Source organism: Melanostigma gelatinosum (assembly GCF_949748355.1).
Source record: "Melanostigma gelatinosum genome assembly, chromosome: 13".
In the NCBI taxonomy this organism is placed as follows: domain Eukaryota; kingdom Metazoa; phylum Chordata; class Actinopteri; order Perciformes; family Zoarcidae; genus Melanostigma; species Melanostigma gelatinosum.
Window position 1 is genome coordinate 10,751,132 of NC_136646.1, and position 139,385 is coordinate 10,890,516.

The window sequence follows — 139,385 nt, forward strand, 5'->3', positions numbered from 1 at the left end:
ACTTTAGAATGAACGCCATGTTAATAAAACTCCCTGTAAAAACAGAACACAAACAGAAGGGAAAAGAACATTTAAACGGCTGCATGTGTGGTTAAATATGAACCGTTGATGAATATTCTGTGATGAGCAGTGTGTCTTTGTATCTGCTGTGTTTTTCGCACCAACGCGAGTCTTACTTTCACAGCGAAGAGTACTGGTTTTACTGATGTTTTAGCTGAACAGACAAGAGCAAAAAGTGGCTCAGAAAATGTTCCATACGGTAAGATATAAAATATTTAGAGTAAGGAGTATATGGCATGTTTGGGAATGCAAATACATGTGCTTCATGAATTATGTCAAGTCATCTTTTGGCAGGCACATTGTATACACTGCTAGTTTGATCACATCACCTTACGATTTTGGTCATGAAAACTGAATTAACTTATATGCTAGTTTGGCAGTTATTAGCTCACAAAGTAAAAAAGAAAAGAAAAAAAATCTTCTCAGTCCTGAAGTAGAAAGTTGAACTTTCCAAAGTCAATCTCATTAGGCATGATGAGCATGTCTTCCCTGGCTTTGGCCAGCTTCTGCCTCAGGAAATCTCGTCTCTCCGTCCACTCCTGCAGCTCCTCTAAGCTGTGGGCGTAGTCGCAGCTCACACCGTCAGGACAGCCGTCATCAAACCTGTCAAATATTAACATCATGTACCCAGCTGTTATCACAATGACATAACCTTCTAAAGTCGATATGGCGCTATCAAATCACGCAAAATTGGTATTCATTTGGTAAGTTCAATATGTATTATTCTTCTCTGTGGGTTTCAAAATACACATTTGTGCTGGCACTGTGATTCAAACTCTTGAAATCCTGATCCAGAACAAAAAGGTCTTACTTGGGGCAGAGTTCAAAGCACGGACCAGGGAAACGGTAGCTCCACGTCAGAGCTTCGTCCTCTCCCTCACAGCTGAACACTCGGTCCTTGTGTCTCTCGGTGGAGATGTGCTGCTGCCACTGCCGCTCACCGTTACTGTGTCTACCACACAGACGACAATGGAAGCCATTCTAAAATACACACACACAAATAAAAAAGCATCTTTGTTGTCCTCTTACAGATGCATAGTGTGATAGAGAATTTCCCTGTGCTAGTACATTTCTACTGTGATGTAGTTTATGTGCCTTACTCACTAACAAAACTATATATGTGACATATGATTGTTACCTAGGAGAGTGGTAACAGGACCATATGGGGTATCTTGGGCTTTTGCTTTGATAAGAGGAAGTAACCAAATGGGGGGTGCAGTTTAACCAGAGAATGTTGAGGTGTGAAGATTCTCAGCGATAGGCAAGAGCAATAAAGACGCAGGTCTTTGTGTGACAAAGCTCAGAAGATGAAGGGGATGACTGGAGGGGTCGATGGGGAGCTTGAAACTGCTGATCAATTGTTATCATGTAAATACCTGATGCCCCCCCCCGTGATACTTTAAAGACAAACTTCTTTCCTCAATGTCTCTTGTTTCAGTATTCAGTATTATAGGACTCACTCACAGTAGTTTCTTTCCACCACAATAGTCAGTAATGTGTATGTTTTAGTTTAGTGCAGCCGTTTTTGGTCTTTGACTTTACTGAACTGAACAACAAACTGTACCCACCATCAGTTCAGCATAGTCAGTTGGCATGACGATATATTTCTCTTCTGGGACCGGCTGGGTGAGCATGGCTCCGTCTGCTTGCCGGTTGTGGGCGGTTAATGACAGCCACATGTCATATATCTGCTGCATTTCCCGCACTGCAGGCACAAATAACAAATCCGTCATATAAAGTTAGAGATTTCCATCCCGATTTCTGGCCATTTTAGCAACATTTCAACGCTGTATCAAAGCAGCTCGAGCTTGCAATTAACCGCTACTGGCACAACACATCTGTGACTGAGCGCTCAATGATTGAGTTGCATTGTGGGTAATGTAGGTCCCATGTCCCATATCTTTGGTTCACCATCAATTCTGTGAATCCGACAACGTTCTATTTGTGCAAAGCTAAATCAGTGACACTATTCTAATAACTCACAGTCGTTATTCTTCATATACATCCACATCTCCTTCTCCTCCTGGCTGTGAGCGAAGGTGCAGTTCCCAGAGTAGTTACATTTCCTTTTCTTCAACATCTGGGTGCATATCTGTCAGGAGAAAACCTAACGCTGTTAAACACAGATAACAAAGTGCAATACAAACTTTCAACCGACACCACCACAACAGGCAAACTCACACATTTCAGTTTTAAAAGCACCAGCTATACAAAATACAGTAAACATTAAAGACAAGAAATGCAAGAAAAAGATTGGGGAAGAGCTCATCAGTGTAGGAATGTCGTTGATGGGTCAAAGCCCTTGGTTGAAATATGCTTGTTGTGTTAAAGCGCATAAGCGCAGAGGAGGCACACCTACATCATACTGCACAGGGAAGTTCTTGGCATGTGGCAGTGGTCGGATCTGAACCCATTTACTTCTCTCCAAAGACTTGACCAGCAGGACACATCGCTCTTTAGTCCACCTGAAGGTGACGGCACAAGATAACACAGATACGGCGCTGATGGATCATCTGTGATCATCTGTGATTTACCAGTTTTACATCTAACTGTTCACCGTTTTTATCAAGCAGGCTTGAAAATCTCTGGCTGATATGTAACAGGATCTCTGATAATATGACGAGGATGTATTTATACAGTCGAAAAATAATTCCAAACTTGCACAGGAATTGTGCTCATTATCTTTACTCACGTGTGCCTGGCCTTGGCAGTGCAGTACTTCAGGGCTTTGTCTGGTTCACTGATCCGGCCGTCCCGCAAGCACAGAGCACAGGCAAACTTCATCCTCATGTTCAGACTCTTCCCAACTCCTCCTCCTCCTCCTCCTCTTGCTTTGCTCCCATCACCTCCAGGAGATAGCTGCTTGAAATGATAAATACCAGAATATTATTATATATCATAATAAAGACAAGAGTGATAACATTTCCTCTTCATCTTTCACTTTTCATCTGCCAAAATGAATCTCTAAGATACTTCTTTTTTTTTTCTTTGAAGCATTTATATAAGCCAATAATTACACAAAATGTATAGAAATTAATATAATAAGTTTGACAGTTATTACATCAAAAGCTCTGTAAATTACAAAAGGTGTGAAAAATTCTGTCATTCAGCCAGAAGACCAGCAGTGAGGCGGTGTCACTGCTTCAACATGTGGGTTCATCCCATTTACAAAAACAAGAAGAAACAGAGAGGCTGCTGGACAAGCTGACCAGCAACGAACTGTGACAGCTGAGAAAATGAACTGTAGAAAAAATAATCAAAATGGTTTCTTACTCCATTTCCTTTATGTTTGCTTGCGTTTTGCTCCTTCTTGTCGTTATATTTTGTCGATACTTTCACAATCTCATCAGGGCTGATACCTAAAAATAACACAAGCACATTTTAGGACAAACTGCACAGTCTATTAATATCCTTCATCAGTGTCTGAATAGTTTTATTCAAGAGGACAAATAAAATTCAAACGCTCTTGATTCTATTATTGTTATGTATAGATATATTTATATGTGTCTGGTAGACTGCACCCGTGTCGCGCTGCACCCTCCAGATTCTGAGCTCTATGACGGAGTGGGCATAATAGCAGCTGTCCTCTCTCTGGCAGCCGTACCGGATGGCTTGGCGGCACAAATCCAAGTGGGACAGGACGCCCAGCGGCCGCACCTTTTTGTAGTTCACGCTGTTGGTCCGCACCACAAACGCCAAGCACCTGGCGAGCAAAGACGGAGACATCAGAATGTGTTTACGGTGGAGAGAAAGACGCAAGAGGTATAGAGTTGGCGTATGAGTGAAATGAGCGAGGATGAGGACTCTCAGCGGCACATGTGTTGCAAACACGCTCACTTATTGGCATCGAAGGTGTGGCGAGCATCCAGGTTAGAGCAGCTGGTGTGATCGTCTCTACAGCGCTTACTGATGATTCTAGGTTTACTGTCATAGCATCCCTACAGACAACAAACACACGACAGGACGGAACAAACAAAGACCGTACGTTCAGATATTAAGAGATGACCGTCTTTAACGCAATATTAATGAATACATCTATTATTATACAACAAAAAGCTGTGTGACTGTTCAAGACACACAGGCAGATGAAGATTAAAAACATAGAAACAGCAGTGTGTGGTGTAGCATGCGTGCTTCATGGACAGAACAAACGCTGGCAACTGGTACTTCTACGTTCAATCAATCGGTATGTATAATATTAAAGCAAACATGACATTTGTTTGTATAACAATGATTCATATTATTCTAAAGCTGTATGAGAGCACCAACCTGACAGAGGAACATGAACATGCCCTTGTCTTCCTGCAGAAGGCGGATGATGCTGTTCACAGGGTCCGGTTTTAAACCTGAAGTGTCAAACAGCAGGTTTCGTTGCAGCGTCCCCCTCCGCTCCTCTGTCCAAACGTCAATCTCCAGCTGGTTGTAGGCATACGTGCAATTCTCTCCGTACTTGCACAGGCCCAAATCCCCGGAATTCAGCAGCTCTGACGTGAAAGAAAACACAAGAGCTCATTCTGACACAGTCAGGTTCATCACTCATGTTTATAACAAGTACCCTCTCTAGCTGTTTCCCTGAATTCATGCCTCATCAACAGTTCCTTCACATTCAAATGTTTCTGACCAATCAAGGGTGGAAAGGAAATTGACCTTGTTCACATGAGGAAAATGTAAACGAGGGGTACCGTCCTATAAATCCAAACTGCCTTCCCTGACACGACCACAAAGTATGATGAAACTCAAAGAGACGGTCACCTTTCACATTGTGATCTGCACTCTGATATCAGAGACGGTAAACAGTCCTGCGAAGACTAAAAGCGTGAGCTCATGGTAAAGGGAGTGACAAAAGTTCAATTTACGACGGGATGGGCCTCGTCGAACTGACCTGAACTGCCCCCAACATGCCATGATGTGGTGAGCTCAGTCACACACACACACACACACACACACACGCGCACACACACACACACACACACAAGTGCAATGCAGCTAGAATGACTAAAATTGTTTGTACTACGGTAGTCAATTAACGTATCAACAAAAGTATTCTTTTTGGCATCAGTACTGAATTTAAGATATTTTGTTCATGCTACTATATTGACACCCAGCCCTATGTGCGGAGCCCAAAGAGCTATTGGGAAGTTCACCCTTTTGCACCCTGTGAACAAATGATTAACTATGATTTCCCTCTGGAGATTAGAACCAGCAGTCTAAGCGGGCCATAAAACACAACGGGTTGTGTGATCTCAACCTCGAGTCTGACATCCTGACATCCTGACATCCACTGATCTCTATCTCGCTCCTCTCTTTGCATTCCAACGGTCTGTAAAAGGAATTCGCTCATCAAACACAATAAAACATCCATAGACATTTTCAGGGTTCCCACCGCGACAAAAGTGAAACATTTCATGTCACGTTCAATTTTACCTTCACAATAATGCAGCATTGAATTTGATGAGATAATACTAGGTGAGTGAAAAAGTACCGTTGGCCAGTATTTAGCTGGTGTTTTGGGCTGTTTTGACCCTGGCTTCACATTCATTATTTTCAAACTCTCTCAACAATCATTTTTTCAGGGCAAAACTAATTTTTTCTGGTCATTTCTCGCATTTGTATGTTTTCAAGGACGAGTGGGAACCCAGAAAGGAACTGTGTAGCTACATTTGAACATAAGTCAATTTAGACAAAAAGACTTGAGTTTATTAAAATTTCACACCCGATTAAAGTGTTTTATGCAAACGTACTGTAATTTGCTTATTTTCGACCGCACAGAGACGCACACAAAACAAAAAACACACAACGTGCATTACGCAAATACGTTTTAGCTACATTAACAAGCAATGAACAATGAACGCCGACAGACAATTCACCGGAAGACATCGGCATTCACGTGATATTGAGTTACTTACCTCTGCAAAGTACAAACGGGGCAGTTAAGGAACTCCAGTTAGGAATCTGCCGTACTCTGGTCCACTCTGAAGGATAACCTGCCTTCAGTCTACATAACAGAATGTCTCGCTTACAGCTGTGGACCAGGTCCGGCTTGTGAACAAATGTATATATGCCGTGACCTGAAAACCAAACAGGGGAGGGTTAAAACTTTAGGATTTTCAATAGAACAGGAAAAAGTAGGAGTAGGAGGCACCAGGCATTTTGGTATCTCCACTTCATAACAAAATTATTTTTGCATTTAGGTCAGGGCATTTTGCCCTTTCTACAACGTTAAAAAAAGTGCTTCAGGATGCAGATCAACCCACCTTTAAAGATGCTCAAAACAGGGAATATTAAAGGACATAAACCTGTCTGGATGTTAAAATCAGCAGCAGCATCAGGATCATTGTGGCTTCTTGCTACACTACAGTTAGTTTGAGACGCACCTCTCCGAGGGAAACAGGCCGAGCAGGCCTGCAGGAACTCATGAGTGGAGGACAGCGGGTTAGAGAGCGCAGCCAGCGCTGGGTTCTTCTTCTCCTTTGTTGCCAAGGTGAGAATAAAGATTTCAGTTAATGCCAACAATACAGGCAACCACAGAGCTGCTAACTCAAGCCAGATAATCAAGTCTTACTTTGGAGTTATTCTTTGGAGATCGCATTACTGGAGCTCCAGCAGTTTGAGAGCCTGCGATACCTGAGGAGCAATAACAGAAAATAAAAGGACTAATTATGTGTTCACACTTTGTAGTAAATGGGCTACAACATGTCCACACACAAGTGTGGCCTTTTTTTTAAAAGGGAGAGCGCTTATTTATGGTACAGTAAAATACACTTATTATTTTGTTTATTCTCATTTCCCACTGTACCTGTATCATACATTTCTAGTGTAACTGATTATAAATAATTACGTTTATTCAGATTTGTTTGTGTGTAAATAATCCTTTCTCTTTGAAAGTCCTTCAAATGAAACAATGCGAGAGCAATAAAACCTGCTTTGCCAATAATATAATAAGTCACCAAGAAATCATAATCACCAGTGGAGCTGAAACCGGAGAGCGTGTCGAGGCCCGTTCTTCCCATGGAGATCGCTGGCAAAGCTGCCACAACACCTTCCGCTGAGGGAAACGAGTCCAGGGCATCGAGGGAGTCGAGCGCGCCCGCAGCTTTCGCACCAGTTTTCGGGACGACACCACTCTGACCGCCTGGATCAGATACGGTCTCCAGAGGATCTAGTTCATCCAGCAAATCATCAAGGGACTTCTCACCGGCGTCGAGCTCGGTTTGGGATTTACTTCCAGCAGGACTTGGAGTCGTATCCAAGAAGTCATCCAGGCAATCGAGGCCATCCAGGACGTCCAGCGCCTCGAAGACGAGTGCTACGTCTGTAGCACCAGCGCCACCTCCAAGGCCAGAGGCCAAGAGGTCGTCGAGGGCATCCAGTGTTCCAGCTGTGGTGCGGCACCCGCCACCTGAAAAGGAGTCCAGGGAGTTGAGTTGGCTGACGGCCGAGCTGAAGAAGGCCGGGGGTAGCTGGGGTGTTGGGGCGGGCAGGACAGACGGGACCGTGCGATCGTGGGTCGAAGTCCTGAGTGCTGCCTGGGGGGGGGTCTGGAAAACATGGAGAGAGAAACTGGAGTGAAGATGGATGAAAAAAATAAAAAAAGTGAAATGAGACAGAATGTAAAAATGTGATGCTCAATTAAAGGGTTACATTTGAAGGTTTTGATGAAAGTTGGCTGACAACTGCTGGGCTATATCAACACTATTCTGTTACGTTTATGACAATATTATTACATAAACAATGGATCAAATGACTGAGGGGGACACTCGTGGTGATGACCTCATAGAGGATCATCACCCGACTCAGCAGTTTCCCTCAGCTCTGCAAACCTTGTTTTTCAGCTGATTGCTTTGGTTTTTACCTGATGAACCTGCGGTAAAAATACCTGACCAGCTCCAAAATGGCAGACAGACAATGTTAGCAACTAGCTGGGGAAGAAAGTGCAACATCTAGCTGCTAAATAGCCAAATATTTCCCTCAGGAGTTGGTGGAGATCAACACAGAGCTAAAAAATAGAGTGAATATTGCACTAATATTGGATTAATGTCACCCCTGCAACAATTTGCTAATATACACATCGACTTTACTAGTGAGAATATATGTTTTATGTGATGGATAAGGTATCCAAAGCAAGATTCAACTGAAGTTGAATTTACTGCACTGGAATGAAATAAAAAGTATGCAAGGTTACTTTTTAACAAAACAGTTACTTTGAAAAGAGGAGGGATGTTTTACAAGATGTGTAATCCCCAAACCTTTAAAGACTTGTACAATAGTAATGTATAATTACATGCTCTTCCATTTTAGTCATCCTTACAATCGAGTACACCTTCATTCCCCCATCAGTGACAAAAGTTATTTTCTGGTCACTGCAGGAAAAACGCAGCACAAATGCAGATTTTACCTCAGCTGGCTCCGTCTCATTCGGGAAGCAGTCGAGCAGACTGTCCAAATCGTCTCCCATCAGCTCGGAGTCCTCCAGAGTGTCCACCATGTCAGGTACTGAAGAGGCGGCAGGTTGGCGGCAGGGAGCTGGGGAGGGAATGAAGGACTGAGGCATGCTGGGAAAACTGACTAAGGAGAAGCAGTACGGGATTTCTTTTAGATTTTACTTGTAAATTTCCGATAAATATTTGAAGAACTTTATCAAGCAAACAAAACATGTGTGGAGACATACATGTTGCCTGTATCGTTATGGCAACACAATTCTGAACAAGTCAAAGTGAAGAATTCAAACCTGGTGCGAGGCCACTGAGAGGATTCACACCATTTCCTACATGAGCACCAGACACCTGGAAGTGACGATTTAAAAAGGATTTAAAAAAGGATTTAAGGATTTTAAAAAGCATTTGCAGTAAAATCAGATCAACAATCTGCAAAACATGCATCACACAGATGTTATCATTTAAGAAACCAAAATGTTTGTGTTCGAAAATATATTTTTTTAATTTTAATGTTTGGTGGTGAAAGCTACAGAAAACATTGAACTTGCCTTGATGGCTTCAGCAGTCATGTTTCCATTAGCAGCATGTCTCGTGATATGTCCTCCTTCCTGGGAGAGAAACCATAACAGACTGAATATGAATATCTGCACCATGTCTTCATCGGAGTTAGGCAATACGAGGAAATATGCAGGGAGACAATCAACAATCAGAGAATTTTCTTTACTTTATCTATATCTATATCTATATCGATAGATAGATAGATAGATAGATAGATAGATAGATAGATAGATAGATAGATAGATAGATAGATATAGATATATAAATAAAATAACCTGGGTAACCATTTTTTTAATACTGCATCAATGTGATTTTAAGGTATTCAATTCAGTGGATAATACAAAATTGGTTGTTTTTCAAATAATGTTCAAGTCATGATGTATCACAGTATGAAATGACTTACCGTGATACAAGATAAGATCCACGCCCACCCCTAGACTGCGTCCTATCTCACCATGACAGAGCTGAATTATTTTACTAACCTTCAAGCCGACGTATGGTTTCCGAGTTTTCAGTCCCAGATGGACGGCCAGCTCCTGCGCGAGCTCATTCACCCGTTGGTCCTGTTGAGAGTTAAACAGACAAAGAACGAATGAATACATTGCACAAGCTACAGTACATGTCTGTGACTTGTAACCCATCTAGTACCATCTAGGAAATGTTCCACAGAAGCAGTTTCTCATCTTGTGTCTTGTATTAACTGTTCATGTAAACAATGCTACACTTTTACACATTTTAGCAAGGGGAAACATTTTGTTTTTAAATCTTGAAGGTAATGTCATGGAGATGAGGGTCTTTACGGCTACCAAGCAAACTCCATCCGCAATGAATGCCATGAGCTGTGGCTAAAAGTTTAGCAAACAACGCTTAGGGTCTACAGCTATGCTAACCCTCTGTGAGGCCGAACTTGAGCTAAACGCTAACGTCAACATGCTAACACTATCACAATGACAACGCTAACAGGCAGATGTTGCCTTGGTGAGATGAGACAATGTTCACCATCTTAGTTTAGCATGTTACCATTGTAACACTTGCTGACTAGCACAAAAGACAAAGCAATGAGTACAGCTGAGGTTGATGGGAATGTCATTAGTTTTAGACATACACCAAAGTATTGGACATACTAATTGTTGACCTGCTGGAGAGCCGAGATAAAGTCAGGGGATCACCAAATCCACTCGGACTCATCCTGAAAGGAACATGAATGTTGATTTGTTTTAATCAATGTCTTTGACCTATTAGCGTCAACTCTCTCAATTGTCTCTTTCCTTTACCAGTCGAGTAAGGAGCAGACAGTCGGTGGTGCAGTTGTAGGCCTCCTTGTACTTCCCGAGCTCCTTCAAACAAAGTGCCTTCCTGTACAGCGCCCTGCGGCTTTCCTTACACACTTTCAGAGCTATGTCGCAGTCCTTCACGCAGCGCTCATATTCCCCCTGTGGCAGACAGGAGAGATGATAATACAGGTTTAAAAAGAGCCTCGGTAAGACTGGTATTTTTTTCTAGAAGAAGCCTCATCGTTCAGGTGAGACGGATGGTGAGAAAGAAAAGCCTCCTTTGTAAAGAAATCTGAGTTAATTGTCCATTTATTATTTAGTCCAAATTCTGTCTGGCTGTAGGAATGTGTGTGGAGAGTTTATCTTAAAACCTTTTCTTCCCATCGCCTTTATTAACATTATATATATATATATATATATATATATATATATATATATATATATATATATATATATATATATATATATATATATCCACCCCAAAACAACATTCAACTCTTGTGAATGTAACTCGTGTCTGCGTGTATAAAACCATGCGGTTGTATTCACGTGTTGAAGGAACATTACAGCTTAAACTCGTGTTTTTAGTTTATTTGGACAGGGAATTAGCGTTAGTGGCTGACTTCAGCAAGATATCTCCTTTCAATGTTACCAGAAAACACTGACAGTTAAATTATACACGAGGAGCTCCAGGATGTGTCTCCTATCTTCTGATTACATCTTTACCGTCTGTATATTATTCAACGCACGAGATATGTTCCAATCCATAAATTAAATTTGACCTGCAGTGTATTTACTGCAAATGTAAATACTGTTTTAGGGTGGATTGTCCCACAGCCAGAAATCTAGGTGTAGTTATGGATTCAGACCTCAACCTGAACAGCCATATCAAGACAATTACAAAATCAGCCTACTATCACCTGAAGAATATATCAAGGATTAGAGGATTTATGTCTCAACAGGATTTGGAAAAACTTGTCCACGCATTTATCTTCAGCAGACTGGACTACTGTAACGGTGTGTTTACAGGTCTCTGTAAAAAGTCCGTCAGAAAGCTGCAGCTGATTCAGAACGCTGCAGCTCGAGTCCTCACTAAGACCAGGAGGGTGGATCACATCACCACAGTTCTAATGTCTTTGCACTGGCTTCCTGTCCAACAAAGAATTGACTTTAAAATCCTGCTGTTGGTTTACAAAGCACTGAATGGTTTGGGACCAAAATACATCTCCGATCTGCTGCTACCTTATGAACCATCCCGACCCCTTAGGTCGTCTGGGACCGGTCTACTTTCTGTTCCCAGAGTCAGAACTAAACATGGAGAAGCAGCGTTCAGTTTTTCTGCTCCACATATCTGGAACAAAGTCCCAGAAAGCTGCAGGTCTGCTGAGACCCTCAGCTCATTTAAATCAAGATTGAAGACCTTTCTGTTTGCTGCTGCCTTTAATTGAACCACGTTCAATTAATATATTAATCAATTTCTGCATTTCTGCATTTTACTACTGCATTTTATTTCTTACACTGTTTTTTAATTGTTTTTGAAATCTCCTTTTCTTTTGCCTTATGTTTTGATGCTTTCAATGGTTTTAGACTCTCAAACAGCTTCGTCCACCAGGCTGTTAGGAAGCTGAATTCTCTGAAATCTCTCCCTCCTCTCTTTTAAGACTCCCCATGTCCAACTGCTGCTAAATACAGATTGATAGCTTTTTTTTTTTTTTTTTCTCTTATTATATATATTTATTGTCAAAATGGTTTTTAATGTTTTTTAATCTATTGCACTGTATTCACTTTATATGTTTATGTTGGACTAGAGAGAAACGTCTTTTCAACTCCCCTGTATGTTCAGTACATTGTGGAATTGACAATAAAGCAAACTTTGAACTTTGAACTTATGTGTGTTGAAATGTGCTATACAAATAAACTTGCCTTGCCTTGCCTTACTGTCTTGGGGTTGGTGGTGCAATCCCCGGCATTGTATTATGTGTTGGCTTTCCTCTGCTGCATTATAATAATTTATAGTGAAAAATATTTGATTGAGTCTTTGAAATGTAGCACAAACTATAGTGGACTAACCACTGGTATGATAAGATTAACAGTTGATCCACTGTTAACTGGCTCTACACAATAGATCGGCATTTCCTTCGGGACCGAGTTTGTGCAAAGCGTACACTATAAAACGCAGATCGGCAGAGATCTTTTCCAGACGTGGTTTGTGTGAGAGTAGTTGCAGAATTGCGGCAGTGTATGGTTGATTGAGTACAGCGTAATGTAAATCTCCTTTACTTTTGCCTTTATGCTTTTAATGGTTTCATGTGAAGCACTTTGAATTACCTTGTTGTTGAAATGTGCTATACAAATAAACTTGCCTTGCCTTGCTGTAAGAAATTTGAGCAAAGAACTGTGTGTTCAGTAGATATAATAAAAGTGTTTAATAATTCATAATTAAGAATTCATAATTAGTCAAAAACAAGTGTTTTGGAAATGAATAATTAAGACAAGCATAAAGTGTTCTAGGATTAGTAGCTAACAGTAGAATTTGAGACATGAAGCTGATGCAAAAGTTGAAAAGTCTTATCTATTATATGGAATGTTTATGACAGAGGGATTAAACAATAACTGACAGTCATTGAATGTGTTAGTAAACTCAGGGACAGAAAGGAAGACAGGCGTTTACAGAAGTGCACCTGGAAGTTAGCCAATAGGAATTGGGATAAACGGAAGGGGAGGAGTTTCGAACCAGTCGCAAACCAGTTTTGGTTGAGTTATTATCGCAGCGTGTAGACTGTACAAGCAGCTGGACACGTGGTCCGGCCTCCTCTCTGTGAAGCAGGCTGAAACTTCACATTGCCTTACAACTGACAGATCAGGTTTGGGTGTGGAGAAGCCTTTGTAGTGTCTGTCTGAGCTGCACTCACTGAAACAATCCGTTTGCAAAACGCACACGGCGTGTCAGGAACCTACAGCAGCAGCCGTATCTTACCATGCTGTGGTAGGCAGCTGCACGGTTGACATACAAGCTCTCCAGCAACGCATCTGGGATCTGGATCTCCTCTGCTGCAGCGTAGTGCGAGACATTCAAGCCTTCACTGAACTCTCTCACCGCCTGCTCCCAGTCACTATCTCTGAACGAGGCGTTGCCCTCATCGAGCAGGTTGCACACTAACCGGGTAAGGAAGTCCTGGGAGGGGAGGAAAAAAGAAAAACAATAGGTGTGGTGTGTCCCAAAAACGTTGGGCCCAGTCATGAATAAAGTATATTCAAAAATACCATAACGCCCACAATATTGGTTGTTGTAAACATTCGTCCCATTCATACTGGCCCTGAAGTGATTCCTGATGGGAATGTCATTGGTTTAGCGAGTGTTTAGTCATCACCACAGTCGTTAAGATACATCGTCTGGAAACCATGAATGCCTGTACAAAATTTAGCGCAAATCCATCAAACAATTTTAAAAGACATGTCACTTAAAAATGTAATTATCAACTTTATGGTGGCTCTAGAGGAAATATCAGTAAGATTCATCCTCTGGGGACAATAAATGTCGGTGCAAAACTTCATGGCAATCAATACAATAGTTATGGACAGGAAGAATGATTACAGCAACCAGTATATCTTTCTGAGTGAGCATTAAGAGTATTAAGTATTAATTGCCCAGTCTTTGATTGTACATGCAGCCAGGAATGAACTTAGAGATGTTAGGAGAGAAAAGACGAAGGAACTTCAGTGAGAAATAAAAGAGAGAGCACAGTGAAGGGTCTGGGATTTCAGCAACTAATGAACAGCCGATTGTCGATCATGATGTGCATAAAACCCAAAGCTAAAGAGTGAAGAGACAGTGGAGACAGACATAATACAGTATTTGTAATAACAGGTGGTACCTGGTAGCCCTCAGGCTCTGGATAAGACAGGGAAGACCTAGAACACAAGATGTAAACTTGCTTAGAAAAGTACTGAGACAGCTGGTTATCGAGGATACGAGTCATTCATGGCCATGGTAGGTTTCACTTTCAGTAAGGGTGAAATCAAACAAACAAAAATGCATCTCACTGTATAAATTTCAGAGAGGTCCTTATCTCTTCTTTGCGTTTCTGTCTGGCAGGGTCCATGCTTGTTATCTGGGGAGAAGACAAACAGACCACAAGTGAATTTAATAACCAAGACCGCCCGATGTTGTGTCGATAGTGCCGGTGAGCTGGTGTACACCCACTTCCTTCGGGAGCAGAAAGCAAGAAACGACCAGCTTTGTCACCTCGTGCAAAGACACACTTACCGAGGCCGGGCTTCGTGTTCATTCCGTATTTAATAACTGTATAAACATCCAACACGCAAGCCCCTGACCCCCGCACGTTTCCCTCGCTATCATAGCGCGAGTGTGGCCCAACTTCAGACACACCTACCTAAAGAATTAAGGAAGTTCATTGAACCAAATAGAAGTTGGAAGCCATTTAGTGTCCAATGGCGGAAAGACGGAGAAACTGTCTGCCGCCGAGAGCTCGAGCCGAGGAGGAAGAGACCCGTCGAGGCTCCGTGTTTGACTTCAGCCCCCAGTTAAGTTTCGATTCCCAGCAGCACTAGTCCATCCACGAGCCAGCTGCAAACTTCCACCCTGGCCCTTTACCGAACACAGGGTTTCTAGCCCTGAGTGTGGTCTGTCAGGCACCTCTTCCTGCGTACACAATAGATCCTACCTACTCACGCTCTTCTCTGCCATCCCGACACAACTTGTTTTCATTCTTTATATCACTCCTCCCTTATTTGACACTATGATATACATGATTGTGGGAACAATAACCGTGCCATCTTCAGTAACGGTACAAAGAACCAAGTGGTGCCTGGCAGATTGTACTCCGTTATTGCCCTCAGCAGCTTCATTAAAGAATAAAAACGCAACAGCTATAACCATGTAGCTACACAATCAAATAGATAAATAAATACATACATACATCTGTAAATGGATCAATTCAATTCAACAAATTATTTTTTACATTAAATGGGTCAAACCAAGTTTCCATATACAACTACATTAATAACTATAATTAATTATTGGCAATTAATTTACGTTTTCTTTTGATTGAATGTGATCTTTTTACATCAGGACATGTGTGTGCTGACTAAAACCTTCTGCACATACAACAACAATAAACCCTGGTTTACTGCAAGACTCAGGCAGCTTCGTTGGGCTAAGGAGGAAGCCTACAGAAGTGGGGACAGGATCCTGTACAACCAGGCCAGGAACACACTGACGAGGGAGATCAGGGTAGCAAAGAGGAGCTACACTGAAAACCTGGAAAAAATGTTTTCAGTCAACGACCCCTTGTCAGTGTGGAGAGGCCTGCAAGTACTCACAAACTACAGGAGTGGACTTCAGCTCAGCGTTCAACAGCATCATCCCAGCAATACTCCAACCCAAACTCTCCCAGCTCACTGTGCCAGCCTCCACCTGTCAGTGGATCACTAACTTCCTGACTGATAGGACGCAGCAGGTGAGGCTGGGAAAAATCACATCCAGCACTGGCGCCCCCCAGGGATGTGTGCTCTCCCCACTGCTCTTCTCCCTCTACACCAACGACTGCACCTCAGAGGACCCGTCTGTTAAACTCCTGAAGTTCGCAGACGACACAACGGCCATCGGCCTCATCAGGGACGGTGATGAGTCTGCGTACAGGCGGGAGGTTGAACAGCTGGTCCTCTGGTGTGGTCAAAACAACCTGGAGCTGAACAAGCTCAAAACTGTGGAGATAACAGTGGACTTCAGGAGGAGCCCCCAACACTGCCCCCCCCCCCCTCACCATACTCAACAACACTGTCTGCTGTGGAGACCTTAAGTTTCTGGCTTGCTATAACCCAGAGATCCTTGAATCTCACAACACCGCCTTTCTTCTGACATCTCACATGACGATGTATTTTCAACCGTGTTCGGGGTAATACTTCTGATGTTGTTGAAATGTCCTTGTAACATATTTTGCAATATAGTGTGATTAATGTACAATCAAAAGAGTGGAATGTAATGGTAAAAAAATTATTAATAACGACTATATGTCCTTGCTGTGAACCCGAAACTGGTTGAAACTATGCAGTAATGAGGAACTTGTGGTTGAAATGTCTCATCTTACCTTGAATATAACGAAACTGTGGAAGGTCAGCTACATACAACAGATAAGCCATCGTGGGTGCGGCTCCCTTGAGAGATAACCTCTTGCTGTATATATAAAGGAGCTTGTGTGATACATACTTTGAAGCACAGTCTACTGAATACGTAGCTGTGGTATTCTCTTCCCTCTTGCAAGCGAATAAACAGACAACGACAACTTTGAATCTTCAGAAGACTATTATTGATTTGTGAACAAAACTCTCCTCTCCCGTAGAAATCTTCCATCACAGATCCACAATCTCCCAGGACCTGAAGTGGGTCCCCAACATCGACACCATCAGAAAAAAGGCCCAGCAGAGGTTGTGCTTCCTGCGCCAGCTCAGGAAGTTCAACCTGCCTCAGGTACTGCTGATTCTTTTCTACTCCACCATCATCCAGTCTGTTCTCTGCTCCCCCATCACTGTGTGGTTTGGATCGGCCACCAAACAGAACAGACACAGACTACAATGGATTGTCAGGTCTGCAGAAAGAATCATTGGTTCCAGCCTGCCCCCTATCCTGGACTTGTACACCTCCAGATTCAGGAAACGGGCAGGAAAGATCACTGCAGACCCTTCACACCAGGGGTCTCAAACTCCCGGCCCGCCACGTCATTTTATGTGGCCCGCGAATCCGCCAGCACTAAAAAAATAAAAAAATAAAAAATATATATATTGTTTTTAAGTTAGACTTGATAATAAAAATATCCCCATAGTCGAAATTATGAGATAGAAAGTCGAAGTTATGAGATAGAAAGTCAAAACTATGATAGAAAGACATAATGATGAGATACTTAAACACAGAAGCAGCTCTTTGGCTGGTTACTGTACATTTGAAATGGAAATGTATTGTGAGAACATTGAAGACTACTTTAAACGTGGCTTTAAAAACACATGAAATACTTCATGTCGGATTGTGCAAACGCACCCTTGAAAGGATTTTAAGCTTTGAACAAAGTTATTGTAATAACTTGTGTTTGATATTTGTCTTTGCTATTTTCTTTAATAGTTTGATCTTTGATAGAGTAATGTGGGTTTCTTAACCATCAATTAAAAGGATTTAAGTTATAATCACAGAAATGTGCTTAAATATATGTTTACATTTATATAACTGCATGTACAATATTTTTACACTTGAATAAACAATAATCAAATGCAGAGACAGTTATTTACCAATATGTTAGGAGTAGTTACATTTACACAGTCTTACATTTACAACCGGCCCTTTGAGGCCGACCGTGATGCTGATGTGGCCCGGAGTGAAAATGAGTTTGAGACCCTTGCTTCACACCATGGACACAAGCTGTTCCAACTCCTCCCCTCTGGTAGGCGCTACAGGGCTCTGCACGCCAAAACCACTAGACACAGGAACAGCTTCTTTCCACTGGCCGTCACTCTGATGAACAATTAACAAATAATATGACATATTGCATCTTCATTTGCACGATTATCACCTTTCTGCACTAATATCCCGAATCCATTGTTATTGTTCTTTATGCTCATATATATTCTTTGATATATATGTATATTGTACATAGTACTTCAATGTTAAATGTGTATGCTTAGTTTCTCTGTTCTACTTTGTTGTCTTTAATGTCCTTGTTTTATATTTCTCTTGTTTATTGTATGTATGTACGATGGGAAGCAATGTGTAACCGGAGTCAAATTCCATGTATGAAAACGCATACATGGCCAATAAAGCTGATTCTGATTCTGATCTTTGCCTCAACAATATTCCCCACAGACTGGATTCAGAAGTGAATGTGAACGCATCCAGCAGCGTTGTAACTCCAATAGAACTACAAGTCCCTTGTCTCCCAGCGCTGTGGTCGTCAGGTAACTAACGTGCTGGGTTCGGTTTTGAACGCAAAGAGCGAGCGGGAGTGTGTGACAGGACTGGATTCAATCAGTACAGCTGTGTTGCGGTAATGGGGACATCACTTTCTACTATAACTATGGGTTAAAGTCTCTGTAATAACTAACGGTGACCGGAGGAGTCTCACTAATAGTGACTTTAACGTTAGTCAGCGGTTTTCAGATGGCCGACTCACGGACAGGCCGAGTAAGAGCCACGCTCTGTCCCGCGTAACGTGCGAGCTAGCTGACAAGAACAAATCCGTTTTATAATCCTGCAACCGCCGGACTACGTGTGTTAATTATCTAGCAAGCACGTGATATCTTATTAAACCGACGGTTGTCAACATACCAGCTCCAATGGCATCACACCGTTATGGCATACCGTTAGCTGCACTCGGCTAAAGCTAGCTGCCTGCTGTGTACAGGGGGAAATCCACCCCAAAACAACATTCAACTCTTGTGAATGTAACTCGTGTCTGCGTGTATAAAACCATGCGGCTGTATTCACGTGTTGAAGGAACAAGGAAGGAGCTTAAACTCGTGTTTTTAGTTTATTTGGACAGGGAATTAGCGTTAGTGGCTGACTTCAAGAAGATATCTCCTTTCAATGTTACCAGAAAACACTGACAGTTAAATTATACACGAGGAGCTCCAGGATTTGTCTCCTATCTTCTGATTACAACTTTACCGTCTGTATATTATTCAACGCACGAGATATGTTCCAATCCATAAATTAAATTTGACCTGCAGTGTATTTACTGCAAATGTAAATACTGTTTTAGGGTGGATTGTCCCACAGCGAAAACAACGCTTTCAGTAGATGTTTAGTAGAAAGGTGGACTTAGCTTTCCAGAATAATCGAAGCAGTTAAAACCAAAATGTCCATACATTCCTATCTAATAGTCCTGTATGTTTGGATTTTGATTGACTTGCTATATGTGGTCTGTGTTTTGATTCCTAGTTGGTAATGAGTGCAGAGGAAACCAACTGTGTCACTGGACACCAGGGTTATCATGATGCAGAATAAAAAATGAATAATGTTTGTTCCCCAGGTGTCCCGATGGCTACAGATATTGTTGAGCAGTTGACCAACTCTCTGGCTAAGACTGGAGTAGTGGAAGTAGAGCTGAGCTACAAAGGCCAGGGAAGAAAGCTCGATGATGCCCAATCAGGTGAGTGTCAGACATCACTGTGCCAGAAGCTCTGCCTGTTATTGCTTTGCCACTCTAAAGTCTTGGTTTTCATGATTTTTTTTCATCACATCGTCTTAACGCCTCTATTCCTCACTCTGATCCCGTTCTCCAGTGGAGGAGATGGTTAAGGAGATCCAGGACTTTGATGATTTGCAGGCTCTGAGGTTGGAGGGAAACACTATAGGGGTGGAGGCAGCAAAGGCCATCGCCAAGGCCCTAGAGACAAAGAGCAAGTTCAAGGTTTGGAGTGTTTCTCCTTGACCTTTCTGATCATTCTCAGTTTCAGTCATCGCCGTAACCAGGAAATGTTTGGTATTTGTACTTGATAAACATAAACTGGTCTTGAAACAATGACATAAATCATTAATGAATTGTTGGCAGATTATTTTTCTCTGAACTTTTGTTTTCTATATAATATAGTGAATATATTCAAGTTGATCGCTCAGCTGACACTGTTTCTTCTTTCTCTCTCTCTTTCAGCGCTGTTATTGGAGTGACATGTTCACGGGGCGCCTGCGCTCTGAGATCCCACCTGCCTTGGTAATGCACTTCTTCCTTAACGTCATCGACCTCGTTGCAAGTTTAGGCTTCCAGTCAGAGCGTGTTGACATACTGCATACTCACCCTGACATTTCATCTCGTCTCTTTCTCCCCTTGTGTTGCAGAATGCACTGGGTGACGCTCTGATGCTGGCCGGTGCCAGGCTCACTGTTTTAGACCTCAGTGACAACGCCTTTGGACCGGATGGGGTGAAGGGCATCGAGAGGTTGCTCAAGAGCACGGCCTGCTACACGCTGCTGGAGTTGCGGCTCAACAACTGTGGCATGGGCATCGGAGGGGGCAAGGTAAGTCATGAGGACACTTGTACAGTCCACTGCAATCCACTGTTTTGCTAAAAGTCTATTTTTATGATGCATAAAATGATCTTTGACTGATGAAAGGAGTTGAAGATTAAGTCAAAAGCTGAGGAAGTGTTTCGTTGTGAGAGAGATGTCTGTCAAGGTTTTGGATTCATTGATAGTAGCTGGAATGAAAAGAGAATTTTGGCTGTAGAAATGTCTAACGATTCATATCTGCGTTCATGGACTCCTCAGATCTTGGCCGCTTCTTTGATCCAGTGCCATAAAAAATCCAGTGCGGAGGGCGCCCCCCTCGGCCTGAAGGTGTTTGTTGCCGGGAGGAACCGCCTGGAGAACGATGGAGCCACCGCCCTCGCTCAAGCCTTCCAGGTACAGGACTAACAACCCCCGCTTTGCATGATTGAATACAAATAAAGTGCAGGTCATGTTGTTATTCAAACACTTGACCACACTTATTCTAAGCTGGGAGAGTTGGTTATTGTAGACAAACTGCTGTAGTTTACTGTGGCTGTGTTTTTGTGTTCTCAGTTGATGGGCAGCCTGGAGGAGGTCAACATGCCTCAGAATGGCATCAATCACCCTGGTGTGACGGCTCTGGCCAAAGCCATGCAGCACAACGCCGGCCTCCGCATCCTCAACCTCAACGACAACACCTTCACCGAGAAGGGGGCTATCGCCATGGCTCAGGTACAAAGACATCGGTATCAGGACTGTTGGCAATTGAGTGGACAGTTGCTCAGAGTGAAATGGGAAAATGATTAACCGTTTGCTGTCAGCCCGCTTTATTCATTCCAAAGTCAGTGTTCACACTGGATAACTATGTTTAGCAGGTTTTTCAAGAGATTCTGTATACAAGAGGTAGTAACAGGCCTCACGTTTAAAATATACTGTCGATTCCTACGTACAGTTGGTAATTATCTGTAATAATTCTTACACCGGTGATCGCCTGTAGTTTGAAGCTTTCCTAGGTCAGTACATTATTTACCATATTCAGTTATAATTTGTACCTTTTACCAAGGAATTCACAATGTAGCTTTCTTTTAAAAAAGTCATCCACCAATTTGTCCGTCACCATCAGTTTGACTACAGTTCTACTGATGACTCTCTTTCCAGACTTCGAGGCTTTAGCAAATAATATCTGCGTTCTTCACAGGCGCTCAAACACCTACGCAGCATCCAGGTGATAAACTTTGGAGACTGTCTGGTGCGGCCAGCGGGAGCCATAGCTATCGCAGAAACGGTGTCGGAGGGACTACCAATCCTCAAGGTGAGTGAGTAGAACACTGCTGACCCCCCTGAGCTGAGCTGTCAGTCACTACTTCATGTCTATCCTCATTCTTTTCTTTATTTCTTAGCTTTGGTTTGACACTTTTCTTCCTGACTGAGTAAATAGTGTGTTTACAGGAACTCAATCTGTCATTTGGCGAGATCACAGAGGAGGCCGCTCTGGCTGTGGCACAAGCAGTGAAGAACAGAGACCAGCTGGAGAAACTGGATCTAAATGGTAAAAACATGCAAAGAGAAAACTCTGCTCTTCACACATCTACATTTGAAGTTTTTTTTTTGTTGTATTTTTAACTTTACAAAAATCTACTTAAATGTTTTTCAATTAAATGTTTTAGAAGAGTAGGTGACTTTCATTTGTCGAGATGATATTTTTCTTTTTGTTTAATTTAGCCTCCCTGACTTAAGCTGTTTATATTGCTTTGATTTCCAGGTAACAGTCTAGGAGCGGATGGCTGCAAAGCTCTGAAAGACGCCATGGAAGCCATGAACATTGGCGATCTTCTAGGATCGCTCAGGTAATCACGTCGTACATCAGCTCCTGTGGTCTATTTATAGAAATCCACAAATCCTTTCCCTGTACCTGTCTATCTTGTTGTGGGTCATGAGGGCCAATAGGTCATGTCTGAGTTTTTATTCCTGCTTTACCGTCACATCAGCGCCTGACAAAGTGATGCAAACTGCCCCACAGGGACTTTGCACATGATTTAGTTGAATATCACGATCATTCAAAAAAAGATGCTTTTCATCCCAAAATCCTCACTAACGTGCTTTTTAATTTGTCTCAGTGACGACGAGGGCGAGCCAGAAGATGATGACGACGAGGACGACGACGAGGAAGATGACGAGGACGACGACGAGGATGTGGATGAGGAGGAAATAGAGGAGGAAGAGGAAGAAGAGGAGGAAGAGGAAAGCAATGACAACAAGGTCAGATAAAAGTGTGGTGATGATGTGTGGCATCAAAGCAAAGGTTGACCAAATAACATGAAATCAATCACAAATCCAAGTGTAAACTCTTTACACCATTATTTAATCTGCGTCTGTCTGCATTGAAGAGTTGACATGAAGTCTAAAGGCCTCACTAGCTGCTGTTGTGTGTACGTGTTTGTTCGTTCGGTGTTGTGGTTGAGTTGACTTTCTTACCCCCCCCCCCCCCCTTCTCACAGATGTCCACCCCTGCATCAGCATCCCGGCCGCCAGACGTCGCCTCCTTCCTCAGCTTTCCGTCTCCAGACAAGCTGCTCAAGCTGGGGGCCAAGAGAGCGATGCTGATCGAGCAGCAGGTAAACACACGAGTACTTGCACACATGCACTCCAGCCTGAGTTTTTTATCTGTTAATGAGAGGTACTAAATGCTGAAAGAAATGTCTTTGAGGTAAATGTTTCTGCCTTTCTCCGTGTCTAGGTGGATGTGTCGGATGCTACAAAAACAGCTGAAGCCTTCCTCAAGATCGCATCCGTGTACAAGGAGGACAATAATGATGTTAAGAACGCCGTGTTGGACAGCGTAGGTGAGACACTTATCTGCATCAGTTGATCTCACCGTTGTTGTTGTTGTACATGCTCTTGCTGAGAGAAGTGCTGAACTTGACGAGGAACCTCGTAGCATTACAAATGAATTCATGCCTTTCGGTGTCTCGCAGTTATTTTGTGTTTTTTATATATTTATTTATTTTGAAGTACTACCAGCCTGTTTCATCAAATGAGCTCAGAATTCCTTTCACTCTCCAATTGAACAAGACGAAAACATTTTTAATTGCTGAATTGCATTGTGGTCTGTTGAAGCATCTTCTTTTTTAACTACTTTTTATCTCGACCTCAAAGTGCTGAGAGATGCTACCGTAGTTAGGTTGTTTTGCACAGTTTAATTAAAACAGTTTTTAATGCTTCACTTGATCCATTGAGAGTCACTAACAAGTGACTAACAAGTGACACGTTTTCTGTTGTGTTTTGTTGACTGTGTTAGAATATATGTTTGTAATAGACAGTAATACATTTTTCCTTACAGATGCCCTTCTGAGGAAAGCTTTTGCCACTCCGTCTTTCCAAGGCTACAACTTTGTGTCATCTTTGTTGGTGCTGCTTGGACTTCTCAAGGTGTGTTTGATCTGTTTGCCAAGGCACAGACATGTGTATCTCTTTAGAAGCCTTTTGTTTCCTCTACATGTCTCTTCTCTGCTTATCTCACTTTTGTTTTCTCACTCCTCTCTCCATTGTTTTGAACACTCCTCTCTCCATTGTTCTGTTTTCTCGTCCTCACCCTCCGTCCCGTCCTCTTGGCTGCCCAGAGTGAGGACAAGGTGAAGCCTGTGCTCGTGGTTCCCGGCCACCTCAACGCCTTGGAGCACGTTGTTCGACAGGACTACTTCCCCAAAGACAACGTGGCCGTGCTGCAGGCCTTCCTGTCCCGGTAAGGGCGTGACAGAATGAGCCAATCAGCAGGCAGCTTCCAGGTACAAAATACCACGATTACCGTCCTCTGTCTTCAGGAGTGAAGCACATGATGAATGTTTTTACACTTTGGTGCGCGTAGCGACGGTGGTGGACACTCTCTGGTGATTGCTCATTGATGTGTTGGAATGGGTTTGTTATTTCTGTTGTTTTGCTAACTCTTCACTTTCATTGGGCTAACATTTACCTTTCTGCCTCTATGACATACATGAAGGATTCATGGGGATTTATCCTTGAAGTTATAATCCTTAAGATTTAAACCCTAGCGTTCCCCACAACTAAAAACTGAACATTTTATGAAAATGATAAAGATTCAAATTTGGATGATAATGCTGGTTTTCATTAATAATTCATTTTTTTTCTCATTGTCAATCCCATGAAAAGACTTGCGTTTCTTAATACTTTCTGACTTCACTAGCCTCTCGGTGCCAGACCAGTTTTGTTTTTAAACGCATCACAAATGTATCGTTTCCTTTTTGTTTTATAAGAAAGTTTCCTTTGAAAGCTGGACTTGTGTTTTTAGCCGCAGCTTAATATACATTTGGAGCTCCAGTGCATGTTCACAGCAACAGAACAGTATATGTGGCATTGACTCAAACTACAGGGCCTGTGGTCGTTATAACAAAGGAACATGTGCAGCAGTGTGGCTCACTAGTGTGTTTCTGGACAACAATAGCTTCAGCTACACACACAATACTAGTTATATGAGAGGATCAACTCTTTGCTGGTTTTGGTGTGTCATGGGATTTGTTGACAATCTGAGAAATACCAGAAAGATATTAAGTTAATGGATAAATTAAACAATTTATTTTAAGTGTGTATACACTTCATCCTCTAACTGTCTGTTATCCTTCACAGAAACAACAAGGCTCTGGAGTCATGTGGCAATGCCAGAAACAGCCTCCAGTCAACACTGCAGAGAGTCAGATCTGAGGGCTGAGTACTGTGGATACACACACACACACACACTGACTGAACTTTGACTGATCACTGATGGACCTTTGGAAACCAGCACACATGAGCTCAAAACAAGCTAATAAAGCTGAGCAGCACTGGAGAAGAACAGACTCACCGACTCCTCTGCATCACCGCTCTCCTTCACAGGTTCAGCAACAACCCTCTTACTGGACTCTGGACTGGACTTGGATGCTTTGTGTTTTGAAGTAGACGGTGCTCTTATGGTGTGGAGTAACTGAAGTGCTTTGTGTACACAGAACAGCACTGACAACTTCTTCGTCTTCTCTGTATTCTGGTGAATCAGACCTTATTCCCCTCATAAATTAAGATGTGTGTGTCCTGGTTAGACACACCCGACTGACTGACGCACAGATTACACTTTGGTGTAAACTAGAACATCTCTGACCAGAAACATTCTGGGCTCGGAAGTTTCAGCTTTTGCACATTTAATTTTATATTTCATATATGCCTTTTACTATTCTGTTGTTTTATAGTCAATGTTTATTGAATTTGATAATATGGTCAAACATTGCCGTTATTAAAATATCTATTGACGATAAATATGATGAAATAAAGACTGTAAAGTACAATAGAACAATCAGAAAGGATGAAATATGTTTAAATGTATTTCCTGCCTTTAAATGCGGCACAGGGTGCAACGTTTGGGGATTTGTGTTGCAAAAATAAAGCTGGTTTGAGTGTTTGATGTCTTTCACCGTCTTTGCATCTTAACTGCATAGAAGTTTTATTAAAGAAATAAATATAAGCGTTGAAGTTACTATCATAAGAACATACAAGTTCATGAAAACTGAGCAACACAACGGCTTTGAGCTTCTATTACAACTTTAGAAATAGATCGATTGTATCGCTGCTCATTTTCTGGATGAAACTGATTTTCGGTTTCTCTACATATTTTGTTTCCTGTTGAGATTTGTTTTGTCACTGGAGGGTTAAAGAAATCCTGATGTTACAAACCAAGAATAGTCAGTTTATCTCTCACATATATCAACATGTGCTCAATCCCACCAACAAATACAGTTGCTCACTGTGTTTCAGACAGAAATTGTAAAGCCGAGGTGTTAATTTGCTTTGTGGGGGCTCAGGGGTCAGGGGTCATCGTGAAGGAATTTACCAGGGCCTTGTTTGTTAGCCTGCTGGACCGCTGACAGTACGGACACACTCAGAGTAGAATAAGAAAGTCAGCGGCAGCTCACCGAAGCCTTAACTGGCAGCAGATTCACATTCAAACTGCCTTCAGTTCATGTTACCAAGCGGGCAGTGAGGACGTTCTGCTTGAAGGTAAGACCGGTTGTTTTCTTCAGTTTGTTTATGTCCGATTTTGGATCTTCTTGAAACATTTTTTCAGCTGATGAGCTGACTTTTGTGATGGTTCTCGTGCAGACAACCAACAATAATTTGTTTTTGTATTTATTTAATATTTTAGAAATAGGAAAACATGATTACATTTTAACATTGCTTATGTGTTCCAATGGAAAAAGCCAAATAAGTAGTGAAGTAGTAGACTGAATACATTAGCATCCATTAAAAGTCTCTTTGGTTCTCTAAGCACTTGACACTGGATGGAGTTTTGACGACAGCTTTTAAATACATTTTTTTTTATCATGTTTTACCGCCACAGATGCGTTTCTACTCGGCTGCGGCCTTCTTGCTGGTTTTAGGGCTGAGTTCACCAGCTGAAGCGGGCAAATGTCCCAGAGTGTGCAGCTGTGACGGCTCCAAACTCACGGTCACCTGCGTTGGCAAGAACTTAACGGAGATTCCCCCGACGATAGATGAGGTGAGGAATTCTGCCTCACTTTCACTTCACACAAGTGTTTGAGGAAGAAACACTGACTGGCAGCTGTGCTTTGCTGCATTTTAGATGTTTCTTAAATGTGAATCTATATTTATCGAAAAGGAATCAGTCAAATGCACTATGTACAGCGACAGCAGCAAGAAGGAGATACGTGTCTTGCTCAAGGGCTCAATAGTACTGTTCTTATCGGCCCTGTCCTTTAATTGTGCATCACCTCTGCCTCGGACACATCCTCTGTTCTGTTCGATCCTCCTCACAGATTACACTGAAGCTCGACCTGAGGAACAACAACCTGCAGGTGCTGTCCAGGGGGGCGTTCATCCTCACGCCCTACCTCACCCACATCAACCTGCAGCGCTGCAGCATCAACAAGGTGAAAGAGGGCGCTTTCCGGACTCTGGGCCGCCTGGTTTCCCTGAACCTGGCCTACAACAAAATTGACATCCTTTATCAGGTAAGAGGAGAGCGCATGCCGGCAACACTGAAGGGTCTGAGTTGTTATTTTTCACATTTGGTTTTAAACTTTCGACATACTTATGCTCTGACCCGACCGTTGCAGGAGTCCTTTGACGGCCTCTCGTCCCTGAAGGAGCTGCACCTGCACCATAACCGCGTGGAGGAGATCCAGCCTGGAGCCTTCACACAGCTCGGCTTCCTCAACATGTTGGCCCTCACCCACAACCAGCTGGTTTACATCCCCAACATGGCCTTCCAGGTACTCACACTTATAGGATTATAGGCTTTTTCATCACAATGAATGGTTATGTTTGGCTACATGATCACACAGCAGTCTGACTCCTCCTCCAGGGCCTGCACAACATCAAATGGCTTCGTCTCAGCCATAACTCCCTGAACAACTTGGCCCCTGAGGCCTTCGCCGGGCTGTTCACCCTCAGCCGCCTCAGCCTGGACCACAACGAGCTGCAGTTCTTCCCCACCCAGACCATGACCAGGTGGGACCTTCTGAAGGATTATTGCAGGCATTAAATAATAAACGTTATTTCAACATTCTAATGGAAAACAGTGTTTATGACTTCTGAGCAGACTATAAGGAAGAAATTACGCAGCTTTTTGCTCTGGGCCAAAAATGCGTCATAACTAGGGTCAAAGGGTTATTGGTTCTTTAACTTTTCTCCCTTTGTAGACATTTTAGAAATACTACATAATGAAACATCAAAGGGCAGTAAATGTGTCACTTTTTACTTTACTCTTCCTCTCCTTGTGAAGACTTCCTGAGGTCACGCGCCTGGACATGAGCCACAACCCCATGACCTACCTCGGGGAAGAATCCGTGTCCGTGGCCAAGCTCACACACCTCTACCTCGACCACATGTCCCTTCAGGACCTGTCGGATCAGGCTCTGTCCCGCGCCCCCCTCCTCTCCCACTTGGACCTCAGCCACAATCAGCTTCGCTACCTGGAGCCCCTCTCCGGCCCCAAGGAGCTGGCCAGCCTCAACCTGACAGGTACAACTGACATTAGGGCATGGAGGATTAGGACATGCCATATTTCATCTTCAATACATCCCGATCGTCTCTCATTTTTCTTCAAGGCAACCCAGTGTACTGTAACTGCTTCATGCGGCCCCTGAGGGTGTGGGCGGGTGTCCGTGGCGTGAAGCTGCTGGGAGCCTGCGCCGGACCACCTCACCTCTCAGACGAGCCGCTGCAGGCCGTGGCTCCTCTGGACCTGCGCTGCCGCAGCAGAGGGGAGACGCTGACGGACGAGTTTGAGAAGGACGATGAGAGCGCGGGAAGCCTCCCGCCCACAGACAAGCCCAAGCAGAAAGTCAAGTGTCCAGTGAACTGTGACTGTGATGTGAGTGTTTGACAGTGCGCCTCCAACAATGGCTGCTTTGCTTTGCTCTGTACGTGCAGTGTGTGCTAGAAGTCAGATTTAGATTTAAATTGAGTTACTAGAAACTCACTGTACTCTACCCGCCCAACACCAAACTGCAGAAAGACTAATTTAGCAACTTGGTGCTGAAAATAGAGCCATTAAGCAACCAAGTAAACATCGGAATACTTTGTGCTCCGCTGTTCATGAGATGTATTGTTGTTAATATTCCATTCTGAATTTAAACCCTCCCCAGATTGCATCCCAGCACGCCACATGTGAGGGTCGGGGTCACACCAAAGTCCCACGAGGCTTCTCCAGTAAGACGCAGCTGCTTGACCTCCGCAGCAACCACTTCCACGACCTTCCTGCCAACAGCTTCCCAGGGACCGGCCAAGTTGTCTCTCTTCACCTGGAGTTCTGCAAGATCCACGGAATCGAAGGCGGAGCCTTTCGGGGAATGAAAAAGCTGTTTTATTTGTATCTCTCTGACAACGAGCTCACATCCTTGGACCCCGGAGCCTTTGCTGGAGCCCCCGAGCTCACATACCTTCACCTGGAAGGGAACCGACTGGTACAGTTCCCCGGATCAGGTGAGTGGTTGGTCAAGTCAAGTGTGGCTGGATGTAAATAACAGCAGGGGACATATGTGTGTAAAAACACAGAGGAAACAAAAAATCAATGCTATTTTCTGTCTCTTTCTGTCTCCTGTAGCCCTGGCGCTCTTACCGAGTCTGTTTGTGTTACACCTGGAGCGAAATGCCATCTCCAAACTAGAGCCCGCTGGTTTGCTGTCCTCAGTAGCCCCCAACCTCCGGGAACTTTACCTGACCAACAACACCATAACTGCTATTGCCAAGGGGGCTCTGGACTCGGCTTTCCTAGGTACACTTCACCTGGATTCAAATCAGCTGACCGAGGTGCCCACCCGCGCTCTGTCCGAGGCCCCTAACCTGGAGGAGATCAACCTGTCCCACAATTCAATTCGCTGGGTGGGACCAAACGCATTCAAGCCCATATCCCAAAGTCTGAAGAGGCTTTACATGGATCAGATGGGCATAGAGAAGGTGCGAGAGACCTATTTTTTGCCAAAATGACAGCAGTTGATTTAATCTTAAGTGCCCTTTGCATCATAAACTTTCTCTCACTTCAAATTTCTGTCATGTTATTATGAATTGTAGAAATATGTGGAGGTTGTGGCTGCGATTTCACCAACAAGTTGCTGAAAGGACTCTTTGAGGCATGGATTTTGAGTGAATGCTTATGGCTTTTTTTGCAAATCAGGACTTAATGGTGATCAGTTTTTTAAATTGTACCCCCGTCCAGATGTCCAGGGACGCTCTGGCTGGGCTGGGCCCAGGGCTGAGGGCTCTGACTGTGAGAGGGAACCAGCTGGAGGAGCTTCCTGACCTGAGCCCACTCACCGGCCTTGAGGTGGTCGACCTGCAGGACAACCCCCTGATGTGTGACTGTCCTCTGCTGCCGCTACGCAGGTCAGTGCAGACTTTCTCTGGAAGAAGCGTTTTTGCTTTTTATTATACAGCAGGGTCGCACAGTTGGTCGTGAGATTGTGACCTTGCACCACTGCTGGTGAAGTGTTCTTGAGCAAAACATTAAATCACAATAAACTAGCTTAGCCAGAGGAAAGAGAAAATCAAGCGACAGCTGCTACAGGGATCAAGGACGCATAATCAATTTGCCTCAATTGTTATTAAAAGCTAAATTATTGACAATAATGATGTCACTGTCTGTGTCTCCCTCCGTCTCTGTCTCTCAGGTGGATGGAGAATGTAAGTTTGGACGTGACCGCCACCTGCGGTCACCCTCCCGAGATCAGAGGTCAGAAGGTCAGGGATGTCAATGTGTTCACATCCTGTCCAGAAAGCCGCTCTCCTCCAGATGAGAAGGTTGTTGCGGCCTCCAGACCTCCAAAAGTGAAGAAACCCAAAACCAGCCTCTTGAAGACCCATCGGGTCAAAGCTAGGCCACCAAAGCCTAAAGCTAAACTCCTCAAACCAACCAAGAATAAGCCTCAGAGGAAACCTGGGGCACCAAAAGTCACCAAGAACAAGAAACTGTAATAAATAATACAACAAATTTAAAGTGTTGAGATGTTTTTTTTAAATTAAAGTGCTTGGGATTACAGCTCTGCGAGAAGTTTACATGCACTATATACTATCCGAGCATAATCAACACAGTAAAGCAAACTAAATAAAATAAAAGACAGAAGGACCCAGCCTATTGCCTTCCCATTACAGACAAATAAAAAACATAACCACAACTTCAACACACTCAACATTGTCCTATTTAGCTCAGACTGCCATCTAAAAAAACACAAAAATGAATGAATGATGGATAGTAAATAAAGTAATATGAGCCAGTGAAGGTGATAACAGGCAATGTTTGTGTTTTTTGTCAAACTGAGCGCAACAGTTAAATAGGACCTTCATACACTACCAGCCACAATCATGCCTTCTGTATTGATATGAAACCTGCATTACATGTGTGTGGGCATTGGGTTCTGCCTGTACTACCCTTCAGAAGAAAATATGACTGTATATGTTATTATACCTAAAGAAGATGAACGTGTATATATTCTGATCGACAGACAGGGTTCTATGGTGTAATGGTTAGCACTCTGGACTCTGAATCCAGCGATCCGAGTTCAAATCTCGGTAGAACCTGAGTTCGGTTATTTTTTATGCACTGTTTAATTCATAATATGGTAATGACAAAGCATTCATTAGTTTTAAACAACACAACAATAGCAGCGCCACTCCAAAACTGCCACATCGTGACACAAAATAAAATATAATCCCAGTTTAACACGCTAATACGCCAACGGAAATTGCAGTTTGTCTTCCGGTTTATTTGCTCATCACGCGGAATTTATCTTTTCAAGATGGCTGCAGCTATGGATGTTGATACGCCTAGCGGCACAAATAGCGGCGCTAGCAAGAAGCGATTTGAAGTTAAGAAGGTATGATTGAATGAAGTAACTCTGGGTCGTTGTTGAAAGAAATTGTAAACGTTAATCTGCCAGTCGCTACAAATGACTGTTTACTCAGCTCACTGATACTGTGAGCTTTGTAGCGCTAAATCACTCTGCCGTTAGAGAAGGAGCTAGCTGTTAGCTGCTAGCTGTTAGCCTGCCTCAAACGGCATGAATTTGCACTTCCTTTTGGAAGAATAGCAAAACATTTATTTGAACTGTCAACCAACTGTCGTCTAGTCTTAATCATGTCGTGACTACAAAAACAGAAAAGCCGTCCCAATGTTAACGTTAAATCTTACGTAAATTAAAAAAATTAAGCTCTTAATTCTGCGAGCTAATTTATCGTAACGTTAGCTAATCTGCATTTCCGGTAGAGCGGTAACCCTCACAAAGAGTAAAAACCTGCAGTTATAATGCGTTCATGATGCACTTCAGAAGTAATATCGGGCTAACGTTAGATGGCAAACCTAAAAAAAGTTGTGGTTGAAATGTGTGCGTAACGCGACATTCTAATGAGCTGGCGTTAGCAGCTAACGGTACCATGAGTAGCATTAACGTTTGAAGAACATTTTGTCAAGCCCGCTTTAAGCATACGTTCATCAACAAGCTAGCTAAAATGGTTGCTGCTGTTTAGTTAACGTAAACTATATCAGTATTGTCTATAGTCATGACTCAATATCAGACAGGGTATTATGACGGTGTCGCAGTTGCAATGTTGCAACTCATATTTCACAGTCAAATTATTAAGTTTATTTTTGGTGAGCATGAAGCAGAGTGTTGATGCTATGTTGTTTTCATTAAACTACATCTGGCTCAACATTTTTAACACAAACAGAAATAAGCCAATAGGAAGCTATATTCTGTTCTTAGAAGCTGTCATCACATCTCTACATCACTGTCAACAAGACAACCTGCAGTGACGGTCTGGTACCGTTTGTTTGTGATTTCCCACCAGTGGAATGCTGTGGCGCTGTGGGCCTGGGACATTGTGGTGGATAACTGTGCTATCTGTCGGAACCACATCATGGATCTCTGTGAGTTAACTTTCACACACTTTTGGACTCGCTCCCTTGATACATATTTAAATATTAAAAGACTCGGTCAGGAGCCGTGAAGAGTGCACATCAACAACAAGTTATTCAGCTCTAATTACCATTCATCATCAGAGGTGTCGGCCTGATTTGTGAAATTGCATTGTTGACACGTTTCTCCGTCCCTCATCAGGTATAGAGTGCCAGGCCAACCAAGCTTCTGCAACCTCTGAGGAGTGCACTGTAGCCTGGGGTGTCTGCAATGTGAGTACCCTCCTCCGACATGTGTCACTGGTCAGGTCTATTAGGGCTCCAATGCTAAATGGTTCCCTAAGACTGCTTTTGAAGGTCTCTGGGGTATCCCACACTTTCATTACAATCATGTATTACAGTAAAAGTAAACTAATTTAGACCATAAGTTATGTTTATGAGGTCCAGTTGTGAATTTCACTTTAATAACTTACCCATAGTTCATAAACCTAAACAAATTTAAATGGTCTCCAAGTATTTGCAGTCTGTATTAATGATGAAAGTACATTCAATACATTTTACTGTTCAAGTGACATCTTCCCACTGTAATGTCATACCAAATACAGGCCGGTGTCTCACCTGTATTTACTAACATTACTGATGTAAACAACAAAGAGGAGAATTGCCAGCAAATAATTCAAAGTTACCAGTATTATTTATTTGGGAAATTGGATATTAAAGGATGTTAACTGTTACATTGAACTGCTGCCCAGACCTGTCTGTGCCCATCAGTACAGTGCATATATATTGTGTATTTCTACCCTGTTTGGTTTTCTCTTACCCAGCATGCCTTCCACTTCCACTGTATTTCCCGCTGGCTGAAAACCAGACAGGTGTGCCCTCTGGACAACAGGGAGTGGGAGTTTCAGAAGTGAGTATCATTTGTTTTTTTTTTACTCATTCATAGCCTTTGACAATGTAAGGTTATGAATATTTCTTAAAGTGAACATCTGTATTGACAGTGCGTCCTCATGTTTTGTTTTTTTACAGATACGGACACTAGTTGTATTATTGCTGACCTTTTCCTGCGCTCCTACAAGCATCACCTGTACTACTTCTGTTCCCTCCTGCTTGTAAGAAGTTATTTTACGCCCACGTCTTTGTTTTGGTATGTTCTAAGTACAAAAATAAACATGAATGTTGTCACAAAACAGGTCTCGTATTACTTAGTAGGGGTTTAACGGTTCAGTGTGGGTTTGTGAAGCAAAAACATGGTTTAACATTTGCTTCGGTTGTACGCAAAGACTCATTTGGGACTCATGTAATATTTAAACTACATTTTGGTGGACAACAAGCTGCACACAGGAGTTTGCGTGGTCGGATCAGCTTTGACGCAGTGATTCAGGGCTTCTTGAGAGCCGGGACCCATCATGTTTGTAGAGCAGTAATCCTCCGGCTGAAAGACCGATGACCTGTGCAGATTAGTGGCAGTGCCCATTGTAATTTCCAAAGGTAGCATCTTTATAGTGCTTGTTTTGTCAGACCAATAAACCCAAAGCTACTCTATTACATAAGAGAAACTGAAATTCACATGGGTGTTTGGCAGTCTTGCATGATGAGTAACCAATTATCCAAACTAATTGTTTCAGCTTCAAAACCGTAAGACTCTTATGGTCTGGAAATATTTTGCTTAGTCTCTTTATGACCCTGAAGACTGTCAAAGTACAACCATTTGGTTTAGTTCCATCTGTACAATAAGTAGTTCGACCAAGTGAGGATTTGAGGTTGAAAGTCAGTAAAACGATACATTCATGCTCAATATCAAAACAATGGATTGAAGTGTAAATCCACATACAGAGTGCTGCTTGTTAAAATCAGACAGTAAAAACAAGAAATCAACTCATTCAATCTCTGGATCATTTCTCAGTTTAACCAATGAGAAACAGCAGTGATGTGTGTTTGCGTGGTGTCAGTATAAACATCACATGTCTGATTGTACAAGATGTAAAGGAAACAACTGAACTAGAAAAGAAAGTCAAACTTGTTTTGCAGCAACAGAGGTTTTATTATTGGGAGACATCAACATCAGTGACTTTTTTGCATTTTATAACAGATCTGATAACAAAAACAGCCGACTGTTATTTGAGAGTTCGGCTCTGTTCGGAGAAAAGGAAAGGCCGGTAGCTAAACAGTTACCGCGTAATAAAGGGCTGTAAAAATATTTGAGTGAGCGTCTCAATGCAGGAGCTCCCAGTTTTTTTCCCCCCAGATACACGTTAGGAAACGTCAGCCTGTGTTTAAGTAAAGTCCCAGCTGAGACGAGTCGGGAGAAGTTGTCAGACACCCGACTCCTAACCTCGTTGGGACGTTGCTAAGAACTAACAGGCTGATTTAAGAACAATTAAAAAGTAGCCTTCGCTTCCTCTACCTGACACCAAGTCACCCACTCCCGTTTGATCTGCACACAGTGGATTAATAGTTTAAGTGTTGGCTCTCCAGATTGATTCGCCATCCATCCACCCTCTAAGGCTGTGGTGGCGCTCCAAATTTGGAACTCAGCTTGGTGACTAGCGCCATGATTTTGGGGTTGTTCTGGTACTTTGAGATGTTGGCTGGGTTCTGTGCCACATCCTGGAAGGCTGTCATCACCTCCGGGTCCTGTAGGACAATAGGGAGAGCAAACAGGGTCACCTCTTTACGTCTCAAAGTCAGTTTTAAAGACAAACTACATCTTCCACGTTCATCGTGGGTCAGAAAGGGCTATGAAAATATATACATTAAATAGATAGAGATTGTGTCAGGGGGCTAAAATAAGTTTTGCATCCATAAAATAAACGGAGCAAAACCAGAAATGTTCACATTTAAGAATTGTGAAAGAGCAAAGTCAATATCTGATAAAATTACACCAACAATGTGCTGATGAAGCAGATTAGCTGAGCTTTTAACTCTTATTAAATAAAACAGATGTTCTATCCATTTAGCGCTGCACTCCTAGAACAGTCAAAATCACGCTTGACATTCTTCCGTCACCCACAATGCAAGTCGACCACAGAGTTGGGTGTGTTATGCTGGTAATGGCTAGTCACACAGCTCCCTCTGCAGCCACAAAGGGCTTCATACTATTTGTTTTAACACATGCAGTACTACTCCCAAGAAACAGACTGATGTATACAAAGAAGTTGAGCTCCCCTTTAACTTGTAATATGATATACTTTCAGATTTAATGCTATAGAGAAATACAGTATTTTGTGAATGCAAACTTGTGATAAGATGTGATCACAGACTGTCCCTCAATCCCTCCTCCGTTATATAAAACATGCAGGTCTACACTTTCCTTTAAACTAGCCAGAACTGGAAGCAATGACACCGATGAGAAGTGTTCGGTGTAGACAGGCTCTCCCCCCTGTAGCCTTTTAATCTCTTCAAGTGATCTACAGGATAATGCATCCAAGTCTGTCTGTGTGGCACTGCCGAACGGCTCAAATACACATGTCCCTCCCCTCAACAGCCTCCTCCCCTTCTGCAAGTAGGGATGACGATCACCGCAAAGACGCGTTTCATGTGAAAATGGCGGCATGTCTAAATGAGTTCAGCTTTCACAGCGCCTGTATTTGACTTCTGTATTTGGTGAGCTTTAGAGGGACAAGTAGGTGGATTTTGTTATGTTTGAACAGAGCCAAGCTAGCAGCATCCCCTTGTTAACCTCTTTAGCAATCTTTATGCTAAGCTAAGCTAATAGGAGTCACTATTATTCATTTAAACGTGAGTAATTATCAATCTAATCATCTAACTTTCTGCAAGAAAGCGAGTAATGTCGACCTGCACAACCCAAGTCATGTGGACGTGGAGGACTAATGTCGTCACCTTCATGGCGTTGAGCAGCTCAGGGTCCTTCAGGAGTTCACCGAGACCAGGCATGCCGGCGGGGGCTCCTTCAGGGAATCCAGCAGGACCTGCAGAAAGTCATTCATTATTTCACTTGAAGGGGCATCACAGCCGTCTGATAAACCAACGGTGAATCCAAACAGCACAGAGAAAGACTTTGGAATTTGGCCGGAGAGAGAGATGTAAATACGGTACTCGGGAGAAACTAAGGAAGGCTACAAACAAGTGACTTAGAACAAATACAACAATCAAAATATGTTGAAAGAGTGTCAATTATTCTCCACAGGGGATAATCTTTATATTTGCGTCTTCTAATATGACATTTGTAGTGTTCATCTCGTCCCATGATGCAACGGACCGGCTGGTTTTCCTTTCTCCTACCTGGGAAGAATCCTCCTCCTCCACCACCACCACCACCACCACTTCCTCCTCCTCCTCCACCGGACTGCCGTGCTTCCTCCTCCTGTTGAAACACAAAACAATGGGAGGAGTTACTAAGTGTCCGAAGGTTCAGGAGAGGTTTCCTCTGTTCGTTCCATCGAAAACTCTTATTGTGAAAATGTCAATGACGTTCTCTTTGAGTTCAAAGTGACGAATACGAGAATGTAGACGCTGCAGTTTCTCATGAAGACAAAGCCTTGAGCTGCATTCGTTTGTATTATGCCGTCACAGCTGACCGTGTAGGATGAACAGTTCAACTAATGGGACATTCATTAGGTCTTTGTTAGTGCATGTCTGAAGCAGGAAAACTCACCCTCTGAGCCCGTGCATGCTCCTCTCTGGCTTTCTTTACCCGCTCCTGTTTCTCCTTGACCTCCTTCTCATCTCTCTTACGCTGGTATTTGCGTCTGTGCTCAATGATTTTGGTGGCCTGAAAAACAAAAAGAGGGGAAACGGGTCAAGAATGAGGAACCACAAACTCACAGCTGGCATCAGGATCACGTGAACACATCACAAATAGGGATCAACTCCTCCCTTCTGAGCTTGCACACATTACAACAGCATATCTGCATTAACGTTATGACAAACTAATTTAAAAGAGGCCTTATACCTTCGGCTGGACCTCCTTCAGCATCGCACTGGTGTCCTCGTCATAGTCCAGTTTACAGGCCATGGCCAGGTCCTTGGCTGCCTCCTCCCAGTGGCCCAGCAGCCTGCATTTGGAATTGACGATCAATGAAAATCATCACAGCGGTCAACTTTTCATCTGGGAAACCTCTAAGTAGCAGCGATAACTGACGCTATCCCTCCATTAGAGATACAACACGTTTTCTATCAGACTGCAAAACCTATTTATACCTTGATACTTTAAAAAAAGATCTGGTTTATACGGAGATAAACATCACATTAACTGTTATGTAATCATCTTTATGCCACACACAACTGCAATAACAATGATAGCACAATATACGATTAAACTAAATGTTACTCGTGAGAGCAACCCTGATGTGGGTTTATTCTACATCACTGGTCCTGTTGTAACTCACAGTTCGCTCAGCTGAGGAAATATTAAATGCCAAACAAGATGAGGCGTGTCATACTTCTGGGTGTTTACACTGAGGGTTTGGTTATGCAACGTGTCTGTAGAGGTGTTAAATACAAATGTACCTGTGAGCCTTTCCCCTCCACTTGTAAGGCTGTGCAGAGTCTGGGTTGATGCTGATGGCTCTGTCACAGTCTCTGATGGCCGCGTTGGGTTTCTGCATCTGGATAAAGACGCTAAACACAAAACAGGACAACTGGTTACACTCGGTCCTTCATGACAGACACTTAACAGGAGCAGTCATGAAGCTTAAAGACAAATTACAAGCTGAACGATACTTGAATGCTCTGCCGTGGCATGAAAAAGGCCCCGAGGACTCTCACCTTGCCCTCTTGGCGTACATGATGGCGACGCAGGGGTTCAGCTTGATGGCTTCAGTAAAAAGATCCAGAGCTTTCTGCAGATCACCTATGAAATAAATAACATTGACACAGGTATTAAAAGTATTTTTATTTACCGCATCAATACAGAAACTGTGCCTGGGTGCGGTCCTCCTACCTTCTCCCAGAGCATCAATGGCCGCCATCTTCTTCTCACTGGCTTCGTCCATCATCTCCTCTGTGACCTGAGGAAATGTATGGACAAAGATGTTCACACTACTGCGCTCTCAAGTGGTCACGGCGTAGTTTGTTTTTTCCCAGGCCTGGAATAAAACACTACGTATACTTGAGTAGCTGCATGCATGATTAACAGACAACATAGAAAACATTTGACCTCGATGCTGTCAAACTCTCCCATCTCCTGCGGCTCATCGGTGTCTGGTTCGATCACTCCCTCGTTGTCCATTTCTGAAACGGATCCAACGTTTACAAAGAGCTCTTGTTGGTACACACAAACAACACACACTACTCTGAGAACACGGCGTAGTCGTCACAGTAAGAATACACATGCTTAGAAGATCACGTGAAATTCACATCAAATAAAACAATTACTTTGAGAACGAAATTTGTTGTCCGACTGTCCAAAATCTCACACATTCAGGTATGCCAACTCTTACCCACCCAGTTACAACAACGACTGAACTAAAGCGAGGTCTACAAATGGTACATATTTGTAAGTTGCGCAGACGCACCTATTTAGTGAATAAATAATGCACTTGAGTGTTTGGCTTTTTTTAAATTAAATATCTGAACAGACCAAAGTTCGTGTGCAGAGCCTTCCTTTATCGAGGGTTGCACCATCTCCGAAAAGACAGCCTTGAGCTGGAGTCCAGCACCTATTATTATACCTTAGACATTATGCTTTGACGTTTGGGAAATATGCTTATTTGCAGAGAGTTGGTTGAGGAGATTGATTGGACTCTCATGCCTGTACGGTAAATATGAACTGAACTTAGCATGAGATTGAACCAGCTAGCTAAGCTCTGTCTAAAGAAAGACAAAAACCCCAAATGTAAACAGGACGGTAAAATCATTCATCATTCATTGTTTGGCCAGGGTTTACATGCCGCACCTATATACTCTTGTCCCTTGAGGCCAGAGATGCGATTTAACAAACTGTGTGTACCTATATCACTCTCATCATTCTCAGATGGGACAGGAGGCGCTGGCTCAAAAGGTGGGGCTGATGTAGGGGGAGGACCACAAGGACAGCCACCCTAAAAGTCAGAGAGCAGTGTGTTACAAGGTGTAAATAAAACAAAAATAAACACACCAAAAGTATCTTAGAAAAGACATAATAGTAATATTGCCGTGTCACCTGGCATGGCTTTTCAGTCTTGGGTTGGGGAGGGATTATTGCACCCATGCTGGAATATAGAATGGACAATTCAGAGAGCAATACAAGGGCCATGACAGTCTATTTAATGGATATACCAAAACAGATGTGCTTATTTTACATATGGACATTTTCTCAGTAAAGTTCCCCTGAAAATGTACTTTATATCACAAAAATATACACATGTAATGGAAATATAAACGTATGTAGACTCGACAGGTTATGAGTCAGTGCGAATATCAAACATATAGGGGAAAACAACGTTACATGTCATCAAATATAAATAAACGTTTCTTTGTTAAATGAGGGGCTTTGAATGTTCTTGATTTAAGTTGCATGTGATCATGTTTCTGCGGACAAACGCGCGCGCAGACCCAGCATGCGGTCCATGGTGGTTTTACTGGAAGGTGGGCGGGACTGGGCACGTGATAAGCTCGCAGTCGGTTCGGAGTTTTCTTTAGATAGCCTACTTTAGTGACATAATGACAGAATGCATCCCTCATGAATATTTCCCATAACAACCAGAGTCCCCGTATGGTGGCTTTACATGCTGGTATACTGACCCCAGCAACCAGGTCCTGAAGAAGCTCATCTCTGGAAGGTGCAGGATATCGGCACTGGCCTCGCACATCTGTACGAAGCCCTTTAACTCTGTCACTTTTCGCGGGTCCATGCTGCTCAGTCACGTCCAGCAGACAGCGCGCTGCGTGTGGGGGAGGAAACCAGAAAGACAGACAATGAAGCTAACAACTTAGCCAAGTCAGACTGTGTTTACGGTTTCAGCCGCTAATACCAGCGTCGTTAAGCTAAGTGTGCTAACGAGTGAGCGCTTTCAGCCTCACTTTGTTCACTGCCCACTTCACATAATCCCAACAACACGTGCAATTTGCAATTCATACAAATAAAGCAACCGTGCACAACTAGCATTAACGGCTATTTCAAGGGTCGCAAGACAGAAGTTTCTAGAAATGTGAATCCGTGAGTGACGCGGTAGCTCTTTGACGCATGATAACGTCGTTAGCTAGCTGCAACACAGGCCGTGAGTAATGAAGAATACTCGGTATCTGCGGACATGAATGTCTGTAATCGAAGGGAAACGCACCTGTGAGAAATATACACCGTTCACACTCGCTAGGTGAACCCGCAGAGGAAGCTTACTGGTGATTTTTATTGCCACAACTCTTCTTCACTGGTCGTGACAGAGGCGTCGCTGCTGTGTTTTCATTCAGGCGAGTTGTCGGACGAAAGGACGGAGGACCTGGATTTTATTGCCCTGAGTTTGGGCTCTCGGGCAGCTCATACAAATCCGTAACACCTGCTGGAGTTTATATTATTACTGGGCTTGATTCCAAACGATTTCAAATCAGCCCTTGTTTAGCAGTATGAAGAATTCAGGTAATTTACTTAAAAGTAGCAATTATGCAATATGAAAATTCTCCATTGCAAGAAAAAAGTCCACTGTGACTGTAACTATTATACATTGTATGATTCGATTATTATTACTGATGCAATAACATTTAATCGAGGAGGTGGAGCTAATTTATAAATATATATACAGTATATATGAATGTTTCTATATATACACACACATACACTGTAATTTAATCCATGTACAACAGTGCATCATATGCTATATAAACCCATAATATCTACACAGCATGAAAATGTAGTACTGAAGTAAAGTACAACTATCTCACATTTGTAATAATGTACAATAATTGAGTATGTACTAAGTTACATTCCACCCCTTGTGGTCTGTGATGAAGTGGATTTTCATGTAGGCTAGTATAGAATAAAAAAGGGTGCACGACAGAAATACATGATGAGCGGGTATTAAAGTGACCATTACTGGGCTAAAATAATACAAACACTGATATGTTCCTCTAAAATGTGAAACAGCATCAGTCTGTACATATTACAGACTGATTCAACAAGGTATGATGCTTCTGTACATTGGCAGAAGTAAGTCTGAAGGGAAATGAGGAATGAGGAACATGAATGAGTTGAACCAGTTAGCAAAACGAGCTTTAGAGAGATCTTATAGATCTACAAATCCCATTAAGCAAGTCTGGGTAAAGGGAATAGTTTGGAGTACAGCAGCAGGCCAACTGAAATAAGAGGGAGGTTTCTGTGCAATTTAACTGATAAAGTCAATGCAACATTGAGAATTATAGAGGTCACCGAACAGACGAAGACTGGGTCCTTCCTATTTAAATAGCAGTAGGAAGACATCCAACCGGTTCAATGTTAGGTTGGGGAGTATGCTATCATGGATTGCAATGAGGCGGAAAAAAGAAAGGCAACCTGTGCAAGAAGATTCTATATTTTTTATTAAACAAACGGGCACGAGGTAATCTCTGGTCCACGATCCGAAGCAGAGGGTGGAGGTAATGCACCTAATACGCTGGTTGCCAACCGTCTTGAAGAAGAAGAAGCTTTTACTCCGCCAATCGTAGGAAAGGAGGCGGGATTAAGCGCCCCTGCCTGGGAAGCGAAACTCAGGGCACCAATTTATCATCTTACACGACATTAGCAAACATGGGGGCATCAAGCTAACGAGGCTAACTGTCAACCAGAGAGCGGCACATTCGTTGTATGTGAAGGTTGTGACGTTGGTAAGTCGCAACAACACACCGCTGTTTGTCTCCGTAAATATCCAGCGTTAGTTGTCTGTACTTCACTGACTGTTGCCTCGCGTCTACAGTGGGGGGACATGTTGTGACTGAAAGTTTCCCTCCAGTTGCAGCAGCAATGTTGCCCTCAACCAGCACTTTGGTCAGGTCTGCTATCAAGCGGCTAGGTGAGCCCAGTCTGGTGTTGTTAGCTACGTGTTGGCTGTACTTAAATACAACTTTAAGATACTTGTTCTTTACTCGAGTATTACTATTTTAAGCTACATTATACTGCTACTCCACTAACTGCAAAATTATTGTCACATATCAGCCGACATATATGTTACATCTGTGCTAAAGTCGTCCAGTTGTGAAGTTCTACTCTGTAAAACATCCGTTGACTGCAGATGGAACTGCATGCAGCATTGTATCGGTGCCCAGTTGAAGAGTATTTGCTGTCTGTGTTGTGTTGCTGTCTGCAGGATGTGTCCGGTGCTCGTACAGAAACATATCTGTGAAACTAGGAGGTTTGAAACCAAAGACAGTTCCACCTCGGTACCTGGGCCAGCCCAGCCCGTTCACTCATCCACACCTCATCAAACATGGTAAATATTGTCAACAATGCTGGACCAGTACATTTACACTTTTCAGGGGAAACTTGGACCAGGCTCAATACTTAATTATTCATATATTTATTTAGGATTCATGCTCTCTAGTGGCAGGAGGAGTTTTTGTTGATCACTGACAACTACTGCAGTTTATACATTTCAGTTCATCCATTACTCTACACTGCATGTGGCATAAAGATACAATAGGAATACATCAAGCTGAGCTGTTGTTGAACACTGAAGCACCACATGTGTGATCTCTGCTCCTCAGGTGAGGTGTCCCCCGGCTTGAGCCGGACAGAATACGAGCTCCGCAGACACAGGCTGGCCTCGCTTATGGAGGCCCAGTCGGACAAGCTGGGACCCTCTGCGTCCTCCAGCACCCATGTGGCCATTGTGTTGTCCCATCCGACCCGCTACATGACCAATGACATCCCTTATCCCTTCCACCAGAACCAGGTGCATTTTCTGTTTTCTGTTTTATTTTTGACCTTTTATATTTTATGACATGAACTTCAGGTATAAAGGAGAGTTAACAGGAATACTGTTTGTAATTTTAGCAAGGCTTTTGTCAATTAACCTGCAGCCGAATGTTCTCCAGGATTTCCTCTACCTCAGCGGCATCCTCGAGCCCGACAGCGCCCTGGTTCTTTATGGGAAAGGACGACCAGACCAGGCCATCTTGTTCGTCCCCCGCAGAGACCCAGGGAGAGAGCTGTGGGACGGGCCCCGGTCAGGGAAGGATGGGGCGGCTGCTTTGACCGGCATAGAGAGAGTTCATAGCACAGAGGAACTGGGTGTTGTGCTCAAGAGCCTAAAAGGTGGGTGGACGGGAGTGTTCGTTAAGTCCCTCCCCTCTCAGTTACTGTTGCTACGCCTGTCTAGCTTTCTCTTCCAGCACTTTGTGTTGTCAGAAATATCAAAGTATCAAAACTGAATATATATATCACGATTTCAACACAAAAAACAAATTCTCTGCAGTATCGATACACAGGTTCCAGCTGCGCTTTCTGCTCTCTTCTTTCCGACAGTGTTTACTCACTCACTCATATTTATCTTTCAATTTATATCTAAAATATTCCTCCATCTTGTATCAATTTTTCCCAGTGGTATATTTTTTTAAAGAATTGTTTTGAAGTTAGAAATTCACATACATATGCAGCTTAGAATGATAACAGTGGCAGATTTACCACTCAGCATTCCCAGTATTTATTTTAAACAATTGGTCGTAAAATAGCCCGTTTCTCATTTCGAGGCCAATGACCGTGTTTTTTATCGATTACAATGGCGTCTGTAAAACTCTCAGTGGATTGAAACTTTCATATCTCGCTGACTTTTTATTGTTTCAGAATCAGAAAAGGTTCATTGTGAAGTACGTTTGCACATGCAAGCAATTTGGCTTGTTGATTGGTGCATAACAATAAACACACATAAGACATAATTAAAAAATATGAAAATTTACAGAAGAATAAACAAACAAACGGTGTGTAAGTATCTACATTGTGGCTACATACAATATATAGCTGATGCTAAAGCTACGTCCCAGGCAAAGCCTCGGCACCCTCACAGGGGCAGTATTGTCTGTGTGTTGCAGTGTAGAGTTGGTTTGGCCAGTATGTTTTTTTTTTTTACTCCGACAAAACACTTTGAAGGTTGCGAGTCTTAACAGAAATAACATATTTGGGCGAATTTGGCATTATTTTACACAATTTTTGTCTTGAGTTGCTGGAACGTTAACTCTCCTAAACTGTTAAGATAGTATTTTTACCTCATAACAAAGGGGAGGCCGGAGCCATGCTGCCGGCTTGTGCCGTCGACACGCTGCACCAATAATGCTACCAAAACTGGTTTACAATTATAAGGAATTTAATTCCACTGATGTAAGCACGATTACAGTTATACATTGGAGTGTACACTCCTATGACATATTAAAACAATACAACCCCATTTGGAAAAAAACTACCTCTGGTCTCAGGACACAGCCGTCCAGCCGATTCACAAACTAAAGAGGCAGAAAAAACGCTTCTCACCCACCCACATATTAATTCACGACTCCTCCCTTCCGTCTATCTCAATTTCTATTGGCTACCCACCCTCAGCTCAGCAAACGCCTGTCTTCACATCTGTCTCTCCTGAGCAGCTAACCCATTCAATGATTGTCAGTTACGTTTTAAACCCTTCTATAATAATCCTTCAAAATAAAAGTTATACTTCTGCACTTGGCAGAAGTTTCATGCTTCTGCATGTATGTTTATGCTTATGTTTATCTTAATTATGCATTCTCAAAACCCTTATGATTATGACTAACTATGAATTATTAATTATGAATTATTAAACACTTTTATTATATCTACTAACTACAGTTTTTTACTCAAATTTCTTACAATTCCCCCCTAACTCACAGTTCACTGTGAGTTAGCTACTCAAATGTAGTTAGTTATGCAAATGTCCCTGGAGACCTCCCCCCTACTCAATCCAGGGAAAGGCTCCCTATCTATCTAAACCGAGGCAAAGAATGCATGCACACAGATATCATTTCAAGTATTTCTGTTCAGTTCGTTTCAAGATAGAGTGCGTTGGAAGTCACTGCCTTCCACGTCTTGGGGCTGGCAGGATCAGGATACAGCCTGTAGGCTAGAGAACACATACTGAGAAGCCTTGACTGTTCTTTTACACGTGACAAAATTACATTTCTTAATCTTTTACACCCTAAAATCCCTTTATAACCCAATTAAACAAAAAAAATGTAATCTCCAAATACTCATCCAAAACAATCCGTCTATTTTCCAAACTTCCAACATCTCACTGGATGTTTTAGAAGTCCATCTGGGCCTTTATCAGGTCCTTCAGGATCTCCGAGAGGATGGTCAGGAACCGCTCGTGAAGTCCCTCTGGTGGCCTCATCTAGACTGTGGCCATCAGAAGCTCCAATTCGTCCTCATCCTCGTCACATAACTGGTTGCCTGGACTGGTGTCTGGCTCATCGGTGAAGCAACAAACCCCTGTAGAGGTCCACGGATGCAAGGGAACCCCCATCCACAGACAACTCGGAGGCTTATGATGACAGCACACAGAATAATTACGATTGCCAAAAATGTATGTTTTCACTGGCTAAGCATACTTCCCAACCAGTCGGTGAACGGATCAGTGACACCAGAGTTGTCTGCTAGCTCTTGGCTGAGTGCTGTCAGTCCCTCCAGCTCCCTGGTCACCGATCCATCAGGAGCTGTGTTATTTGGAATGAAAGTACAGCACGCAGACCCAAACATCTGGCACACGCCACTTTTCTCTGCTAAATCATCTCTAATGCCATTCTGTTCTGCAAGGTCATTAAACTAGTCTTCGCCAGCTGTGCATGCAGTCCTGATATGGCGTCACTGGTGAAGTTTACTAAACGCTGTTGGTTATAGTAAATGTAGTTGATCCAATCGACATTTTTATTAATCATCACCCTCTGAGAGAAAACAGATTCTAAATCTGCTGCTATTTGATTTCTGGCTTGAAAGTCATTAGACACCCCTGTTAGGATAGTATTTTTACCTCATAACAAAGGGGAGGCCGGAGCCATGCTGCCGGCTTGTGCCGTCGACACGCTGCATCAATAACGCTACCAAAACTGGTTTACAATTATAAGGAATTTAATTCCACTGATGAAAGCACGATTACAGTTATACATTGGAGTGTACACTCCTATGACATATTAAAACAATACAACCCCATTTGGAAAAAAACTACCTCTGGTCTCAGGACACAGCCGTCCAGCAGATTCACAAACTAAAGAGGCAGAAAAAACGCTTCTCACCCGCCCACATATTAATTCACGACTCCTCCCTTCCGTCTATCTCAATTTCTATTGGCTACCCACCCTCAGCTCAGCAAACGCCTGTCTTCACATCTGTCTCTCCTGAGCAGCTAACCCATTCAATGATTGTCAGTTATTGTTTAATCCCATCTATAATAATCCTTCAAAATGAAAGTTAAACTTTTGCAACTTGGCAGAAGTTTCATGCTTATGTTTATCTTAATTATGCATTCTCAAAACCCTTATGATTATGACTAACTATGAATTATTAATTATGAATTATTAGACACTTTTATTATATCTACTAACTACAGTTTTTTTTACTCAAATTTCTTACAATTCCCCCCTAACTCACAGTTCACTGTGAGTTAGCTACTCAAATGTAGTTAGTTATGCAAATGTCCCTGGAGACCTCCCCCCTACTCAATCCAGGGAAAGGCTCCCTATCTATCTAAACCGAGGCAAAGAATGCATGCACACAGATATCATTTCAAGTATTTCTGTTCAGTTCGTTTCAAGATAGAGTGCGTTGAAAGTCACTGCCTTCCACGTCTTGGGGCTGGCAGGATCAGGATACAGCCTGTAGGCTAGAGAACACATACTGAGAAGCCTTGACTGTTCTTTTACACGTGACAAAATTACATTTCTTAATCTTTTACACCCTAAAATCCCTTTATAACCCAATTAAACAAAAAAAATGTAATCTCCAAATACTCATCCAAAACAATCCGTCTATTTTCCAAACTTCCAACATCTCACTGGATGTTTTAGAAGTCCATCTGGGCCTTTATCAGGTCCTTCAGGATCTCCGAGAGGATGGTCAGGAACCGCTCGTGAAGTCCCTCTGGTGGCCTCATCTAGACTGTGGCCATCAGAAGCTCCAATTCGTCCTCATCCTCGTCACATAACTGGTTGCCTGGACTGGTGTCTGGCTCATCGGTGAAGCAACAAACCCCTGTAGAGGTCCACGGATGCAAGGGAACCCCCATCCACAGACAACTCGGAGGCTTATGATGACAGCACACAGAATAATTACGATTGCCAAAAATGTATGTTTTCACTGGCTAAGCATACTTCCCAACCAGTCGGTGAATGGATTCGTGACACCAGAGTTGTCTGCTAGCTCTTGGCTGAGTGCTGTCAGTCCCTCCAGAGCCCTGGTCACCGATCCATCAGGAGCTGTGTTATTTGGAATGAAAGTACAGCACGCAGACCCAAACATCTGGCACACGCCACTTTTCTCTGCTAAATCATCTCTAATGCCATTCTGTTCTGCAAGGTCATTAAACTAGTCTTCGCCAGCTGTGCATGCAGTCCTGATATGGCGTCACTGGTGAAGTTTACTAAACGCTGTTGGTTATAGTAAATGTAGTTGATCCAATCGACATTTTTATTAATCATCACCCTCTGAGAGAAAACAGATTCTAAATCTGCTGCTATTTGATTTCTGGCTTGAAAGTCATTAGACACCCCCCTTGGCAGTCTTATGACATCTTATGTACACTTGGTCATCAAAGGCCCCCTTCGGGCCACCGGCATCTCTTTTGGATCTTCTGTTAGCATGTGGGCGTGGAGAGATGAGTTCTCCATAAGTTGCATCAGTGACAGGCAAGATATGGAATGACAATATAAGTTGCACCAACGCACCTGTCCAATCTTTAGGCAGGATTGGATGTATGGTTCTTCCTCCACACCATCACCATAAATCAGCTCTAGGTGCTGTCTGTCTTAACACACTGTTATATAGATAGTTGCTAGCATTGTGACTGTTGCTACAATTTGCTTCAATAATACTGCCTACATTGGGCCCCATAGCTGTATCTGAGGCTATACAATCAAATGGACCCTCTGAAACCTTGAACAGAGGTGGGGTATTATATTCTACAGGTGGGTAATGCCAGTGCAGCCTCTGACAAGTGTGTTGGAGGGGCAAAGTGTCATCAGTAAACAGAGTTAAAATACAACTAATTCAGGACTTAGGAGTCTGAATCTTGAAGGAACTGGTGTTGCTAGGGGTCTAGATCCTAAACACACAATACAATCTGTACTACTGGCTTGAAGCCGTATATTGTACCCACCATAAATTCCCATCTGCCATTCCGGTTTCCACCCCTTACCTCATTCTCTGCGTCAGTCGTATGTCGAACCTGGTCTTTTTACAGGCTTAACAATAATCCTAATGAGCCCTTGTGGGGCAGGACTATCAGTAGCCTTTCCCTGTATTACGTAAAGTCCTCAGTCAGTCAATTTAGGTAAGTCTTAAGGATTACATCTACCCACCCCCTTTGTACACATCACAGGCATAATATGATAACAGCTTCCCATACTTATGTGTGGCAGGCCCACACTCGTCAGTTATGATGCACACGGTTTTGGTCATCCACCCGCAGGCGTGTTCATACTTGGGACTGGAAATTACTTCACAGAAGTCGAACTGGACCGTTGATGTTGTACCTTCTTTGAACATAAGAGTGAGAGTTACATTTTCATAGGTGAGTGTCGTCAGAGAAGCCTCTCTACGTGGTCTAAGATCGGTTTGATTAGCTACTGAGGCTAAATGTCGAATCCTGATGTAGTCATGCATGTGATCTGGTTCCTGTCTGTGGTTAATTCCACATACTAAGAGGGAAGCTACTGAACTCAGGAATAAAATAATTACAGACTTCCATAACCCACTGACCCTAGAGTCTCCTACAGGACGCCCTCGCTTAAACTGTGGGGAAAACATCATCTTCAGTACTGTCTAACCCCTCTTTTGAGGTGTCTTTGGCTTCAAATTTTCCTGTCTGATGTTCACTCCTGTCTCTGCGAGTGTCACACTCGTTACCTTCGCTGCTGCACAGTGAGTGAGGTGGTGTCAAGTAGCTCCATTTTACATTTCACCTTGGTTCACTCCACCTGCGTTTGTGGACTTTTATCCACACCAGACTGCCTGGTGACACATCAGCCTGCTTCCTTTCGTCAGCTGCTGCTTCTGCGTTTGTCACCTGAGAAAACAACACTCGGCTCATGTTAGTTAGAGCTCCCGTATATTTCTCAATTTCTAGAGTTAGCAAGTCTAGTTGTGGTTTATCATGACGTTATTAAATCTCAAAATTTGTAAGTAGCACCTTTACTGAAAACGATTCTAAATGTGGATCTACAAAAAATGTTTGACACCTTACCATAAATGTTTGACACCTTACCATATCCCCCTTCACCTCGATATCTCTGCTGTAAGGGATCACATGGCAATCATCTATGTATCTTGGCGATACAGTGAACCCCCCCATGGTCCTGGTGACAGCATGGGCATCTGTTGATGTCTCATGGGAGGAGGTCCAGCTGGACCTGGTCGTAGGTACTGCTGATGTTGTGGTGGGAACGGAGCATGTTGTGGTGCTGCATTGATCGGTCCTCCTGCTCTTTTATGAGGGCAATCTCTCACCCAATGACCTTCTCTCCCACATACGTAGCACACTCCTTTACTTACAAGACCCCCATGCCCCCCTTTATCGTTACCTCTCCCTCTGTTGGATGCACCACTTCTGCATCGTGGTGGGGGCTGATTGTACACCACTGTGGGGGCTGGTACTGCTGGATTTTGTTGCTGCTGGGCTTCTGCTGCTATCATCTGTTTCTTGGCCTGAACTTTTCTATTTAATTCTCTGTCGACCTCTGCTACTTGCAGTTTCAGCAGTCGCCGCTGCATTCTCTTTATATCCTCGTCTTCTTTACTTTCTGCTCGTCTTTCCTCTATCTGCTGTTGCAAATCTTTTCTGATGCATTCTACTTCTCTTACTTCACATTTTAGTCTTCCCACCAGTTCTCCTACTTCCCTTACTCCACATCTTAGTTTTCTTACCAGTTCTCCTGCTTCCTTCCTCTGCTTCTTTAATGTGAACATTATGCAGCCTAGGAGTATTCAAATGTGTGTATTAAATGTGCATGCTTGTCATCACATGAATCAAAGTCAACTCACCCTCTGTGTTGTATGGCGTGTGGCCGTTGACTCCAAAACTGGGATCCACTGCTCCACTTCCCAGATCTGGACCCACTCAGCCACGCACCTTGACTAAAACAAACACAGAACTGCCAAAAGTTCAGCAGTAAATGTTAGCATACGTCTGTAGTGTAAGAGAGGTCAACGATCTCTCAAATATGTTGCGCCGTCCGTGTCAAAATTGATTCTTAGGAACTGTGTAAATTAGTAAATGTACCAAAATTAGTCAATACTGGATATGTGAAGGAATCTCGAATCCAAAATTGAAGCTAGAATTCCGAAATCAAACTCAACATCTAAATCAGAATCACGATCACAATCCAGTTCCAAATCAGAATTCGAAAGGTTTAAAATTGGAAGTAAAATGAAATTAAAAAACAATGAATAATTAATCAATTAAATATTAAATTCAACTTTAAAATCAATAACTGTGTTCAAGATATTCAATCAGAAATACCAAGGCAAGTCAAACTGTTGAACTGCACTTACACTCTGGTCTGCACAAGAATGAATCACAATTAAGTTCAAGAATTGAAGAACAACTGAAACCATTAATCTTTGTTAAAATGCTGAATTAAAACCAAAGTCAACAACTAAAGTTATAATGCTTAATTAAAACTAAAGTCAGGATGTAAGCACAAAGGTCATAGACAATGCATTTCTAAGACTGTTTTGTGTAATTTATCTAGGAAGCCACTGGGTGGCATAAAACTATGCTGTGATTGTCTCTCTAAGTCACCAGATGTCAGCCTCTTTTAGTACTAATGTAATGACAGATTCAAAACACTAGGTTTAATATTATTATTATCATTAACTAGCAGTTACTCCTTCTTCTGTTTAATTGTTTTTAAATCTCCTTTTCTTTTGCCTTATGTTTTGATGCCTCCAATGGTTTTATGTGAAGCACCTTGAAATGTGCTATACAAATAAACTTGCCTTGCCGTCTGCGCCGAACCGGAAGTTGTTCTGCGCCAAACCGGAAGTTGTCATGAAACCGGCTTTTTTTACAGATATGCTATCCGCAATGCTAACGAAAAAACGGCACTTCTAATAAAGCGTACGCACACACAAGTATCACCAAAATCCCACACTTTAATTCCACTCATACGCCTTCTGTCTCCTCTCTCAATCCAGCCGTTATTTTATTTTATAAGCACTTATTTTACATACAGCGTACCGCAACGCCGGAGCTACACGTAGCTAGCGTTAGCTCCCCACAGCGCGGTCATGCAATATCAATCATTTTAAACGTATTTCCACGCTGCTAAAACACAGACTAGTCACACGTATTATTGGACTTATTTAGTCATTATTTCAAACGTATTTCCACGCTGCTAAAACACAGACTAGTCACACGTATTATCGGACTTATCGTCCGTTTTTTTTCCCTTAAACCTCCGTTAACAGGCTTTTAGCTTCTCCAGGCCCGGGTTCACTGTTACGTATATGAAACGCGAGTTATTCACTGCCAACGCCAAAACCACTCACCCAGTCCGCCTAGTACCGCCAAAAGTCTTTATTCTACGTCTTCCGAATCATCCACACGACCCTCTAATTATACATTCACAGCCAAAACAAGCGAGTGTGTCTTTCCTGAAGTCACAGCCTCAGAAGCTAACTCCCGCTAGCCTAGCTCTCTACGCAGCGTATGCTCAAAGCCCGAAAATTCTTGGGCCACACAACAAAGGATCGCACCCCTAAGTCGGAATGCCAAGATATTTCAGTCCGCCAAGTCACATACCTGCTTTTGAACAGTTGTCAGCACAAACCCAGCCATGCACCCCAGAGCCGGAGGATCTCAGAGCGGTGCTAAGCTAGTCCGCTCTAGCTAATCAACTGCTTGGTACCAATGTGATGATTTAATTACACAGCGCTGTCCGTCTTTAATTAATTCTTAGGATCCTTATACTCTTGACTAATCCCTTAAGTTCATCATACTTCAGACAGCAAATCGTACTTACCTCAGTGGAACATGGCCTCCCTCGTTGGAACGTACCCACCGGCAACGTAGCGTTAGCCGTTAGCAGCGCTTAGCCAAGCAGAGATTCCCCTAAGGTTCCTAGTAGCTAACTCACAGATTTCATGAAACGGCTCTGCCCACCGATATTGTGGGCCCAGGATTGTCTGCTTGACTAATGCCGCCGTCAGCACACACAGCGAGGCCGGCAAGACTGTCCCATCTGGGGTTCGCCAAATTTGTTAGGATAGTATTTTTACCTCATAACAAAGGGGAGGCCGGAGCCATGCTGCCGGCTTGTGCCGTCGACACGCTGCATCAATAACGCTACCAAAACTGGTTTACAATTATAAGGAATTTAATTCCACTGATGAAAGCACGATTACAGTTATACATTGGAGTGTACACTCCTATGACATATTAAAACAATACAACCCCATTTGGAAAAAAACTACCTCTGGTCTCAGGACACAGCCGTCCAGCAGATTCACAAACTAAAGAGGCAGAAAAAACGCTTCTCACCCGCCCACATATTAATTCACGACTCCTCCCTTCCGTCTATCTCAATTTCTATTGGCTACCCACCCTCAGCTCAGCAAACGCCTGTCTTCACATCTGTCTCTCCTGAGCAGCTAACCCATTCAATGATTGTCAGTTATTGTTTAATCCCATCTATAATAATCCTTCAAAATGAAAGTTAAACTTTTGCAACTTGGCAGAAGTTTCATGCTTATGTTTATCTTAATTATGCATTCTCAAAACCCTTATGATTATGACTAACTATGAATTATTAATTATGAATTATTAGACACTTTTATTATATCTACTAACTACAGTTTTTTTTACTCAAATTTCTTACACCCCCCTTGGCAGTCTTATGACATCTTATGTGCACTTGGTCATCAAAGGCCCCCTTCGGGCCACCGGCATCTCTTTTGGATCTTCTGTTAGCATGTGGGCGTGGAGAGATGAGTTCTCCATAAGTTGCATCAGTGACAGGCAAGATATAGAATGACAATATAAGTTGCACCAACGCACCTGTCCAATCTTTAGGCAGGATTGGATGTATGGTTCTTCCTCCACACCATCACCATAAATCAGCTCTAGGTGCTGTCTGTCTTAACACACTGTTATATAGATAGTCGCTAGCGTTGTGACTGTGCTACAATTTGCTTCAATAATACTGCCTACATTGGGCCCCATAGCTGTATCTGAGGCTATACAATCAAATGGACCCTCTGAAACCTTGAACAGAGGTGGGGTATTATATTCTACAGGTGGGTAATGCCAGTGCAGCCTCTGACAAGTGTGTTGGAGGGGCAAAGTGTCATCAGTAAACAGAGTTAAAATACAACTAATTCAGGACTTAGGAGTCTGAATCTTGAAGGAACTGGTGTTGCTAGGGGTCTAGATCCTAAACACACAATACAATCTGTACTACTGGCTTGAAGCCGTATATTGTACCCACCATACATTCCCATCTGCCATTCCAGTTTCCACCCCTTACCTCATCCTCTGCGTCAGTCGTATGTCGAACCTGGTCTTTTTACAGGCTTAACAATAATCCTAATGAGCCCTTGTGGGGCAGGACTATCAGTAGCCTTTCCCTGTATTACGTAAAGTCCTCAGTCAGTCAATTTAGGTAAGTCTTAAAGGATTACATCTACCCACCCCCTTTGTACACATCACAGGCATAATATGATAACAGCTTCCCATACTTTTGTGTGGCAGGCCCACACTCGTCAGTTATGATGCACACGGTTTTGGTCATCCACCCGCAGGCGTGTTCATACTTGGGACTGGAAACTTCTTCACAGAAGTCGAACTGGACCGTTGATGTTGTACCTTCTTTGAACATAAGAGTGAGAGTTACATTTTCATAGGTGAGTGTCGTCAGAGAAGCCTCTCTACGTGGTCTAAGATCGGTTTGATTAGCTACTGAGGCTAAATGTCGAATCCTGATGTAGTCATGCATGTGATCTGGTTCCTGTCTGTGGTTAATTCCACATACTAAGAGGGAAGCTACTGAAATCAGGAAGAAAGCAATTACAGACTTCCATAACCTACTGAAGCTAGAGTCTCCCAATGGAAGGCCTCGCTTAAACTGTGGGGGAAACGTCATTGTCAGTACTGTCTAAACCCTCTTTTGAGGTGTCTTTAACTTCAAATTTTCCTGTCTGATGTTCACTCCTGTCTCTGCGAGTGTCACACTCGTTACCTTCGCTGCTGCACAGTGAGTGAGGTTGCCAATACTACCTCCCATGGACCGGTCCACCTTGGTTCACTCCACCTGCGCTCATGGACTCTTATCCACACCAGACTGCCTGGTGACACATCAGCCTGCTTCCTTTCGTCAGCTGCTGCTTCTGCGTTTGTCACCTGAGAAAACAACACTCGGCTCATGTTAGTTAGAGCTCCCGTATATTTCTCAATTTCTAGAGTTAGCAAGTCTAGTTGTGGTTTATCATGACGTTATTAAATCTCATAATTTGTGAGTAGCACCTTTACTGAAAACGATTCTAAATGTGGATCTACAAAAAATGTTTGACACCTTACCATAAATGTTTGACACCTTACCATATCCCCCCTTCACCTCGATATCTCTGCTGTAAGGGATCACATGGCAACCATCTATGTATCTTGCCTATACAGTGAACCCCCCCCATGGTCCTGGTGACAGCATGGGCATCTGTTGATGTCTCACGGGAGGAGGTCCAGCTGGACCTGGTCGTAGGTGCTGCTGATGTTGTGGTGGGAACGGAGCATGTTGTGGTGCTGCACTGATCTGTCTTCCTCTCCTTTTATGTGGGCAATCTCTTACCCAATGACCCTCTCTCCCACATACGTAGCACTTCCCTCTACCTACAGGTCTTTCATAACCTCCTCTGTAGTTACCTCTCCCTCTGTTAGATGCTCGTGCACGTCCTCTGCCTCTATAATGTGGTGGAGGTTGGTAGTACACCACTGTGTGGGCTGGTACTGCTGGATTTGGTTGGTATGAGGTCGGGGGTGCAGCTGGATATTGGGGCTGTTGTGAGGCCTGAGCCTTGGCTACGGCCATCTGTTTCTTGGCCAGATGTTTTCTACTTATTTCTCTGTCAGCCGCCGCTATTTGAAGTTTCAGCAGCCGCCGCTGCATGCTCTTTATATCCTCGTCTTCTTTACTTTCTGCTCGTCTTTCCTCTATCTGCTGTTGCAAATCTTTTCTGATGCGTTCTACTTCTGTTACTTCACATTTTAGTCTTCTTACCATTTCTCCTACTTCCTTACTCTGCTTCTTTAATGTAAACATTATGCAGCCTAGGAGTATTCAAATGTGTGTATTAAATGTGCATGCTTGTCATCACATGAATCAAAGTCAACTCACCCTCTGTGCTGTATGGCGTGTGGCCGCTGACTCCAAAACTGGGATCCGCTGCTCCACTTCCCAGATCTGGACCCACTCAGCCACGCACCTTGACTAAAACAAACACAGAACTGCCAAAAGTTCAGCAGTAAATGTTAGCATACGTCTGTAGTGTAAGAGAGGTCAACGATCTCTCAAATATGTTGCGCCGTCCGTGTCAAAATTGATTCTTAGGAACTGTGTAAATTAGTAAATGTACCAAAATTAGTCAATACTGGATATGTGAAGGAATCTCGAATCCAAAATTGAAGCTAGAATTCCGAAATCAAACTCAACATCTAAATCAGAATCACGATCACAATCCAGTTCCAAATCAGAATTCGAAAGGTTTAAAATTGGAAGTAAAATGAAATTAAAAAACAATGAATAATTAATCAATTAAATATTAAATTCAACTTTAAAATCAATAACTGTGTTCAAGATATTCAATCAGAAATACCAAGGCAAGTCAAACTGTTGAACTGCACTTACACTCTGGTCTGCACAAGAATGAATCACAATTAAGTTCAAGAATTGAAGAACAACTGAAACCATTAATCTTTGTTAAAATGCTGAATTAAAACCAAAGTCAACAACTAAAGTTATAATGCTTAATTAAAACTAAAGTCAGGATGTAAGCACAAAGGTCATAGACAATGAATTTCTAAGACTGTTTTGTGTAATTTATCTAGGAAGCCACTGGGTGGCATAAAACTATGCTGTGATTGTCTCTCTAAGTCACCAGATGTCAGCCTCTTTTAGTACTAATGTAATGACAGATTCAAAACACTAGGTTTAATATTATTATTATCATTAACTAGCAGTTACTCCTTCTTCTGTTTAATTGTTTTTAAATCTCCTTTTCTTTTGCCTTATGTTTTGATGCCTCCAATGGTTTTATGTGAAGCACCTTGAAATGTGCTATACAAATAAACTTGCCTTGCCGTCTGCGCCGAACCGGAAGTTGTTCTGCGCCAAACCGGAAGTTGTCATGAAACCGGCTTTTTTTACAGATATGCTATCCGCAATGCTAACGAAAAAACGGCACTTCTAATAAAGCGTACGCACACACAAGTATCACCAAAATCCCACACTTTATTTTCACTCATACGCCTTCTGTCTCCTCTCTCAATCCAGCCGTTATTTTATTTTATAAGCACTTATTTTACATACAGCGTACCGCAACGCCGGAGCTACACGTAGCTAGCGTTAGCTCCCCACAGCGCGGTCATGCAATATCAATCATTTTAAACGTATTTCCACGCTGCTAAAACACAGACTAGTCACACGTATTATTGGACTTATTTAGTCATTATTTCAAACGTATTTCCACGCTGCTAAAACACAGACTAGTCACACGTATTATCGGACTTATCGTCCGGTTTTTTTCCCTTAAACCTCCGTTAACAGGCTTTTAGCTTCTCCAGACCCGGGTTCACTGTTACGTATATGAAACGCGAGTTATTCACTGCCAACGCCAAAACCACTCACCCAGTCCGCCTAGTACCGCCAAAAGTCTTTATTCTACGTCTTCCGAATCATCCACACGACCCTCTAATTATACATTCACAGCCAAAACAAGCGAGTGTGTCTTTCCTGAAGTCACAGCCTCAGAAGCTAACTCCCGCTAGCCTAGCTCTCTACGCAGCGTATGCTCAAAGCCCGAAAATTCTTGGGCCACACAACAAAGGATCGCACCCCTAAGTCGGAATGCCAAGATATTTCAGTCCGCCAAGTCACATACCTGCTTTAAAACAGTTGTCAGCACAAACCCAGCCATGCACCCCAGAGCCGGAGGATCTCAGAGCAGTGCTAAGCTAGTCCGCTCTAGCTAATCAACTGCTTGGTACCAATGTGATGATTTAATTACACAGCGCTGTCCGTCTTTAATTAATTCTTAGGATCCTTATACTCTTGACTAATCCCTTAAGTTCATCATACTTCAGACAGCAAATCGTACTTACCTCAGTGGAACATGGCCTCCCTCGTTGGAACGTACCCACCGGCAACGCAGCGCTAGCCGTTAGCAGCGCTTAGCCAAGCAGAGATTCCCCTAAGATCTAGAAACTAACTCACAGATTTCATGAAACGGCTCTGCTTACCGATATTGTGGGCCCAGGATTGTCTGCTTGACTAATGCCGCCGTCAGCACACACAGCGAGGCCGGCAAGACTGTCCCATCTGGGGTTCGCCAAATTTGTTAAGATAGTATTTTTACCTCATAACAAAGGGGAGGCCGGAGCCATGCTGCCGGCTTGTGCCGTCGACACGCTGCACCAATAATGCTACCAAAACTGGTTTACAATTATAAGGAATTTAATTCCACTGATGTAAGCACGATTACAGTTATACATTGGAGTGTACACTCCTATGACATATTAAAACAATACAACCCCATTTGGAAAAAAACTACCTCTGGTCTCAGGACACAGCCGTCCAGCCGATTCACAAACTAAAGAGGCAGAAAAAACGCTTCTCACCCACCCACATATTAATTCACGACTCCTCCCTTCCGTCTATCTCAATTTCTATTGGCTACCCACCCTCAGCTCAGCAAACGCCTGTCTTCACATCTGTCTCTCCTGAGCAGCTAACCCATTCAATGATTGTCAGTTACGTTTTAAACCCTTCTATAATAATCCTTCAAAATAAAAGTTATACTTCTGCACTTGGCAGAAGTTTCATGCTTCTGCATGTATGTTTATGCTTATGTTTATCTTAATTATGCATTCTCAAAACCCTTATGATTATGACTAACTATGAATTATTAATTATGAATTATTAAACACTTTTATTATATCTACTAACTACAGTTTTTTACTCAAATTTCTTACAAAACCAAACAAAGAACAGGACAGAATAGTAAGCACAGACTAAACTGATGTACTATCATCTTGCTCGGACGGTGGATTTTCCAGTTTGTTTCTAATGTAACCTGTAAACCCAGATATGTAATGCTGTTAGCTAACTTGTCCCTTGCCATAACATGAAGTTACTACTGTAGACGGTAAGCTAGTTACCCGGGCATGCAGACGTTAGAGCAGACAGACGCAGTGTTTAATCCGTTCCTCGCTCTTTTGCCCTTTTTTTTACCCTCCAACGGCTAATGCAGTGTGTGTTAAACAGCAAATGCTTCTTCATTTAGAGCTTGAACTGTATACTTTAAAAATAAAAACAGGAGCTGACATTTGACTGCTAACTACAATAATTGGGACCTTAACTTCACTGTTGCCATTTTCTGTCTCCTCCGATCCTCCTCCAGGCACTGTGCTGTGGTACGACGGCTCTCAGCCCGCCCACCCTCGGCTCCACCAGACTCACGTGGGTCCCGTGTTAGAGGCGGGGCCGATGCCGCACACTCTCAGGCCCCTCATACACTCTCTAAGGGCCCTCAAGAGCTCAGCAGAGGTGGCGCTCATGCAGGAAGCCGGTCACATCACAGCACAGGTTGGTGTTTAAATTACTGAAGCGTCAACTTCATCATGGTTTATAGTTTGTGGAAGGAAATGATCACAATCAATGCAAAATGTAGATATATTTCAATCATTGAATTACTTTCATTACTGATGTGAAACGATGCTTCTGATCTGAATCAACACTCTTGGTATTTTCATATTTGTGTTAGATTTATCTGCAAATCCAGAACAAAACATTTAGTAGAAATAGAGTTTTGTTTTGCTGTGTCTGTGTTCGGTTCCTACCAATCTATTTATTAATATTTCAAGACTGAACAGAAAGAAGAAAATGACCAATAAGTGTCACAAACGGAGCCACATGTCCTTGTATTGTTGTGTGACGGTGTCTCTCTACACTTGTTAAGATGGATTACAGTGCAGTCGCTCTAACTCAAGTCCTGTTCTTTCAGGCTTTTAGGAGGACGATGGCTCTGTCTCAGGGAGACGTGGATGAGGCTGTGCTCTTTGCTAAGGTAACAAAGAACATAATATCATTTAGCTGACATTTACAACAGCTACTGCCTCCTTAACTCATGTGGAATAGCTTAACTGTATTACCAAGATGTCAGTTTATCTAAATTATATATTTATTTAGATAATACGGGAGGCAAACCAATAATTTAGCTGCGTTGTCTTAGCTCTTATAGATGGATAGATATTCCAGTAAGTGTGAGATCAGCTTCTAGAGCTCAGGGATTATAAAGAGTGCACTTCCTGTGCTTTGGTTTTCATAACTCCAATTCAAAAAGCTGTTTTCACAGAAACTGGACAGTAAACATGACGCTCACAAGGCTTTTTAAAATGGATAAAATGTTGATCTTCCAGTTTGATTTTGAGAATCGTATCCATGGCGCCAACTTCCTGGCGTATCCCCCCGTTGTTGCCGGAGGGAATCGAGCCAATACTCTGCACTACATAAACAACAACCAGATAATCAAGGTAACGCACGGTGTTGAATGAGCTAATGGATCCGCTCTGTCCAATTCGGTGCAATGAACATCCACAGTGAGCATTCTGAGAAGTGGTTATGCACGTGAAGTCATGACTCATCGTACCCCCCCCTCTCCCCCCTCCATCAGGATGGTGAAATGGTTCTGCTTGACGGTGGTTGTGAATACTTTGGTTACGTCAGTGATGTCACTCGAACATGGCCAGTGAATGGAAAGTAAGTTTGACAAAATAATCTTAAGCAGTAAATTGTGCAACAAAAGTTATAGAATCTGTGCATTTGAATGTATAAACATCTTTTGCTGATTGAACGTAGATGTTTTCAGGAAATATTATGTCTTATTAGGTTTAAACATGATTTTTTTTTTGTTTCATCTCCAATATCTCTAGATTTTAGGGCCTTTTTTAAGTAGGGCGTTTTTGAGGATTATTCAAAATGGCCGACAATAACTCGTGTCTCATGCCAGATTCAGCCCGGCCCAGGCGGAGCTGTACGAGGCCGTGCTGGAGGTCCAGCGCTCCTGCTTGTCTCTGTGCTCCCCGGGCGTCAGTCTGGATCACATCTACAGCACCATGCTGGCTCTGTTGGGACGACAGCTCCGCCGGCTAGGCATCGTCCACGCCAGCACCAGTGATGCGGATGTACTGAAGGTAATAATGAGAGAAGTAGAAGTAGAATGGGCTCCAGCTGGTAGACGTTCCCCAGCTTTGGCCCGCGTGAGGAGCAATTCCATGAAAACAAATAAGCAGCTCTTGGCTTTTTGGGAAAAACAAAGCTGCTGCCAGGAACAACATTTCTCAAGATGAGCTGCAAATTATTGACTGTACAAGAAAGTTATGTTTCCCAGATCCAATTATTCAGCTGCTTCCTTAAGTTAAAAGGAACAAAGAGTCTTTGATAAATAACGAAGCCCGAGATCCTATTCCACTCTATTAACTTGTGTTTTTGCTTACAGTGTTTTATATTTCTATATCGCTGATGTCAATTATAATCTTGCCCTGCTGCTGGATATCAGTCGTCCTCACCAGAGGTTGGTCATGGCACCATCAGATTATCACCTCAGGGCATTGAATTCAAACATGTTTGGTTTATTTAGGTGCTCACTAGTGGTTTGTGGTCAGGAAATAGCAATAAGCTCCTTTTGGCCAATGTAAATGATGAAATGACCTCATTACAGCCTCCATGAAACACAGTACGCTCTGTAAACTTTGTATAACAGAGGAATCGATTATCATTACTTTCCTGCGTGGCTCTTTGCTGGGAAATAAAACAAGCGAGCCAAACCAAAATTGAATGTAAATTTACTCAAGTGGTTTCCCTTAAAAAAAATAAATAAATAAAAAGCCTTGTTGGCTTCTGCATTGGCTGGCTGATTGATGATGATGGTCCCCGTGAGAGACCTTCATACAAGCCGGGCTCATAGTTATCAGCCATCTTGCGTATATATTCTTTTGGCCACGCTAGCAGCATGGCTCTAGTTGGTCAGTTGGTCTACCACTTTGGTCAAATATTGGATGTGTTGGGCTTATTGCCATGATTGTACAGATACTGATGGTCCCCAGAGGATGAATCCTTCTGATCCTCTGCTGCCACGTCTACGGGTTCACTCACCCTGAAAAGTATCTTAACATCTACGAGATGGATTGGCACTAACGTTTGGACAGATATTCATGATCGTCTGATACATGTCCCCATCAGGATGAATTGTAATAACGTTGATGATCTGTTAACTTTTCATATCGTGTCCTTCCATTCCGTTCATGCTAAAACAATTCAATTCCCATCAGCCTCCCTCAACTGTACTTTGTATTTAGCGTGAATTAGCAAATGTTAACATGCTAACACTGTAAACTAAGATGGTGGACATGGAAATCTTTATATCTGTAAACATCAGCATGTTTAGCATTGCTGTAGACTCTTGACCATGTAGAGCTACCTGTGTGATACACTTGACCTCATCGCTCATAACAGATGCTAATGGAGAGGTTGACGTCGTTAAGTCAAGTCAAATGAAGACATATGAAGCTAGTAGTTATCTAGCATCGAACATCTGTTTGAACATCTGTTTGACCCATGAGGCATTCAAATGTTTTGAGCATGGTCAACAGCCTTGGAAGCAGTGCTTCTTAATAAGGCTTACGGAATAAACGGCGAATCCTACTTTCTGCATTTTTGCCAAAAAAAAAGAGCGGTGAGCTGTGGTTTCAACATTAGGGCCTACATTTGGAATTCAAAAATGTTTTATTTTAAACGCTAAAACGCTTTTTTGATACCAACATCACATTTATAATGCGTGCACTGATTTCATATGTGAAGGATTTTTATCAGAATTGCATGTTGGGATTTGTGTTCACCTTTAATTTACCGTAGTCGTTTAGATGCCCCTGGATACAGTTGAGTAGGTAGAAAGTGATCAGTTGAGGCTCATTCACCACAGTAAGCCGCAGTCAGTGGAACCTAAATTCCATGTCGTTAATGTTTGGCTGCTCTGGGATAACTGCAAACTTCTATACAGCTGCTTGACGCTTTAATTCTGCTTATCCCAGGCTGCACGACGGTACTGCCCCCACCACGTTGGGCATTACCTGGGCATGGACGTCCACGACACTCCTGATCTGTCCCGCTCGCAACCTCTGCAGCCAGGAATGGTCATCACTGTGGAACCAGGTATAGACTAACTAGCATTTTGAATACCCGTTCATACTCTTGTTTTCCCCCTCATGATGTGCAGCTGTGGCTAATCATGAGTCTGGGTGAGATCAGGTTTTTAAAAATCCAAACTGCATCCCTCCCAGTTACTGTGGTGGACATGTAACAGCCACTCATTACACATGATCTGTTCTGCATTCTCTTTCATGTTTCACATTGTTCCTGCTTTCATCACTTTCCCTCCTCCTGTTGTCGCAGGGTTGTACATCGGCGAGGACAATGACCAGGTGCCACAGCGTTTCCGCGGCCTGGGCGTCAGGATTGAGGACGATGTGGTGATTCGAGACGAGGGAAGCCCTCTGATTCTGTCCCGTGACGCACCAAAGACCATCGCTGACGTAGAGAAGGCCTGCGCCCAGAGATAGGGCAGGGAGAGACGGACACGTGAGCCACGACATCGATGGCAGGCTGAGTGCTGTGCTTTATCAACCCACATCATCAGGCTCGGGGCCCAGGTGCGTGAAAGGTGGGAGCACACTGCAGGACTCTGGTATATAGTCTCAGTAAGGCGAGATCATAGTTTGTTGTCTGACGAAATGTTCAAAGAAGCCAGGCTCATGTTTGTAGTTTCCAACAGTGAATGGCGGTGAAGAGCTCAACAGTAAAAGGTGGGTTTAGTTGTTTCAGGGGTTCCGGTGTAGCTTTGGAGCTGACGCACGAATACTACCTCGGTACCGACGTATTCCTCCACGACAATGTTTGCTACCGCACATTCACACGGAGACTAATCTTGATCGTATATATTACATACTTCTAGTGTTGTGATGGTGCGGTTGAAATCAAACGCTGAACCATAATAAAGTATATTTTCAGCTGAAGCCCCAGTGCTTAGATCCAACAACCATGCAAGCATTTTTGATTCTTAAAACCTATTTGCTCCACATGTTTTTCAGAATTACACCAGGATATGATTATTTATTTTGTTGCCCCTTTTTAAAAAAGTTTTTTCTCAAGCCAAAGTACAAACACTTGATTTGTTTCTTAAACAAATGCTCAAATGTTGAACATTCACTCACTGAGCTGCAGGAAGGACCAGAGCATGTCAAATGAACAGACCATATTAATACACACAAGTGATGAATAAAGATGAACCGGTCTGACACCGGTGCTCCTGACAAACCTGGAATGATTACACCAGAACGTGTGTGTGTGTGTGAGTGAGAGAATTTTGTATTTTAAGCAGAGAAAATTTGATATTTTTTTGTTTTGTGTATTAAAAAGATCTCTTTCTCTCATTTTCAATGCTAATGCATGCCTTTTTGCTGACAAAAAGAAACAAGTTAAAGAATGTAGGCTCGTAGCTGGAGTGTGGTTTGAAGTTTGAAGAAACAATGGGCGGGTGCACTACAGTGCTTTTGTACTGAACTCTGTAACATACCCCAGCACTTTGAGCACCAATAAACTAAACGGCAAAGTACCAAAAGGAGTTTGAAAAATTCAACCTTTAAAACAAAATGGAGTAACACTGTAACTCAGTGTTTAAGAATTTAGCCGACTCTACACAGAGGCAAGAAACTGTAGATTCCTGTGTTCTAACACCACAGCCCCTCAAAATGCTCCTTTCTGATTGGCTGGCATGCGTCCATAAAAATGATTTAGCAGGACTTCTCAAGCATTCTTCCGTACAACATTTTAACCACCCTTGTAAAACAGTGCACAGACTGCAGGTATCCAAAGCAGCAGGGCTTATTTCACACTACATTTCCAGTTAAACTTGTGTTAAGCTATACCGTTAAATGTTAGCATTGACTAAAATGACTCTAGTGGGAGTTCTAGAGGCTTGGGGCAGTTTCCTGCTCTGGCTTGTTGATAATCCAGCCATGGCTCTCACCAAATACAACTGTGTGCAACCATTTCCAGCAGACAAATTGACTGTACTGCTACCTGCTCAGCACAAAATGACTGACAGGCTAAAAGTAAACAAGTGACTTGTCAAACAAGTTAAGCATCTAGCATTCACGACTGATTTTAGAATGAATTATGGTCCCAGTGTGTTCGTCATTCCAGTGATCCGGCACAACACCAGGACCCTGGCCCGCCTAAATGCAACAGGGCCATAATTAATGTTATTAATTACACCCGTGTGCTGCTCTGAAAGTCACATAATTAGTTAAATGGAGATCACCTGTGTGCAGTCCAGTGGATCATAGTATGAATACACCCGGGTCTTTTAACGAGTCAGTATTGTGACAAAAACATTCACCTCCAAGCGACGCAACAAAAATTTGATAGATTGGATAGATTCAAGAACTTTTCTAAGTCCCTGAATATCTAAGAATAAACAGTATTTGCTGCCAAATATCTATTAAATACTGACTTGGAGGGTGTAAAAATGTATGCAAACAAGTGTGTGTGCATACTTTTTTAAAAGCTACTGTATGTAGTGTACTAAGTGTAAAAGGGGCTCTGAAGTCAAAGTGACAAAGATGGGTTATTTTCGTATGTGACTCGATTTGCCCTATTAGGTGGCAAGTCATACCTGCACTGTGTTATCAGACAACTGATTTATTCTTAGTTGCTTTGGCACAACACTCGAATGAAAATGACTTTCATAGGTGTGTGAAATTCTCAAATCCAAAGCTAGTTTTGTCATAACAGTGTGCATTTCTTCCTTTCACATGGAATACAAATGTTAAAGTAATCGTCAACTGACACGGCGATGCATTGAGTTAGTCTTACACTGATGTTGTAATGGTTTGCATTTTTCTCAAGAGGTGGACTCACCTGGTTTACAGTATGTGCAGAGTTTTGACACCGGAAAGCTGTTTTCACATTGATCTACTGAAGATGGGAAGTTTCTCTGTGCTCACCACTAACACCAGCTGCAAACGTGCACACGTGAACATGACTTTGTGATATCGCGACCAGCCTGGATGTCAATCGTTGGGTTGAAGCTGCACAACTGTGAAGTGGAAACTTGAAGCTACGTCACATACTGTGAAATTGACTTTTCAGTAAAGGACACATCTTATTTTTAGCAGTTAAACTTTTGAAATGAACAAAATATTTTCTAGCTCATATTTTGGTGTCAGGGATGTTAAGTCAATTTTATATTTAGAGCCCAATATCACAAATTTGCCTCGGGGGGGCTTTAAAAATATGTACAGCACACAAAACCCTCTGTCCTTGGACCCTCGCACCGGATAAGGAAAAACTTTTAACAGGGACAAAATAAATGGATGGATGCGGTTGACTAATTTATTCACTCTTGACACCCTAAGTGCATTTGCAACACTCACAGAGGCCATTCCTCTTACGTGATTATTTTTACTTTTGATACTTAAAGTACATTTTGCACTTCAGCTGATAGTACTTGCATATTGTATCATGAGTAACATTTAATGCAGTCGTCAGCAATGGATTCTATTTTACTCAGTGGTCAAGGATCTGAATAACATCGCTGGTGATGATTGCATGTCACATTTTGAGAATTGCAACAGCGTTTTAAAAAAATGTGCGAAGAAAAATGTACTGGTAATCGCTACCAGTGGTGGAAGAAGTATGCAGGCCTGTTACTTGATTAAAATAGCATGACCAAAAATATTCCATCACAAGTAAAAGTCCAGCATTCCAAATTGAACTTGAGCATTTTGAGCAAAATGTACTTCAAGTATTGGAAGTAAAAGTACTCATGTAGAAGTGCTCCTTTAAAGTGTTACTTTATTGAAGTATTTATATTGATGCATTGACATGTAAACACTGTGTGTAAATGTCTTACTTTTTAATTGCTGAATTGTTTTAAATAACAGTATATCACACTGCAATAGTGGATCAGATGTTTATGAAAAATGATAATCTGCACAGCAACTAGTTTAGCTTGAAGATAAATGTAGTGGAGTCAAAATATAAAGTAGCAAACAATGTATACATTCAAGTACAAGTACTTCAAAGTTGTACCTTAGTATAGTACTTGAGTAAATGTCGTGGGTTACTTTCCACCACTGTATTAGAGAGGAGAACATGGAGCGCCACTGTCCCCTACAGACTGAAATCGGCTGCTGCCGGCAGAGCACGGAACCGGTTTCCGGACAATCCCGAACACCTACGAAGACAAACCTCCCCTCTCCTTCCCTCCCTCCTCCCCTTCACGCCTAATGTTGCTGTACCTCCAACCCTCCCCCCGTATCAGAGGAGTAGAAACAACAAGCCGCCATTTTGTTTGTGCGGACAGACCGTCAGAAACAGGAGATAACCGAGAGAAGGAGCGACTCCGGCAACCGACGGCAGCCACTCCGTGAACCACCGGAGAAAGAACGAGTGGCGGAATCCTGTCCGTGTTACCGAGAGAGAGAAAGCATCGCCTACGAGATAAGACGGCAGTGGAGGGAAAACCGAGTCGGTGATAAATAAATATATATATATATATATATATATATAAATATACACACACATATATATATATAAATATATATTTATATATTAATGCATGAGAAGGAAATACTCCGAAAAATCCAAGGAAGGGGGTGTTTTTGCGGAGCAGAGACGGAGGAGAGGCGGAAGAGGGCTCTGCTCGTAACGACGAGAAACCTGCGAAAAAGGGGGAAAACATCAACATGAAAAATCACTATGTGTCCGTCGCGGAGGAAGGAAAGAATCCGCATCGACAATTATATAAATAAATTGCTGCCGGGCAGAAGGGAGGTGGAAAGAAAGACGGCTTTAAAGAGAAGGGGAAAATTGCCAGGATCAACACGAAGGGGGGCATTCTCCATCACAAAGAGTCAATGAGAGGATTTTGTCAGCCCAAATTATTTTAAAAAGGGGGGGTGTCAATATTAGTGTGCCGATCAGAAGCTTTCCGCTTCCGAAATAGCCATCATTTCTCAGCGACCCACCGTCATTTTTTTTTTAAATCACATTTTCTTCTGTCGCCCTGTGGCTGTGCTCCGGTTTTTGCTTAACGTCTCTTTTTTTCCTCTTCCCCGGCATGGCCAAGACATCACATAAGCAGTGAGTGACGGGAGTCTTTTTTAATTTTTTTAATATGCATCATTCTTTTCATCATCTGAGATTTCAAGAAACCCGTGGGAGGACCCTCTCGTGGAGCAGAACATAAGTAACCCCACAGATCGTCCTCTGCAAAATAAAACTAATTGCATCAATCTTGACTGCCCCGCTGATTGGCAATTAGCGCCGTTATTGCCCTCAAGAAGTATACCGTCAGATAAAGCCTGCATCAGAATCGATTGCACAAGAGCAGCGATTTTTGACGAGACTTTTTTTTTTCTTCTATTTTCAACCTTTGCCGATCCTGCCGACCGCGAGAGGCGTGCTCGCGCGAAAAGGGGGCTGCAACAACCAAATGTGCAAAAATACGAGTCTGTTCTTTCTGACCCAGTGCCTTGCATGGTCACACACTAAGTGCACATTCTAGTCAGCATGCAAAGAAAAGTCATGCATGGATCCACACATCCGCAATATATGTTAATTGTATCCGAGTAACTGCAAAGTGTGGGACTCGATCCGGTGTTTTCATCTTTCTGCAGAGCTGTTAAACTATTTATTCACTGACTGTTAAGTCGATGCAAGTTGTTTTTCCCCCCTCTATGTATTGCACTCGAGAGTACCACTCACGCTTTAATTGTACCGAGGACTCCTGCTGGTGGTCTCCACTCACCGGGTGACCGCCTCCTCGGTCTGGATAACGTGAAGGAGTCGTTGACATTAGTGAGATGTCTGGTCAGGTGAGAGGAACGAGGCTCTCGTAACTGTTGCATGAGAGAAGTGAACACCGGGACACTCCTGGTTTGTGTTTCTGGACCAGATTTATCATTTTCCCCGTTGATCCCTGACCGAGAGACTCTCCGCTGGAATCGGTTCAGACGTGAAATACGGGGATTTTCTCCGCCGACTATGGCGGACAGGTCCGAGTGCAGCACGGAGGACGGATCTCGGGACAGTTTTTGTGTCGCAGAAGAAGAGGCTGCATGAGGTTGTCAAGAGGGCCGCACGCTTTGCCCTTTTCGCCGACTCCACCTTCCCACCTCCTCCTGTTCAAATCTGTGAATCAACTGAGTCTCCGACAGGGGAGGGGGTCTGATATCTAGAGACTAACCCGAGAGAGAGACTCTGAGGGACAGAGCTCTACATCTCTTCTCCCCTACCGTCCCCCGAGCGGTGGGGGAACGACCACGAGCGTGTCTTAAAGGGAGAAGGAGACGATAAAGGAAATACGTTTTCCCTCCGTGGAATCTACATCTACATTTTTTTTTTTTTAATTCGTCAAAAATATGGCCGATAATGTCCTGGACTCCGGCCCGCCTTCAGCCAAGAGGCCCAAGCTGTCCTCTCCAGCTCTCTCGGTGTCTGCCAGTGATGGAAACGGTAAATATATTGCATGCTTTACTTAAGATGGAGATAAAATACCAAGTTGCTTCGACTGTTGGTGTGTTAACTACTGGTCAGGCTTTGAAGTCCCTGTGGAGTTGCACAGCAACTTAGTTGCTCTGAGACAGCTACACCTCAACTAAATCAATGATTGTGAACTTAACTGAACATATATTTGTCGCTTTATTTTAAAGTAATCTGAGGCTTTGTGTTGCTGGAGAGAGAACGCGATGTGTTGCTCCTGGCAGGAGCAACTTTCCTGGAGGGATGTTTTGATGCGTTAGCCTCAACAGGCTAACTAGCTTCTAACTATGAGATCCACCTCCAAACAATGGAAGAGTCGAGTCACCCCAGTTTGCTTTAAGTTGTCTCGCGACTACCACAGTTAACTAAATGAAAGCACGAGAGCGCGTAGACATTAAACAACGAGGGTCGTGAATACTCTGTGAACGTGGAGACAAAGCACCGTTTACAAAGTAGCTTTCGGAGAAAGTAACGGTAACCGAGCGAGCTAGCTAACGAGCTAGGACGATAACCAGCTCAGCTGAGCTCGATAGCTGGCTGGCAAATAAATTAAGTGATTGTTAACCAGCTCCACCTCATCGTGCACGAAGTAACATTTTTTTCGTGGGTACGAACTCATTCTGCAGTTGCAATACAACCGTTTGATGTTTTTAATTCCGTGTGCTTCACGTGTTGTTAGCCGACTCTCTGTTTCAGTGCTCTATTGTAACAGCTAGCTATTGTTCGACACTTCATTAAAGTTGCGAAACGCGTTGTTGCCCGGCCGAAGACGTTGCCGTGTGTCAATTTCGACTGCGTTGTAACGTTGAAATGAAAGAACAAAATCGGCCGACGTCTCCGAAACGTCTTCTTTCAAGTTGTTTTTTTTTTTTTTTTTTTTTTTGTTCAAAGAGTTTTAGTTTCTCGGTGGTACTACATTGATGAAATTCTTGTGAAGCCACCATTGATGGACTGCACGGTGACACCGCGCCGCACTTTTTGCAGTTTACTTTTCAAAATGGTTCAACGCTTCACGTTACCCCATGCACGTCCCTTCATTGTATATTAACCTTTTATTGCAGACGAATTCTTTTACACGTATTGAGCAAGAAACTCATGGCGTCACCTCCTCTTGTATCGAGACACATAGAGAACCATGAGGATTTAGATATTTAGTTGAAGCTGTTTCAATTAATACCCATGAAACAATATGTGTAGCATAATAAGTATTTCTTATAACACAAAAAAAATAAGAGTATTCATGTCAACTGTGCAAAGATTGGTGGCCATGCCACCGGCTCTCCAACCATGTCAGAAGATAAGTGAATTTCAAGCTTGATGCATGTTTAATTTCTAAAGTATCTGGACTCGTAATGCATGGCTTAAAAATCACTGGAACAACATATCAACACTGTAGCATTGATTATTCAGTGAAATGTTGACCCGTTAGAAGCCACCATAAATAACATCAAACATAATAACATTCAGGCGAACTGAAGGGACAACTACGAGCACTGCCTATTTTCTATATTGATTTACACATATTTCAGTATGCTCTCAGACAACGTTTCCTATAACGTGCCTCCCATTGCAGTGGATAAGACTTGTGATACCTCTTCTGTTTCATGTTCTTGCGCCACATGACGGTAGATAGATCCAATGCACACACCTACCCAGGTACTGTAGTGTTCACTCCAGCGGCTTCTCGCCCTGACCCTACTGCGTTCACTCTCCATGTTTGGCACCCCATCAAACCACAAACTGATGCCCAGGAGAGAAATCCCGGCGGTGAGAGGAAGCTCCTGCTGCACCGGCTGTCCAGCTTTGGGCTCCACATTAATGGCTGATAGATTTCAAACTAATGTCAGCGTTGTAACACTCTTAAATTCGTCTTGAACAATTGTGGCTGTGTGTAGTGTGAGCTGTGAATCGTATCTACATTTTTCTAGTTGATACATTTTTTGGGATCTTTTCTTTCCTGCTTAGATTTTGGTTCACTCTTTGACCTGGAGCATGACCTCCCAGATGAGCTCATCAGTTCCTCGGACCTGGGTCTGACCAACGGAGGGGATGTCAGCCAACTCCACACCAGTCTGGGTGGACTCGGGGGAGGGCTTGGTTTGGGAGGCCAGGATGCAGCCACGAAACACAAACAGCTGTCTGAGCTCTTGCGCGCTGGAGCTCCAGCACAGCAGGGTGGCCCCACTTCCAATAGTGCAGCGCCTGGGGCTTCCATGGGGATGATGGGGGGTGTTGGCGTCTCCCCTGGTGGACCTCAAGGCATGCCTCCCCAGGGCCAGCAGCAGCAGCAGCAACCTGGATTAATGCAGCAGGTTGGGATGGTTGGAGGGGTGGCAGCACTCAATCGGGCAGCTGCCATGATGGGTGCCCAGAAGGGCAACACTGGACAGCAGCAGCAGGGCCTGATGGGGGGCCAGGTGATGAACGGCTCGCCGAGAATGGGTTACCCTGGCAGTGCGGGCATGGGTAACAGCAGCAATCTGTTGGCGGAAACCCTGCAGCAGGGCAGTCAGCAAATGGGACACGGGGGTCAGGCAGGGATGAGACCACAACAACCCGGAGCACTGAACAAGGTAAGCACTCTCAACCTAGGATACAGTCGGCAGCAACTATGTTATAGCAAATTATCAAATGTGGTATATTAAAGATTTAAACTGAGAATAAGATGTTCTAAACCGTGTGTTTTTGGTGCTCTAATGAATCCCACACCTGCACGTAGTTCTCTTCAAATATAAAAACGACTCTTTCGTTTACTTAAAATATGTTGTGGTTGATTCAAAGGTATTATGTGAACATTTACACAAAAATAGGGTTTTACACCATGGCCGCTAGAGTAGTGGGAACACACATCCAAGATTATTACTGAGATTTGCCAGTTACAGCCCACTGCTTCATATAAGAATATAAATTTGCTAGCTCTGTGATTAGTCTGGATGGAATTTCTTGAGTTTGGTAAAGTCATTTTAAAAAAAAGGAAGATTCCTGCTCTTTACACTTGAGTTTCTTGTAGTTGAACAATATGTTTAAGTTCAAAGCACAAAAGGCGGACGCATCTTCTCAGACCCGAGTGACGCTGTAGGCTGAACCAGACCTGTTGTAGTTGCTCATGTGAGACTGAAGACGAGTTCTCCAGAGCAGGAGTGAGTGCGGTTATGTGTCGGACTCACAGCCGCATCGCTGCTCGCTCTGTAGTATTGATGGTTAACCACACCGCTTGTTCATTTGCCACAGGATAGTTATGCTCGAAGGTGTGAAGGCAATACTGCAAAAGTCTCTTCTGCTGCCCAGCAAACACAGGACATTTTTTAGGAATGTTCCGTGTTAAAATATGCATCAGTAAAGTGTTTGTGTTGTCCATGTTCAATGCAGAGGGAACTGCAGTTATTTTCTCAGATATAGGCATGAACAGTTTCATTGCTGTCTATTAGTCGCATAGCAACAATTAATAAATCCCTTCACATTAGTGCAGCGCTGCTGTTGAAATAAAGAAAAGTTTGGCCCAATACAGAAGAAGAAGAAAATAGTGAGGTCAGGGGGAAGTAATATTGTCACCGAACAGTCACAATGAGAGCTCATTATGAAGGAATAATTACAAGTAATATTTAAAAAGTGATTCCATGTGGTTTCCCTATCAAAGTGGAACTGTGTGTCCAAAGTAGTTGGATACGTATGTAGGTTTTGTAGTTTTTAAAGTCATGTAAGAAGTATAGATTGTCATACTTCCCATATTTCCTTCGTAGGCCATGAAGAGTACTCGATTTGATGTCTAAACTATGAATTTCCCTCTCTCCTCCTTGTCTCCGTACCCGCTCCCTAGATGACTATGATGGCCAACGCGGGCCCCTATGGTGGTCCGTACGGTCAGTCTGGCCAGGGGCTCCCTGGAGCAGGGCTGGGCCCACAGCTCCAGAACAAGGCGGGCCTGCCCAACAACATGGCCACCCAGTTCAGCATGGACAAGAAGGCCCCACCGGGTCAAGGCATGCCTGGGATGGTAAGATGTGTTCATTCTTTCATACGTCCTCACTGGAACCAGATCAGAGTTATAACTTTGGACGTACCGTAGCATTTTCTGCTCAGAAATGTGTCTCAAAAGCATTTTGTGTCGGAGTCATTCATGTCATTGTAGTTGTCAGTAACCACTAAAGTCCCACTTCAATAAAAGTCCAGTTCATGGGTTAGATTATTAGTGTGGTGACTAACCGTCAAAAGCTCCAAACCAACAATGAACGGAGCCCGACGATTTGTTTACGATCCCGCCCGCTTCACACAGTGGTTAGACGCGTGTGCCGAGGTGTAAAACCAGGCAGGATATGAACTTCTGTTTCTTTCCCCGTGGCCTTTAGATGTAATCTGTCAACATGCCATGCCCGCCTTGTTAACCACAAGTCGTGTAAATACAGTATTATTTTGGCATGACACCAGGGACTCAATTTGAGTTGATGTCTCAGTGAACAGCCTCCGTTGCACCTGACGCCTCTCTTCTAAGTCTCAGACCCTCTTTATTTCCATTACAACTCTTTAGTCATTTGTTTTGAGTCCCTTGTCACTCACACGGATACATTTGTGTGAAATTCTTATTTTTTGCCGTTTCGTAATGTTTTTGTGAATTAAACTTGTCCACAAACGGATTAGAACAGGTAGCATATAAAGCAGCTTCGGGGCGTTGTTGATGCTTCTGATCAGATCTCAGGAACGCAGACGTACTCTTGAGCCGGTGGCATTCATCAAGTTGAAACAAGAGATTTATGACAAGTGTTGCTGAGTTAAGAAAGTGTGGTTAATCTGACATGGAACACCTGCATTTTAGGATAAGAATTGGAAAATGTTTTGCATGAGGTTCACTGTGTTATGCTACGGATGAGGTTATCATTGGTCATCAGGTTTCTTTCTACAAAACAGCTTTTTCTCCAGGTCGGACTAGTCCATCATATTTTCTTATCCCCTTTAAGGAGTCTATGGATGATGGTTTATTTGGCTACATACCATTTTCATTTTTTCAGACATCTGAAATTGATGTTTGAGACATTAATAACTGGCAGCCTAATAATGCAAATGATCTTACAGATGTTTTAGACAAACTCACAGTCGTCTCAAAGGGGAAGCAGCCCGGACTGAGTCTGTATGATCACTGACATGCATGCATGGGATTTTAGTGAAGACGAAGCTCAGTTCACCATTACAATATTCTTACCTACCTCAGAGAAATTAACCCTTTTTGAAGTGAGATTAACCAAATGCCCCCAGAACTTCACTGTCCAGATCGCTGTGAGTCACTGAAGGTTGTTAACTTCCCTGTGTGAGTCTGTAAACTGTATGGTGTAAGTGTCTTTACCAATGTTGCACCGTTTGTTAAACATGATCATTGAATTGATGCGTTAGCTGTCAAGCTCTTACCAAATTGGTCACCGTAAGCGGTGCAACACCCGATCATTGCAGTCTTGTTAACGCGCCTCCTCTCTCCTCCCTGTCTCAAGGCCTCTCAGCAGCAGCAGCAGCCTGGAGCAGTAGGCGGCGTATCCGTCGGTGGAGCGGCAGCAGTGGGAGGCGCCCAGGTTGGGCTCGGTGCCGTCGGGGATGGTCCCGGCTCAGCGCCCCCTACGGCGGACCCCGAGAAGCGGAAGCTGATTCAGCAGCAGTTGGTCCTTTTGCTCCACGCGCACAAGTGCCAGCGGAGGGAGCAGGCCAACGGCGAAGTGCGGCAGTGCAACCTGCCCCACTGCCGCACCATGAAGAACGTGCTCAACCACATGACTCACTGCCAGGCTGGCAAGTCCTGCCAGGGTGAGTCTGTTGAATTATGCTGATTGCTGGTCTGATGTTGTGTGGTTTGTATCATAAACACTAGGCGGTGTTTAAAGTTGTCATGTATCTGCAATTCATTTTTTGTGCGTTGTTTATTTCCCTCTTGGTTTGCCTCTCGTTTTTTCTCGTCATATCAGAATGAGTTATCCTCTCTTTAGCTGCCTGTTCTACTGTAACTCTTCCTTTTTTCCGTCTCATCTGGATGTAGTTTTATTTGACTGAATGACTCATACAATAACTTTAGTCTCTGGCTTCTCTCTCTTCCTTTTGACTCTGACGGCTTTCCCCTTTTCTCTCATCCTTTTCTTGTCTCATTATTCATCTCCCTCCTTCACCCTGTCACCATTTCTCATTTCACTTGTTCCGTCTCTCTTCTCTCTCTTTTCCATGTCTCTTTCCTTTTCTCACACGTCTCTCCATTTCTGTGTCTTCTCCCCCCCAGTGGCACACTGTGCCTCATCCAGACAGATCATCTCTCATTGGAAGAATTGCACACGACATGACTGTCCTGTATGCCTGCCACTGAAAAACGCTGGAGACAAGCGGAATCAGCAGTGTGAGTGTTTCTCGCTCTGTGTGTGTGTGTGTGTGTGTGTGTGTGTGTGTGTGGGTGGGTGGGTGTATCTCTGAGCAGTAAACACGATCTTGTCTCTTATCATTTGAATTATTGCACATTATCTACCATGAAATGTGTTCGTCCTCACAGATGTTCATCCTCTGTTACCTCTTTCTCCCCCCTATCAACCCTCTCCTGCCTCTTCCGTTCTCTTCACAGCTCTTGTTAACAGTGCAGGAGTCGGTTTGGTGAACTCTTTAGGCTCGGGGGTTCCTGGTGGACAGTCCAACGCTCCAAACCTGAACCCTCCCAACCAGATTGACCCCAGCTCCATAGAGAGGGCCTACGCCGCACTGGGCCTCACTTACCAGGGCAACCAGATACCACAGCAGCCGTCACAGGCCAACATGTCCAACCAGGGGCTGCAGGGTCAGCCTGGGATGAGGAACCTCAACACCATGGGTTAGTTTCTAATGCCATTGTGCGTATCTCAAACTATAAAGGACAATCCATGGATGTTCATTCTTGATCTTGATGAGAACAAAATAGTCTCAAATCAAAGGTGTGCAGATGTTTGGGAGCTTTAACGGCCATCTCATGTGGTTTTTTTTTTCATCAGTGAATGGGGCTGACTCAGGCGTCTGTGTGGGACTTAAGTAGATAACAGGATTTGGTTTAGGCTGTATGATGTTTGGCGTCGGCAGTGAATGGCCTCGATCTCTTCCAGCTGTGCACTGACTCATGGTCGATGACTGTCACAAAACTTTGATTTATATTTCACTGGGACAGGTTTCACTGTCATGCTCGGGAAGATAATCTCCAGCTGTCTTTGAATCACTTTACTTCTTTGGTAGGGGTGGGAATCACCAGAGATCCCGCGATACGATATTATCACGATACTTGGGTCACGATACTGCGATATATTACGATATTGCAATTTATTACCTTTTTCAACTTCAAATGATGTCCCCAAAGGAAAACGGTGTCAACATGTTTTATCTAATAAGATCAAGTTTTCAGTCTGTTCATCTCACTAATCATTTTTATTGCAGCAAAATAGGATTGTGAAGCAGACAGACTGACCAACAATGTCATAAATGTTGCATGAACCTGACAAACTGAACTGTTTGTATTACTACACAGTCCAACTTAACTAAATGCGAACGTGTGGACTCAGTATATGAACTATAACTTCTATAAGTAGGATATAAGAGTTATATAACTCAGTATAACTTGCGATGCGTGGATGTCGAGGGCAGAGAGACAGTTATGCGCTGCACTCTCCCCATGAGCCTGGCTACTGTTGGCAGATTTAACCCCGTTGTGAGGCCAGATGTCTATCTTTGTTTTGACCAACTTCCTACCAATCACGCTGACCCGGGACCTTTGCTGACCTCACCAGAAAACAACTCGGCACCATCTAGTGGACTGAAAAAGCAATTGATTTGATTTTTCTAAAAAAAACATGTAATAGTTTATATAATAAAAGATCGATACTTGGCGTCCATGTATCGATACAATATCGCCACGCAAAATATCGCGATACTATGCTGTATCGATTTTTTTCCCCCACCCCTATTCTTTGGCTTGAAAATGATCTGAAGATGCGTCTTATGGTCGCACAAGATATTGTTGTCAGCATTGACCAATCCACATCATATCCTTCAAACTCTATAACTTCAACTCTTTCCAGGTGGGAACTCTATGGGAGTGAATGGTGGAGTCGGCGTGCAGTCACCCAACCAGCAGTCCGGTCTACTGCCAAACGCCCTGTTGCACGGCAGCATGAATGCACAGAGGTAGGACTGCTTTTCATTGGTCATGCTGCCGTCACATAACAGACTTTCAGAAAGTCAAAATGAGTCCCGTATTGGCCGAAGTCTCACTTCTTCCTTTACTCCATTCCCCCCCCCCCAGTTTGATGAATGATGGTCTCGGGAACCTGGGCTCCATGCCCACGGCAACTCCTCCTTCTGCTGCAGGCATGAGGAAGTCTTGGCATGAAGACATCACGCAGGACCTCCGCAACCACCTTGTCCACAAGCTGTGAGTTTGCTATGTCTTGTAGGGCCCCCCAAGACTATGGACCCAGAGCTAAAGAAATATACTCATTTAAATGTCAGAGGAGATTCAAATGGGATTCAACTTTATTATCACTACACATGCAACACAAACCGAGACAAAGAAGTGCAGGTAAGCGTCTAACCAGAGGTGAACAACTTTATTCATGTAGCAGTTACAGTATGCAGTGCAGGTATAAGTAAGAATATATGTAGAGCAGGGTAGCACGAGGAATTATAGTAAGAAATGATGTATCGCATTAACAGCTAGAGGTGTGGTATGAATATGGTTTGTTCACTATTGATCAGATATGTGCAGCGTAGATGGTGGTGTCAGATCATCTTCAGGTCAGTGCTGGGTGTCTCTTTCCTCAAGTTAATTGTACCTGTGTGTCCTTCTTGTTTGTGCATGTGTGAGAGTAGTGTGCAGGCAATCTTCCCCACTCCTGATCCAGCGGCCCTGAAGGACCGGCGGATGGAGAATCTGGTGGCCTACGCTCGAAAAGTAGAGGGAGACATGTACGAGTCGGCCAACAGTAGGGTAAGAAACCAGTGCGCCCAGAATAATGTGGTACGACCATCGGTTTCCAGTTAAGGGAGGAGGAAATACAAAGCATTGGTTTTTTTTTGCACCGTCGCGATGTATCCTCCTGTAACATCCTCTCCCACTCGTGACGTTATCCTTTCTAGGCGGAATACTACCATCTGCTGGCAGAGAAGATCTACAAGATCCAAAAGGAGCTGGAGGAAAAGAGAAGGACACGACTCCAGAAGCAGGGCATGATGCCCGGCCAACCTGGCATAGCCTCTCCAGGCCTCCCGCAGGTGCCCCCCAGCATGGGACAGCTCCCTAGTATGGGACAGCTCCCTAGTATGGGACAGCTCCCTAGTATGGGACAGCTCCCCAGCATGGGACAGCTCCCCAGCATGGGACAGCTTCCCAGCATGGGACAGCCACCCATGGGCCCCGGTCAACCCCCAAGTAAGTAAACGTACCGCTTTTACCTCCCTCGCACACTTCTGTGTGTACGTAGAAACGCATACAAGTAATAGCTCAGCTTTTAGATCCGCCATGTCCCTGACATGTGTCTATACATGATACGAATGCCCATCATGGACAAGCGATGGGTTTTGAAGTGTAAAAAGAGATCAAGCACATTGCTACACCACTTGTCTTATCTGGTTTTTGTGATTCCTGTAACTCTTCTCACCCGGTCAGATGGTCCTCACGCCGATCCGTCCATGGTCCGACCAACTGGACCCAATCAGATGGTCAACAGGATGCAGAACCCAGCAGGTACATCTCTAGTTAGTGTAAATTACAGTATTACAAAGGCAGCCAGACTTAGAGAAATACATTTTAAATAATGAGGCCAGATCAAAGCTTGATACAAATACAAAATGATGAATGGAGTGTATAGGGCGGCCTATGGGTTGCAGAAGATTTGGCTTAAAAGTACTCCGCTCGTTGATATTTATGAGCAAATGTTTATTTCTCACTAGCGATATGTAGCCATGCAGAGGTCTATGCTGCCACCCCAAAACAATATAGGCGACTGGGACTTTGCGGGTTTTCACAGCTTTGATAACTTGCATTTAAAAATCTGAGTAGCATCTCGTCTTTGCATTTAAGTTAGTTTTCATTCTACTGTGGAAAATAGTCCCTCTGTAAACTGCATGGTGTGATGTGGTCCTCAACACACCTTCATCCATGTGTGAACCAGGGCAGCCATATTTTCCAAAAGGCTGAAGACAAATCTGTCCTAAAATGTAATTCGTTTCAATATATTTGTATGCACCCATGTTGCGGGTCCTAAAATACATCCGAGCTGCGGTAAACCGGATTTTGCACCCAATTCCTTTCAATGCGAGACCTACTCGCCGCCACTCGTAAAAAAACCAGGAAGCACTTATTGTATATATTCTATTTTATATGAATGGATACCGAAATGATACACAAGCGTCGGAGACCGAAGGACACTGCAGTGAATGCAAGGACAATGACGAGTGTTCGTCTCTGTGATTCTGTTGTCAGCCTGCTAGCCACGCTTACGAGTAAAGTGAAGACCTGTCTGACTGGCCATGTTTGTTTGTTTTCCAACGTTACTGTACGCTAGTTGCGTTTTACAAAGTCAGCAAGCAGGCTTACCTTAATCCACAATTATTATGCCTCCTTGAATTACAAAAAATCTGATCGGACATTCTTTTTGTCAAACGTTCAAACTGTAGAATAAGACGGCCCTCCTGGGAACGCACCTCCTTACCGCTCCTTTTCTGTCCTCCACTTCTAGGAATGAACCAGTTTGGTCAGATGGGGATGCAGTCGATGGGTCAGAGGTCTCCTCTTCCTCATAATGCTCCAATGAATCAGGTCGGTATCACTGTCACCATCTCCAGCAGATAATACTTTGGGGTTATGTGAACTTTATGCTTGAAAGTCACAGATGATTGATGATGATTTTTTTTAATTGATACTCAGGCCTCCTAAAGGTTTAGATGTTGTTCTCGTAACCGAGGCATTATGGGTAATCTGGGCTGTACACAAAAGTAATTTAAACGGGACAGAAAGAAGAACCTTATTTATTGAAGTTCACATTTCCATTAAAAGAATATTTAAAGGCCATGCAACAGTAAATCTAACCATACTTTATTTTACGTCTTTTATATTCACACGCCCCTTGTTGTCTTGTTTCCAGATGGGTATGGGAGCAGCGAGGATGGGCCAGCCCACCGCCACACAGTTACAGAACCAGTACCTCCCTCCGGGCCAGTTTCCTGGGTCCAGTCCTGGACGTGGCTCCGGTCCTGTTGGCATGAACCAGCCAGGAGCACAGAGTGCTGTGCCACCGGTGCGTGAGGAACAGTACCTTGTAACGTAAAGACGAGTTTGATTGCAAAGGGGAACTTGGGTCTTTGCAAAATCAGACAAAGAATGTGATGGAGTGAAATTCAGACATAGGCATTGACTCTCATAGATAGTGATGAATACTGTATAATTAACTGAACTGTCTTCAGGATTTTGTCACATATTTCATGAGCGCTGTGAGTTTTAAGTCTTCCCTATTTAATGAATTCATTTTATAGCTTACAGAGAGACCGATTGGAAATAAAGTGTTGCGACTCAGAAGTTCGAGAGTTGTGTACCTGGCAAAACCTTTTGCAATAGTTAGTCAGACCAATGTTGCTCCTCGTTGTTTCTCCCATACTCCATCCAAAGTTTCGATAAAGATTTCTAACCTCTGTGTCCTGTCCTCTGTAGCAGAACCAGATGTCGACGCCGCCCTCGCTCCCAGCCAGCAGCCCTGCAGCACAGTCTGCCTCTTCTGCTCCAGGCTCCGCTACCTCTGTCGGCCCCATGGGGTCTGGTAGTGCCAGTGGTGCTGGATCTCTACCCAACCTGCCTCCATCCTCGACCCCCACCCAGCCCAACTCTTACCCTCACTGCCCACCTATCCGAACAAACTCCCCTTCACCGGCACGCAGCCTAACGCCTCAACCGCATCAAACACCCCCAACGTTACCTCGATCTCAGACCCCACAGCCACAGACTCCCAACACACCCCAGCTACAGCAGCAACAGCAGCAGCAGCAGCAACAACAACAGCAGCAGCAGCAACACCACCAACAGCAGCAGCAGCACCAACAACAACAGCAGCACCAACAGCACCAACAACAGCAACACCAACAACAACAGCAGCAGCAACACCAACAACAACTGCAGCAGCAGCACCAACAACTGCTGCAACAACAGAAGCAGCAGCAGCAGCAACAGCAACAACAGCAACAACAGCAGCAGCAGCAGCAGCAGCAGCAACAACAACAACAACAACAACAGCAGCAACAAGCTTCGCAAAAGCAGCAACAAGCTTCGCAAAAGCAGCAACAAGCTTCGCAAAAGCAGCAACAAGCTTCGCAACAGCAGCAACAAGCTTCGCAGCAACAAGCTTCGCAACAGCAGCAACAAGCTTCGCAAAAGCAGCAACAAGCTTCGCAACAGCAGCAACAAGCTTCGCAGCAACAAGCTTCGCAAAAGCAGCAACAAGCTTCGCAAAAGCAGCAACAAGCTTCGCAACAGCAGCAACAAGCTTCGCAGCAACAAGCTTCGCAAAAGCAGCAACAAGCTTCACAAAAGCAGAAGCCGTCGGGGCAGGCGGTGAACTCTGAGAAGGCCATTCAGCTTCCACAGCAGATGCTTGGCGTCCCCCAGGGAGGTCAAGCTTCTTCGGTGCCTACCCAGAATGCTCATGTGCCATTGCAACGTCCGCAGACCCCAGTGAGTAGATCACCCTGCTTAAACCACTTTTAAGCCTTAGTCAGAGATACTCCAGCGCTTCCTGCGCTACATGCAAGTCTAGGTTTTCTCTAGTTCCCTTGTACTCACAGAGAATAAGAAAACGCATACAGAATAAATGAAAAATGTATGATGGAAAAGTCAGGGAAAGTCTATGCTTTAAAACAAACAAACAATAAGAGTACTTCCAACTACTTCACTTTCTTTTAAATATTGCAATGAGTTTGAGAAAGAATTAGATGATCAAACATTTTCTTGTGGATTCTAACTTGCCATTTCTAAATCCTCTCCATCTCCGTCTTTTTGCCACAGCTATCGCCGAAGCCGTCTCTGACAGCAGATGGTCAGGTGTCCTCTCCAGGCTCGGTCAGCAGCAGCAGCGCCAATCCCAGCTCCCAGCTCACTCTGCCGGACGGCCCTGCTCCCAGCCAGGAAGATGTCAAAATGGAGGTGAAGAAGCAGGAAGAGGAGGACGAAGGGGCTGACACCGAAGGAGAGGGCAAGGGCAAGATGGGCAAGGGTCAGCATGATGTGAAGATGGAGGACAAACCAGAGGTAAGATTGTCCTCCTCGTCTTAGTTCCAGGCATAACGGTTCTGACGTCTTGCATTCAGATTTACAAGACTCCCATTAATAAGGAAATCCTCGTACTGACACTTGAGTCTTTCTCCCAGATCAAGAAAGAGAAGCCGTCAGGAGATGGCTGTAAAGGCGAGCCCATGGACACGTCTTCGTTCTCGGCATCGTCATCCGTAGCAACGGGCGAAGACAAGAAGCCGGAGGTGAAGAAAGAGCCCAAAGAGGAAGAGGACTCGTCATCAGCCAACAGCAGCTCCCCAGCCAGCGCTCAGAGCAAGAAGAAAAGTAAGTTTGGAACAGCTGTCATTACCTGAACATCAGTGGGTGGGTCATTACTGTTTTGCGCCATCAAATTGTATTAAACCTCCTCTGTCGGAGTTGAAACTTCTCCTAAAAGTGTAAAGTTTGGATAAAGTACAAATGCATCTTTTGAATAAACAGTGTGTATTTCTCCCGTTAAGGGTGACGTGTTCTCCCCTGCATCGGCTCTCCTCCTTTCACCTTCCAGCTCTAAATCTCTTTCATTCCTCATTTGGTTTTCTCGCTCCCGTCTTTTCCAGTCTTCAAGCCGGAGGAACTGCGTCAGGCTCTGATGCCCACCCTGGAAGCTTTGTACCGGCAGGACCCCGAGTCCCTTCCCTTCCGTCAGCCGGTGGACCCCCAGTTACTGGGAATACCCGTACGTATTCGAACTAGTAACAAAACTAACCTGGTAAGGGACTGCACTGGCTGCCATTTTGCTTCAACTCCTCTGAAAACGTAGCTTTTTTTTTTTGTTGTTTTCCTTTTTCATCTTTATATTTTGTCTCCTTTTGTCATAGTTGCCATATTTCTTGTATTTATTTTATACATCTGCTTCCAGTTTCTTTAATTCTTGAGTTGATTTTTCTCCCATTGCATGTCAGAAGTTAAGAAAATGAGATTTGTGGAAAGTGTGTGTGCTCTTTTTTGAAACTTCTTGTCATTTGTAAATCAAAGCAATGACTCTTATGAACATTTGCCTTTTACTCAGCCGGAACTGAAGTGAAGGGCAAAAAGTAAATGATCCAAACTGACATTCTTTGTCATTGATGTACTTGATTTGTAGACTCCCAAATATAATAATCTAAAAAAAAAAGATGCAGTATTGCATGACCCAAGCATCCATCAGAGTAATGAGTAGCTGTTTGTCTTTCATTGTACTCCAAATACAACAAGGAGACAACAGTTGAGATGTGTCATCACTTTGCATTTTAATGAGCAAAGTCCAAAGGAACAACATAAATAGCTTTAAGCTCCAACAACAGTTCATGAGCCAATTGCTTTCATTTATCACTTTAATTTGTGTGACTTTTGCTTTTTCACATCAATTTTTAGGTTTTAATTTGAAATCACGGTTTCTTTGTAGTTTTCATCCCAGTGTTCCATTGCTAGCTTTCTAGTTCAGTTCCTCACCAGTAGTAGTAGTGTCTGTGTTCAGGTGGGCAGTGTGTAGAGGTGGGACAATACCTTTTTACCCTCGTTGCATCCAAATTAGGGGGGAAAGAGTACTCAATTCAGTACAAGACTGTCATTATTGTATTGGAAACGGGGGGGGGGGGAATAATGCCATCTTTAGAGCAGTGATGAGCGAGCACCAGGCTATTGGCTCACCTCTCTACAGGAACCTCCACAGTCAAGTGATGCAACTTTCCGCCGTTTGTTTAATTGAATAAACTTCATTTTCAGATGCAAACTCAGCCACTCAGTGAAAATGTAAGTTTCTAAGCGCTGCAGCGTGGCGACGTGCGTGTGACTGTAGGTCGACATCGTGATACGCATCACTTGTTTGTTAACGCGAGTGGTTTCATTCAGAGACCGAGGGTCTGTTTCCTAACTGACCCCGCTCTTTGAAACTCACACCACCTCCTACTTGTTGTGGTTGAATCTCCCCCAAAAAAAGAAGCCGTTCTTTTCCCTCGCCCTCTGTTCCGCTCCTCTCTCAAATGGTGTTTTTAGTTTGAGGATGAGCGGAGGGCAGACGGCGGGAAAAGAGAGCGGACTTGGAGGCTCCCCCGTCCCTCTTACATGTGCTTCCCCTCAACACCGTTGGCTTTAACTCTGCCATCATATTGCCACTCATGCTGTTGCCGTTGTTACTGCCAACCACTATGTTGCTAAAAACAGTGACTCTCTTGTCTGCCTGTTGCTGTTGCCAGTTGCCACTGCGCTGTTCTTCTTGGTTTTGCACCCTAATTGCTTTTATGGGCCTGAAAGCTTTGTTTGCTTTCAGACTTTCAGCAGAGAACCGTTACACCAGCTGTTGGACATAATGAGTTACATTCTAAGACAAATTGATATATAATAATGATACAGGATACGTAAAATAGAGTCTTCTTTAGCTAGTTTTTTTTTTTAAACTTTGAGCGGTAGATGATCGGACCGACTGGTGGCGGTCGCCCGGTCGTTGTCCGTAGTACAGACGGGGACTTGGCGTTAAATGTAGGGTGCAAAGCAGAGAGCTGGAGGGCAGAAGTTGTCATGTCTCTCTGTTTGCACGCAAACCTTCTTTTCTGCAGCGCTCAACAACATTGTCCCCCTGCACCCTCTTCTCTCCCTACTCTGGTCCCACCTGGTTGACTACGATGCCTTCGTCACGCCTTCACTTGATGATGATACTCTTCTTCCCCACCTCGGCCCCTCGGACGACTAAACCCCCCCCCCCCCCCCCCCCCCCCCTACCGTCTCGCTGCCCTCTCTTCTGAACTTTACCTCGGCCTGCCACTCCTAATCTGGACGGCGCCCTTCCCCAATCAGGACTACTTTGACATCGTGAAGAACCCCATGGACCTGTCGACCATCAAGCGGAAGCTGGACACGGGACAGTACCAAGAGCCCTGGCAGTACGTGGAGGATATCTGGCTGATGTTCAACAACGCCTGGCTGTACAACCGGAAGACATCCCGCGTCTACAAGTACTGCTCCAAGCTGGCAGAGGTGTTCGAGTTGGAGATCGATCCCGTCATGCAGGGCCTGGGATACTGTTGTGGGAGGAAGGTGAGGCAGGAGCATGGTTTTGTGTTTTTGTTTGTCTAAACTCATGTGGTCCCAGATGAGGAATTTATACTTAGTATCTGGTTTTTAACAAATACTTTCGTAGAGACATTTGGGGAAATATGCATGTTTAGTTCGATGAGAACACTCAACATGACACACTTAAATATGAAGCTCCAGCCAGCAGCTGTTTAGCTTAGCATAACGACTGCTAGCCTGGCTCCGTCCGAAAGGTAATATCATCTGCCTACTAGCACCTCTAAAGCTCACGTTATATCTTGTTTGTTGTAACTGTAAGACTGTGTAAATGTAACTACTCCTAACACATTGGTAAATAACTGTCTCTGCATTTGCATTGTTGATTCAAGTGTAAAAATATTGTACATGCAGTTACATAAATGTAAAAATATATTTACGCACATTTCTGTTACAACTTAAATCCTTTTATTTGAGGGTTAAGAAACCCACATTACTCTATCAAAGATCAAACTATTAAAGAAAATAGCAAAGACAAATATCAAACACAAGTTATTAACTTTGTTCAAAGCTTAAAATCATTTCAAGGGTGCGTTTGCACAATCCCACGTGAAGTATTTCATGTGTTTTTAAAGCCACGTTTAAAGTAGTCTTCAATGTACTCACAATACATTTATATGTCAAATGTACAGTAACCAGCCAAATAACTGCTTCTATGACTGTGTTTAAGTATCATCATTTTGACTTTCTATCTCATAATTTCGACTATGGGGATATTTTCATTGTCACGTCTAACTTTAATTTAAAAAAAAAAAAAGAATTTTGCTGGCGGATTCGCGGGCCACATAAAATGACATGGCGGGTGGGGATTCGGCCCACGGGCCTTGAGTTTGACACCCCTGGTGTAAACGGTTGAGGCGGTCTGATGAAAGATCCTCTCAAGTGGAGCGAGCGAACCAATCGCAAGACTCCCCTGATGACATATTTGAATATGTATTGTTTAGTATTTACGCCAATGCTTTTACATGCGTTACAAGAACATTGACATCGGACAAAAACAGCTCCGCGCCTGCCATGTCCCTGAAAATAATAAGACACCAACATCTGGCTGTACCCCTTCTTCTTCGGTTGAGTTTAATGGCTGTTGGCATCTGTAAGTGTTGCCTTACCGCCATCTACTGGAATGCCCCATCTATTCCAGCATTACAATGGCATGTATGTGGAAATGTTCTTGAACGTAGTGAATAGTCAACATCACCAGCGGTGCCTGAAAGGTTTTCCCAGTACGGTAATTTACAGAGATCTATTTGTGAAAGAGGCTTTAGTTTCTAGTATTTATGCTAAGCTCATCAGCTGCTGCCTGTAGCCTGATAATCAACAGACACTTATGAGAGTGGTATGGATCTTCTCATCTACAGTCACTCTCCGCCAGAAAGTGAATTAAGTATATCCCGAAACGTTTAACTGTTCCTTTTAAGAAGTAAGATTAGGGTAATGTTCAGGCGAGGTGGGACCACATGAATGAGTCCAAGAAGTCATAAAAACGTGCAGATGTTTTGATCTGCGAGTTTGTCTTTTTGGGTCTAGTGGTGTGTGTGTGTGGTTGTCAATGTTTCCTCGGTAACTAGTCTTAAAACCACTTTCTCTTTTTGTCTCTTTATTGTTGCAGTTTGAGTTTTCCCCCCAAACTCTCTGCTGCTATGGAAAACAATTATGCACCATCCAACGCGACGCTGCTTATTTTAGCTACCAGAACAGGTAAGGGCTTTCGGCACATTGGAACACAAGCGAACACACACATCTACACGTGTGTGTATATATACACACACACACACTCTTCAGAAAGTTTTCTGGACATTTAGACGTTTTGCTGTGAAAAAGCAGCCTGTGGGATCAGCTTGTTATGTGTTTTGTTGTATTTTACCCATTGATTATATTTCCTACATGCAATCAGTGCAATCGCAGATGAGTTTTAATTTGGCTACAAATGGTTACCCTGGCACCATCTTCATAGTTCACCGTTTTGATTTTAATTTTGTTGTCATTCATAAAGTGGGCTCCTGTCTTCTTCAGCAGTTCTTCATTTGTTGCACCATTGTTTCCCACTGAGTAAATTTACATGCACAACACATGACTGCTTGCAATTCTGACAGACTTGCATAAATAAATAGAAGTGGGTGTTCCATTGTCCTCACCAGAAGACAGGTTCCCACTTTATAAATGAACTAGAAGGATGATGGGTCTCTGTTGCTTTACCATTTATTTATTTTCCTCATCCGCCCTTTCATGTTCGGAGACTCGTATCCCCCCCCCCCCCACCACCCCCCTCCTCCACAGCTCCTAGTGGTCTCTCATGTTGCTGTAATGTTGTTGTTGTTGTTGTTTACCACTGGACGTCTGACGCTAATCTTTGCTTTGCCTTGGCTCTCTGTCCTCTGTTGGTTGTTGTTCACATCCTGTCCCCGCCCCCCTCTCTGTCCCCTCCATTGTCTCCGTCTGACCTGTCACAATTTATTTCACGCTTTTTAAAATATTCATTTTGACCCTCCCCATCTCCGCCCCCCCCCCCCCCCCCTTCTCTCCCTCCTATTTTAACGCTTGTGATGTCTGCATTGGCCTGTTTTGGTGTGACCAATCATCCACTCCAAAATTTACGCGCAAAATCAAAACACCCGCCCACACAAAAACCCTGCATCACGATTGGCTGCTTCCTCCTGGCGACGATCTTCCTTGCCCTCTGCCTCCTCCTGTGTGTTCGCCCCCTGGCCTCTCCTGCCCTGATTGCCGGCTGCTTCTTCGTGCCCTCTCTGTGATTGGCTGTGCTGATGACGAACGGTGTAGTTCACCAAAATATGGGCTTCTTGCTGACAGGTACCACTTCTGTGAAAAGTGTTTCAACGAAATCCAGAACGAGAGCGTTTCCTTGGGGGACGACCCCTCCCAGCCTCAGACGTGAGTACCATCACACGCCTGCTTTCCTCTCACTCACACACACACACAGCGCTCCCATCTCTCATCAAAACTCAGAAGTTGTTGAGTAATGCTTGTCGAGATGTTATGCATCAAAGATTGAATGTACCAGCTATCGAACCCCCAAAGAAGCGCTTGTTGGAAAAGACCACACGAGCATGAATTTAAGGTTAAGATAAGAGATGCCTTTTTTGATTCCCAGAGGGGAAATTTGGTTGTCTCATCAGTAAAAGGACAGCAATAGTACAGATACGTAGTGAAAGTAAAGGAAATGCGTAATAAGATATATTCTTATTTCAGTTATTTTATATAAAACAGCATAGGGAGACCAACAATTGCAATTTAAAGCGACAGTGGTATAAACCCGTTAACATCCGGTTTGACCCTTTTTATATCCCCTGAAAGGGAACATTTGATGTGGATCAGTGTTGATGGTAAGTGTAGCAATAAATTCCTCAATTCCTCCCAATAAATGTTGGCAGTTTATTGCTTCAATTAACAACAGTGACCATCAACACTGATTGGATATCCACACAAAAGCTGGCATATTCTACCGTTTAAGTAACTGGGGTTAGAAAAACCATTTTGTTCCCAGTGTCATACACATATTTGGTACCAGCTTATTCAGGTTGGTCATTGAAGCTGTAAAGTGTTTGGAGAACTTTTCAAATCCAAGAATTTGTGTGGCTGCACTGCTCCCTAAAATGGAAATGTTAAACGGTAGACATCTAGGGCATAATTTTCCAAAAAAATCAGTCTTACGTATTGGTATGTTTGGAAACTTTGGGATCTTTGATAGTATTTGAAATCAAGTTATGTTGAGCTGTGAAGATTAACCCTTTTAGTCCGATTCATTGGCAACTATATGATGATGGGTTAAGTAATATTTCTTCCCTCGTTCCAGCTTCTCCTACATTTTCTGCTTTTCTCTGTTTAAAATCATTGTAAATTAAATGTCATGACAGAATAAGACATTTGATGACATCACCTAGTGTTCTGTAGATTGTGGTGGGCATTTTCACTTTTTTGTAACTTTTTTTTAGACCAAATTGATCAACTACAGAACTTCAGATACAACCAACTGTTCTCATAATCAATCAATCTGATCATGTGTCAGTTTGTGGTGACAGCAGCTCAGTGAATAGTTTTAGCTCAGCTTCAAGTTTGTCATTTTGTCATTTTGTCATGCATTTAAGATTAATCTAGAACAATACATAAAGTTGATGCATAAAGTCATCTTTTCATCTTAGTCCCATAGTCTTTCAGTATTTCTCATCACCAGTTTACATCCCTTATTTTAGGGATGGCATTAATAACGAGTATTATAATATGAGGCAATGAACTATTTAGCCCATGGGCACATTGTCAATGTCTACATGTCTTGAGTGAATGGAGGATATTGTATTGTGCACACAGCCTGCAGTGTAAAGAGAGAGAGAGCTTGTTGTGACTGTGACAGCGGTTTGTTTCCTGATGTTTCCCTCAGGTCCATCAACAAAGAACAGTTTCAACGGAAGAAGAATGACACGCTCGACCCTGAACTGTACGTTCCCCCTTTTTAACTCATTAACTCATTTAGAATTCATTTGCACCATTTCTCTTTGAAGATTTCATTTACTCTCAGTTGAAAATGATATCTTGATTTTAGATTCAAAATGTAGTTTGAGCAATTTGAATACGGTGCTGACACATAAATAACAGAAGATAGTGTGATTAAGTAATTATCATACATGAATTACAGTCACAAGAATTTATTTCCCAAAATAACTTTGTCTTAACTTTACTTATGAACTGTACTGACTTATTCATCAGCTTTGTGGCTCCTGCAGAGGAACAAACAGGGTGTTTTCATAATATGTGACGTGTTTTTGTTTTAAACTTTGGATATTGTGTCTGTCTTTTGTCTCCTGTCCTCTCTCTCCTCTTAGGCTCGTGGAATGTATTGACTGCAGTCGTAAAATGCACCAGATCTGCGTCCTGCATAACGACACCATATGGCCGTTGGGGTGAGCCGGCTATCTTACGCACACTCTGTACATTCTGTTACGTGCCTGGGTCTGGAAAATAAATTAAGCCTTTTGTTTTCCTTGAAAAGCTTTCAAATGATCCAAAACATAAATAGCGCTGCTGGAGAAGTTCAGCCGCTAACTCCTAACGCGCGTATGGATACATGTTTTCATGGAGCTGTAGACGTGCTGTTTGAAGCAAATCGTTAAAGATCACACATGTTTCAAACATTTCACCACCTTAAAACTGAGAATATTGTTGGAGTCTTGATCGTTACATCTGGACTGAAAAGAAAATGTTGGCAGATACACATGCAAAACAAAGTACTGCAGCTCGTGTGTGCAGTGAGAGTCTCATTTCTCAACGTTTGATCTCCCTTCATGTCTGTATGTAATTAAAAGCAATTTCAGAGTCATTAACGCTGTTTAAGGAAAGGCAGACCGGCATGAACGACTGAGTAATGTCTTGATTAAAGCCACTTAATCACCGCCATTGGTGCCGACTGTGACGGGACTGCTGGCAACCTGCTAATTTAACCATTTGCTCTCTGCTTTCTCACGAACCACAGCTTTGTATGTGACAACTGCCTCAAAAAGGCCAACAAGACGCGGAAAGAGAACAAATACGCAGCCAAAAGTAAGTGGAGTAACGCTGATCTACCGGCTCGTTTCACGGCCGCGCCTCTTTTCCCTCGTTCAGACTTAGTCATTGTGTTGTCGTCCTATGTTTTGATTCTTTTTTTTTTTTTTTCTTCTTCTTCATTACCAACATTTCAAAACATGAATTCTGTTGCTAATCATTCCACTTCCTAATAAACTAATGATTTTTGGGGATCAAAATCAGCGATCAGGATTTGTGCTTTTGACTGAGACCGATGTGTGGTGAGGGTGATAACATTGCCATGTTTAGTGAGCATGAACACACACAGTCCATGCGTCTTGCGTCTCTCTGTATTCCGCCTCTCTTTACTCACACCCGTTTACTGTTTTTTGCAGGACTTCCTCACACCAAGCTGGGGTGCTATTTGGAGACGCGAGTGAACGACTACATCAAGAGGCAGAACCTCCCTGAGTCTGGCGACGTCACCATCCGTGTGGTCCATGTGTCCGACAAGGTGGTCGAGGTCAAGCCAGGCATGAAGTCCAGGTACAATTCAATGTGTCTGCTGCTGCAGGTTTCGGGTTTTTATGCAGATAAACTTTGATGTGTTACTTTTCCGAATAACTGATTCAGTCACATTTGGAATTTCCCATGAACCGCTCTTCATATCGGCATAATTTAGGTCCACAGCACTTACTTTAAAGGAAAATGCATTACTTTCAAAGCTGATACGCCTGTTGCTCTTGTTATCTCCTCCTTCCAAAACACTGGTGAAGAACACCAGGAGCAAATGCCAGGAATTGAGTTTTCATAGACCCAAAAATGATGACTGGTGTTTTAACTGCAAACCAAATTAATCGGAGCGCAAAAGGCCAGATTGCCTCCCAGGTTACCATGTGACCGGTTGCTGACAAGTTATTTAAAAGGTACATTTTTTGAATGTCGTGTGTCACGGTGCTCACACGCATAAAATGTTCACGGCGGTGCACGGCTGCAGAATGAATACAGGAGAAACACGAGTGGATATCTGGCGTTACAATTATTGGGGGGAACACTGATGTAAGACTTGATGAGCTTCAGGTTAAACAAGCAGCACATCACACAGCAACGACTTCGTTGGTCAAACCGTCCTCTGGTTACTACCTTGATATCGAGATGGTTATCGAGATGAGATGACTTTGCAGTAATTATTCAGAGCGGTGCATCGCAGTGTTGGAGGGACAAAAGGCCCGATCAGGTGCTGGTGAGCCCCACAGCGGGTCAGACATCAGACTGACGTTAGTTTGACGATCACCCGTTGAACACACGTTAGACCCGTTAGCGATCGCGTCTAGCTGAAGCTAGTTAACGGTTCCTACTGACCAGCTGGATTTGAACCATCGATGGCTGTGATCAGACGTGGGAGGGGTGTGAGGGGCGGCATCTCTGCAGGACCAGTTCCCAAGCGGAGGTCCTCCTCTTCAATGCAAAAAAAGCGAGTGCATATGGTTGTTGCTATGGTTGTTGCTAGGCAACAGCTGGCTGGCCATGGTGCACAGTAGAGCAGGTAACGGGCACGCCTGTAACAGGTCACTGAACGCAGGGTTTGTTTACTGAAATGTTGTGAACATCGGTGGGGCATGAATGCACATTAGCAACGGGACAAGTTTTATTTCAGAGGCAACAAACTAAAATGTCCTTGTGTTGTGTTTGACTCTTGTACAAGTTTGAATTAGTTAAACATTCCAGTCACTGGTTACAATCTTGCATCTCATCTGTTCTCCATTGGGATCAAATATACCCGTCCATTCAACATTATGGTAAAGACGCAGCAAGAATGATTTCATAGCCGTTTTCCTCACCCCGGCTGTTTTTTTTTTTCTCCCCCCTCCAGGTTTGTTGACAGTGGAGAGATGTCCGCGTCCTTCCCCTACAGGATGAAAGCCCTGTTTGCGTTTGAGGACGTCGACGGAGCGGATGTGTGTTTTTTCGGCATGCACGTTCAAGAGTACGGCTCGGACTGCCCGCCGCCCAATCAGAGACGAGTGTACATCTCTTACCTGGACAGTGTGCACTTCTTCCAACCTCGACTCATCAGAACTGGCGTCTACCACGAGATCCTGATAGGCTACCTGGAGTATGTCAGGAGGCAGGGGTAAGAGAAATGCTGAGACTGTCTCAAACATAATGCAAAGGCCCCACCTGAGCAGCTAACATCAGTTATGAGATTTCTCTATCGGAAAGCTACACAGGCTTTTAAATATGAGCTCATTATGCAGAAAGAAGTGTGTGTTCCAGGAGCTGCTCCAGACAATTCACTTCTGTTCTAATGAATACAACAACATGTCTCCCTGTGTCAGGTATACAACGGGTCATATCTGGGCCTGTCCTCCCAGTGAAGGGGATGATTACATCTTCCACTGTCACCCAGCGGACCAGAAGATCCCCAAGCCGAAACGGCTGCAGGAATGGTACAGGAAGATGCTGGACAAGGCCGTTTCTGAGCGCATCGTCCACGATTACAAGGTGAGACATGATTTCACGCTAGTCATTGTACCAACAATATGAGTTGATGCATTTATCAATAACTAATAAGGACATTAAAGGCTCTACAAGCACCTGAACACTTGTCTCTTTGTCCCTCAGGACGTCTTCAAGCAGGCCACAGAGGACCGGCTGACCAGTGCCAAGGAGCTGCCGTACTTTGAGGGCGACTTCTGGCCCAACGTGCTGGAGGAGAGCATCAAGGAGCTGGAGCAGGAGGAGGAAGAGAGGAAGAGGGAGGAGAACAGTACCTCCAACGAGTGCACAGATGTGAGTAGAGTAAGAGGCCGCATTTAATCATCACTTCCAGGTTCTTTTTTGGTCACAAAATATTGGTGTGCTTTTTGTTGAAACTGACACTCGCATCTTTTTCCAGGTCGCAAAAGGAGACAGCAAGAATGCCAAAAAGAAGAACAATAAAAAGACGAGTAAGAACAAAAGCAGCATGAGCCGAGCCAATAAGAAGAAACCCGGGATGCCCAATGTTTCCAATGACCTTTCCCAGAAACTCTACGCCACCATGGAGAAACATAAGGAGGTACGCAAGTCTGATTTGGTTTTAGGAATAGCTGCTTACGCTTTTATTGGATTATATGGCATAATCAGAGGAACATTACGCCGACTTGTGTCATCCGAGTTATCACATTGACTTCCACTCCCGTGAACGCAGATAATTACAATTCTGCTACTTAGCAGCCGTTGCTGCTGCAGCTCTGTTGCTGCTCTTTAGCTGTTGTACTGGAGAGCAGGTACAGCTCATACTACGGCAACTAAAACCTGCTTTTCAAATAATTTATTCATCTATGTTTTCAAATTAGCATGAACTATCGCAGCCGTTCTCAGCATCAGCAGGCAGCCGTTCACACGAGTCAACATGGATGTGAAGAGAAAGGAAATGCATTTGACAGGTTTTGTTAGTCAAGGATACACGTGTACACACACTGTGTTTTAGTGAGACAAGAAAACTCCACAGAGCGGCTTTTTACCCATAAACACCAGGGGTGTGAACATTCATTCAAATATTCAAATTCATAGAACTTCAGGAAATCGTCTCGCATGTCACTAACCTTGTTTAACGTTGCCCGTTAGTGACTCCTGAGTTGACTACAAGAGAAAAAAGAAATTCTGTATCTGAATCACACCTCTTACAGATGTTCCTCTTCACTCTGTTCCCCAGGTCTTCTTTGTCATCCGACTCATCGCTGGCCCCACTGCCAACTCGCTGCCCCCCATCACTGACCCTGACCCGCTCATGGCCTGTGACCTGATGGACGGCCGCGATGCCTTCCTCACTCTGGCCAGGGACAAGCACCTGGAGTTCAGCTCTCTCAGGAGGTCCAGGTGGAGCTCCATGTGTATGCTGGTGGAGCTGCACAACCAGAGCCAGGACCGCTTCGTCTACACCTGCAATGAGTGTAAACACCACGTGGAGACGCGCTACCACTGCACTGTGTGCGAGGTGAGAGTCGAGACTCAATTAAATCTTGTTTTTCTCCTTTTTTAATTTAAATGGAGATCAAACAGTGATCTCATCTACGTTCATATTTCTGTTTTTGATGGAAGATGGAAAAGGGGTATTTTTAGCATTTGTTTGCAGAATTCTTGACAGGGATCCTCTGGTTATCTCTTCTACCTCAGTGTCTGCTTTAAACTAAAACCTCTCACCTGAATTAATCAGCAGACAACAGAAGCCTGGTGGTTTAACAGGTGTGGGTTTTATTCCCCAATCCAATTTGAAACGACTTATTCCGTTGTACTGTGGTCATTGCTGCTGCTAACTCCACTGTGGCCTTTGGCCAGTGCAGGGTGTAAAAAGCCATGTGCAACCATCGGTACACATGGAGTCTGTAGCTGCCCCAGGTTTTACACCAGTGCCTTGACTCAAGCTGCTAGCGCAGCAAGAAACACATGAAACCTCACTGTCTTCCAACCATCGCCAGTTGTGTTCATTGGAGTGCAGAGCGAGTCTTGATCTCTGCGATGGTTGGCAACCGTTTTCTATGTTGCGACACCTACAGGCCCAAACAATAACATTTTAGTTCCACAGGAATGTTTTAATGTGTATTCATTTAGTCCTGTACTTGGATTCAGGTTTAATTCCCCATCCCTCCTTTTGTTTCCTCCCTTCTCTAGGACTATGACTTGTGCATCACTTGCTACAACATAAAGGGTCACGAGCACAAGATGGATAAGCTGGGGCTTGGACTGGACGACGACAGCAACAACCAGGCGGCAGCAGCCACCCAGAGCCCCGGAGATTCTCGCCGCCTCAGCATCCAGCGCTGCATCCAGTCGCTGGTCCACGCATGCCAGTGTCGCAACGCCAACTGCTCCCTGCCGTCCTGCCAGAAGATGAAGCGCGTTGTTCAGCACACGAAGGGCTGCAAGCGCAAGACCAACGGCGGCTGTCCCATCTGCAAGCAGCTCATTGCTCTGTGCTGCTACCACGCCAAACACTGTCAGGAGAACAAATGTCCCGTCCCGTTCTGCCTGAACATCAAGCAAAAGCTCCGGCAGCAGCAGCTGCAGCACCGGCTCCAGCAGGCCCAGATGTTGAGGAGGAGGATGGCAAGCATGCAGAGGGTGGGGCAGCAAGCCGTAGGGCCTCCGGGAGGACCTGTGGTAGGACTTCCATCGCCAGGGAACAATGTTTCCACGGCACCCAGTACCCCAACTTCCGGTGGAACACAACCTCCAACACCCCAGACCCCGACTCAGACCATGCCTCCGGGCACACAGCAAGGAATGGGCCCTGGACCTGGAGTTCAGCAGCAACAGCAGCTCGGTGGAATGCCCCCACAAAGTGGCATGCCTCCTCAACATCCTCTTCACCATCAGTTCCAGCAGATGGCGGGTGGAGGAGGCGGGGCTGGGGGGATAATGAGCTCTCCGCAACATCAGCAGCAGATGCTTTCTCAGGTCCAGCAGCAAAGTGGAGCAGGGACAAAGCCTCAACAGCTCCAACAGCACCCCAACAATTTGCCCCCATATGGCAGCAGACCCCCGGGCTCCTCCCCATTACATCAATCGCAGGGCAAACCGGTCCTTGGCTCTGCAACGCCTCCCCAGCAGCAGCTCTGTGGCGCCGTCATGGCTGGAAGTGTTGGGGGCCAACAACCTCCGGACCAGCCTTTCCTGCAACAGCACCCCCCTTCTGGCCCTCCACCGGCAGCAGTAGAAATTGCCATGAAGATCCAACAGGTAGCCGATGCTCAGAGGAAGATGGCTCTGCAGAGACAAGCAGCAGCAGGCATGATGCCTATTCACCCCCACCATCAACAGGGTCAGGGTCAACAGATGGGCATGGGACACCTAGGGGCAGTAGGGATGGTTGGAACCCAGGGTATGCCGGCACAGACTCAAGCGGCAGTGGCAGCTGCTCGGGCCCACATGGATCAGCAACAAAATGCTCCACCAGGGATGATGGTTGGCGCTGGTGGTCCCATACAGCAACCCCCTCAGCAGGGTAACCTGCCCCAGGGCCAGCTGCCCCCTCAGGTACCGCTTCAACAGCAGCGGATAGGTGCTCCGCATCAAAACCCTCAACAACAGCAGTGGGCAGGCCAGGGGATGCCACCTCAGCAGAGGCAAGCTATGATGAACCAAATGAGCCATCCAGCCATGGTGGCAGCGCAACAACAGCAGCAGCAAATGCAGCAGCAGCAACAACAACAACAACAACAACAACAACAGCAGCAGCAACAGCAACACCAACAAGCTCAGGGCCACGCTGCCTTGATGAATATGGCACAGCAGCAGCAAGGTGCTGGTGGTGGGATCCCAGGGGGAGCTGTCGCTGGAGCTGCTGGTGTCCCAGGAGCTGTTATTGCTGGTGGGAACATTCCCCAGGCCGCCCTTCAGGAGCTGTTACGAACTCTACGCTCGCCCAGCTCACCACTCCAGCAACAGCAAGTCCTCAACATCTTGCGGTCCAACCCACAACTCATGGCTGCTTTTATCAAGCAGAGGGCCTCAAAATACAAGGGAGTTCAGGGGGTCCCAGGTGGAGCAGGGGGTATGCCTGGAGGCCCTGGTCCCACAGGGGGTCCTGTTGGTAATGTCATGGCCGGAGGGGGCCCACAGGTGAACATGAACGTTGCAGGTGGCGGCCAGCCGGGGATGCACATGGGGGCTCAGGGAGGAACGAATGTTAACATGACAACTATGGCCCAGCTACAGCAAGTTCAGCAACAACAACAACAACAGTTACAACAGCAACAGCTACAACAACAGCAGCAGAGGCCGATGCTCACCGGTTTGCAACAGCAGCAAGTGGCAGCTCTCCAGCAGCAGCAGCAACAACAACAACAGCAACAACAGCAACAGCAGCAGCAACAACAAGGTGGAGGAAGAGGTGTGCAGGCCCAGGGGCCACAGATGGGGAATATCAACAGTCCCCAGTTTAGAGAGCTGCTCATGAGACGGCATCTCCAGCAGCAGCAGCAACAACAACAACAACAGCAACATCAACAACAAATGGGAGTAAATCATGGTCAGTTCCAGCAGCCACAGCCACCACAGGGTCAGGGCTACATGGGACAACCTGGGATGCAGCCTCCTACAGTGGGACAGGGACCACCTGGAGGGCCGCCTCTTGGCCCTCAGCAGCCTGGTGGTCCCCCAGGCCAGCAGGGGCAAGGTTACCCGGGGTCGGTGGCCCAGCAGCAGGCCGCAGCTGCACTCCAGCAGAGGCACCAGCACCACCTCCAGATGCAGCAGCAGAATGCCATGGCTGGCCTGCCAGGAGGTGATGGGCCAGGGCCAGGTGGAGGGGGTGTAGGAGGCCCTCAGCAGCCACCTCAGGGCCCTCAGCCCATGCAAAGTGGCCCCCCATCTTCACAGGCTCTGCTCCAACAGGCTCTCCACCAGAGGCTTCTCCAGCAGCAGCAGCAGCAACAGCAACATCAGCATCAACATCAGCATCTGGGCCCTGGGGGGTCACCAGCCCAGCACAGCAATCCCATGAGCCCGCAGCAGCCGCAGCAGATGGCCCAGTCCCCACACCTGCAGGGCCAGGCGATGTCGTCATCGCTAGCTAACCAGGTGCGATCCCCACAGCCTTCACCCAGACCCCAGTCCCAGCCGCCACACTCCAGCCCGTCCCCGCGCATGCAGCCCCAGCCCTCCCCACATCACATCTCCCCCCAGATGCAGACGGGTTCCCCACACCCAGGCCACCTGAACCAGCACCATCAGGGCATGGTGGTCCCTCAACAACAACAGCAGCAGCCAACGACCCAGCAGCAGCAACAGAACTCTATGGAGCAGTTTGGGTCGGACCCGAGCGCCATGCTATCCCAGCTGAGTGGCATGGCTGGTCTACACGGGCCGGGGGGCAGCGGTCAGGACCCTCTGGGCCAGAATATGAATCACAATCCTTTAGACATCATGTAGGAATTCTACTTTACGTGTCAAGTTGAGCTGAAACGCTCTGTGATTCTTCGCACAAACTGCACTCACCCAGGACAGTGTTATTGTTATTACTTAGCCTTTCTTTTTTTATACTATTATTAAATGTTATTTAAAATGTTTTCAATAAAGATGCATTGAACTGAACTTCCTATGGGAGATGAACAATAAATCAAGCAGTCGTTAAATAAATTGGAATAAATGAAATGTAAGTTATTGCTGTTAATATATTTTTTTTTGCCAATTGTGGACAAAGAAGGGGACGGTTTCTCTAGCACCCCTCCCCCCCCACCCTCACCTCCACCTCTTGCTGAATACAAGAAAGGTGATATTTTTGGGGGTAAATAAGAGTACTTGCCTTTTTTAAGAAATGTTTTTAAGATTTTAAAAGTGGTCAAGAATTAAAGTGGAAATGATTTAATGCAAACAACTTTTTATCGTTTTCGGTTCCCCATCATTCAGTCAGTGTCTATTTCTGTTTGGCAGAGTAATGTGGATTGATATTAATGCAAATCCAAACATGATGCATATCCTTTTTTATGTTTGGGTTTACTTTATTTATTGTTTTCTCTTGGGGGGGGGGGGGTGTTATGTACCCTGAGACTGCTACAATTCGTATAGAAATATATTTTTGTTATTGACTGTTATGACTGGGGTAGTGAATATTTCATTTCACGTTAATGTCTTTAGTTGGGTCTGTCCAGGTGGGAATAATTAATTGTCAGTATTTTATTGCAGTGGTTGAGGGTCTGCTGTGAACTGAGATGTTGAACGGACTTATTGAGACGTCCCGGCCAGCTTCTGTGTTGGACGTCGACCATGCTGGAAGGGACTCTTCCCTCGCAAACATGCAAGCCCTCTCCCTCGAATGTGTGTGCACTCCTTCCTTTAAAGACACTTCATATGGAGCAGTGGAGGCTTGGGGAGGGGGGATGCATACCTGTGTGCCTGAAACATTTTGAGTACATGGGCTGGGATGTGAAAAAAAAAGTGTGTGGGTGGGGTGGGCTCCTTCTAGTGTTTTTAGGATTCCGCTGTTTGGAGTAAACAGAGGATTTTGATCCAAATGAACTGTGTTGCACAGAAATGAGGAGAAAAGTAGGAGATAAGAGCAGTTCGGTCTCCGTCTCCTTTGCTGCTCCCCTTGGACTTTTAATCCCCTCCCTCCTCCTCACCTTCCCCTGGGGGACGTTGCTCTCCCGCCCCTCGAACTCCATCCTCTTTATCTTTCTGCTAAGAACTTTGGGAGTTTAATTTAATATTTTTTACTGTACAAAGGAAACACAAACTGTGGACTCAAATACTGTTTTTTTATAATAAAATGAAAATTACCAACCGTGACGTGTCCGTCAGACATATGATTGTGTATTTGGTGAATATGAGAAGTACAACGAAAAGTTTGTCCTGTAACATGAGTTGGTGTTATTCAGCGATCTGTGGCCGACGCTCTGCCTCCCCAGGATCAAGACGCCAGCTCACTTTTAATTTAGCTTGATCACCATGGTAACCTATTCTGCACAGCTCCTAGAGGGACATAAATACTGAACAATAAGGTTAAAACACTAACGAACGAAAGGATAGTTTACCAATCAAGAGTAAATGTGACGATTTGCTGCAATTTGACTTTTGTAGGTGCCTTTACTTTTTTTTCCAGCTGTGAATAACATGACAAACAACTTTATATTGTCTTATTTAAAAACAAAAAGGCCTTAGCTTTACTTTGAGATCTATTTTATACATGTATCTATATTTCAACATTTGAAAATCACAGCTGCCACAATAACTGAATTTAAATGATTTCAATAAGAAGCATTGAACATCAGCAGGACTACCAAGTTAATACAACGTGAACTAAAATCGTTCATTGTGCACTTACAAATGCTAACCTGTTTCCATTTAAAGTCTAACATCTGCAAATACACTATAATACAATCTGATTATTTGATTTGATGCTCATTGATCCTGTGATTTCACAGGATTGTGTGTTTCCCTTTTTTTCCAGCTCCGCCTCAATTCCAAATTCATAGAAGCATGGTTGTAGCTGAATAAGAAGCACAAACAGCTTTATGTCTTATAAATAGTTTTTTAAAAATATTTTTAAAGTCATGAACAGGTCATAGTATATCTGTGACAACGACCCTCTCCGCTTGCCTTGTCACGTGGTTCACGTGGCTGCTTTCCCTGCAGGTGTGGAGGTGGGCGTGGCTACGGGTCATCAGTAAAGTGACAACATGGTCTCATCAGCAACACTGGCCACACCTGGGCCCTGTGTGCCAGTGCTCTCTCTTAAAAACCCTCTTGGAGCTCAGTTGCTGGTTCGCTCTCCTCCCTGAAACACACATTTGAGTTTTGGGTGATGTTTTGGTTTGTGTAACACACTTGCCATTCATGCGCTAACAAACACTGCTAAAGTTACAGACTCCACACTGCACTGTTAGCTCAAGTTCTCCTCTTATGCCTTGAATTGGTGAATAATTAGTTAAGTGGCAAGGTTGTGTGCATCTCCCTCTTGTCATGGCAGTGCTGCCCGGTGTGTGACATGGTATGTCATAAAAAAAAAAAAATGGCATCAAAAGTGATAAAATAGTAATGATGAAAAGCCCTTCAGTCACGGTCTTGCCTCAGTTTCGGGACACACTGGTCTTGGTTTATGTGGTCTTTATTACAACACTGTCAAGTGATAACTTCTTGATTTGGGGGCGCTGTTGACCACAAAACAAAATCAGTGTCTCTTTGAAACAAGTACATTACATTACAGTTATTTAGCAGACACTTTTATCCAAAGCGACTTACAATTCAGATACTTCATACACCGTAGGCACAGCTACGGGAGCAAATTTTTATTTCATTTTTTAAGTACAAGTGGGTTGCACAAAAAGGAAGATTATCGTTTTAACAGAAAGGTCTGGATTTGTATATCAGGACTGCCTTCATGTTTCCAGCTCTTCAATGCACTTTGTAGAGTGAAGATAGAGTAAAATAACTACACAAGAAAAGCCTTTTAGAAGGAAAACTGTCTTTGAAGTGCTGTGAGGTTTGCTCAACCCACTATCTGATATTGAATGTACATTAAAAGTACTCACAGTAATCCCACATGATAAATATGCTCCAGGAGTCAGTTATTTTAGTACATATTTATTGTAAATGCAGTCAAAATAAAAATCAATTTTTAGAGAGAAGACATGTTTGACAGTTTATCTTTGTCAGAGAAAGACACATATAAGTGACATAAGTTAGTTAGCTTATACATGTGACATGCAATAAATAAAAGATCACTACAGTTTGACCTAACGTACATTTGCTTCCATTTGTACACAGCAGAACAGCGGCGGTGTAAACTGATATGCTCTTTTGAAATGCACAAAGGCTCGTGAAAAGAGCGGACTATCAATTGGTAATACAAAAATAGAACCAGGTAGCATTTCATACTTGAAAAGTAAAAGGACAGACAGACGGCAAGCGCGACTGTGTATTTCTTTTTGTGCATCCAGCCCCCTTGAAATGCAGAACCTCATCTAAGCGGAAGCCTTTAATTCTCTCTCTTTGTTTTCAATCTTTTGTGACAGAAATAAACCTCTTCAACAAACTACAGGACAGGGCTTTGTGCACGTGTGGCATAGACTGACAGGCCATGCAGCACTCTCTGTGCAAATACTGAAAAAAGAGCAATATCTTTACAAAACATTATCGGTAAGAAAGAGGAGCAACTGAAACAGGCCCCGAGAACAGATTTGAGTGTGTGACCGATCTCTGGCTGGAAAGCACCGAGGACGTCTGGAGTAAATAGCTGCATGGAAGTAGAAGTAGTAATGTGGAGTGTTACGTTTGCTGTCTCAGCATTTGTCTCCTGCTCTCCGTGAACCCAGTGACCCGCCACTGAGATCCATTTCGTCTGCTGGATTGCAATGGATGATTTTGAGGACTTTTTTGGGGGGGGGCCTCGGGCTTCCTATGATGCCTAACAAATGAGCCACAATGATAAAATTACCTCTCATTTAATTTTTTTTGTTTTTGTTTTTCCTTTTCAAAAGGCAACAATGTCTTCATTGAACTCAGTAGGAAATGAGTGTAGTTTTGTAAACATGTGGAACTACCTTAACATACACAACTATTTACAAGTACAAAATGAGTGGCAAGTCTAATTATGGTTATTTTGATCTCTCTCTTTCATCCTTCAATATCCCTTAAAGAAGCCTTCAGCCACCAGGGCTTCTTTAAAAGTCACCGTCAGACAGTTGATAGTCACGTCTGTAGAAATCACCTTCTTGGGGTGTTCTACTTCAGCGGGATCACTCGGACTGCCCGGCGTCGTGGTGGTAACACTCCGATTGTCGCCACTCACCTCCTCCTCCATCTCCTCAGTAGTGGCGCAGTCTTCCGCCGTCTCGTAGCTCCCCAGAGCGCTCACCATCACCGAGGTGGCGTTGTTGTTCTCTAATCCGGGACACTCCGGCCCCGACTCCACACCCTCCTCGCCTCTGTCCCAGTCCAACCTGTCGCACACGGAAACCTCGTCTTCCAGTGCGGCCTCGGGCACCAAGGCACTGTCTTCTGATTGGTCGCACTCAAACGTTTGTCTCTCGCTCGTTTCAGATGTCCCCCCGCCTGGTCCGTCTGTCCATGTTTGTGCACCTACCGCTGTCAGGTCGGCATCCACCTTCTCCTCCGCCTCCACCTCCTGTCGCTCCAGCAAGGGTGGGGAGCTGCACACTGACTGACCTTAAAAACAAAATAAACACTTTGTTCACTTTTAAAGGCCAAAGTTCGTGACCAAGCTATTGACCTTCTGAGTGATTAACTTGACAAACCAACCATACAAGCTGTCTTCACGTATCTCCTCGGCGGTGCTCTCAGATTCCGGCTTCTCCTCTTCACTGGTGGCGCCCCAGTCCTCCTCAATGGGCTCCTTCTTCCTCAGTGGACGCAGGGTTTTGTTTGCGGGGCCCTCCTGGCCTAGTTTGGACACCCTCTGCTTGATCTTCCTCCTGGCTAGACGGCGGTACAGGCTGCCCCGCTCGCCCTGGTCCACATCTGTACTCATGGAGCGGGTGAGGGAGAGACGCAGTCGGGGGGGGGGCTTCTCCGACACCTTGTTGGCACTGCGGAGGGCCATGGCACAGATGTTCTGGGGCAGAGCAAAAGGTGACAGGTTAACACGTGAATCATGAATGTTTTTTTAATAAAACAGAACGCCTGCATTACAAACTGTAGATGTGGTGTTGGAAATAAGCTGGATATCACCAAGCAGGTAGGGTCCAATGAAGTATGCTATCGTTGCATTATGGGAAATTAGCTTGACCCAATACTACCAACTAAAAGTCAGGATAACTCAACATTTGCTGCTTCAATTTGGACTCTTCTTATTCTAAATTGCTCAACTCAAAAGGGCAACCTGTCTCAAATGTTACTAAGAGGCAACATTTTCAACCAACAATCATAGGGCGAAAAAGGGTCTTGAAATAAACTAACTTCTCACTGAGCAGTGTGCATTAGTGGTGTGAAGGTACAACAAAGGCTTGTGAGACAAAGAAGAGAGGTAAGTGTCGCTACCCGCAGGACGAGCCTCCTGGGTCTGAGACCTTTCCGGCGATAGGCCAGAGCTCTGATCTTCTCCAGACTTGGAGAGAGAGGTGGAAACAGAGGGGCGGGAGAGGACGGAGACAAAGTGACAAAGAGAAACAGATTGTGAGTGGAAGAACAAAAAGAAAACAAAGACAAATAAAAGTGCTCTGCAAGCATAAAAACCTCTCCGAGATTACTCACTTCTCTTCGTAGGCCAGGACCAGGCACGGGTCCAAAATATTGTCCTCTGGTTCCCAAGTACTGTACCTGCCAACACGCACACACATTCAAATAAGTCTGTCTGTCTGTCTGTCTATCTATCTAGCCATCTATCTATCTGTCTCTCAATCGATCCAACCATCGATCTATATATCTGTCTGTCCCTATATCTATCTATCTATCTATCTATCTATATATATATCTATATATATATACATATATATCTATATATCTATCTATATATCTATATATCTATATATCTATATATCTATCTATCTATATCTATCTATCTATCTATATATCTATATATCTGTCTATATCTATCTATCTATCTATCTACCTACATATCCAACAATATACGTATCTATCTATATGTATGTCTCTCTATCTATCCAACCATCTGTCCCTATATCTATCTATCCATCCATCCATCCGTCTGTCTATCCAACCATCTATCTATCTATCTATCTATCTATCTATCTATCTATCTAACCACCAACCTACCTATCTATATATCCATCTATCCATATGTCTGTCTGTCTGTCTGTCTATCTATCTATCTATCTATCTATCTATCTATCTATCTATCTATCTATCTATATGTCTGTCTCTCTATCTATCTATCTATCTACCTACATATCCAACAATATACGTATATATCTATCTGTATGCCTCTCTATCTATCCAACCATCTATCTGTCTGTCTGTCTGTCTCTCTATCCATCCATCCATCCATCCACCCATCCACCTATCTATCTTCACTGGTCATGGTGCTCAAGTATCAAAGAGCATATTTTGAAAAGGCTATTGAGTTTATAAGGATGAGGTCACAGGACGATGACTCAAGGCTTACTCACTTTGGGGACCATCCCTGCCATTTCAGTAGATACTCCACATTACCCTGAAGAAAGAGAGAGAGAAAGAGAGAGAGAAAGAGAGAGGGCGATTAGAGGATATACAGCGAAACTCATTCACACAACCTGCATCTCAGACCTGGTTCAGTGCGATGCGCGGAGCAAGCTGCTGTGTGCCGAGCTCGCGATGGGGGAAAAGGATGACTGTCACTTTAAAGTGTGGTGTGAGGAAGAGGAGGGAGGGTCATGGACATTCTTCTCTCTTTCAAACGGTGGCTTTTATTTTTTCTGAGGGATGACGTCAATGACAGCGCGGCTGGGCGGCCTCCAAACAGCAGCCTCTTTTCCTCGCGCATCGCGGTGACGTGATCACACATGGCTCCGCCAGCCGGTTTTTGAGAATCTACGGGCACATTGTAGAACGTTACACCGGTGGCTGCGATAGGTGGGGCCACGGGGACATTTGTAAACAACGTGGCGTTGCGCAACTTTCAACCAGCGAGTCCTGAAATAACGATCACAGTCACCCCCGAGTGAAAAATAAATAACTGCATCACTCCCACGTTTATTTGCGAGTACATATAGTTCCATCATGTCATTATCCTAATCTAAACTTTATAACGGCATATGAACCTGCTATTACATGGAGGATGTCGCGCTATTTCATCCATTTTACATTACACAACAGCCCACGCTGTATGTGCACATGCTGCGCCAATTACCACAATGTGCCGCTCACTTGTTACGAGCCCACATTTCCTCCACTGTATAAAAAATAAATGAAATGAATCTGTCACCACTACGTAGCATTCAGTGACATTACGCAGCAGTTTCACACCGAAACTCAGCCGCTCGCTGGCGTAACTTCAACTGCGCAGCTCCCCGCACACTGCCCGCGTGTTATCCCCCTTTTTCGGGATACACACCCCCTTTTCCATGATACGACAGCTGCGTAGGCTGCATTCTAAAAAACACGCTTACTCCTGCAGCATCTCAGCTGCTGCACAGGAAGGTTTACAGGACGCGACCCGGGCCGCGAACCCGTGTTGAACTATGCAGTTAATTAAAAAGCATAGATTAGTCTTAAAATCGCCTTTTTTGCGAAAGTTAAAGTGCGTAGCCTAGTTTTTGTTGTGCATGAGCACAACGGACGGTACGCTGGACGTAACTTATGTAAGTAAGTAAGTTCGTACAATTTATTTCTAAAGCGCTTTTCACAGACAAAGTCACAAAGTGCTTAACAGGGCAGACATTACAAGCATAAAAAAGACAATGTGACCATAGGGCCAACCATTTACATACACAGAAAAATACAAAATGAAAACATAGTTTAAAAGCAGGTCTGGGACATGGGTTTTACCCAAACGCAAGTCTAAAGAGCTGGTTTCTGAAAGTGTTCACAGAATCTGCGAGGCGTGGAAGGTATTACTAGCACTCTCTTACCTTCCGCACTCTCTTCTTTGTTATTGACTCAACAGCAAACACTTGGTCTCCCACTGATGACAGCTCCATCTCCGCGTGCTGCTCCAAACAAGACGCACAAGTGTGTCTCCGCTGTTACAGTCGAAGTGCTGAAATAAAAATATCCTGCAGGAAGACAAACAAAAAACAAAAAAAATCCTGGAAGTTGAAGTGCGGCTGTTTGCTCCAGATGTGAACACTTGCTTTGAAAAGGCTAAGTCTCTGCGCCTCCCCTCACTCCAAACTCCAGCGGATTGCCTCCCTCACTTTTAAAAATCTGCGACACATCAATGCCGCGCAGCACAACGCGTTCCTTTAAGTCGAGCGCGCCGCCTTTCCATTGCGTAGTGCTGGGACCCCAGTGTGCGTGCGCGGCCCCGTGGGCAAATTGGAGCAGAGTGCAGAAGGGGGATAGAGGGGGGCGGGATAACGCGTCAAGGTTATTATGTAACGTTAAAGTTAGGGGAGGGAGTAAAAAACACATATTAATAAATATTAAAAATATCGCTATTAATCCAGTTCAGAGGAAAGAGCCCTTCAAATCAGTCCACTCAGGTTTTATTTCAGGGATAAACTTTAAAAAAAGATCCAACGTTCCATGACTTGATGTTTTATTTCATTCACTGTCAAACCTTTACATATTTCTTTAAATACATATTTTGGGAAATGAGCTTATTAAGCTTAAGAGTCAGATGAGAAGCCCAGTTCTCACATCTGTAGTCAATATAAAGCTGGAGCCGGCAGCTGGTTAGCTTAGCATGAAGACTGGACTGGTTTCGTTCTCCCTGTTTCCAGTGTTTATGCTAAACTAAGCTAACCAGCCACAGGTTGTAGCCTTGAATCTCCACCAGACAGAAAATACGCGTATTTCCCAAAATATCAATTCCTTTAAGTAAGATATTAACAAACAGAACAGCAAATCAGCCCAACAGCTTCAAGGACTACTGTTTGATAGAAAGGCTCTCTGCTCTTTCAGAAGTAAAACACAGTGAAATGAGTTTGTTCAGTTAAAACAGAGAGAGTGAGCTCATGTATTTTTATGTAACAGGCGTAAAGGCAGGAAAGATCAGAATCTGGAATGGAAATGAAAGTTTTGCTTCACTGTGGTGGAGATGATCACCCCTCCAGCCGTGTTTGATCCAAATATAGGAACTAAACAGCTAAACACTCGCAGGAAATCTAAATTTGACATCCTGAACACCAAGCAGCATCTCTGGAGAGAGAACGGCTGAGAGCAACACAGAGGAAGATCTCAGTGACGATAATAACCGCTGATATGTTGCAGCAAACATTTATTAAAGAGGACTGATTCTTAAAATGACGGTTTGGTCACAGCCGCTGGTTACACACACACTCATCTAACTTCATACCTGAACGTGTACTCGTCCATCCCCCCAGGTGGGGACAGCTCATAAAGGTGAAGTGACTGCTTTGGAAAAAAGGCCCGGAGCCAGTTTCCTATTATCTTCCATTGAGGGTGGTGTGGATCAGTTTACAGTGAAACTCGCTGTAACTCCAAACACACACACACACACACACACACACACACACACACACACACACACACACACACACACACACACACACACACGCACACACACACACACACACGGTCCACTGTCTGTGCACCTGGAACACTTGCATCACTTATGGGCATTGGGTGTCATGGCAACAGTTTCTAAGGCGACGGCAGAAAAGCTGGATGATGATGATGATGATGATGATAAGACAACAGGAAGAGTTGATGAACAGCTCAGGGCTGAATCCACCTCCACTGACCCAGCTGTGACCTTTGACCTCCTAGTCCTGAGATTATGTAAACAACCAAACCAACAATATTATAGTGATGTCTATAATCTGTGGTTTTACAGTTTATAGAGTAAAACAATTTTATACTGATTATAGGCTTTACAATAAACCATATCAATCTTTAGGCGTCTACAGCAGTTTTGGTGAGGTTTGACATAATTAGCTGCGACTAATAATTATTTTCGTTGTGAATTAATCTTCCAATTATTTATTTGTATTATTTGATCATCGTTTTGTATAAAAAATGGCAATTTTAAAACAAATGCCCCTGACATGCTCCAAAAGCCCAAGTTGGCCCATTGTCCTTGCATCAGTCCAAAAACCCCAAAAGAATCAATTAATTAAACTCCTATTACAGACAACCAGAAATATGAACAAATGTTAACGTGAGGGAAGTTCCAATCAGCAATTTTGCTTAAAAAAGTAACTCACAGATGATTTATCGATGGAAAACAGTCGCAGCTTCAGTTTCTAACAGATGTTTAAATCTTCGTGCTTCATCTCTCGTGATTCTAAAAATAAAAGCCTCAGCATGTGAGGACGTTCAATACTTTATTTAGCTCACTGGTGTTTGCATCAAAGGGGTTCTCCCGTGATTCAGTCTGTCACATTCAGAAAGCAGCTTGTGAAGACGGACCAAATAAATTGGAAAACACCCACGCACATGTTTCAAACTTCACACCTCCATGTTGGTAAAGTTCTCCGTTAGTTTCTTGCCTCGAGCCTAAAACGAGATAACCCCGATGACATCACTCTGAGATCATCAGGGTTATTTTGTCAGACTTTAGTAAAGCTCCCTTCAGAGACGCAGGAGATCATACAAATGCTATTGTTACAAGCTGATGAGTAGTACTCGTCCTGAAGAGTAAACTGAAGTTAAACAACAATACATAATAGTGGCCCCTTTAAGTTGATGATATATTACTCCTTTGATATTCTTACAAGAGTTGTAGGACTCTGGTGGGAGTCATGGTATTTAGTGATACTTATGCGTGCTGGGATGATTTAATATATCATAAAGGGGACTGTGGTGAGTTTGCACAATGATCCAGCATCATCTTATAGCTCCGGTAAATGATATCGAGACGTGCGGTGATCTCATTGAGCTTTACAGTGTTTCAACACCGTGCACTTCTCCGGTAGCCCGCTCCTACCGGGACCAGCGTCACGGTATCACTTTATCAAATGTAACACGGGATGGAAAACAGCACTTTTCCCGTAAGGAGGTTATCGCGGAAATTCAGGAGAAAAGAAACACGCCAATCACATGACTCGTTATCTGCCCGGATACTAGTGTAGCGGAGTGGGGATGCGAGGATGGAGCGGCGAGAGAAAAGAAACACGGCAGGACGGATCACAGCGCTCACTCCCACCCACGTGTGATGACTCATGCATGACTCACCAAACGTGACGGTAAGAAGCGAGAGAGAGAGGAAACACAGCAGGGTGACCTACAGGCTCATACCGGGCTCATTACTCCCCTTCGTCCTGGGGGGGGGGGGGGGGGGGGGGGGGGGGGGGGGCAGCACTTCTGGGAAAATAAAAGCACTCAAATCCTTCCGCGAAACATCAAAGCCGCAGAAGAACAAACTTTGTCTGACAGGCTTCTGATTTGAGAACATGTATGTGTGCACTTTTAAGGGCCCGTTTAATGCAGCAGACCTGTTATCAGTCACCATGTAGTGTCCGCAGTCAGAGTATTGTAGTATTACTCCACTACTTATTGGACAGCTGTAGCTACTGGGTACTTTGCAGGATACAATTTAACCTGCTGTCATATAAAATGTGTTCTAAACTACCAATCATGGTTGAAATATTAAAGCAGTTAAATGATACTTAATAGGAATAATAATATTCCAATGACATATTACAACTTTCATATAACAAGTACTTCTACTTTTGCACTTTTCTTGAAGTATCATTTTCAAATCTGGACTTGCAACAAAGTATTTCTGCCGTGTGGTATGAGTACTTTTACTTGAGTAAAGGTAACAAAATATTTCTACAACTGGTCAGGACAGGAAATATGATCGTATATAAGCCCTTTTTGAACATCGGAAACTACAGTCACAGTAATTTCAGCTAAATAGGGTGATCCAAATACATTAAGCACAAAGGTTCTCTTCATCTTACTGATTACATTTACCCTGTACAGCAGCAAGAAAGACATTTTGAGTTTGGTTCCTCTCCTAAGTTGAGCTGGACGAAAGTTTGAAGACGATGAAACCAAAACCAGTGGGACCAAGAGAGAAACACCAAAGACCGAAACCAAAATGCAGAACATCAACCCGGTCATGCCTGTGAAGATATAAATAACCAGCTTACTGTACATTCATGTTTATTAGCATTCATCAATATTAAAATAGAAATCCTTGTTACTGACAGTACAGTCTTCGTTTGCACTCATTATTTTCACAACGTAAAAACATTTTATTAAACGTTTCTTCCAAAGAGCACCTTGAAGAAAATCAACAATGTAAACCACCAGGTTGCTGTTTAAGATGCTTAGTGACGGTAAAAGTGAACACATTGGCAGCCGCACACTCTGATCTCCACAACAGCTCCTCAGAAACCCACGGCAGCCGTGACGCCGCATTCAGCCGGGGGCGTTAAGTAGTACCCTACTACTTCTGACCCCCCCCCCCCCCCCCCGCTTAGACCACACACCCTTCTTTGAACTGAACCTTCTCAACAACAACACACTCCTGTGAAGTTTAGTGACGGCATCTTGCACGGTGGCGGCGTGGTGACAAGGTCTGTCCACAGACCGAAATAAACACCTGGAAAAGTACTCTGTGGAAGTTCCTGCCACCCCCCACCCCCCCCCCCCCACACGGCTAGTAGTTATTAAGAAACTCTGTGCAAATACGTTTTCTTTAAAATACACATTTATTCATGACAGACAGCAGCTTATGTGGCAGAAGAACCCTTTTAGAATAACCAGCCGAGCAAAACGTCTCAGACGTTGCCCGTTTTTGTATAACAGAGTTGTCATTGTGCTGAATGACCGTGACTGGGGAAAACAATTTCTGACTCCGTCTGAGCCGGAGTCATTGTGTGACTTTAGTCTTGTGCTCAAAGCTCATTTTGTCAAACTGTAACTTGACAGGAAGCATACGGGGTCTTGTTTGTATCCTTATACACCAGAAGAAGAGGGCCACCCCCTGTGACGAGGTACTTACAATCTGAGTTGCTGCATATTTGAAAAATAAAATCGGACTCCACACAGTGTCTTAAAGCGGCGGTCACCGCTGGGAGCAGGTGACTCGGGTGTGTCCCGGCATGTGGCAGATGCTGCAGGTACGAGGTTTCCTGGCAGCCGGAGGTTTGTTGGCGGTGGCCTCTCCCGTGATCTTCTTCCCCTTCTTCCCTGCATCTCCACCACCATTAAAACCACCACCAAACACACCTGACACGGGGGGGAAACAGAGAGCAAGCGTAACATGATTAGAGAAGATGACTCCGCGTCAGCCTGCTCAGTGGATGCCTCAAGGTCTCCGTGGAAGTGTTTGTGAGTCGTGACAGCTTTTCTTATCAGGAAATAAAGACGGAGGTGAGGAGGGTCTCGCGCGCTCTCTCTGGTGTTTCATCTCTGTACATCTATTCTGCTTTGCTCGCAGTGAGATGTTTTGGATAAACAGAAAGCATGAGATGAGTCCAGGCTCACGGTGTCAATCACCTGACTGTCAGATTAATGCAGTCGAGAGATTGAACTGTGAGAAATCAAACGTAAAGCACTGCCAGTGTGTGTAATGTCTCGTACATGTCAATGTATTCACGTGTGTTCTTCCCTTTAATTTGACTCAGAGTTTGCTTGTGATGCAACGGAAAGAGAATGTAATGATTTGATAAGCACCACAGACCGAAATCAAAGAAACATTTGAAGATGGATTTTCTAAAAGTCCCCTTACAGCACAGCTGGTAGTAACAGCACCAAAACTCTAATTTTGCACTGTGACAGGCGACTATATTCCTTTATGCAACAAAGGTGTGATAGTTATTTATTTGAATTGTAAATATCGGCCGATAGCGACCCGTGGCTGATCCATCGGAACCTATTTAACCTAATGACTGTGCTAGAGGAGCGTTGAGGGATCCCCAAAGTTATTCCAATTCATCCTGAGGGGCGAATGAATGTCGGCGCCGGACTTCATGGCAATAGATCCCTTTCTACACTTTCTAATAGAGATGGTTCAGCCTGGACCAAAGTGGTGGACGGCCCGCCCCCCCTGCTAGCATAGCTAAAAATGTCTCATTCAAAGGATATTAATGTCAGGCCTCAGGGTAATGAGAGTGTGTGTGTGTGTGTGTGTGTGTGTGTGAGACTTGCCTGGTGGAGGTTCGTTCTCATCGGCCCACAGGAAGAAGCCACACTGCTGGTCTCTTGGTTTCCCGCAAGTGTGGAACATCCGGCCCTTGTTTGGCCCGTCCTTCTGCACCGTGCGCGTCACCGCTGCCTCGTTACAGTTACACATCGTCTGTCCCGTGTGTCCTCCTGCACCCCCCTCCTGCCCTCCGCCTCCTCCAGGGGTGTTCCTGAACCCCAGGGAGAGCCTCGGTGGGGCTTGCAGCAGAGGACCTTGACTCCGCGGCTCCCCCTGCTGATCCGCCCACAGAAAGAAGTTGCAGCTCCCGGCGTTGCACTTGTAGAACTGGCGACCTTGATTGGGGCCGTCTTTGCGCACGGTGAGGAGGACCGCGTCCTGACCGCAGTTACACACGATGGCCTCGCTGCTGCCGTCCACACCGCCACCGCCGCCACCCGCTGGAGGTCGTGGCTGCGGGGTCCAGGAGGGGACCGGGGGAAGGGCCGGTCGAGGATTTGACCTCGGGGCTCTAGGGTGCTCTGGTCTGGGGGGCCCTGGAGCTGGTGGACGAGGATCGTCTCCTCCTCCTCTTCCTCTTCTTCCTCCGCCTCCTCCTCCTCCACCACCACCACCTCCTCCTCCTCCTCCTCCTCCTCCCCGAAGGTACTTCAGGTCCAGCACCTCTCTGAGCGTCTCGTCACATCCACCGATGCAGCCAACGAATTCTAAAGGCATCATGGGAGGGAGGCTGCCCCTGCGGAACTTTAACTTTAACCTGAAGAGCGTCGGACAGGAAACAAATGTTGAAGAACCTCAGTATTCACACAAGTGATGAAAGATTATTATTCTTCACTGACTGCAGTGGTTGTTCTGACTGTGTGCGGAGTTTTGAAGTGAATATTTCATTTATCGTGAGAAAAGTTATAAATCATTACTCAACACACCCTCAGTACACAAAGTCAACACTGTGTGTGTGTACTAAGTAAAAGCAGCTTCTCAGAGAGCGCTTGAAGGATGCTGCCCTTCTAAACGAGTGCGTGTACAACTAAAGTTTGACTAATGCAGCAGGTTGCTGTAGCGACCGGCGAGGAGGCCGAGGGAGGAGAGTTTATTAATGCACACATCTGATGCTAACAGTTACACAACACGCTGAAATCTGATTAAAAAGAAGAAAAAAAACCTGTTATATTTTCTTAGAGTAAACGCTGCAGTTCAACTTTGAGCGCTGTACCAGATCGGTTGCTATGGAAACAGATGCTGGTGTGGAGCTCTTTGGCGCAATGCTCGCGATGGCGCCGAGGCACGTGCTCAAGGGGTTAACGCCCACTTGTGTAAACGAGAATTTGGACAAGAACAGCCACGAGAGCCTCATCTGCTGTCTGTTGTTGTGTTTGCACGGGAAGCAGCACACACACACACACACACACACACACAAGAAATGAAAGCTGTGTGTTGAAGGTAAACAAGGAAACAGGGAACTTTCCTTTTACTGTTTTCATGGTCTAATTTGTTACATATTTTTTTATTCTTGTGAAGCACTTTGTGATCTTGCTCTATAAAAAGGTGCGATATAAAATAAACTTTACTCACCAAACAGACAAACATTGTTACATACAGATGAGCAATGTAACCGATGTTGTGCGTGTGCTCTATGGATTCCAGCTGAAGCTAATAGGCAGATGACCTGATTAGGCTTTAAAACATAAAGTTGGGGGGGACTCACGGGAGACATTCAAAAGACATTGAGAGTCGACATGCTGGCCGCTCTCTGGGGCTGTACTACCTGATGACGAGTACATTGAACGATTAAAACCTGGATCTAAATTAAAATCTGCTCCTCTACTGTAATTCATCTGATTCGCTAAATATCTGAACACACACTGATGTGCAAAGCAGGTCGGATGATGAATCTTTCTGAATTTTCTTTATTGTGAGCTATTGGGCAGGCTGAATTGTCTTGATCATGAACAATCTTTTTGTATGTTAAGTTTGTTAAGAAAACCGCAGAAAATGAATACTTACATGTGAACAGGGTGCGGCTGACAGGTGGGACAGACGCTGTCGTCCCTGCTCACCTCCAGCACCGTGTCGGGGAACCACACTGCAGTCTTACAGGCTGGGTAGCCCGTGCAGGACAGGTACCTACTGCAGGAGGACAGGCAGAGTCAGAGAGCCTACTGGAATACTGTTCTCGCACATTTACTGCAAGTTTTTACAACGCATACTTTACTGTCGTTAGAGCGCTCTCCTACCTTTCAGGCACACTTTCTTTATTTGACAATCAACTTGTAAAACCTTGAACCTCACCTGTTTCCGTCCCTCTTCCTCTTCAGCACCATGTCCCGCCTGCAGTGAGGGCACTTCCTGACCGGCAGCGGCATCTCCATGTCCTGCTGCTCCTCTTCGCCGATCTCCTGAGCTGCTCCCAGATAAGGAGACAGGGCTTCATCTAACCTGAGGCCACAACAGAAAATGACCGTTTTACCCGGGTCACAACAACCACACCAGCCTGCAGCGACTCCAGGACGAGTGTCACTGATCCGTCACTTTAAAACACCACACGGTTCTGCTCATTTGGGCCAGAAATACACAAATCTGCTCCAAGCTAACTAACTTTTTCGCCTTCCTGACGGACTCGATGAAGACGGTCTTGTATTTCTGGATGTGGTTCTGCAGCACGCTCAGTTTGTCCTTCCTGCCCTCTGACACCAGCTTCAGGTCAGCCTCCAATTCAGCACGCAGGTTTGGTTTGGACATCTCATAGCCCATGGAGTTATAACCTAAACAAACACACACACACACACATAGTTGAGTGACGGGCAAAGGCGTAAGGGACGCTATCTATGTATTAAGGCCTATTGTGTTATGAAGTGTGTGTGTGTGAACATACCCTCCACCAGTCCCATGCCGAGCTCTCCAGGTAGAAACCTCTGATCAGTTGTCAAGCCCACATACATGCGACTCTTGATGGTCTCGATGTGGTCTGCATGGGTTGCATCGGTGCCTGTAACAGTTCATACAGTTTGAGACAAAACAAAGAACAATTCTATGCTGACTTGACAAAAGAGTCCCTTTTGTGGGATCCTTCAATTACTTGTGAGAGGTTTAAAACACATACGTTTAAAATAAATCTGTGTCATGTCTGTGTGTGTTCACACCGTACCGATGCCGTGCTTCTCCATCAGAGATATGAGGTCGGCTTCAGTGAGCAGCTGCGGAGGACTCGTCTGTCCGTCCACCATCTCGACAGCAGAGGGCTGGAACTGAGAGCCTTGTTCGAACACTGGAATCACCTGGCACGTACAAAGCAGGTGTACTGGAGGTATCGCACACAACCTTTTCTCTGGGTTTAGTAGTTAAGAAGCCTTTAGATTAGGCCGCCAATTAAGTTCATAGTCTGTCATCACAAAAACACACACGTCATACCTTAGCGCTCCACCTGTCATACGGGTAAACGTCCAAGTAGTTCCTTGCAATGATCATGAGTCCCGAGGTGGAGAAGCTCTCCTGGGCGATGTCAATGTCCACCACAGTCTCCTGCCCCAAAGCATCCTGGGATACACAGGCCAGGAAGTGCCGGACAATGAACTCATACACACGTCCTTCATTGGCCTGGACGCAGAAGAAAAAACAGAAGCGATCCGTGAAACTTAACATATTGTTTCCATTGTGTTGTTGAGAAAAAAAAAAGAAACAGTTGAGAGGTACGACAAGGACTGTTTGGGCGCAGAACGACATGCCACCATTTACCAACAGTGGGTGCATTTTGGTATGATTGTTTACTATGATCAAAAAAGTAAACAAGAACATTTTAGTCGAAAAAATGACCCCAGAAGGAAATAAAAAAAACTCATCAAGAACATTTGCACAAACTGAGCTCCAGTTTTTGCAGACTTACCTGCAGTCCACCGGAGTACTTGGTGGGGTGTATGGGGGGGTGGGCTTGGTCGGATTTCTTGCCCTGTCGAGGGTTGGGACCCCCGGGCTGCTCGATCACCCGCTGGGCGAACGTCCCCCAGACCGGGCTCTGTGTCTGCTGCTCCACCAGGGGCCCGAGAGCCAAGGATGTGGGGAAAATGTTTGTCTCTGTACGGGGGTAGCTGATATACCTGAGCAGAAGAAATAAATAAATAAAAAAACATAGTCACAAGTCATCTTCACACAGACAAACTAAGAGAGAACTGGAAAAGTGACATTGCTGATTAGCTCCTTTATTAAACACCTGACAGACACCGTTCTGCCAGATGGTCTATTTCCGTGTACAAAAATAGGCAGAACTTTGAGGTGGTTTAAAAACCAGGTAAACAAAAAAGGCATTTGACTGACACCACAAAGCCTCCGTTAAAGGTGGCTATAAGCCAGCTATCTGACTGAAACAAGTTCAAAGGAAACGTCACAACTACTGTGGGATGATAAACTGACATTGAGCATATGGTCAGACCAAAGCAATACTTCACAGTATGAATGCACATTACCTAACGCGCACTCACCCCTGGGTATACAGTTTCTCTGCAATTTTCATGGTCTCTTTGGCGCTTATTCTTAGTTTCCGAGATGCAAGTTTCTCCAGTTCCTGTTGGTCGATGAAGGTAGAGGATTGTTCAGAGTGGGACAAAATAGTGAAAAAAACAAACCGCATACACTTTATGCCACAAACGGGTGTGATTTGAGATGCAGTGTGTGTGTGTGTGTGTGTGTGAGGCTGCTTGGCTTTGTATTGTTACCACGGTGTCCAAAGGCAGCGGTCTCCACTTGCTCTTGGGTTTGCTGGTTACTGAGATGACTGTTGCTATGGGATCCTGGAAATGAGTGAAAAAGATATTCTGGTGTGGACCTTCCTACATTTGGCTTTCAGCCCATTTCATTGAGGTAGATTCACAACACACAGTTTAAAATGTCCTGCTGCGTCACTGAAAGTTACTTAAATTCTGTGGTACAAATCGAAGAAGGCAACAGTTGTCTTACTTCTTTTATCTTTACTTCGATAATGTTGTGTTGGAGGAGGTTACTCAGTACAGATGTAGAGTGGTTGTCTGCATTTGGTTTTGTTGTGGTTACGACAGGGCAGCTGGTAGTTGTAAGTAAGTTTAAGCATCATGGCAACTCAAATCATCTTATACATTAACATTTTCAGACATCAGAAGGCAAATAAGACCAATTGAAAACCGAGAAGTATCCTTATGACCTTCAACCTTCCATTCACAAAAATCAACTAGGAACAAAGTACATAACATAAAATCTATAACATGACATAAAACACAGACAGGCACTTACCTCCATGCAGATCTGGTAGAGCACCAGGCACGCTGTGTGGTTGAAGAGACGGTTTCTTTTCCAGTTGAACTCTACGGTGTCCTCCTCCACCTCGTGCAGCACTGAGACAAAGACGGACACAAAGGACAGATGGGATGAAGAGGAGCGAGTTAGTATCAGTTAAAGACCTGAATGCTACCAATCTGTGCGTCCGTGCACAGATGAGTTTGTACCTTTGATCTTGTAGAAAGTCTCAGGTATGAAAGCCTGGATGGCTTTGAAACGCTCCACCACAAAGCCCAGAGTGGGAAACTGACAGCTGCCGTACGAGATCAGCTGATTGCCCAGAGAGTCCGGAAAGATCTTCTGCAGGCGAAGCGTCTGGAATCGAGTGAAGGACGCACCTGGAGAAGATAAGCACAGGAGACATGTGACATTCTTTGAGATAAACAGAGCCAATAGTGTTGTATCATGGAGTGAAGTGAACCATTATCTGTTTAGATGTTCCATAATGAAAGAATCTTTTTCACCTGCATTAGTGTGTCACTGTGTATTACTGGTAGTTTAGGAGTGCTACCGTACCTATCCGCAGGTCCAGCTCCTGACGGACATCGACAGCATCGCTGACGTTAGCATCTGGCTCAATGAGGGTCTCACAAGCTCTCCGAATGGAGTTGGGGGTGATCTCAGAAAACTTTGCCCGAAATACTTGTAAATTGGGCTTCACTATAAAGCAAACATTAAAAAAAATACACACGCACTATTATCAGAAGCAATTTGTGGACAAACATACACAACATGTTGTTTGACGTGTTTAGAGTCTGTTGTGTTCGGACAGCGCCAGGTTAGCTGCCTTCCCCTGCTTTTAGTCTTTGTGCTAAGCTAAGCTAAGCTAAGCGAAGCCTATTCTGGCTCCAGCTTTATATTTACCGTACAAACATAACAGAGGTATCAATCTTCTCCTCTAACTCTCAGCAGTAAGCGTATTTCCCAAATGTCAAACTATTCCTATAAAAAGGAGTTTAGAGATGCACGGTCAGTTGCAGCCACACAACAACAACAACAACAACAACAACACACATTACTATCATACCTGCTTTGCAGACATCTATGACTTCAAAGCCAATGTTTTCTCCCTCTCTGTCACAATCAGTCCAGATGACTAAGGCCTGGCACTGCCTCGCCTCTTTCTCCAGTGTCCGCTAGAGAGACAGAGAAAAAAGGGACAACAGAAAGAGAAAGTCTATTTCTAGTATCCATATTCATCATGATTTCCTCTCAATGGAAATGGTGCCCTCGTACTGCAGAGAGGAAAAGAAAGTACATCTGCTGACGGATCCCATAGGTTAAGACAGTAGTTAAGCATACCTTGATTTTTTTCATGTTCTCTGGACAGTACTTCTCTACCTCAGCATCATATAACAGGACAGGATTGCAACTGTGCCTGTGGAGAGAAAAGGTACAAATATAAATCAGTTGTTATGATGCAGAGTGATTCTGAATATATCCCAAAAAAAACCAACAATCGAGATTCAACTTACCATTTCTGGAACTGTGCTTTAAACTCCAGACTCAGTAAATGTCCTGACACTGACGTCATTGTTACGGTCACATTCTGGACATAATGAAACCAGAACAATGTTAAACACAACACAGAACAGACGTACACAAGCATATCTAATTATTCACTGTATTCACTTACCTGACCAAAGAGATGATACTCATACTCATAGATTTTATTAAACTTTGACATCCCCTCTCTCTAAAATGGGAAAGAAGACACTCAGTACTGGAGAAACCAACGAGAAACAGAAATATATATCTTTATCATTCCTAACAGTAGGCTCTGATTTTGGGAGATTTGGTTAAACTGCCAGGCTATGGAAGAGTTTGTATCAATAATAACATATACAGTGCATTTATATATATGGGCGTGACTAATAACAGCATCATCTGTTGGTGGGTATTGTATGGTCTGTGAGAAGACATGACTAACCCTCCTGGACGTGCCGCCGGACATGATCTCTGAGATGCCTTTGGCAGCATCGTTCTTCTCGGCCACGCAGAGGACCCGCTTGATCTGAGCCCGGCTCCGGATCATGTCTGCCTGCTGCGGTGTGCCCGGACACCGGTCACTCTGCGCCGCACAGAAACCCCTCCGTTGGACCCCGAGCCGCTGTAATCCAGATCGAAGCAGAGATCTCCTGAGGAGGTGCACTAGCATATCTGTCCGCTCTCACATGAAGAAGCCGGCGGTCCTCCAGACAGCCTGCTAGCACGTTAGCTAACGTAGTAACGTGCTTCACAAAACTTCACAAAACTTAAAAAAATAGTAAAAGGTAGTCACCGGTTGACAAACTTCACCCCAACGACTTTAATAGACTAAATAAATGTTCAAAGAATTTCGTCGAAGCCAATTAAAAAATGTGAGGAGCAACATCGACCATTGGTTGTTTACAAATTCCGCGCTCGAGTCGCCGTCAAATACTACCGTAATCCAGGTCGTAATACTGTCGTAAAATCATGGAACCATCGAAACGTCTGAAAAAAAACCCAGGTTAATATTAATAACTGCACAATAATTGCATTTAAATTCCAGGCGTAGCGTGTATTTATTAATAATACATCATTTATAATAACAATTATAGCGTAAATGTTAGTCCTACATTATATTAATGTTAAATAGAAAATGAAAATACACCCTAAATCAGAACAAATGTTTCAATTTACAGGTCCATCATTTCCTAATAAATCAGTTGAAAGTAATTATTACTTTCTTCAGTCGGAGACAGATTTTTAAGGAAGAGATTGTTGAGTATATAAACTGTTTTTGATTTCTAAAGGAATTTCAGGACACATGCAAATACTCCATTTAAGTAAAACTTACAGAAAATACAACCGAGGAGCTACCCAAGTATAGATTATGCCAAACATCAAAATAACCAAACATTTTGAGATGTTTGGACAGCCTCATGACCTCCGTATTCCTAAAATCCTCGCTATGGCTTTCCTAAAAAATGCACAAATGTGCCCCCAAACTGGAGAATTGACAATGAGTTACTTTAAAGGCTCATTGATCTTTTCGATCATCACATGAAGCGCTTGCGATCGTCAAAGACTAATTTCTGTTTTAGGGTGGAACTTCCCCAGATGAGGAGGCGGATTGGTCACCTGACAAGACTACAACCAGCTGGGTAAACATGGCGTCTGTCTCTGGATGTGGGAATTACGTGTAGCGCTTCTGTCTGTTAACGGTGTCTCTGTCGCACCAACGTCCTGAACACAAGGACGTGCAGGAGACGACGCATGGACACATGAGGGTGAGACGGACAGAGGCGCTTCACTGATGGGGCCTATATTTGTCTCTCAGTGCACAGATTGAACAGTCTGATGCCTCCCCGGACCTCCTGATCGGGGCGACATAATTGCTTTTGTTAACAGAGACACTGATTAGTGTTTCTGTCGAGGTGACTACTTTTATTTTATCTGACTAATATCAAGGCTCGAGGGACTCTGTTCTGCAGGGGTGGAGCTGAATTTTGGGCCCACTCTGCTCTGGGACCCCCTTTCTTTTAAATTACATAAACAGGCTTGATTTTTGTGTGGACCCTCTCCATCTCTGGACCCCCTAGGATCTCCTGCTCTTTTAACCTCACAAAATAAATGGGCAGCAGGATGGTCAATCTGACTGCACTTTATATGGCTGCCCTCCACCGCTGCGCTCTGACAGCTGGTTTATGACTGCTGGTCGTGCTGCACTGTGTGTCGTGTTTCTCATGCCGTGCTCGACAACACCACTATGATAGGCTCCCCTGACGTGGTGGCGTTCACTAAAGAGGACGAGTATGGGCAGACAACTCCGGACCCCTGGGCTGTCCCTGAGGAGTTCTCTGTCCCTCTCCATCCGCTGGCCGACTCAAACCCTTGGGCCAAGACCTCCTATGCCAAGTTCACCAAAGACTTCATCCTCATCTCTGAGTTCTCTGAGCAGGTGGGCCCTCAGCCTCTCCTCACCATCCCCGATGAGCCCAAGGTCTGCGGCACCTTCGATCTCAACTACTTCTCCCTGCGCATCATGTCAGTGGACTACCAGGCCTCCTTTGTGGGACATCCACCTGGCAGTGGCTACCCCAGGCTCAGTTTTGTGGAGGACTCGAGGGTGGTGCTGGGCGACTCAAAGGAGGGGGCGTTCGCCTACGTCCACCACCTTACCCTTTACGACCTGGAGGCGAGGGGCTTCGTGCGACCGTTCTGTATGGCGTACGTGTCGGCAGACGAGAGGAAGATCATGCTGCAGTTTCAGGAGCTGTCGCGCCGCTTCTCACAGGCCTCCGAGTGTCTGAAGGCCGGGAACAGGAGAGCATTTGCCAAGGAACTCCAGAGGAAGCTCCGAGACCTGGAGTAAGAACTGTTTAACTGCTAAAACATATCTGATGTCATCTCCAAGCTTTTGTTCAGTTGTTTCGGTAAAGGGTGAACAGAATAATGTTTTGTAATCTCAGCGCTGGATTAATCAGTTAATATGTGCTGTTGGCCCCTTCCAGACCCCTCACCTACTGCCCTCTGTTTATTGTCCATGTACCTAGTTCCCATTAAGTAGAGTACTCACAGAACACCCGGAGACCAGCCAGGGCTCCTATACTGGAATAAAACCACCAGACTCCAAGGTCTCACAAGGTGTGTCAGTTAGTTTGCGGTAATTTGATTAAACGCAGCTTAATCCGCTTGATATGCATCATGTGAGCACACTGTAAACTAGTAGGGCATCCCGTCTTTGAGGTTGTTTTTTTTTGATTATTGGACGGCTAACAAATATGGTTATCCACAATTTTAATACTTTTGGTCCAGAAAGAATAAATAGGTAAATGGGGGGGAATTTTTGTCCTATAGGTGAAGATATGAGAGAAACATTTCTTTTTTAATCGAAAGGGTTGCGATTAGAAAGGGATTGAATTCTGATGCCCCTAAAATAACAAAGCTTTAAAATAAGATTTTGACACAGGGTACTTCTACTGCTCAGGGTTCCACCATCCTGTTCACGATGGCAATGATAACGCGCTGATTATGATGTTAACCATGTTCGCCATCCATTCACTCATGGTCGCAAAACACTAAGTACAGCTGAGGCTGATGGGAATGTGAGATGAGATGAGATGAGATGAGATGAGATAATCCTTTATTAGTTCCGCAGCGGGGACACTTACAGGATTACAGCAGCGTATGGTATAATGTCATTAGTCTTGCGGGTTTGTGGTCATAAACTAAACCAAAGTATTGATTATTTCAATCTGATGTTTGAGAAAGATGTTAGACTTCAAGGAAGACATTTCACTCAAAACCACAATTGTGATGGGGACCCTTACCTGTGTTTTCTTCCCCTCAGGTACACTCACTCCGTGCTGCAGCGGGAGGAAGGCCTGCAGAGGGAGGCGGGGCCTCAGTGCATGTACTCCGCTCATGCTGTGGACAAGGCCAACGAGCTTGCAAATGTGGAAAAGAGCATCTACGAACACAGAGACCTGCTGAGACAGATCAGCTCCTACCATCACCGGCCGCGCAGAGATCCTAACGCCGTCACCTGCCAGAAGTGTGTCGCCGAGTGCTTGAGTGAGTGCGAGCAGCTGTTAGACAAATACGCCAAGCTCGCCAACCCCTTCAGTTACACCAACAAACGGGGCAAGAGGGAGGAAGGGCAGGGTCAGGTTGACGAGGAAGGCGGTGGAGAAGAAGTGGAGGAGGAGGAGGGCGTAAAGCGCAGGCCGTCCTACACGCCGCAGCTGATCAAAGCTAAGTCGGCGAAGTGCTTCGACAAGCGCCTGAAGACCCTGCAGGAGCTGTGTGACAATCCTTTCTACGAGGCCACCGTGGACCTCCTGAAGGAGACGGAGAGGAGTTTCCGGGGCGACCTGTGTTACCTGCACACACGCCGCCTGGACAGGGCACTGCGCACGAAACAGAGAGTTACCAACTTCCTGTTTGAGGAGGACCTCGGAGATGATGATGAGGATGAAGGGGGAACATTAAGACCATTCTGTGCTGTGAACCATGCTGTAGATACCTTTACACTATTAAATCCACCTCCTATTGTGCTAGGACCAGAACCTCTAGAGCTCGACGCTCTGGAGCCTCCAGATCCTCTCGACCCAGCCTCTGTGACCAGCCACACTCGGGAGAATGAGCTTGGGCTTGTGGAGAGACATCTGGAGTCCTCTCCCTCAGACCAGACTCTGGAGACCCAGGGGAGCTCGGAGGAGACAAAAGGAAGCTTTGGCAGCGATAAGAGCGGGACGGGTCCAGCAGAGAGGCAACAGAATCTGGCTTGTATGAAGTCAGAAGCTCCTGATCCTGACTTGACCCCTGACCCTGAACCTGACCATAACACTGACCTGGAGAGGGAGAGCAGCAGTGAAGAGATGGAGACCACTGCTGGGGAGGACGATGGAGACGGGACACCTGTGTCCTTGCTGGAGTTGGTGTCTGAGCTGGAGGCCAGCAGAGAGGACGAGTGTGATGGAGCAACTGATGGGGCTTGTGAGATGCAGTCTGACTTGTTGGTTCCTTTGGACACAGCGTGCTGTATGTCCCAAGAGGGTTTCCTTTACGAGGCGTCGGCCCCAGAGGCGGTGCCTCGTCTTGGCCAAAGCTCCCACCTACAGCCCTGTGAAACCCTGGTGGTCAACCAGGAGCCCCAGGCCCTGCTTCATCTCCAGGATGACTACGCGGTGGGTGTGGGCTCCCCAAGCTCAGAAAGCCCTGCGGCTGGCCTGGAGCTGCCCGTGGGGCTCCTTGGAGATGCAGTTTCCCGAACCTCAGCGGAGGATGGGTTTGACTGTACCATGAGTGCTTCTACGGGGTCTGATCGCGCTGCCTCACCTCTGGGCTACGGGGGGGTTGTGACCCTGCGTCAGAGGAAGAAGGCTGGACAGGGAGCCTTGAGGTTTGTCCGACAGTACCCCTTTGCCATGCAAGCTCTGTGGTGTCTGCTGAGCGGCAGAACCCTGGTGGTGCTCGGGGCAGACGAGGGGACAGTCCGCCGACTGGTTGCTGCTCTGGCCCTCTTTGTGCCCGGTCCTGGGAAGTGTGGAGAGAGGGTTCAAGCCTGGCTGTCCTGCCCCTTCACCCTTACTGACCTGCAGAGGTGGAAACTCGTTGGATTGCAAAGGTATTTACAATTTGCACTTCTATTTAAAGCATTTCACCGTACACCAATAAAGATGACAGATGGTGTTCCTAACATACATTTAATAAAAAACATTGAGCTTGATGCTCACAGATCTTACGGAGTCTCCATCAATGTGAAGTTAGAAAATAACGGTTTCTTCCTGCTTGTAGTTTGTATCACACCGTACTAAACTGCTGCTCATCTGGTCTGACTCAGTCCTCGATGACTCTCACAGCCAGCTATTCAACTCGCAAACCTCCAGCCTCACATCTGTCCTTGAACTTCATTTACATTTCTACTCATCTTTCCTACGACAGAATGGGAATTGCAATATTTTACATTTAGGGAGGAGGCCTTCGCTTCATGAACCCATGTCTTTGTAGAGACAGTTGGATTTACTTCCTCTTTACACTCTCACCTTGTAGGGCATATAAGCAGACAATCTGAGTATTCATAGAGAATATTATCTCTTTAGTTGTACATTTACGACGCAAACATTCAAAGTCAAACATTTGAATTTAAATTGCTGTGCAGAACTCGAGACACCAAACTATTTCTGTCTATACAGGGCCAGCTGCACATGCACATATGGGTGACTTCAAATGTGTAATATGTGAGCGTTGACTATTCAACTGAAACATGGAGGATAACATATAAATTGAATGATTAAACATGTTTGTGTATAAGCTGCCTTCACATCACCCGCATGTGTCTGTCTGTCCCTCACAGAGTAGCGTCCCCTGTGGGTTCCAGCATGCTGTACTCGCTCTCCCGGTACAGTCGCTACATCTCCATCCTGGATGCCGACCAGAAGACCTTGCGCTGTCCGTCGTACCGTGGTCAACTCCTTGCCAAAATAGCCGACCACCGCACCTACATCCGCCGCGGTTCCACCTACTTCCTCCACTTGCAGAGCACGCTCTGTCACCTGGCAGCCAAGGCCTTCCTGTTCACCTTCACCCACCACCTCCACCTGCCGGTCAGCTCCACGGAGGGGCCCGAGGTTGTGGAGGGCCGACGCCTCTGCTTCCTGCGGGAGCAGCTGGGGCTGGGAGACGAGGACAGCCAGATACTGCTCTACCTCAGCCAGCTCATCACTCAGCAGTACCTACAGCCAGCCGCCGGGAGCAGAGCAGCAGCAGCTTGTTTTAGTTTTAACTACACCACCAGCGTTTTATACAAAATCTGATATCGTATTGGGACCAGGATTTTCCACATATGTTTCAGCAAAAGTCACGTTTTTAATGGACTAATGGCGATCTTAATAAGGTCCACGGCCATTTTAGTTCCAGGACAGAGTTCTGCACTGGTTATTGTTTTATCTGTCTTCTGCGCCGGCCTTTCTCTTTCCCCTGTGTGCAGGAAAAAGGAGTCGGAGTGCGTCGTGAATGTCACTGAGCGGTTCACTTTGTCCGGAGCACGTTGACACTCGCAAACACGCATAACGGAGCAGACCAAGGGCGCTTCTACTTATTGTCCTATGAGTCATATGTGTGTGTATCGCTTGCGCTGGCTTGTTTAAGGTCATTCTCCACATACACACACACACACACACACACTCAATCCAACATAGCTGTCTGTGTATTGTTACTGCCGGTCTGACCTCAGCTCGCTAAATTGCCGCTCTATGGTAATGGCTACCAATCACTGAGCCTGTTTGTCAGCCATGATATCATCTCAGCTATGTATAAACATGTTTTTCAACCAATCCACATATGCTGACAGTCTCTCTGAATCTGTCCGTGAAACCTTCTTAGCACTGCGCAGGCTTGTTACAGCTGGTTTTGTGACCTCTCGCTCTCGCTCGTGCGCTCTCGCTCGTGCGCTCTCGCTCTGAGAACTACCACACAACTTCCAAAGGCCAAAACATTTTCTTTTTAATATTTATTCAGTGAATCAATTTGAACCCCACATTCCCGCGGTAATCTCTTGTCACGTTGTTGGATTGCAGCTCAGTAGATTTGACTGTTGAGAGCATGGAGTAAACATTCCCAGTTTTCAGGTTGCGATGCATGAGGAAGTGTATTTGCTGTGTGAGTTATAGATCCGGTCGGCCCCCGCGTGATATTTGCATGAACAGCAACAACGTCACCGCGACACATACTCACCCATGTTGGGCCAAGCCTGTCACTATAATGTGCTGGCGAGCATTTTCATGGATATTACTCACACGATCCGGAACATCTTAAAGCTACTTAACCTAAATGTATTGGATTTCACTGTTGTCTTAAAGTTGTGTGAGGGTGTTGTGGTGTCAGCATGAGACTGTCTTGTGCCAGGGTGAATCGCCTTAGTGATGATATTTCTGTTTTGTTGTGTATTATGGGTCAAGTGACTCGGAGAAGGTGCTGAACAGTTTGAGGAGAAGTTGCTGAGACGATGATGTTGTGTTCGTGAAGATGTTACTATGGGGGGGGGGGGGGGGAAATGATTTCCTGTGCCATCAAAAGCAAAACTCTAAGCTTGACGCTTGAATTATGACAGTTACCTGTTATTTGTCTTCTGAACAACCCTTGTTGGATGTGTGATATGAACAAAACTCAACTGTATTTATTTCTTTAGTACAAATTGTGGATTATGACGTCATGCTCAGAATGCCCAGATTTTCTCTCTGGAGGATGTTGGAGAATTTGACAGTTCGGTAATCTTTTAAGGGCTCATGAGCCAGTGAGATGACACTGAACAAGCGTCTCCGATGGTATTTTAGATTTTACTGTTCCTAATTCTGTGGCGTCCGTGATGGAGCTGTAATTCTGTATCTAGAATGGTAACTGTACTTGTGACTGCATGGTCAAGAGTTTTAATGTGAAAGGTCAAACCGCGTTGGACCGTGGCTTCCTGCTACGAACAAGACACTTTCATTTTTAACGGCATACGCTTTTAACTAACGGCAACGTCACATTAGTTCCACCTAATGTATTTTTTTTTTGACGCAGGTTATCACTTTTTACTGCTAGGTTGTTATTTTTTAAGATGTCCCTCTAATGCAAAAAGGTGAATGTAATCTGAATAAGCCATACCACAGTGTGCTTAACGCGTCGTCACTCAGTGTCCTTATGTTGCCACATCATGCCCACCTTTTGTACCCCATCACGAGGGAGTGTCTCGCGCTCATCAGCCCTGTGAGACGTCACTGTTCCCAGTGATCTTAGAGAAGCACGTTGTGAATGTCTTGATGCTTTTATGTAAATGTTGATATTCATTTATTCCATTAAATTATTTGAATCCATTTCATGTTTGCGTGGATTGATGGGTATCACAGGAGTTGGGTGAATATGGCTTTGGGATACTGGATCATCATTTAACACTAAACACTCAACAGCCTCGTCTGTGACTCGCTTTAGCGATGACGGATGTGCGAGCAATCGAGGTGTCGTGAATAATGAATGCTAATCTATGAAAACAACTAATTGCCCTACAGGAGCAGGAGCACTTTAACAAAAAAAAATGTAAACGATTGTACTATAGATATGCCTTAGATGACAACTCATGTAAGAAAACGCATCACTATTATGACAACCTTAAACTTCTACGTCTTTAGTAGCTGTGGTCATGGCAACTAACTAATTACAAATATACCAAGTAAGAATCTTCGAGATGTTAAAACATGGGAACTGTCATTAAGAGTGTTTAAGCTTCAGTAAATGTTATTTAAGAAAAGGGGACAAACTATTGAATTTGAGAATGTTGAGTTTTCAGAAATGAAAATGTGCTTTTGTAATCAAGTAGCCAAGACACGAAATGTAAAAACATTACTTCCACCCTTTCCTCCAACACCTAAATCTCACCTTTATAAAGGATCTGAGCATGTGCAGAGGTCACCTCTCAAACATCAGACACAATGAAAAATATGAAGATGCTTAACTTCATGCATGGTTAGAAAATACTCTGCAACCTTAGTGATTTATAATACTTCAAGAAAATGTAAACAACCAAACTGCAATCAATGTTTTTTTATTTCACGAGATTAATTATGTTTCAAGATCAAGAACGATGAAACGTGAGTCTAAATTGGATCTCACACTTTCCCTACATCATAAAACAAAAAAAGCAAGCGGGTAAATCAATCGTTTTATTTAAAATTACACTACAAGAACAACGATGAAGACAATGTGTTTAGGATTAAAACAATGACATTTCAAAACAAAACTCCCTCCCAGCCCTCTTCAAGTTAAATGAAAAACAGAATTTAAAATGACCGTCACAGTGGGCATGACTAGCTGGAATGACAGGCTTTATCCAGAAACAGCTAACCTCAACTTCCTACTTTGAGCTTTTGGAGTTGAAGGCTTTAGTTCGGTAGAAAAACAAATGTAAGTAATACAATATGGCCCCTCTCTGTGTTCTCTCCTTTATTCTCAAACACTGACCCCTTTAAGGGCAACTGAGGGATGATGGTGAAGATATCAGCGATTTGTTTCTGACTGAAATAAAGACGATGTTGCTTTGGGGTTTTGAGCGCACAGATGGAGCCCTGATGCCCAACGGAAAATAGACGGGATGTCTGCACTTAGCCAGAACATCCTCTGCATCCACAATGGGTGCATTCAATGATCCTTCCCTGCAGAAAGAAACAAGCTTTAGATCACAAGGACACACACACTGTAGTGAGAATCCCCCAATCTATGTCAGACTTACGACTTCCAGCTTGCTCTTGGGGACTCTGCAGATGCAGTTGGTTCCAAAGTTGGTGTCTCGGGTTTGGATGCAACGCAGGCAGCACAGGTTCTCGTAGCCCTGCTTCTTCCACTTGGCAATCAGGTTCTTGTCTGCGTAGCCTTCCTTTATACAGTAGTCATACAGCTCTGTCAGGAGACGCACAGGAAGACAACACTGGTTTGAAATCTAGTACACAGCATACAACTATGATTGGGTTTCAAATGTTTGGGCATGTGCAAATACAAAAAATAAAGCGTACTCTGGCATGTATTTGTTGTAATCTTGGCATGTACAGATAAAATACAGAATATGTACAGATAAAATGTCATTCAAACACACGTAACAGAGTATCAATATGTCATTTTAAGGATTGTATCAAATGCTGAAGTAGACTGAAGAGGAAGAAGAAAAAACAAAGTGGAAAAGGGAAACATTAGATTTGAAACAGTTCAACAGGTAGAGGGGATGTCTGTCTACCTCTGCTGATGGCTTTCCTTTTGTAGAAGAGGTCGTAGATGTATCGACTCCGCTGATGATGCAGTCTGAAAATCGGCCAAAGGGACTCCACCTTTCGCTTTCCCTCGTGAGGCTCTGTTTCAGCTGGGGAATAGAGGGAACCTCTGGATAGTTAGCTTCAGTAAGCAGAACCTAAAATCAACGGTGCACCTGTTTGGGTAGTTTAAACACATCTCTGGGCTAGGTGTGATGTGCCAAAGATATCCAACGTATTGCATCCCATATAATATATAAATCTGCTACTAGAACAGCATCCACCACTGTTACACTACTGTCCTGAATGTGTTGGAGGAGGTTGAGGTTTCTATCTGTATCTACCAGGCTTTGTGCTTGGGGGGCATTTTCCCCAGTATTACCGAAAGAGTTGCAAGCACACTTCTGTCTTAAGTACAACTGTACACAGTAACATTAAGATTCCCTTAATTAGAGCCATGTGGTAAAGCCAAAATCAATGGCGTATGTGGACAGTTTATGGTCGCATAGTTTAACACGAAACAGAAAAAGTTAAATTACAGAAATAATACACAATTGCATCTGACTTAACTACAACCACTTCACCAGTAGCTAGCATTAGCCGTTAATTATTCGTTTTAACCAACTGCCGTTAGCGTTCAGTAGCCGATCGTGTTGCTTATCTATTTAAAAAATGTCAGCCAAAAATCCTTCCACGGACATCACCATGGGATTAATCAGATGTAAAATAAAACTAAATATGAATCTCATCAACATGTAAAGACGATGCGAGGTGAACACCGAGGTTATTTCCCCCGCACAGACTGCGTGCTGTGGTTGTAGCTCGACGGTGTGTTGTGAGGAGCATCGGGGTAATCTTCTACTTCTTACCTTCTCTCATCTTCTGATCCAGCTCGTCCAAAGTGGGCTCGATGAGCTCCCATCCGTCTGGAGGAGGCTTCCGACTCCTCTTTACTTTCGGCATGTTGCTCTGTTTAATACAAATAGAGAACAAAAGCTCTCCGTGTTTTCCTGTTGATTTCTACCGACCCGTTTTCGGCGCGACAATTTGACGTCACTTGGGGGTGGGGGTCCATTTCACCCTCTTGTCGCTTGAATTGCGTCACTATGCCAAATAAACACAACTCCATTTACCTGCGTTCAATAACTTCTTAAATATTCTCTCATACTAACACATTATGTATGTTTATATTAACATGTATTTCGGTCAGTTTATACGCGTGCTGAGATTAAAGCACTGTAGAAGTCTTTCCGGCGTTATTGGCATATTGCATCACTGTAGCACACGAGCACATTGCCGTAAAATAAACATGGTTTAGTTCATTTTATTTCATAATTCACGGAATTTAGTCAAATGACTGCGAATTATATGGAAATGTGTACATTATTTTGTTTATAACAGCACATATGTTTACTATATTGTTGAGAAAAAAAACCTGGATTAAAGATTTGTTAAAAGGCAAATACTTGAACAACTCAGAGTATTTCTATACTCAACCCCAGTGAGAGTTTAGCAGCTGTCAGTTCGTAGTACTGTTTTAACACTTGTGTTTTCTGTCAGTATTTAGTTGTTAGAAAGTTTTTAAATACAGGATTTGTTTGTCAAAATGCCCAAAGGAGGTAAGAATGATTTAAACCTGCTACAGTGACTTGATAAATCAGTTTTGTGCATTTGTTAACCTGCTGTTAGGCACCCGACAACAGGCAGCGGTCCAGGCGATGTGCTTCTCTAACTTAAATATGTGCTTCTGTGGCACAACCCACCAGCCAGCACTCACAGCGTGTTTACCAGCCGCCCTGCTTCTGTTGACACTTGTCTGGTCGCTGTCCTTCACCCACGTTGAACACTGTGTATCCATATCTGTGTGTGATGTAATTTGTTATCATGGTTATTGATTTAGGTAGGAAAGGTAGCTACAAGGGTCGCGTGCGGACGTACACCAGCTCCGAGGAGATAGACGCCCAGATGAAGGCAGAGAAAGAGAGGAAAAAGGTTGGTGGATCTACATGCAAAGACTGTTTGAATCACGTCCCACACAGAGACAAGTGTGTTCAGCCTTTCACAAAAGTTTTTCCTATACTTCCCAAAATGCAACTCAATATAACATCTGTGTTTACAAACCAATCTTCATGTCTAACATTGCTGGAGGGCCCTTTAACCCGCCAGAGGAGAGGAGTTGATGTGAAAGCAGCCGATGAGATGTTTGAATAGAGTAAATAATAACTGTGTATGTATTCCCTCTTGTCCCTGCATGCGTTTAACCCGACGTGTTGGTTTGATGTCTTCTGTGTGCGCACTCTCCTCATTTATGTGTCATAGCAAGAGCAGGAAGCCGAAGAGGCGGGGGGTGCAGCTCAGAATGACACGGCAGAGGAGAAGCTACCGGTATCGGGATCAGAAGACAGCGACGATGAAAACTCAGATGTACCGCCACACTGTTTCTGTCATTCCCTTGCTCTGTAACCAAACACACACTAATACAGTAATATAGTAATATTATTCATTATTCATAATTGATGTGCACCTTTGAAGCCCCCTTGCGTGGAAGTTTTTTGTCATTTCGCAGTTTGCTATATTCTAAGCATTAACTTCATGTTGTACGAGCTGCTGTGATGTGTTTGCAGAGGAGGAGAGTGGGGGTGGAGGGCTTGATAGAAATCGAGAACCCCAACAGAGTGGCTCAGAAGTGCAAGAAGGTGACACAGATTGAGCTGGATGAGCCCAAGCAGTTATCAAGGAGAGAGAGGTGGGACAGCGTATCGGTGCTAAATGGGAACTTCATTCTGAACATATAGGATTTAGTAGAAACATCTTAACAGTAGAAGTTGCATGCGTGACATTTGGAGTATGGAGCACTGATACCCAGCTCTATTGTCTTGTGTATTATGTGCTAGAAATGTTAATTGTTTAATATGTGTTTTTATTATGTAAAAAAACATATTACTACCATATTCTGAAATTGGTAAGGACATTAACACTAAAAAGGCTGATGGGTTGGTTTTATTTTTGCTTTATGTCTGTAAATTCCCCCATGTTTTATTATAACTTTCCTTATGTTACTTTCCCCCACCTTAACACACACACACACACACACACACACACACACATTCTCTGGCACAGGGAGGAGATAGAGAAGCAGAAAGCGAAGGAGCGCTACATGAAGATGCACTTGGCAGGGAAGACAGACCAGGCCAAAGCTGACCTCGCTCGTCTCGCCATTATCAAGAAACAGAGAGAAGATGCGGCAAGAAAGAAAGAAGAAGAGAAGAAAGGTAAGCGAGACATTTCATACGGTGATTGTTATGAATATTTAGTGCTCTAAGCCAGAAAAACACTACACAACCTGATGTGGTCATGAAAGCCTATTGGCATTATCTTGAAGAAACTGCACTATTCTTCACAAAATAGAGCAGGTCAGCATGGACTGATGTTTTGTGTTGTGTGAGGGTTCGGCTTTCTCGTGTCTCCAATAAGACACTCGGAGCAGCAGGAGGAGTCAAAATGATATCAAACGTACTTTATTTATTTATCATTGTAACGACTGGAATCTTTTGTGCCGGATGATGATGATGAGTCTTTTCAGTCAGTTTTCAAAGTAGAGCAGCGTACCTAACATTGGTGGCTCTGTACTTATCGTACTTTGTAATGAAAGCCTTTTCTCTTGTAACGTTAAAAGTAAAAACGTACTGTTTGAAAATACGAACAATAAATCTACCCTCTGTCTTGCTTGTCCATGTAAGCTAAGCAGCGTTACAAAGTTACTGTACGTCAGAATGAAATACCGGTCTGATCTTATAAGTCCAGGTCGAACGAACTCTAGAAATGCATATTTGGGAGCTTTATGTATTATTCTCCTCCATTATCCTACTGAGAAAACGCTGTCCTCATCTGGATGCACTATTGTATTCTGAAATAATGGTGCGAACTAAAAACAAATTTGCACTCTTCAAATGATATTCCCTCAAATATTTCACATCAGAGTTTCTGAGAACATTTGAGTTTCTCTGTGCGTTTTATCATCAATTAGAATGACGTAATTGTGTATCTCGACATATGATTGAATCACAATACGATCCCATTGAAAGACGATACATTACCTTCTTGAATGATCTGAAAACATTACCTTCTTGAATGATCTGAAATGGAAACACCACAGTTTATAAAAAAATGAAGTGCATCAAGCTGATTGTGTCTTTTATTTTCTGCTTACAGCAAAAGACGCAGCAGCAGCGGCGGCGAGAGGAATAAAGTCCCTCTCAATGAAATGATGCAGAGAATTTATCAGAGGCTTTTTTTACATGTTCACGGACTGAAGCTATATATATATATATATATATATATATATTTGACTATTTTTAAAGGAAGAGCTATGGTCTTGACATTTCTGTTACATGTGACCGTTTGGAGACTGGTTGCGGAGACACCAGTGGAGAGGGGTTGTGTGTATTTTGGCATTGAATAATGGCCTTGTTGATCCCTCCAGGAAGTAAAGCTACAATTGAGAATACATCGGTCTTCACGTGCACTTGGAATGGACCCCCCCCCCTCTAACCTGTGATCTTGTTCATGATGTTGGTGATGGTAAACTTGTCATTGTACACTTCTCACTTTGCTAACTGAGCTTTGCCACTTTGTTTTTTGGGGCGGATCTTACATATTTCAGATTATTATGATGGAACTAGTCAAATGTGTACATTTCTTTATTTGCTTTATTTCCCTGTGAGAGAACTGTCACAACTGATTTCGAGCAGGTAGCAGCCTCGGGTGCAAGAGTCCATGTGGCATCCACGGATGTGACAGTGAGAGAAGACTTTGCAGCATAACTGAGCAGTTAAATCAGTTAGATTAATATATAAGATGAGAAGTTTATGATCCTGTCGTGTGTCGATCTTAATTTTGCTCTTGTTTAATGAAAGGTACCCAGACAGGACTAAGGTCATGACTTAGATGGATTAAAAATGAATACAAGCAAATTTTCACGTAAGTCGGATTTTTCCTATTGTTCACATATACCGCATCTACAGTATTTCAATTATGAAATGTGCGATATGTGTCACATCAGCTCAGCTGTGAAAGACAAGAATTCAGGTGAGTTTGACAACAATGATTAATATGACAAATAAAAATAAACTTGTGTACATATTTAAGTTCACATACAGACATTAAACTTCAATAGATTATTCTCACTTAAAATATAAATATATATATATATATATATATATATATATTTATATATAATTTTCTGGTAATTCATATAATCGATATGAAATAACCACATAGTAAAGCGTGTAAAAAATAAAGCTCAATGAAAGTATTATATTATGTAACATTAAATATGATATATGATATATATATATATATATATAATCTTTAACTTTTTCAAAAGATTTGAATGAATAACATATTGTCAGCGTAACTTTAAGAAAAATATCCTACATAACATTTCCACTTGAAGGTTAAATATTGAGACATGCATAATGCATAGTCAGCAAATCCTGCTTCTTTGGCTAATAATTATTCAAAGTTAAGGACTATTCTTAGGTGTATAGTGTTACACCACATTCTGTGCCCCGATCAGGAATCCCAGCTCTATCACCCTCCCACTAAAACTAACATTTAAGTGATCTTATGTAATAAAGTAGTCTTTAATAATGAAAGGTTGTATTTGATACTTAAGATCTTCCACTATAAACTCAAACAGACACAGTTCGTGGAAAGTTTTAGAAGTTTTATTTTTCAGACGTAGTTACAGCGCTGCGGGTCTCTCTCTCTCTCTACTTTAAAATCAACACTTACACGGAAACGTTTACTCGATTATGGTCCATAAATGTGGTCAACACACGTCGATCACTCGCTTCCATGTGTTGTCGTGGGGGCTGATGAATGTAATGTATTCCTTCATGAGATACGGCATCAGGGGATAAGCTGGGTCACCAAGCAGAAAAAACAGGGGCATCATCTTCGCCCTCTATCAATTCTTTAGGGCATTTGCTCCATCTTTTAGGGCACAACATCATGCAACAGGTCCGACTCGCTAGCTTCTAAGCTAATTTTAACATTACCGCCAATGGGGAAATGCTAACCGCGATTAGCATTAGCGAATATAATATATCTTCATACATATTTTCATGAAGAAATACTTGCAGACTAAGGTCTCTCAAGGCCACCAAACGGAAAAGGTAAAACGAATCAGCGTCGATCACTCGTTTCCTCTGTGTTGTCTGTTTGTAGCTGTAGCTCTGAATAGCATTTATTGCTAACTGTAGCTTCAGACAGCCGCTCCGTGGGGGCTGATCGCCGATGGTCAAGCAGCTCGCTCATCGCTCGAAGAACAGCTTGCCTCCTCCGCATGTAGGCATTAGCAGCATTGTAAAATGACGAATTTAACTCCACAATAGCTGCTACTACAGACAACAAAGCAAGCAATCCATGTTGAAATGAATCGCTGCTGGTCGCCCGGCTGTTTTGTTTTCTTCCGGGTACGGGTCACGTGATAGTGAGTTTGACGAATCAGGGACGGAGACGTCATGGCTGGTAATAACCAATCCAGTAGCGAGCACGGGTGTGGGCTCATTTTTTTCTAACATACATCCGTATCCGACGTCTGCACTGAACCAAAACCCCGGAGTTCTCAAATACCTCCCACCTCGGCGGAGTTTTCAGGTACCTCCGTTAAGGCTGCTCCAAAACTCCGGCGTGGTGTGGCTGCTCAGTGTAAACGTAGGAAAAGTGGACGAGTGTGGATATAGCCTCCACTCTGCTGGTGAGTGAACTCACTACTTCATCTCAATGTTGACAAACTGGAAATGTTTGTCTTGCCATGCAGAAATAATTTATTCAACCAACAACTAGCTTTTTTTTTTGCATTTAAACGTCTTATTTGGCACCATTTTATCGACGTGTCTGCTAATTCCGTTATTCATCATTCAGTCATACCTCGTCAGTGTGCAGGGAACGTTTAGGGTGAACTGAAACAACTGGTTACCTGGGGCGTCTCTTCAAAGTTCAAAGTTCACTTTATTGTCAAAGTTTCCACATGTGTTATGCATACAGAAAATTTGAAATGCCGTTTCTTGCAGTCCCACAGTGTAATATAGACATGAACACTCTTCGAACACTTTCAAAACCAGTAGGTTTGAAAACCATTAGGGACTTAACACCGGATCAAGAGTCGGATGCATGACTGACCTGCAGTGACCTTTGGCATTGTAGAGAGGACAACCAGCCTCAGATCAAGATGTAGAGAGGACAACCAGCCTCAGATCAAGATGTAGAGAGGACAACCAGCCTCAGATCAAGATGTAGAGAGGACAACCAGCCTCGGATAAATATTTGGTAGCTGCAAACAGCTTAACGGTTGTGGTGTCTGAGTTAACCAATAACGCGCTCTATGGCGGTTACTGCAGTTCATTTGCTTATCGGTGTGTGTAATGGTTCAAAGTTTAACATGTCACTGTCCTGCTTTGTCTGAGGCTTAGGACATTAGTTATGGATCTGTGTGTCAGCAGCACTCACTGTAAACTCTTTCATAGACATCCAACATATTTTATTTACTCATCTTTAAAAAAAAAAGACATTTGTTTTTTAGCTCTTTATGATTTATATCTAGTCTCTAAACACAGAATGATCTTCCTCTTTAGATTTCCACTGTGTGTGACCAGAGAAACCATGTCTTCAACAAATGACCTGAATGTTGTTGTGAGCAAAGACACGTGGGATTCACACAACAGGATGATGCTGGAGCCTCTGTCCGCCAGCGACTCTGAGGTTTGTGTTCAGTGGACTTTAACAATAGAAGGTCTTATCTTCGCCCATGTTCCCGAGACTGGAGCTAAAGTTCAAGGACAGTTATTTCTGGTGATCCTTTGCATGGGGTCCGTGTCAATATTGTAATTGTTCTGAGCTGAAACTAACTTATTTATTGTGCATTTTGTTCACTAAACAGCTTGTGTGACACATTGTTATTGTCCCCTGAACGATACAACATTTGTGTTTTTAGGTGTTCTCCATCATAAAGAAAGAGAAGCACAGGCAGACGTACAGTCTGGAGCTGATAGCGTCAGAAAACTTTGCCAGCAGAGCCGTGCTCGAGGCTCTGGGTTCCTGCATGAACAACAAATACTCTGAGGGATATCCCGGTCAGAGGTAATAATAATAATAA

At 44.0% G+C, this 139,385-nt stretch overlaps 13 protein-coding genes across 23 annotated transcripts in view; 8 read left to right on the plus strand and 5 right to left on the minus strand.

Annotated features, from left to right (window-relative positions):
- LOC306787536 (zinc finger CCCH domain-containing protein 7B-like) overlaps positions 1–14,896 on the minus strand; it is a 14,945-nt gene extending 49 nt beyond the window's left edge. The window contains exons 1-23 of one of the 5 annotated variants that reach the window (XM_079282704.1): positions 14,722–14,896; positions 14,372–14,439; positions 14,203–14,239; positions 13,305–13,502; positions 10,328–10,486; positions 9,536–9,616; positions 9,044–9,103; positions 8,789–8,843; positions 8,456–8,583; positions 7,025–7,598; positions 6,623–6,684; positions 6,435–6,528; positions 5,967–6,128; positions 4,330–4,544; positions 3,898–3,998; positions 3,582–3,763; positions 3,334–3,419; positions 2,753–2,922; positions 2,420–2,525; positions 2,044–2,152; positions 1,629–1,765; positions 872–1,041; positions 1–663 (exon numbers count right to left, since the gene is read on the minus strand). The exon at positions 1–663 is cut by the window's left edge and continues 49 nt beyond it. In XM_079282704.1, coding sequence (XP_079138830.1) covers positions 483–663; positions 872–1,041; positions 1,629–1,765; positions 2,044–2,152; positions 2,420–2,525; positions 2,753–2,922; positions 3,334–3,419; positions 3,582–3,763; positions 3,898–3,998; positions 4,330–4,544; positions 5,967–6,128; positions 6,435–6,528; positions 6,623–6,684; positions 7,025–7,598; positions 8,456–8,583; positions 8,789–8,843; positions 9,044–9,103; positions 9,536–9,616; positions 10,328–10,486; positions 13,305–13,502; positions 14,203–14,239; positions 14,372–14,430 — 3,126 coding nt within the window. In that variant the 5' untranslated portion in view covers positions 14,431–14,439; positions 14,722–14,896 and the 3' untranslated portion in view covers positions 1–482. Of the gene's footprint in view, positions 664–871; positions 1,042–1,628; positions 1,766–2,043; positions 2,153–2,419; positions 2,526–2,752; positions 2,923–3,333; positions 3,420–3,581; positions 3,764–3,897; positions 3,999–4,329; positions 4,545–5,966; positions 6,129–6,434; positions 6,529–6,622; positions 6,685–7,024; positions 7,599–8,455; positions 8,626–8,788; positions 8,844–9,043; positions 9,104–9,535; positions 9,617–10,327; positions 10,487–13,304; positions 13,503–14,202; positions 14,240–14,371; positions 14,440–14,594 lie in introns of those variants that run through there. The other 4 variants (XM_079282703.1, XM_079282701.1, XM_079282702.1 and 1 more) reach the window with 4 other exon arrangements.
- A 3,391-nt stretch (positions 14,897–18,287) lies between these two features.
- LOC306786552 (ran GTPase-activating protein 1-like) lies at positions 18,288–25,761 on the plus strand. 2 transcript variants are annotated; one of them, XM_079281356.1, is made up of 16 exons: positions 18,288–18,378; positions 19,363–19,482; positions 19,616–19,743; positions 19,984–20,043; positions 20,169–20,348; positions 20,598–20,732; positions 20,892–21,050; positions 21,517–21,630; positions 21,768–21,867; positions 22,081–22,165; positions 22,436–22,577; positions 22,817–22,933; positions 23,056–23,161; positions 23,659–23,747; positions 23,939–24,103; positions 24,960–25,761. In XM_079281356.1, exons 2-15 carry the CDS (start codon positions 19,371–19,373, stop codon positions 24,062–24,064), a joined length of 1,653 nt encoding a protein of 550 aa, XP_079137482.1. In that variant the 5' UTR covers positions 18,288–18,378; positions 19,363–19,370; the 3' UTR covers positions 24,065–24,103; positions 24,960–25,761. The 2 variants fall into 2 exon arrangements, with proteins under 2 accessions (XP_079137482.1, XP_079137481.1); XM_079281355.1 differs by having other exon boundaries at positions 23,939–24,060.
- A 936-nt stretch (positions 25,762–26,697) lies between these two features.
- LOC306787375 (chondroadherin-like protein) lies at positions 26,698–30,791 on the plus strand (the record flags this gene model as incomplete). The annotated part of the gene is made up of 10 exons (XM_079282494.1): positions 26,698–26,856; positions 27,134–27,328; positions 27,434–27,589; positions 27,682–27,827; positions 28,102–28,340; positions 28,427–28,698; positions 28,967–29,303; positions 29,425–29,777; positions 30,037–30,203; positions 30,488–30,791. The coding sequence occupies 10 exons, from the start codon at positions 26,698–26,700 to the stop codon at positions 30,789–30,791; spliced, it is 2,328 nt and encodes a 775-aa protein (XP_079138620.1).
- A 794-nt stretch (positions 30,792–31,585) lies between these two features.
- rbx1 (ring-box 1, E3 ubiquitin protein ligase) lies at positions 31,586–33,917 on the plus strand (the record flags this gene model as incomplete). Of its 2 annotated transcripts, XM_079282737.1 has the most annotated exons (5): positions 31,586–31,690; positions 32,661–32,739; positions 32,930–33,000; positions 33,552–33,637; positions 33,757–33,917. In XM_079282737.1, the coding sequence occupies exons 1-5, from the start codon at positions 31,613–31,615 to the stop codon at positions 33,767–33,769; spliced, it is 327 nt and encodes a 108-aa protein (XP_079138863.1). In that variant the 5' UTR covers positions 31,586–31,612. The 2 variants fall into 2 exon arrangements, with proteins under 2 accessions (XP_079138863.1, XP_079138864.1); XM_079282738.1 differs by lacking the exon at positions 33,757–33,917 and having other exon boundaries at positions 33,552–33,641.
- An 836-nt stretch (positions 33,918–34,753) lies between these two features.
- Positions 34,754–41,092, minus strand: st13 (ST13 Hsp70 interacting protein). 2 transcript variants are annotated; one of them, XM_079281506.1, is made up of 13 exons: positions 41,009–41,092; positions 40,414–40,553; positions 39,833–39,881; positions 39,641–39,731; positions 38,849–38,922; positions 38,633–38,699; positions 38,458–38,542; positions 38,200–38,310; positions 37,643–37,745; positions 37,346–37,462; positions 36,973–37,054; positions 36,571–36,659; positions 34,754–35,364 (listed from the first exon to the last, which is right to left on the minus strand). In XM_079281506.1, the coding sequence occupies exons 2-13, from the start codon at positions 40,521–40,523 to the stop codon at positions 35,230–35,232; spliced, it is 1,113 nt and encodes a 370-aa protein (XP_079137632.1). In that variant the 5' UTR covers positions 40,524–40,553; positions 41,009–41,092; the 3' UTR covers positions 34,754–35,229. The 2 variants fall into 2 exon arrangements, with proteins under 2 accessions (XP_079137632.1, XP_079137631.1); XM_079281505.1 differs by having other exon boundaries at positions 40,953–41,091.
- A 1,273-nt stretch (positions 41,093–42,365) lies between these two features.
- Positions 42,366–64,535, plus strand: xpnpep3 (X-prolyl aminopeptidase 3, mitochondrial). 2 transcript variants are annotated; one of them, XM_079281886.1, is made up of 12 exons: positions 42,366–42,465; positions 42,555–42,650; positions 42,945–43,067; positions 43,342–43,529; positions 43,672–43,891; positions 59,459–59,643; positions 60,062–60,124; positions 60,477–60,590; positions 60,731–60,816; positions 61,067–61,250; positions 63,147–63,267; positions 63,508–64,535. In XM_079281886.1, the coding sequence occupies exons 2-12, from the start codon at positions 42,602–42,604 to the stop codon at positions 63,672–63,674; spliced, it is 1,500 nt and encodes a 499-aa protein (XP_079138012.1). In that variant the 5' UTR covers positions 42,366–42,465; positions 42,555–42,601; the 3' UTR covers positions 63,675–64,535. The 2 variants fall into 2 exon arrangements, with proteins under 2 accessions (XP_079138012.1, XP_079138013.1); XM_079281887.1 differs by having other exon boundaries at positions 42,373–42,465; positions 42,591–42,650.
- A 5,004-nt stretch (positions 64,536–69,539) lies between these two features.
- On the plus strand, positions 69,540–100,778 carry ep300b (EP300 lysine acetyltransferase b; the record flags this gene model as incomplete). The annotated part of the gene is made up of 30 exons (XM_079282342.1): positions 69,540–69,633; positions 71,626–72,233; positions 73,478–73,654; positions 75,138–75,444; positions 75,908–76,021; positions 76,241–76,483; positions 77,715–77,820; positions 77,939–78,067; positions 78,505–78,622; positions 78,772–79,063; positions 79,301–79,378; positions 80,373–80,452; positions 80,778–80,930; positions 81,341–82,354; positions 82,685–82,927; positions 83,047–83,236; positions 83,512–83,630; positions 85,727–85,966; positions 87,609–87,697; positions 88,811–88,891; positions 90,396–90,452; positions 90,838–90,915; positions 91,485–91,552; positions 91,912–92,062; positions 93,390–93,650; positions 93,856–94,021; positions 94,142–94,309; positions 94,416–94,577; positions 95,217–95,498; positions 96,173–100,778. 30 exons carry the CDS (start codon positions 69,540–69,542, stop codon positions 99,431–99,433), a joined length of 9,129 nt encoding a protein of 3,042 aa, XP_079138468.1. The 3' UTR covers positions 99,434–100,778.
- A 501-nt stretch (positions 100,779–101,279) lies between these two features.
- On the minus strand, positions 101,280–107,793 carry cbx7a (chromobox homolog 7a). Of its 3 annotated transcripts, XM_079282034.1 has the most exons (7): positions 107,527–107,793; positions 106,087–106,130; positions 105,212–105,277; positions 104,999–105,065; positions 104,261–104,573; positions 103,791–104,167; positions 101,280–101,777 (listed from the first exon to the last, which is right to left on the minus strand). In XM_079282034.1, exons 1-7 carry the CDS (start codon positions 107,593–107,595, stop codon positions 101,754–101,756), a joined length of 960 nt encoding a protein of 319 aa, XP_079138160.1. In that variant the 5' UTR covers positions 107,596–107,793; the 3' UTR covers positions 101,280–101,753. The 3 variants fall into 3 exon arrangements, with proteins under 3 accessions (XP_079138160.1, XP_079138158.1, XP_079138159.1); XM_079282032.1 differs by lacking the exon at positions 101,280–101,777 and having other exon boundaries at positions 102,360–104,167; XM_079282033.1 differs by lacking the exons at positions 101,280–101,777; positions 105,212–105,277 and having other exon boundaries at positions 102,360–104,167.
- Positions 107,794–112,216: 4,423 nt separating this feature from the next.
- On the minus strand, positions 112,217–121,364 carry top3a (DNA topoisomerase III alpha). Its single transcript, XM_079281272.1, has 19 exons — positions 120,910–121,364; positions 120,616–120,675; positions 120,455–120,528; positions 120,282–120,357; positions 120,007–120,115; positions 119,496–119,639; positions 119,147–119,317; positions 118,935–119,035; positions 118,385–118,459; positions 118,151–118,233; positions 117,559–117,769; positions 117,087–117,272; positions 116,824–116,953; positions 116,551–116,664; positions 116,275–116,440; positions 115,968–116,114; positions 115,683–115,805; positions 113,684–114,435; positions 112,217–112,762 (listed from the first exon to the last, which is right to left on the minus strand). Exons 1-19 carry the CDS (start codon positions 121,135–121,137, stop codon positions 112,599–112,601), a joined length of 3,114 nt encoding a protein of 1,037 aa, XP_079137398.1. The 5' UTR covers positions 121,138–121,364; the 3' UTR covers positions 112,217–112,598.
- A 1,269-nt stretch (positions 121,365–122,633) lies between these two features.
- Positions 122,634–129,229, plus strand: smcr8a (Smith-Magenis syndrome chromosome region, candidate 8a). Its single transcript, XM_079282557.1, has 3 exons — positions 122,634–123,314; positions 124,297–126,075; positions 126,805–129,229. The coding sequence occupies exons 1-3, from the start codon at positions 122,713–122,715 to the stop codon at positions 127,262–127,264; spliced, it is 2,841 nt and encodes a 946-aa protein (XP_079138683.1). The 5' UTR covers positions 122,634–122,712; the 3' UTR covers positions 127,265–129,229.
- Positions 129,230–130,013: 784 nt separating this feature from the next.
- On the minus strand, positions 130,014–132,267 carry bud31 (BUD31 homolog). Its single transcript, XM_079282575.1, has 4 exons — positions 132,094–132,267; positions 131,212–131,334; positions 130,714–130,880; positions 130,014–130,636 (listed from the first exon to the last, which is right to left on the minus strand). The coding sequence occupies exons 1-4, from the start codon at positions 132,185–132,187 to the stop codon at positions 130,586–130,588; spliced, it is 435 nt and encodes a 144-aa protein (XP_079138701.1). The 5' UTR covers positions 132,188–132,267; the 3' UTR covers positions 130,014–130,585.
- Positions 132,268–132,725: 458 nt separating this feature from the next.
- pdap1b (pdgfa associated protein 1b) lies at positions 132,726–136,189 on the plus strand. The gene is made up of 6 exons (XM_079282263.1): positions 132,726–132,843; positions 133,125–133,216; positions 133,544–133,648; positions 133,849–133,970; positions 134,345–134,496; positions 135,437–136,189. Exons 1-6 carry the CDS (start codon positions 132,831–132,833, stop codon positions 135,490–135,492), a joined length of 540 nt encoding a protein of 179 aa, XP_079138389.1. The 5' UTR covers positions 132,726–132,830; the 3' UTR covers positions 135,493–136,189.
- Positions 136,190–137,846: 1,657 nt separating this feature from the next.
- shmt1 (serine hydroxymethyltransferase 1 (soluble)) overlaps positions 137,847–139,385 on the plus strand; it is a 6,425-nt gene continuing 4,886 nt past the window's right edge. The window contains exons 1-3 of the mRNA XM_079282262.1: positions 137,847–137,987; positions 138,865–138,991; positions 139,224–139,369. Coding sequence (XP_079138388.1) covers positions 138,893–138,991; positions 139,224–139,369 — 245 coding nt within the window. The 5' untranslated portion in view covers positions 137,847–137,987; positions 138,865–138,892. The remainder of the gene's footprint in view (positions 137,988–138,864; positions 138,992–139,223; positions 139,370–139,385) is intronic.

Excerpts from the sequence above, each read along its gene's own strand:
- LOC306786552 (XM_079281355.1), top strand. The coding sequence starts at position 19,371 with ATGGCTACAGATATTGTTGAGCAGTTGACCAACTCTCTGGCTAAGACT. Across the intron at positions 21,051-21,516 it reads GGGCTATCGCCATGGCTCAG|GCGCTCAAACACCTACGCAG; the intron begins GTACAAAGACAT and ends CGTTCTTCACAG. Across the intron at positions 21,868-22,080 it reads GGAGAAACTGGATCTAAATG|GTAACAGTCTAGGAGCGGAT; the intron begins GTAAAAACATGC and ends TTTGATTTCCAG.
- top3a (XM_079281272.1), bottom strand. The coding sequence starts at position 121,137 with ATGCTAGTGCACCTCCTCAGGAGATCTCTGCTTCGATCTGGATTACAG. Across the intron at positions 117,770-118,150 it reads GAGAAACTGTATACCCAGGG|GTATATCAGCTACCCCCGTA; the intron begins GTGAGTGCGCGT and ends TCTTCTGCTCAG. Across the intron at positions 114,436-115,682 it reads CAGCCGCACCCTGTTCACAT|GTTAAAGTTAAAGTTCCGCA; the intron begins GTAAGTATTCAT and ends GACGCTCTTCAG.
- pdap1b (XM_079282263.1), top strand. Across the intron at positions 133,217-133,543 it reads CAGAGAAAGAGAGGAAAAAG|CAAGAGCAGGAAGCCGAAGA; the intron begins GTTGGTGGATCT and ends TATGTGTCATAG. Across the intron at positions 134,497-135,436 it reads GAAAGAAGAAGAGAAGAAAG|CAAAAGACGCAGCAGCAGCG; the intron begins GTAAGCGAGACA and ends TTCTGCTTACAG.
- bud31 (XM_079282575.1), bottom strand. The coding sequence starts at position 132,187 with ATGCCGAAAGTAAAGAGGAGTCGGAAGCCTCCTCCAGACGGATGGGAG. Across the intron at positions 131,335-132,093 it reads GGATCAGAAGATGAGAGAAG|CTGAAACAGAGCCTCACGAG; the intron begins GTAAGAAGTAGA and ends TCTATTCCCCAG. Across the intron at positions 130,881-131,211 it reads AAGGAAAGCCATCAGCAGAG|AGCTGTATGACTACTGTATA; the intron begins GTAGACAGACAT and ends GTCTCCTGACAG.
- cbx7a (XM_079282032.1), bottom strand. The coding sequence starts at position 107,595 with ATGGAGCTGTCATCAGTGGGAGACCAAGTGTTTGCTGTTGAGTCAATA. Across the intron at positions 106,131-107,526 it reads CAAAGAAGAGAGTGCGGAAG|GGTAATGTGGAGTATCTACT; the intron begins GTAAGAGAGTGC and ends CTCTTTCTTCAG. Across the intron at positions 105,066-105,211 it reads GTCCTGGCCTACGAAGAGAA|TCTGGAGAAGATCAGAGCTC; the intron begins GTGAGTAATCTC and ends TCTCTCTCCAAG.
- st13 (XM_079281506.1), bottom strand. The coding sequence starts at position 40,523 with ATGGACCCGCGAAAAGTGACAGAGTTAAAGGGCTTCGTACAGATGTGC. Across the intron at positions 38,700-38,848 it reads GAGAGTTTGACAGCATCGAG|GTCACAGAGGAGATGATGGA; the intron begins GTCAAATGTTTT and ends ACATTTCCTCAG. Across the intron at positions 38,311-38,457 it reads ATGTACGCCAAGAGGGCAAG|CGTCTTTATCCAGATGCAGA; the intron begins GTGAGAGTCCTC and ends TTTTGTGTTTAG.
- xpnpep3 (XM_079281886.1), top strand. The coding sequence starts at position 42,602 with ATGTTGCCCTCAACCAGCACTTTGGTCAGGTCTGCTATCAAGCGGCTA. Across the intron at positions 43,892-59,458 it reads TGTGCTCAAGAGCCTAAAAG|GCACTGTGCTGTGGTACGAC; the intron begins GTGGGTGGACGG and ends ATCCTCCTCCAG. Across the intron at positions 59,644-60,061 it reads CCGGTCACATCACAGCACAG|GCTTTTAGGAGGACGATGGC; the intron begins GTTGGTGTTTAA and ends CTGTTCTTTCAG.
- smcr8a (XM_079282557.1), top strand. The coding sequence starts at position 122,713 with ATGATAGGCTCCCCTGACGTGGTGGCGTTCACTAAAGAGGACGAGTAT. Across the intron at positions 123,315-124,296 it reads AGGAAGCTCCGAGACCTGGA|GTACACTCACTCCGTGCTGC; the intron begins GTAAGAACTGTT and ends TCTTCCCCTCAG. Across the intron at positions 126,076-126,804 it reads AAACTCGTTGGATTGCAAAG|AGTAGCGTCCCCTGTGGGTT; the intron begins GTATTTACAATT and ends TGTCCCTCACAG.